The sequence below is a fragment of the Pungitius pungitius genome, chromosome 5 (genome assembly GCF_949316345.1).
Source record: "Pungitius pungitius chromosome 5, fPunPun2.1, whole genome shotgun sequence".
Lineage (NCBI taxonomy): Eukaryota > Metazoa > Chordata > Actinopteri > Perciformes > Gasterosteidae > Pungitius > Pungitius pungitius.
In genome coordinates this window covers 23643659-23761158 of record NC_084904.1, presented here as the reverse complement: position 1 = coordinate 23761158, position 117500 = coordinate 23643659, and the positions used below count along the sequence as shown (strand labels likewise).

At 48.0% G+C, this 117500-nt stretch overlaps 13 protein-coding genes and 1 long non-coding RNA gene across 24 annotated transcripts; 7 read left to right on the top strand and 7 right to left on the bottom strand.

Moving 5' to 3' along the window:
• Positions 1 to 526: 526 nt before the first annotated feature.
• Positions 527 to 12214, top strand: LOC119225267 (far upstream element-binding protein 3-like). 6 transcript variants are annotated; one of them, XM_037483007.2, is made up of 18 exons: positions 527 to 707; positions 2526 to 2634; positions 4658 to 4688; positions 4856 to 4902; positions 5382 to 5453; positions 5703 to 5760; positions 5888 to 6050; positions 6436 to 6534; positions 6649 to 6750; positions 6853 to 6970; positions 8541 to 8641; positions 8722 to 8860; positions 10417 to 10577; positions 10695 to 10765; positions 10856 to 10941; positions 11048 to 11119; positions 11217 to 11326; positions 11602 to 12214. In XM_037483007.2, exons 1-18 carry the CDS (start codon positions 615 to 617, stop codon positions 11620 to 11622), a joined length of 1653 nt encoding a protein of 550 aa, XP_037338904.2. In that variant the 5' UTR covers positions 527 to 614; the 3' UTR covers positions 11623 to 12214. The 6 variants fall into 6 exon arrangements, with proteins under 6 accessions (XP_037338904.2, XP_037338903.2, XP_037338902.2 ...); XM_037483006.2 differs by having other exon boundaries at positions 4853 to 4902; XM_037483005.2 differs by having other exon boundaries at positions 4655 to 4688.
• A 6281-nt stretch (positions 12215 to 18495) lies between these two features.
• On the top strand, positions 18496 to 22916 carry prdm12b (PR domain containing 12b). The gene is made up of 6 exons (XM_037482927.2): positions 18496 to 18947; positions 19875 to 19940; positions 20065 to 20189; positions 20336 to 20491; positions 20766 to 20880; positions 21085 to 22916. Exons 1-6 carry the CDS (start codon positions 18686 to 18688, stop codon positions 21579 to 21581), a joined length of 1221 nt encoding a protein of 406 aa, XP_037338824.2. The 5' UTR covers positions 18496 to 18685; the 3' UTR covers positions 21582 to 22916.
• Positions 22917 to 26617: 3701 nt separating this feature from the next.
• Positions 26618 to 44119, top strand: c5 (complement component 5). 2 transcript variants are annotated; one of them, XM_037482738.2, is made up of 42 exons: positions 26618 to 26738; positions 27487 to 27682; positions 27762 to 27915; positions 28268 to 28338; positions 28442 to 28539; positions 28617 to 28699; positions 28787 to 28877; positions 28947 to 29055; positions 29865 to 29997; positions 30075 to 30190; positions 30291 to 30476; positions 30712 to 30915; positions 30990 to 31202; positions 31739 to 31888; positions 31960 to 32086; positions 32166 to 32231; positions 32524 to 32709; positions 32829 to 32910; positions 33341 to 33423; positions 34363 to 34502; positions 34620 to 34853; positions 34938 to 34998; positions 35070 to 35159; positions 35350 to 35562; positions 35681 to 35756; positions 35830 to 35989; positions 36064 to 36168; positions 36370 to 36541; positions 37049 to 37173; positions 38467 to 38547; positions 38629 to 38781; positions 38871 to 38933; positions 39013 to 39103; positions 39437 to 39476; positions 39621 to 39723; positions 39809 to 39883; positions 41150 to 41255; positions 41569 to 41652; positions 42194 to 42283; positions 42841 to 42933; positions 43090 to 43228; positions 43955 to 44119. In XM_037482738.2, the coding sequence occupies exons 1-42, from the start codon at positions 26620 to 26622 to the stop codon at positions 44094 to 44096; spliced, it is 5103 nt and encodes a 1700-aa protein (XP_037338635.2). In that variant the 5' UTR covers positions 26618 to 26619; the 3' UTR covers positions 44097 to 44119. The 2 variants fall into 2 exon arrangements, 1 of the variants encoding a protein (XP_037338635.2); XR_005121097.2 differs by lacking the exons at positions 41150 to 41255; positions 41569 to 41652; positions 42194 to 42283; ... (1 more) ...; positions 43090 to 43228; positions 43955 to 44119 and having other exon boundaries at positions 39589 to 39723.
• Positions 44120 to 44887: 768 nt separating this feature from the next.
• On the bottom strand, positions 44888 to 51392 carry tti2 (TELO2 interacting protein 2). The gene is made up of 10 exons (XM_037483283.2): positions 50665 to 51392; positions 49588 to 50050; positions 48486 to 48667; positions 48286 to 48340; positions 47921 to 48049; positions 47756 to 47848; positions 47478 to 47671; positions 47249 to 47392; positions 45822 to 45981; positions 44888 to 45740 (listed from the first exon to the last, which is right to left on the bottom strand). Exons 1-10 carry the CDS (start codon positions 50688 to 50690, stop codon positions 45654 to 45656), a joined length of 1533 nt encoding a protein of 510 aa, XP_037339180.2. The 5' UTR covers positions 50691 to 51392; the 3' UTR covers positions 44888 to 45653.
• Positions 47322 to 47899, top strand: LOC119225425 (uncharacterized). The gene is made up of 3 exons (XR_005121123.2): positions 47322 to 47400; positions 47492 to 47713; positions 47786 to 47899. It is a non-coding gene; the product is annotated as an uncharacterized LOC119225425 (long non-coding RNA).
• A 1737-nt stretch (positions 51393 to 53129) lies between the features above and the next one.
• Positions 53130 to 59172, bottom strand: LOC119225242 (chromaffin granule amine transporter). The gene is made up of 16 exons (XM_037482975.2): positions 59089 to 59172; positions 58183 to 58373; positions 57973 to 58097; positions 57279 to 57337; positions 57115 to 57198; positions 56921 to 57013; positions 56355 to 56444; positions 55892 to 55935; positions 55740 to 55800; positions 55547 to 55642; positions 55391 to 55469; positions 55147 to 55198; positions 54567 to 54630; positions 54369 to 54488; positions 54011 to 54144; positions 53130 to 53409 (listed from the first exon to the last, which is right to left on the bottom strand). Exons 1-16 carry the CDS (start codon positions 59105 to 59107, stop codon positions 53299 to 53301), a joined length of 1422 nt encoding a protein of 473 aa, XP_037338872.2. The 5' UTR covers positions 59108 to 59172; the 3' UTR covers positions 53130 to 53298.
• Positions 59173 to 61138: 1966 nt separating this feature from the next.
• Positions 61139 to 63224, top strand: LOC119225410 (dickkopf-related protein 4-like). Its single transcript, XM_037483252.2, has 4 exons — positions 61139 to 61418; positions 61536 to 61634; positions 61922 to 62030; positions 62904 to 63224. Exons 1-4 carry the CDS (start codon positions 61320 to 61322, stop codon positions 63206 to 63208), a joined length of 612 nt encoding a protein of 203 aa, XP_037339149.1. The 5' UTR covers positions 61139 to 61319; the 3' UTR covers positions 63209 to 63224.
• An 849-nt stretch (positions 63225 to 64073) lies between these two features.
• ppiaa (peptidylprolyl isomerase Aa (cyclophilin A)) lies at positions 64074 to 66197 on the bottom strand. The gene is made up of 4 exons (XM_037483348.2): positions 66038 to 66197; positions 64843 to 64962; positions 64542 to 64714; positions 64074 to 64455 (listed from the first exon to the last, which is right to left on the bottom strand). The coding sequence occupies exons 1-4, from the start codon at positions 66104 to 66106 to the stop codon at positions 64323 to 64325; spliced, it is 495 nt and encodes a 164-aa protein (XP_037339245.1). The 5' UTR covers positions 66107 to 66197; the 3' UTR covers positions 64074 to 64322.
• Positions 66198 to 67130: 933 nt separating this feature from the next.
• Positions 67131 to 74681, bottom strand: LOC119224611 (zinc finger MIZ domain-containing protein 2-like). Its single transcript, XM_062562662.1, is given in 22 exon segments — positions 67131 to 67831; positions 67979 to 68179; positions 68287 to 68370; positions 68372 to 68460; positions 68535 to 68791; positions 68934 to 69002; positions 69086 to 69153; positions 69250 to 69407; positions 69522 to 69627; positions 69708 to 69839; positions 69922 to 70000; positions 70132 to 70278; positions 70366 to 70550; positions 70640 to 70732; positions 70821 to 70939; positions 71048 to 71201; positions 71292 to 71534; positions 71630 to 71789; positions 71866 to 72074; positions 72146 to 72260; positions 72476 to 72552; positions 74300 to 74681. Coding segments are annotated over 21 exon segments (2829 nt in total). The 5' UTR covers positions 72526 to 72552; positions 74300 to 74681; the 3' UTR covers positions 67131 to 67720.
• A 2346-nt stretch (positions 74682 to 77027) lies between these two features.
• ogdha (oxoglutarate dehydrogenase a) lies at positions 77028 to 92709 on the bottom strand. Of its 2 annotated transcripts, none has more exons than XM_037481727.2 (23): positions 92575 to 92709; positions 91201 to 91616; positions 89775 to 89951; positions 87965 to 88058; positions 85934 to 86049; positions 85700 to 85854; positions 83630 to 83776; positions 83405 to 83495; positions 82617 to 82796; positions 82251 to 82379; positions 81993 to 82172; positions 81757 to 81909; positions 81563 to 81665; positions 81270 to 81398; positions 80330 to 80480; positions 80129 to 80256; positions 79740 to 79918; positions 79353 to 79424; positions 78880 to 79005; positions 78722 to 78794; positions 78179 to 78342; positions 77954 to 78108; positions 77028 to 77877 (listed from the first exon to the last, which is right to left on the bottom strand). In XM_037481727.2, the coding sequence occupies exons 2-23, from the start codon at positions 91438 to 91440 to the stop codon at positions 77757 to 77759; spliced, it is 3063 nt and encodes a 1020-aa protein (XP_037337624.2). In that variant the 5' UTR covers positions 91441 to 91616; positions 92575 to 92709; the 3' UTR covers positions 77028 to 77756. The 2 variants fall into 2 exon arrangements, with proteins under 2 accessions (XP_037337624.2, XP_037337623.2); XM_037481726.2 differs by lacking the exon at positions 87965 to 88058 and adding an exon at positions 87508 to 87610.
• Positions 92710 to 92949: 240 nt separating this feature from the next.
• On the bottom strand, positions 92950 to 104849 carry adam9 (ADAM metallopeptidase domain 9). Its single transcript, XM_037482668.2, has 24 exons — positions 104336 to 104849; positions 101989 to 102089; positions 100640 to 100698; positions 100231 to 100309; positions 99970 to 100046; positions 99331 to 99514; positions 98950 to 99015; positions 98728 to 98799; positions 98479 to 98648; positions 98313 to 98394; positions 97924 to 98057; positions 97675 to 97846; positions 97391 to 97483; positions 97204 to 97308; positions 97037 to 97127; positions 96851 to 96956; positions 96600 to 96783; positions 96445 to 96525; positions 96262 to 96367; positions 95933 to 96080; positions 95639 to 95732; positions 95529 to 95558; positions 95355 to 95413; positions 92950 to 95256 (listed from the first exon to the last, which is right to left on the bottom strand). The coding sequence occupies exons 1-24, from the start codon at positions 104418 to 104420 to the stop codon at positions 95187 to 95189; spliced, it is 2448 nt and encodes an 815-aa protein (XP_037338565.2). The 5' UTR covers positions 104421 to 104849; the 3' UTR covers positions 92950 to 95186.
• A 386-nt stretch (positions 104850 to 105235) lies between these two features.
• Positions 105236 to 111933, bottom strand: ercc6l (excision repair cross-complementation group 6-like). Of its 3 annotated transcripts, XM_062562656.1 has the most exons (5): positions 111818 to 111933; positions 111381 to 111612; positions 110792 to 110836; positions 106581 to 109956; positions 105236 to 106121 (listed from the first exon to the last, which is right to left on the bottom strand). In XM_062562656.1, the coding sequence occupies exons 2-5, from the start codon at positions 111434 to 111436 to the stop codon at positions 105954 to 105956; spliced, it is 3645 nt and encodes a 1214-aa protein (XP_062418640.1). In that variant the 5' UTR covers positions 111437 to 111612; positions 111818 to 111933; the 3' UTR covers positions 105236 to 105953. The 3 variants fall into 3 exon arrangements, with proteins under 3 accessions (XP_062418640.1, XP_062418641.1, XP_062418642.1); XM_062562657.1 differs by lacking the exon at positions 111818 to 111933 and having other exon boundaries at positions 106665 to 109956; positions 111381 to 111785; XM_062562658.1 differs by lacking the exon at positions 111818 to 111933 and having other exon boundaries at positions 106707 to 109956; positions 111381 to 111785.
• On the top strand, positions 111896 to 114368 carry srp19 (signal recognition particle 19). 2 transcript variants are annotated; one of them, XM_037481866.2, is made up of 5 exons: positions 111896 to 112087; positions 113224 to 113299; positions 113463 to 113534; positions 113610 to 113718; positions 113792 to 114016. In XM_037481866.2, the coding sequence occupies exons 1-5, from the start codon at positions 112050 to 112052 to the stop codon at positions 113980 to 113982; spliced, it is 486 nt and encodes a 161-aa protein (XP_037337763.1). In that variant the 5' UTR covers positions 111896 to 112049; the 3' UTR covers positions 113983 to 114016. The 2 variants fall into 2 exon arrangements, with proteins under 2 accessions (XP_037337763.1, XP_062418644.1); XM_062562660.1 differs by lacking the exon at positions 113792 to 114016 and adding an exon at positions 114043 to 114368 and having other exon boundaries at positions 111906 to 112087.
• A 122-nt stretch (positions 114369 to 114490) lies between these two features.
• rsph14 (radial spoke head 14 homolog) lies at positions 114491 to 117329 on the top strand. Its single transcript, XM_062562659.1, has 6 exons — positions 114491 to 114907; positions 115264 to 115366; positions 115574 to 115692; positions 116087 to 116318; positions 116444 to 116580; positions 116767 to 117329. Exons 1-6 carry the CDS (start codon positions 114733 to 114735, stop codon positions 117039 to 117041), a joined length of 1041 nt encoding a protein of 346 aa, XP_062418643.1. The 5' UTR covers positions 114491 to 114732; the 3' UTR covers positions 117042 to 117329.
• Positions 117330 to 117500: the final 171 nt, after the last annotated feature.

Below are 117500 nucleotides of genomic sequence, written 5' to 3'. Positions count from 1 at the left end.
TTCTCACTAAAGTTCACTACGCTCTCCACCTGTGGAGCTCGTCAAAACACGTGACTGAATGCGGAAGCGGAAACAGCGGGTCGTCAACAGCTGAGTGGCGGCAGAGATCCCCAAAAACAGGAAGTGTCACTATGTTCTAAAACCAAGACGCGGTGTATAGAAATACTCGCTCCATATTCTATATTGGGATTTAAATGTCAAACCGATGTATCCACTATATGTTACCATGGTGACGGTGTTTCTAAAAAGATGAATGTGTTGAATATGGGCGTTGCTAATCCAATTAGCATGAATTTGTATTGGATATGAAACAGTATTATAATTGTTTTTCCTTAAATGGTTGTATTGTTGTTATGCTCGCGTGGGATTACCCCCAAGAAAACAAATCGGTTATTGAATATCGATCGTATTGTCACATGTGTCTCGTTTCTAAAACGTGTAACAGGACCAGTGGATCCAGTTTTAGAAATCCCTTTACTTCTGGAGTCGGGAGGGGGCAGAACCCCGTCAGAGTGAGATGTCTCTCTCCCACTAGCCACTCTCTGACGTCCGCCTCAGCACAGTTAGCAGTGCGAGCTAATCCGGCTAACAGCTAACGGCTAGCAAGTAGAGCTATGATGGCGGAGCTGGTGCAGGGACAGGCCTCGATGAACCAGCCGGGGCTGAAGTCAGACGGCCTGGCCGACGCTTTACAGAGGGCCCGGCAGGTAACAACAACACCGGAGCTCCGTACGCCTCCTTTCTGGGCCGTTTGGACCGAGCCAAAGCACTTTTATTCGGATTTCCCCGTGTTTCTCGGCTGCTAACTCCTAACTTATGCGCGCACACACACACGCACACACAGGCGCGCACACACACACGGGCTAGCATGCTAACTAGCTCGGAAAGCAGTTGGTGGAGCACTTGTGGCCGGCATGGGTCACTTTATTGTGGCTGACACGGTTCGGGGGATAGTTTAGGGGGAGTTTGTGGAGCTGTCAGTCCGGATGGGGAGCGCGGTGGGACCGTGGGGGGTGGGGGGGGCTGCAGAAGTTTGGCCACACGTGTCACTGAGGCTGGAGGCAACCTGTTGAGACAGAAACACGGTGCCGATCCACGAGTCCACCGGGTCTACGTGTGTTCAGCGAGCCGCGCGGGGGGGGGGGACCCCCCCCCGTAGGCTGCACCTCCTCCCTCCCCCTCCCCCGTAGGCTGCTGTTGACTGTAAGTTGGTTATGAACTAGGCTGGTGTTATGCAACGGCCTCACAGTCATGTACAGTGTGTCCGCCTACAGAGGGACAGGTCGTCACACACGGCGTGCGTGCGTGCGTGTGCGGGTCACTGCGTGCGAGACTGAACTACAGGTACAGGTGAGGTCGATCCCGGAAGTCCAGTGTGAGTGACAGTGAGCCGGTGATACCCTGATGAGTTCAGGTGGTTTTATTATTTCAGGGAACTCAGAACTCACCACCTACTGTGACCGGTTCCTCCTTTACCAATAGGCCACGATCAATAGCCCCCCCCACGGGTAGTTATTGATGGCATAGTAACAGAATAATTGATCTGGATGCTGCAGGTATTGATCAGGATGCTGCAGGTATTGCTCTGGATGCTGGAGGTATTGATCTGGATGCTGCAGGTATTGCTCTGGATGCTGGAGGTATTGATCTGGATGCTGCAGGTATTGCTCTGGATGCTGGAGGTATTGATCTGGATGCTGGAGGCATTGATCTGGATGCTGGAGGTATTGATCTGGATGCTGGAGGTATTGATCTGGATGCTGGAGGTATTGATCAGGATGCTGCAGGTATTGATCTGGATGCTGGAGGTATTGATCTGGATGCTGCAGGTATTGATCTGGATGCTGCAGGTATTGATCTGGATGCTGGAGGTATTGATCTGGATGCTGGAGGTATTGATCTGGATGCTGCAGGTATTGATCTAGATGCTGCAGGTATTGATCTGGATGCTGGAGGTATTGATCTGGATGCTGCAGGTATTGATCTGGATGCTGCAGGTATTGATCTGGATGCTGCAGGTATTGATTGAGGATGGCTCAGTGTTTTTCGATCCTTGGTGTGCGTGTTGCCAAACAGTGACCAGTTGCGCTCAGACTAGGGTCGCCACCCGTCTCTTAAAATACGGAATCGTCTCGTATTTGAGCATGAAATAGCGCAGGGTTTGTCCCGTATTTTCCCAGTTGTCTTCAATGCAGCATCACATGCAAATAATCCCACCCGAGTTCTGTGAAGACTCGTCCTATTTGCCCCTGATTCGGTAAATCCTGCTGCCATCGTTGGTTTGATTGGCCGTGAACCTGAAACAAACCAATCAGAGCCAGAGGAGGGCGGGTCTCTTGGCAGACTGGTGGAAGCAGCTCCCGATACCCCCCCCCACCCCCCGACGTCCATCCGAAGTATGCAAAAGTACCGACGAGAGTGAATCACCGGGGGACTTTGCATGTGTGTCCTGCAGTAGTGTGGTCTCAATGAAATGAATGAATGAATGAATGAAAGTGTTACAGCTGTTCCCCTCTCTCCTTTAGATGGTGGGTAAGATGGGTGGAGAAGCAATGTCTCACCTCAACAGCTCCTCAGGAAATGTGGAACCATCACTGTACTACCAAGGCCAGAAAAGACCCGGAGAGGACGGAGGTGAGGGAGTCCATGCATAAGAGACAGACCCTACAGACAGACAGACCCTACAGACAGACAGACCCTACAGACAGACAGACCCTACATACAGACAGACCCTACATACAGACGGACGCTACAGACAGACGGACGCTACAGACAGACGGACGCTACAGACAGACGGACCCTACAGACAGACCCTACAGACAGACAGACCCTGCATATAGACGGACCCTACATACAGACGGACGCTACAGACAGACGGACCCTACATACAGACGGACCCTACATACAGACGGACGCTACATACAGACGGACCCTACAGACAGACCCTACAGACAGACGGACGCTACAGACAGACAGACCTACAGACAGACAGACCTACAGACAGACGGACCCTACATACAGACGGACGCTACATACAGACGGACGCTACAGACAGACGGACCCTACAGACAGACGGACCCTACAGACAGACGGACCCTACAGACAGACGGACCCTACATACAGACGGACGCTACAGACAGACAGACCTACAGACAGACAGACCTACAGACAGACGGACCCTACATACAGACGGACGCTACAGACAGACGGACGCTACAGACAGACGGACGCTACAGACAGACGGACCCTACAGACAGACCCTACAGACAGACAGACCCTGCATATAGACGGACCCTACATACAGACGGACGCTACAGACAGACGGACCCTACATACAGACGGACCCTACATACAGACGGACGCTACATACAGACGGACCCTACAGACAGACCCTACAGACAGACGGACGCTACAGACAGACAGACCTACAGACAGACAGACCTACAGACAGACGGACCCTACATACAGACGGACGCTACATACAGACGGACGCTACAGACAGACGGACCCTACAGACAGACGGACCCTACAGACAGACGGACCCTACAGACAGACGGACCCTACATACAGACGGACGCTACAGACAGACAGACCTACAGACAGACGGACCCTACATACAGACGGACCCTACATACAGACGGACGCTACAGACAGACGGACCCTACAGACAGACGGACCCTACAGACAGACGGACCCTACAGACAGACGGACCCTACAGACAGACGGACGCTACAGACAGACGGACGCTACATACAGACGGACGCAACAGACAGACAGACCCTACAGACAGACGGACGCTACAGACAGACATACAGACGGACCCTACATACAGACGGACCCTACAGACAGACGGACCCTACAGACCTACAGACAGACGGACGCTACAGACAGACATACAGACGGACCCTACATACAGACGGACCCTACAGACAGACGGACCCTACAGACAGACAGACAGACAGACAGACCCTACAGACAGACGGACCCTACAGACCTACAGACAGACGGACCCTACAGGCAGACAGAGGCTGGCTTCTCAGGAAGGTTCCTCACTGAGTGACGTAGTGGACGTGATGTCATAAGGAGAGCTGTTCTATTCTCTAATGCTAAGGAAAGGAGCCTCAATGCTCCCTCAGCTCCTTCAGCAAAGGAACCAAAGGGGAGCAGATTATTGCGTCCCACATCTTTAGATAGTGACGTGTCATTGGTCCGTTCGTAGAAGTGTAGATCATGTGACTAACGTTAGCGTGACTCATGTATGTTAATAAAGTTTTCCTTTGAAGCTGCTTGTTAGTGTCGTCTTCATGACTCACACTGTAAGGACACCTGAAGGCATCTCAGAGGCTTCTTTGTGACGTCACCAACATGCGTCTCCTCCATCACAACTATGTAGCTTTTCCTAACTCCTCGTTAACTCTCCTAACCACCTTTCCTTGACCCTGTGACGTTCTCCAGAGGTCAAGGAACAGTGTTTTTTGGAAGTCTGACCGTACTGAAGGTCAGCTGTTGGATGTTTTGTTGCCAGCCGAGTGGTTATGGGTTTTCTTTCTGTGGTGCAGAAGCAGGTCTGTTATTTTGGGTCAGCAGAGCCATCAGGTCTCTTCCACGGATCAAATGAAGTGATTGATATCTAATCCATGTCTTTGTCCATCAGTAGGTAACCAGCTGGCAGCCATGGGGCATCAAAGGTACGATGAGCAGAACACATTGATCACACACACATCGGGGGGGTAATGACACTCGCATAACGAGGTGTGTTCATCACACCACAGTGTGGTGTGTGGATAAGTGTTTATTGATCAGCTACAGTCTGCATCAACATAATCTGTGTGTGTGTGTGTGTGTGTTGCAGCAGAGTAATCACAGAGGATTACAAGGTCCCCGACAGGATGGTCGGCTTCAGTGAGTATGACCTCCGACCTTTCGCTGCTTCCCGCTGTTCGTCCAATCAGAGTAGAGTTGCTGATTTGTCTTCACTAGAAGTTTATCTTCTTTTACCCTTCTTTATGTGGTTTAATCCAGAACCTGACAGAAACCTTTCCACCTGAGAAAGAACCTCTAGTCTGACCAAAAGGTAGCCTAGAACCTTCTACTAGAACCCAGAACCTGGTTGAATTGGCTGTGTTTAACCTGTTCAACAATCTGCTGTAGAACCTAGAACCTTAGGTACATCAGCTGTGTTTATCTTCAACCAGGCCTAGAACCTTCTGAATGACGCAGAAACCTTTTGTCCTGATCCAGAACCTTTAATCTGGCGTGGAATGTTTATTTTAGTTTTAGCCGTCTACTTGATCTAGAACCTGTGAACCAACCCACGAGGATTCTTCATGTAACCTCAGTTAGTGTGAAGCTCTAACACAGAGCCGCTCTGCTCTCTGCAGTCATTGGGAGAGGAGGTGAACAGATCACCAGGATCCAGCTGGAGTCCGGCTGCAAGATCCAGATCGCTGCTGGTGAGTCTGATTTGTCTTCTGGTTCTTCGTGGTTCTCTCGTACCGCTGTTACCGCTCACTTCATCTCTGATGCTCCTCAGATCCTCAAACAGCTGGCGGTCTTTTCTGGTTGTCTCTCCTCTGATTGGTCGCTTAGTGAGGAGGGACCCATGGCCACGAAAATAAGAAATATCAAAATATCTTGTAGTTAAATAGTCTGAGTGACACTTTGATAAGAAGCCTCTCAGTGGAGCATGGTGTGTGTTACAGACAGCGGAGGACTGATGGAGCGGCCATGTTCCCTGACTGGAACTCCAGAGAGCATTGAGTGAGTTTCTAAACATTTGGCTCCTCCTAATAACACCACCCGCTCACCTCCACCTGCCGCTCACCACCTGTGTGTGTGTGTGTGTGTGTGTGTGTGTGTGTGTGTGTGTGTGTGTGTGTGTGTCTAGGCAGGCAAAGCGTCTGCTGATCCAGATCGTGGATCGCTGCAGGAACGGTCCGGGTTTCCACGGTGACGGTGAGGGCGGCGCCTCCGTGCAGGAGATGCTGATCCCGGCCAGCAAGGTGGGGCTGGTGATCGGCCGAGGTGGCGACACCATCAAACAGCTGCAGGTAAGAACGTCTTCAGGAGCGGGGAAGGCTTTTGTATCCATGGAAACCATGGAAGTGAAAACATTCTTTCTGCTCATTGTCTCCCATATCCGGAGAACATGAGTTTATGACATCATCATGAGATCAGAAGGTGTGTTTACTGTATCGATCGGCTGCTTTAGAACAGCTGATTGAAACCAAAATATAGACGAGGTCACATGAAGAGATAATGATGCCCATTAGTAAAAAATGTGACCTCAATACTGAACAGATTTTAAATGACTGCTTTTATGAATGAAGTCAGGTTAGAGGGGGGGGGATAACCTCTCTGATTGGCTCGTAAAGACATAGCGCCACCACATAGCCTCCCCCCCCTTCGTGTCTGATCAACATTGTTGTTGCTCAGGAGCGAGCAGGTGTGAAGATGATGATGATCCAAGACGGTCCGATGCCGACGGGAGCCGACAAACCTCTCCGCATCTCTGGAGACCCGTACAAAGTACAGGTACGGGTCAAAGGTGATGCGTCGGTGTACTATCACTGATTTCATCTGGACCGTGCAGTGTGAGTCAGTTAAAACAGATGTTCCGTGACCCCAGCTGACCCCGTCTCTCTGCAGGCGGCGAGGGAGTTGGTGTTGGAGGTGATCCGGGAGAAGGACGGAGACTTCAGGTCGGGACGCAACGACTTCAGCGCTCGCCTGGGAGGCGCCAGCCTGGACGTACGACACGCACAATCAAGCGCACCGTGTTAGCACTCGTTAGCAGCTAGCGTGCCGAGCGTCCGTCCCAAGCACTTTTTTAAAAGGTCCATTCATGTCTAGTCCGTCTCTCTGCAGGTTCCGGTTCCACGGTTTGCCGTCGGCATCGTGATCGGCAGGAACGGAGAGATGATCAAGAAGATCCAGAACGACGCCGGAGTCCGGATCCAGTTCAAAGCAGGTGGGTTTACATCAGGGACATTTACATATTATTTCCCACCGATGGAAAACCAGGGGCATTTTATAAGAAATTGGGGGCATTTTTTAAACTTGTGAAATAACATTTAACCTCTTGTTAAAAAAAATGAATATACTTATTTTTGCTTCCTATATATGCATGTATCATCAAATGGCAGCAATAAGACGATTTGGCAGTAGTCTACAGTTTTTCATAAATCAGACTCATTTAATGTTATTCATGGTAGGCAACATGTGAGGCAATGTCAAACAGCTTGAGCATTCTGCAGAACGCTGTCTTTGCATCCGATTCACAGCTTCCACAGTTGTCTCTCTGTAATTGAGCTGATTAATCAATGCTTCTGTAAAAACAAAGAACAAACCCCCACTCAACTACTGTCTCAACTGATAGAGGATTGGCTGTTAACCAAAAGATGGCAGTAACTTATGAGGAGAGGAGAAACATCACTGACTGCACTCTGTCTAACGTTAGCTAGCTAGCAAGCCTCCGTAGCTAATGTTAGTTAACTAGCTTAGCTAATCAGAGCTAGCTAGTGTTAGCTAGCTAGCAAGCCTCCGTAGCTAATGTTAGTTAACTAGCTTAGCTAATCAGAGCTAGCTAGTGTTAGCTAGCTAACAAGCCTCCGTAGCTAATGTTAGTTAACTAGCGTAGCTAATCAGAGCTAGCTAGTGTTAGCTAGCTCAAGTGTTCAAGTGCCTCCAGTGGCCTGCAAAAAATGCGGCTGGTCTTCCTCCAACCGAAGCTAATACATCAAGACTCACAAGGAGCGTCAATCCAACACAAATGCTTTCAATATATGTTAAATAGCTTTAGTTCCTGCACAATGAGATTAAAATAAATCATTAATATTCCCCAAATTCTAATGAAGTAATACGTACAGAGACTCTGTACGTATACTTTAAACTGTTTGTTAAATAGAAAGGGGGGAAAAGTACTCGTTCAGGCACTTTTTAGGCACCGGTATGTTTTATTATTGTTTATTGTTAAAAGGATCTCCAGCTGTCACCAAAATGGGACAAGCTAGTCTTCCTGGGTCTAAAAAAAACCGAAAAGCAATAAAACATTACATGTACATTATAAAAATAATTAGAAATATTTCACAATATGTTATTACAGTATTACATTCATTATTTCATTCATACAGTAAATATGTCCATTCCCTACTTAGAATTTTAAATAGTGCATTCTCAGATAGTACTTGAAAGAGACTGATATTTATTTTACATGGGCAATTATTCCAATGGTTGACGGCACGGTAAATACGTGTTCTCTTTAAAGCATTTGATTTTGGGTGTGGCGACATCATCCGGCCAAATTGTTAACTAAATTATAATTATTTTTGGAAGTTATGGGGGCAAAATAATATTTTTGGGGGAGGAAATTTCTTTCCGACGCTGGTTTACATCAAATAATCCAGTTTCAACGTAAAGTCATTGTCCCCCACAGATCACACGGGTTCATAAAGAGTTTCTTATATAACCAGGTAGTCAGGTGTGATGGAGCCTTTAGGCAGTCGACTTGACTCCTGTTATGACCTTTGACCCCCCCCTAGATGATGGCATCAGTCCGGAGCGTGTTGCCATGGTGATGGGTCAGCCAGACCGCTGCCAGCATGCTGTCCACCTCATCAACGAGCTCATCCAGACCGCACAGGTAACGCACACACACACACACACACAGTCAAGTATCTACTCTGAGTTGTGATGACCTCCTCCTCTCCTCCTCTTTCGTAGGAGCGTGATGGCTTTGGCTCGGCTCTGCGGAGCGGCAGGGTCAGAGGTCGCGGCGATTGGACCATGGGCTCCCCGGGCCCGCTTCAGGAAGTGACCTACACCATCCCCGCTGACAAGTGCGGCCTGGTCATCGGCAAAGGTGTGTGTGCGTGCTGAACACACAGAAGCACTTGCACGGCTTTCATTTTAACTGGAGAACAGTCACATGACCAACCAGCAGCACTCAAGCCCCATTAAAGTGTGTGTGGAGGTCAAGAGGGTTGAGCAGCAGCCTCCAAAATAAAAGCATGGGTCGGGGGGAGAAATGTTAAGCACTGGGTGTTTAGACTGTGTGTGTGCGTGTGTGTTCGTGTTCGTTCAAGACACACTAAATGCTCTACCGTCTACACACGCACCCTAACATGCACAAACATACAGTACCAGACACGTGTTTGAACACAGCTTCTTATGCAAAACTGCCTGGTACTGTGACAAACACACACTCACTAACCCGCACACGTTTTTTTAATGAGATTAAGAAACGTTGTAATGGAAGTAAAAGAGCAACAAAACCTGTTGAGATTTAAAAGCTCCAGAAACGGTAGATTTATTCTCTGCTGCTATGAAAGTTCTATTAAAGGACTCCTCATTTGGTTAACAAAGGAGTAATGGCCCCAAGGAGGATGGGGGGAGAGGAGGGAGGACAGAGGAATACAAAAAGGTAGAGGAGGGGAGGAGACCTTTCCCCATCCTGAAGCAATTATTTAGTGTATATATATATATTAGGGCCGGGACTTTAGCGCGTTAATTACGATTAATTAATTACAATGTGAATTAAGATTAATTAATTACACAAAAAATAACACATTAAACATTTTTTACGCATTTTTACACTTATTTTTTGCACCGCGGAGCGTTTCTCACTGGATGAGTTTCGGGGGGACCGATTATACTGGAGCACCAACTAGCGTTCATGACTTCAGACAACAACAAACCACAGTGAACATGAACGTGGCCCCGTGAATGGGAAATCTTCTTATAATAAACACACGGATGGAAGCGTCGATAAGAGCGTGGTTGTGTGCAAGCTGTGCAACAAGGAATTCACATCGAGCCTCAAGTATCACCTCGACGCAACACAATTAGCAGCTAGCGTGGACGTACAAGGACCCACACCCAACCCACACTGCACCAGATGACTGGTTTAAGGACCAGGGTAACTAAGTCCACGTCTGAAAAAATAACCAATGTTCTGAATGTACTTGAAAGTATTGGTCTACTTTAAAAAAACATAGTTTATAGAAGGTCTACTTACCTATAGGCTACCGGAATTTCTGAAAGTACTATATTTCTAAATATGCTATTGCTACACTGGAATTGGTTGAACAAAAATAAAAATCCATGTGAAAAAAATTACTTCTCACTGTTCTCAGGTCAAATATTTATGCAATTAAAATGCGATTAATTTCGATTAATTAATTACAAAGCCTCTAATTAATTAGATTAATATTTTTAATCGAGTCCCGGCCCTAATATATATATAATATATATATATTATATAAATTCATGGAATTTCAGGAAGTTTATCAGTTCTGTTTAATTTAGAGAAATAATCAGTACTGGTGAGGAACCCAAATGTTTGTCAATGAAACACGTGGTATTGCAATGAGCAGTGTGTCGTACTGGTAGTATAAGTACCTGTACTTGTACCTGCAGGTGGAGAAACCATTAAGAGTATTAACCAGCAGTCTGGAGCCCACGTGGAGCTGCAGAGGAACCCCCCCCCCTCCACTGACCCCAACACCCGGGTCTTCACCATCAGAGGAACCGCCCAGCAGATGGACCTGGCCCGCCAGCTGATAGACGACAAGATCGGGGTACACAAAACAAACGCACCAGCTGAGTGTGGTCCTTAGGAGGATGATGCATGGAGTCAGGGTGGAGCATTGTGTAGTTTGGGTGGAGGTCTAACAGAAGATGTGTCTGGTCCTCAGGGTTCTGGCATCATGAGTAACGGAGGTTTTGGATTCAGTCCTTTCACTCAGAATCCTGCTGCTCACCAGAAGTAAGTCTGCTTCAAAGTGACCATTGTGTCCCAGTGTGTAGACATGCTCTCATTGTGTGTGTGTGTGTGTGTGTGTGTGTGTGTGTGCAGCTGTGGCAGCGGTCAGACCTTCCTGACGGGGGTTTGGGGAAACACCTACCAGACCAGCTGGCAGAACGCTGGACAACAAGACCCTGGTAACACACAGACACACACGGAGACCCAGTGTGACTGTCTTTAACGTAGTGAATGGTTACTCTGGACAGACTCCGGTGGTTCAGGACTGTGTGTTTGTGTCTGTAGGTCAACAGAATCCACCTCAGGGCCTGATGGCCGACTACAGTAAGGCCTGGGAGGACTACTACAAGAAGCAGAGTATGCTGCCTGTCTGTCTGCCTGTTCCTCTGGTGACTAAGCAGTAACTGCTGAATCACTCACGCGTGTCCCCTCATGTCCCCATGTGTGTCTGCAGCTCAGTCGTCTCAGCAGAGTTCGGTTCCAGACTACACTGCAGCGATAGCAGAATACTACAGACAGCAGCAGCAGCAGCAGCCCTACCTGTGGAACGCTACCCAGATACAGGTAACACACTCACCTGGTCTTCAGCCGGGGAGGACCAACAGAGGCTGGTTAGCCCTTAGCGGTGATGCTAACATTACTAGCTCCTCCTCCTGTTGATCTGATGACTGTGAACAATATGATCAACTGAAATATGTAATTAATGATAAAATTTAAAGATATTTAAGTCTGTTTGGGCACATTTTATACATAATATTGTTCAAATGTATGATGTTGTTTTGTGGTTCCATATACTTCAACTATAACCTCATTTCTTTATTTGACCTCCGACCCCTAAGGTGAGCGAGGGCGAACAATGATGTCGTTTCCTGTCTCTTCAGGATCACTAGAGGCCCCTCCCTCACCAGTGAAGGCCCTTAGACCGACATCGACGGCAACCAAATCGGGGTTTCTAGCAACGCTCTGCCGCTTCCTCCTTTTTGTAGAGAAAAAAAAACGTATGGATTAACTGAAATCACGAACTCTTTCTTTTTTTTTTAACCTTACAAAGTTGATATTTTGTCGGGCAGATATTTTTTGGACTAGCCTCTGGTCTCCTTTCACAGCGTAGACCCGATTTTTCTTTGTTTGTTTTTTTTTTATCAAACTTGAAGTTAAAGGTGTATCAGTGTGGCTTTGAACAAAACAAAAAAATCCAGTATAATCTATATTTTGCTTTAGTTTTTTTCCAATAAGAAATCGGTATATAAGGCTTAGCAGTCTTGAGTAAGAAATTCAGATGATATTAATATTGTTTATGATAATGTTTTAAAGCATGCGTCAGATTGTGTGTTGACTCTCAGTTGCTGTTTTTCTTTTGTATTTTATTATTTTGGCATAGAAATATTTTAATAGTGTCAGATGGAAATTTAATGTTTTACCGTCGGAGACAAACTGTTTTTTGTACTAAATTGTGCTCGCTGGGTGCGTTTGTTCTCGGTCTAATTTTACCTGTTAAGTCGCCATCTTGGAGGCAATGACGCGTCTATTGGTTTTTCCTTTGGTTAAATAGTTCTTATTCCTGTATCTCTTTAGTGATTCTTTAGTTTTTATGATGTGCTGATGAATAAATGACAATTTATATTGCGTTGCCTAAAGCCAGATCTCTCTGTGGTCCTTCACGGGATTCAAACCCCCAACCTTGACTTTCGTTACAATAAAAGGGGAGGAAATAAATGTTAGTTCTGCGTCTCTACTTTGACGATTTGTTCATAGAAGTGTTAGTAGCTGATCAATGAAGTTATTGATTCTATTCCTGACGTAATGGTGCGTTGTTTAAATGTGGAAGTTGGCAAAGAGAGATTTGCGTTACCTCAAGTGTGTCGTTAGCGGAGCGGATGTGTTTCGTTTGTTTTTATATCTGCCAACCGCCGAACTCCAATGATGTCCCGAACAATGAGTGTGTATTAGCTTCATTTGCTAGCTTAGCAATGTGACCTAATGTTATGTGTTAGCTTAATGCGTTAGCTTTTACTGACAATTGGCAATTTTTTATTTTTTATTTTCCCATTTGATAAAAAAAATATTACTTCAAACTGTAAGGGGAACTAGTGAATAGATGCCCCTAAAGAAGCTGCAGTGAAATTAACTTCTAAATGAAACTCAATTAACACAAATGTCATCCACTTTACTATTAAAAGAATCTCTGCGTTTAATTTAACCTGCTAACAAATTACAATGCGGAACAATTGAAAATAGTGAATGTATGTTGAATATCCTTTTATCTACTGAAACTACACAGTTAGCTAACGGAGTCACATCTGTCAGTGATGTGCTTTTGCCCCACGTGACGCAGATGTAGCATTCAAATTGTTCACATGAACTTGAGTTAGCTTAACTGCGTAACGTAGCTGTTTGTTATTTTTCTAGCTTGATGCTGTATCTCTTTGTCCGGCTAGCTAAACGTGCATTAGCTTAGTGAGACTGTAAACCTGTCATCTAAATAATCACGAATATCATTGTCTGCTGAACATGTCAATATACTAGCTATTAAACTGTCAGAACAATGTGAAACATTTCCAAATAACTAATTTAGGTTTAATATCCATTTATTTGTTAGAACTGCACCGTTTGCTTGGTGAGCGACATCTTTCAGCTACGTGTCAGTGTTGACAAGTTCTCCCTGCATAGCAGGACGAGTGAAGCGGATATTCGTTAGCTAAACCGGGCTTTTTGAACTTGTAGCTGTGTTGTGTTTTGGATGGTTAGTCTGTGAAGGCTGGATTAGGTTTCTGTAACCAATGTCGTTTTGAATTTGTTTTAAACACATACATCGAAGTATTTTTCTACTTCCTGTTAGCTTGTTTAACCCATGTTTTCAATTTTCAATTGTTGGCTTAATTTGCATAATTGCAGACAAGTTTGTAGAGGTGTGATTCCATTCTTCGCCTCGTGTGTGTGTGTGTGTGTGTGTGTGTGTGTGTGGGGGGGGGGTGTTAGCTAGCCGTGTGTGGGGGGGTGTTAGCTAGCCGTGTGCTTTGTTAGCCGTGTGGGGGGGGGGGGGGTGTTGGCTAGCCGTGTGTTTTGTTAGCCGTATCTTTTGGTTAATTTTGTAAGCGTGTGTGTATGGGGGGGGGGGGGGGGGTGTGTGTTAGCTAGCCGTGTGCCTTGCTAGCCGTGGGGGGGTGTTAGCTAGCCGTTAGCTCGTTGCGTGTAGGGCCACAGAGGTTCATCTGGCTTTGATCTGATCTGGCGTTTGAGTTGAATATTGAATCAGTGGCTCTGCTTGTGTTTAATAATGATAATAATGAGAAGGGGTCTATTTAAATCTCTTCATCCAGTTTTGAGTATTCAGTTTGTCAATGAGATAAGGTTTGTGTAAATCTCCACTTTCTGGCGGGTGCTCTCCAGTTAAAAATATACTTTGTTATCCTGTTAAAAATTATATTGTTTAATTCTGGTGTGTGTGTCTCACAAAGAGAAGCAGAGAGTGAGTTTATTTCCTCAAGACTGCTAGGCTACCGGTCTCCATCTCTTCTTCTGCTGCGTCTGTCCGTCCGGACGGCGTCACGCTGCCATGTGACATGTGACATCAGCTCTGTTAGCGTGGCGCTCCGAGACGAGGAGAGCACTAGTGATAAAAAAAATGTAATAAAGAAAAAGGCGCCGGAGTGGACGTCAGCTTGCCCCCCCCCCAACCCGCCCGTGTGACCGGTGGGGGGGATCAGGACCCGCCCACTCCGGGTCAGATCTTCTTGCCCTCGTCCCCACGACGGGGAGCCTTTCTTTTCTTTTGGTTTCTGTTGTTTTTCTAAACTGTAAGCTGAAGATTTTTCTATTAGATTCTATTGACCTGATGATAAAGAGTCGTGTGTGAGGAAGATGATTAACATGCGAGCGAATAAACAGGCTCATTCTTTCTGACTCCAGTGTCTTGTTCTCAATGAAACTACAGCAACATTTCACTTTTCATCCAAATCTCACATGGGCTTTATGTTGAGTGATTTAACCTCATCAGTCTGGATACCAGTAATAATGAAAGTCGTACTGTTTTTTTATAGCGCTTTACAAACACAAACAAAACAGACCAAAAACAAGCAAAATGAAGAGATAAAAGAACTGACACTAAAATACAAAATAAAGGGCTTTTGAGTAAAACTTTATTGAGCAAAGTATTGAACAAACTGAGGGACACCTTAGCGTGCTAGCAGTTAGCGGTTAGCTTTGAGATTTGCCTCCAGAGACCCAAACACGAAGACATGTTGATGGTTTGTAGATGATGAACATGGAGGAAGTGAAACAGGAAGTCACTCTAATGACCCTCTGTGGTGAATTAAATACACTTACACAACCCCCCCATTAAGCCTCAGTGTGTGAATCTGTGTGTGTGCTTTATGAGTGTTTGTGTGTCAAAGCAGCTCTTGGTGTCCTAAAATGAAAAGTATGATTTATGATTTATTCATGTTCCCAGAGCGGAGACAGATGGTCTGACTGCCGGCATGATGTCATCTGTCATTAAGACAATACTGTAATCACACACACACACACTGAAAAAAACATGAGCAGAATTGGAGGATATCTGGAAGAATTCAGTCGAACAAGTTCTCTGGTTCTGGTAGATTTATTTTTTTAGATCACAGGTCAAGTGAGCAGCTCTGAAGGCGAAAGAACAACCCACTGAATTAGGAAGACCATTAACGTTTTGTAAAAGATTTCTATTGGCCCTAAACTGGCGTTCTCTCACTGGTTTCTGCTTTGCCCTTTGACCTTTCACTCCTCACCCAGGACAAGACAGTGAGTCCCTAAATGAGCACTTAGATGTTTGGCATTATCAAGCAGATATATGAACATTAGTCTTGATAAAAGTGTTCATGAGGATCCATGTCCCTGACGTGGCCTCTGGTGATCCTGTCCCAGGTGATCCTGTCCCAGGTGATCCTGTCCCAGGTGATCCGGTCCCAGGTGATCCTGTCCCAGGTGATCCGGTCCCAGGTGATCCTGTCCCAGGTGATCCGGCCTCTGGTGATCCGGCCTCTGGTGGTTGTGCAGGTGGATGTGAGGTTCTTAACAACGTGAGCAGGAGTTAAAAAGGGAATGGAACACCGAGAGAGTTACTGGCAGTGTGTGTGTGTGTGTGTGTGTGTGTGTGTGTGTGTGTGTGTTTGCCGGGGGGGTAGGTGGGTGTGTGGTCATAAAGTACAGGAAGTAGCTCTGTAAGTACAGATGAAGTGTGTGTGTGTGTGTGTGTGTGACAGACCTGATTAAACATTAAAGTGATGGCGTTCTGGATCCAGTCCAAATGTTTCCCATGATGCACTGGGATCAGCAGTAAAAAAGTGATGTTTAATATTTTTCATATCAGCCATAAACACGTACGCTTTGGTCCTAACAAATACTATATATTCATATATATATATATATATATATATATATGAATTATGAATATATGAGTTTATACATATATATACATTGCATTGTTTTGTGGCCTGCTGGAACCCTGCAAAACCTGACATAAAGGGGGGGGGGGGGGGGGGGTAATTCTCATGTGGCATGTGCTCATCTCACAGAGCGCCCCCTATTGGACTGATTAAGCATAGCATAGCATAGCATAGCTTCTAAATGCATAATAATAGTGATAGTAATTTGATATTGTCCTGCGGGTGAAAGAGGAATTTTATCATTTATACTATAAATAATTATTTAATACATCACTTTGTTTCTATTGAAATAATTGATAAAATCTTCGATATTTGAGAAGTAGAAGAAGAGCATAGAAAATAAAATCCCCTAAAGATTTCTGTAGGATTCTAAAGATTTGTGAGGACGCGTCACATTATTACAACAACGTGATGAACATGAGGAGGAAGAGGAGCAGAGGGTGCGTTTGATTCGTACCCCGAGCAGCTGACAGCTCCTCCTCCTGCTGATGGTTATTAAAAGGCTTTTAAAGGAGGATTATTAGCATGAATGCTAATGAGGATAATCACATTAACGCAACAATATCACAGAGCACTTAGGGCTCCTCCTCCTCCTGCTCCTCCTCCTCCTCTCTCCCCCCTTGTATCCACACGTGCCCGTCACCTGCCGGTTCTCCTCCTTTATTCTCCTCCTCTATTCTTCCTCTCCTCCTTTATTTTTCTCTACCTCCTTTATTCTCCTTCTCTTTAATTCTCCTCCTTCTTCTTTATTCTTCTCTGTTCTGCTTCTCCTCCTTCCTTTATTCTTTTCATTTTTCTCCTCCTGTATTGTCCTTCTCCTCCTCCTCCTCCTCTCAGTGGGACCTGATTGATTGATTTGATGTATTATCGATATCTTTAAATCATGTTCAGAAGAAAGGAGAGAAAAGCATGAAATGAATGATGTCATTGTCTTTATGAGGTTTTAACGTTTCATTTCAAATGAAACAATTCAAGTAATTATATTTATAAAATATATGTGACTATTATATTTTATATGATTCATTGTTTCCACGATGCGGTGAGAAACAAGAATAAATTCATCTAAAAATCTTCTTTATTTATATTTTAACTGATTGCATTTGTTGTTTTTTATCTTACTTTATTTAAAGATTTGACAAAATAAAAGATATATTTTATATATATATATAAGAAATATTAGAATATAAAATGATCATTTAGAAATGTGTGTGTGTGTGTGTGTCGCGTCTTGCGCTAACGAGTCGACAATAAATGTTTAAAAGCTCATAAATACAGATCAGAGTGAAAGAAAGAATAATAATCCTGTTGAGAGACGACGGGAGGAGAACGAGGAGGAGGAGGAGGAGGAGGAGGGTGAATGGAGGGATGAAGACAGCAGCTGTTGTCCTGGTAATCTGTTTTCCTGCTCTGTCACTCACACTGCTGCACACCTCCTCCTCCTCCTCCTCCTTCTCTTTCTCCTCCTCCTCCTCCTTCTCTTTCTCCTACTCCTCCTCCTCTTTCTCCTCCTCCTCCTCCTCCTCTTTCTCCTCCTCCTCCTCCTTCTCTTTCTCCCCCTCCTCATCCTCATCCTCCTTCTCTTTCTCCTACTCCTCCTCCTCTTTCTCCTCCTCCTCCTCCTCCTCCTCCTCCTCCTCATCCTCCTTCTCTTTCTCCTACTCCTCCTCCTCTTTCTCCTCCTCCTCCTCCTCCTCCTCCTTCTTCTCTTCCTCCTCCTCTTTCTCCTCCTCCTCCTCCTCCTTCTCTTTCTCCTACTCCTCCTCCTCCTCCTCCTTCTCTTTCTCCTCCTCCTCCTCCTTCTCTTTCTCCTACTCCTCCTCCTCTTTCTCCTCCTCCTCCTCCTCCTTCTTCTCTTCCTCTTTCTCCTCCTTCTCCTCCTCATCCTCCTTCTCTTCCTCCTCCTCCTCTTTCTCCTCCTCATCCTCCTCCTCATCCTCCTTCTCTTCCTCCTCTTTCTCCTCCTCCTCCTCCTCTGCTCACATTCCACTGCTGAAGCCTTGTGTCTTTTTGTTTAGTAACATTATATTAACGTGATATTTAACCGCTGTAATGAATGAATATTTGAATAACCTTTATTGTTCTAGGTGTAATCACCACTACCTGGTCCTGGTCCTGGTCCTGGTCCCGGTCTTTGACTGTTGTCCTCTCATTAAGTCCTAATTGAGTGTTTCTTTGGTGTCAAGAGGCAGAGCAGAACACACACACACACACTCTCTCTCTCCCTCCCCTTTACAGAGGAGGTGATCACAGCCCACAGACAGGCAGGCAGACAGACGGGCAGACAGACGGGCTCTATATAGACCTCCCCCTCTGAGACCTGCAGCACTTGAGAACAACTTGTGTGACACTTCGGCTCGTGACACTTTTCTCATTTTATCTGCAGAAGAACAAGACGATCTTTCCTTCCTCGAGCTCTAGTTTGGATTCTCTGACCTGTTCTCCTGCAGGACCCCGTCCTCCTCCTCCTCCTCCTCCTCCTCCTCCTCCCGGGCCCCCCGTCCCCGCCATGGGCTCCGTGCTGCCCCCCGCCCCCCTGGGCCTGAAGTCGGGCTTCAAGCCGCAGCAGCCGCTGTCCCTCGCGGACATCATCACGTCGGACATCCTGCACAGCTTCCTGTACGGCCGCTGGAGGCACGTGCTCGGCGAGCAGCACCACCTGCACGGCCTGCACCACCTGCACCACCTGCAGCACGAGGACCGCGCTGCTCCCAGCGCGAGCCCCAAGACCGCGTTCACCGCCGAGGTGCTCGCGCAGTCCTTCTCCGGAGGTCAGTGCCCGAGACATTTATATTGCTTTCTTTTTTGATTTTTATATTGAATATTGAACAGAATCATCTTATAAAAAGGACGCATCGTTCTTTAATAAATCCCAAAGAACACTTCACTGCTGCCTGTTATTATTTATTCATTTATATTCATAAAGTGTTTTCTTTGATAGAATGAGTTATAACCTACAAAGACAAAGGTCATTCAATAGTTTTTATATTAATTATCATTTACGTCATCAATCAAAAATGAAGCCGACGGCTTCAATTGTTTTACGAAATTATTAATATAACCATTATAACTGTGCTCCTTGTTTGTATCTTTACTCAAAATATAAAATACCATATAAAGTAATTTAACAATTTATAATTTCCTTTCTGCGGCTTTTAAACCTTAAACCGCTGAACGAAATAATAAAAAGCTTACACTTCACTTACGGCCTTCTCTCTTTCTTTACTCAACTTTTACTTTTTTTACTATACTTAAATTCTATTTTAACGTTAAATTCGTTCGCAACAATTTGTGCGGTGCCGTTAGAGTCAGAACCGGGAGTCCCGGAGCTCCCGGTCCGCCGGTAACGGATTCTTTCTGCTGCGCGCCGCTCCGTTCTTCTTCTACGGCTTTAAGTCTCGTGCCACATCGGAGACACCTCGTGCTGTTTGTTTAGTTGGTGCTCCTTCTTCTCCTCCTCCTCCTCCTCCTCCTTCGTATCCCCCCCCCTTCCTCCTCTTTATAGCACACATAAAGTGACTTTGGTGTCATGCAAAGATTTTTTTTCATGTTTGCAGATCTGCTAAAATGTAAAGTTTTATAAGAAAACCGCTGCTTTTGTTGGTGTCTCATCTGTGTTTCAAATATTAGTTTTTCAAACGTTGTGTTGATGAAATAAAGTGTGAAATGAATAAATGATTTGTGGTGTTTTTGTTCAGAGGTTCAGAAGTTGTCGAGTCTGGTTTTACCGAGTGAGGTGATCATCGCTCAGAGCTCCGTCCCAGGTACGCTGTTAGTATTTAGCATTCAAATCTCTGCTTTGATGTTTACATTTGATCTTGAAATGTTATAAAGGAACTGTGCTATGCTATAATGTGGGAGGAGTCTGAGTATCATTGTGTGCTTCAGGAGAAGGTCTGGGTATCTTCTCCAAAACGTGGATCAAAGCGGGGACGGAGATGGGCCCGTTCACCGGCCGCCTGATCGCCCCCGAACACATCGACCTGTACCGGAACAACAACCTGATGTGGGAGGTCAGTCCCGTGCTCTATCTGCCTTCACACTCAGGTCCACGTGGAGATGGAGCTCATGTTCACGTTCCCATTAATCCAGTCCAATCTCACAAAAATACTCAACCAGAACATTTGAAAGAGGCCGTACAACCCCCCTCCTCCCCCAGGTGTTCAACGAGGACGGGACCGTCAGGTACTTCATCGACGCCAGCCAGGAGGACCAGAGGAGCTGGATGACCTACATCAAGTGTGCCCGCAACGAGCAGGAGCAGAACCTGGAGGTGGTCCAGGTCGGCAGCAGCATCGTCTACAAGGCCGTCGAGGTCAGTGAAGCAACGTGTATTAGATGCTAACAGTAATGATCTCTGATTGCGACGTACATGGAAACCAATCAATTCTGAGGTCAAACGGACCTTTAGAGGTCAAAAATAAATTCCACCAGTTCAGGCGAAATGAGGAAGGTGAGGAGCCCCTAAGATGTTCTTTGATCTTCATCAGCGAGTGTGTCGCCCTCTGCTGTCCGACAGACCGTCAGTACTGTTGTTAGGAGTCGGTCGGGTTCTCCCATGATGAACCTCCTTGTCGGTTGCTCCTCAGACGATCCCCCCCGACCAGGAGTTGCTCGTCTGGTACGGAAACTCTCACAACACCTTCCTGGGAATCCCTGGAATTCCGGGAGGAGACGAGGAGCAGAGCAAGAAGACCAAGACGGGTAAAGACCGATTATTGATCGCTGACATTCTATTTGACTTTCAAACTTTAGAATGATCTTTACAACGTACGTTCTAGAATATAATATCTTTTTTGTCAAAGTCAAGTCAATCATTTTATTTGATGTTGTTTGAGTCTGAGACTTTTATCAGGATCAAAGGGATGTACTTATACACCCCCCCTCCCCCCATCTTCCTCCTCTCAGATGAGTTTCACACCAGTGAAGGATCCTCGTCCTCCTCCTCCTCCTCGTCCTCCTCCTCTTCTTCCTCCACCTCCTCCTCCTCCTCATCCAGCCTGGGACGCATGCGCTGCGTCATCTGCCACCGCGGCTTCAACTCGCGCAGCAACCTGCGCTCGCACATGCGCATCCACACGCTCGACAAGCCCTTCGTGTGCCGCTTCTGTAACCGCCGCTTCAGCCAGTCGTCCACGCTGCGGAACCACGTGCGGCTGCACACCGGCGAGCGGCCCTACAAGTGCCACGTGTGCCAGTCGGCCTACTCGCAGCTGGCCGGGCTGAGGGCGCACCAGAAGAGCGCGCGGCACCGACCCGCCGGGGCCGCCGCCGGGGCTGCCGGGGTGCATGGTGCTCGCTCCCCTCCTCCTCCTCACGGTCCTCCTCCTCCTCACCCGCCGCAGCTCTCCTCCATGCCTCACCCGGCGTCTCTGGTCCACCACATCCCCACCATGGTGCTGTGATGGGAGGCTACAGGCTGAGAGAGAGACAGGTAGAAAGAGAGGGAGACAAAGAGACAGACAGGGAGGCAGAGACAGGTAGAAAGACAGAGAGACAAGGAGACAGAGAGACAGACTGGCTGAGAGAGAGAGACAGATAGACAGACCGAAATCCTCTAAAATGTCCAGAACTTTGTAAAATTTGACATGTTTCTTCGTTCAAACACGGTGACTCACGTAATAAAACTGTTGCATGATGGGTAATGGGGTTTGCCGGTATAACCCTGTGTCTGCATGCTACCGGTTCCTTGTTTAAAGGTTTGTGACGTGTGTGCATTGAACACTAGAAGGCTTCTGCTGGATCGTCCTGTCGGTCACTTGCTAACACATTAGCACGCATGATGCTAAAGCTCAAGCGATGCTCTGGGGCTAACTAGCAAAACAGTTTCGACCAACGTAAGAGCGAGCTAACGTATCAGAGTCCACTTTACTGAAGCCGCTGGTGTCCATGTGAATGATACTAGTCCTGAAATGTTTCCACCGTTAGCAATCTAACCAGCTGGTTTGCTAGCATGCTAGTTAGCTTTGAATGCTAGCTCAGTATATCTTGTAGCCACAACGTCACTAAGTTAATGCAATGTTTGTATGCATTTTTCAAGTATTATCGAGCTGCGCTCCCACTTAAGCATACTAGAGCTATAGTAGCCTTAGCTTTAGTAACACTTCTCATAAATGTTGTGGAGTAACTCTGCGCACTAATATTTAAGTTAGCTTGACTGGTGATAGAAGTGATGCTACACCCATGGCAAAAGCAAACTCAATGCTAATCTATTAGCACAATGTCTCGTAACATTGGCTGTATGCTAATATGTTAGCAAGAGTGAACGACCAGCCTGTCGCCTAAATCTGGTCACCTGATTCATTTTAAAGAAGCTCATAGCTATTTAAACCATGTAAATTCCTAAGTGTAACATATTCTATCAATATTAATATCATTAGTCCCTCATGTCCGTGCGGGAAAGACCCAAATTGGGTCTCTGGCAAGTTCAATGGAAACCTATGTTAAAAAACATAAAACAAAAAATTCTAGTATCTTTAATGGTTCTACATGATTTGTTTCTGATTTTCTCAATGAATATCTTGGTAAATAATCATATAAATAAATCGAAAGTTTGATGGGTACCATTAGCTTCAAAGAAAAAGAATATAAACACGCCCAGAATATAATTCAACCGTCACTTTATCTCTGTATATGTATGAGTTCCCTTATGACACGTGTATTGGTATAAGAAGTAAGTTGACTTCTATAAAGGACATTGTATTTGAGCCTCTGTGCTCCTAATAAAGTATTTACCTTCACTCTGTTCATGTTGGTACATGCTTCAGTTTTATGAGTGTTATAATGCTACTACATCTCTTTTACTCCACTGAATTTATTTATATTTAATGTAGATTTTGATACTTGGACTATGTACATAGCTGAAGGGACGTAGTAAATGTATATAGCTAATGGAACACAGTAAATGTACATAGCTAATGGAACATAGTAAATGTAAATAGCTAATGGAACATAGTACATGTGCATAGGTAAAGGGACATAGTAAATGTACATAGTAAATGTAAATAGTAGGGCCGGGACTTTAGCGCGTTAATTAATTACAATGTGAATTAAGATGAATTAATTACACAAAAAATAACACATTAAACATTTTTGACGCATTTTTACATTTTTTTTTGCACCGCGGAACGTTTCTCACTGGATGAGTTTCGGAGGACCGATTATACTGGAGCACCAACTAGCGTCCATGACTTCAGACAACAACAAACCACAGTGAACATGAACGAAGAAGCTGACGAGACCGTGTCGGGTGGCCCCGTGAATGGGAAATCTTCTTATAATAAACACACGGATGGAAGCGTCGATAAGAGCGTGGTTGTGTGCAAGCTGTGCAACAAGGAATTCACATCGAGCCTCAAGTATCACCTCAACGCAACACAATTAGCAGCTAGCGTGGACGTACAAGGACCCACACCCAACCCACACTGCACCAGATGACTGGTTTAAGGACCAGGGTAACTAAGTCCACGTCTGAAAAAATATATGTTCTGAATGTACTTGAAAGTATTGGTCTACTTAAAAAAACATAGTTTACAGAAGGTCTACTTACCTATAGGCTACCTGAATTTCTGAAAGTACTATATTTCTAAATATGCTATTGTTACACTTGTCTGCTGGAATTGGTTGAACAAAAATAAAAATCCATGTGAAAAAAATTACTTCTCACTGTTCTCAGGTCAAATATTTATGCAATTAAAATGCAATTAATTTCGATTAATTAATTACAAAGCCTCGACATTAATTAGATTAATATTTTTAATCGAGTCCCGGCCCTAGTAAATAGGTATTGGAACATAGTTAATGTACATAGCTAAATGGAACATAATAAATGTACATAGCTAAAGGGACATAGTAAATGTACATAGCTAAAGGGACATAGTAAAAGTACATAGCTTAAGGGACATAGTAAATGTACATAGCTAAAGGGACATAGTAAATGTACATAGCTGAAGGTATACAGCTAGGAGCTACGTAGATAACGGCACATGACTAACGTCACTTTTAGCTAAATTATCGTGTAATGCTGTCACGTAAGGGTAAATGTGGCTCCTCCCCCTCAGCTCGCTGTGACGCCGTTTTGTGCCACAAGGAGGAGCTCGGCCCTGCTGTAATAAAGTCGATGATGATCCAAACCTGTTTGTTCTTATGTGTTTTCCTGAGATAAATGAATGGCGTTGGCACGTGGGGGGGGGGACAAAATGAGTGGAGCAAAGAGGAGGCCTCAAAAGACGGGATGGTGCTTAGGTGGAGGAGAGAGGAAGAACATGCAGGTTGGAGGATCCTTTCCACTGACAACATGTCAAACACACAATGAATACATAAATAAAGTGAGTTAATAAATGGGTTTATTAATTAATGAAACGTTCATCAAACACCATTAGGATGAGAACTACAAACGCACACAAGCACAAAGACTATCTGTCGGTGCCATTAAGGATCATAGATCCAAGAAACAGGTTTAGAAACAAGACACCTGTGTTTTATTGAAGAATAGTTCATGAACCTGTGTCTGTGTTTGGTCCCAAAGGTGAGTTTACTCAGCCGGGGTTTTTGGATGTTACCTAACAGGGTTGTTGACTTTGTTATCAGATCATTGGGAAAATTCTTTAGCTAACTTGTGGAGTCAGAGTGAATGACAGCTTTTGGAATAAAGCATGAGTCTCTGATGTGAAAGAGTTTCTAACTCACCAAACTATGACTACAGTTTAATTATAAGAGGTCAAGAATCAGTCACACAAGAGCAAAAGGAAATGTATGAGGTCTTCAAACTGAGGCGAATGCATTGAAATGTTTCTGCAGAGACCAGAGAGCATTCTTTAAGACAACTGGAGAGGAAAAGACATCTTTTATGAAACACTAAAGGTTTGGAGACAGTGACTTGAGTGCAAATACTTCTGTGATATAATTATCTTATAAATGTTCTCATCATTATTGGAATGTCAAAATTTACAACAAAACCTTGACACAAAGAAGCAGATGGTCGAGGGGATTTTATGACCTCACCTAAAAAATGAAATCATTTATACTATTATATCATTGTAGACGCAGTATAATAAAAAAAAGTGGTCTTCAAATACACAGGAACCAACTTGGTTCAAGAGGAAACCACAAAGCACCTGATCCACTTTCCTCTGAAGGGAAACATGCAAACAAATTCACCACAGTGAAAAGAAAAGAGAGATTTTATTGAGAATTTAAGCTATTTATGTGGAGGAAGGATGGAGATGCATGAACCGCGTTTAGTTGTCCTAATTACTAATAAAAAAATATTTGGTATGCATTGATTGTGAGAGACAGAATATCCAATCCAATACCTTAGAATGGATTTCATTAAACTCCAGTGGGATTAAGTCACAAACTAAATAGCACTAGAGGGATCTCACCTTTGAACTATTAGATGATAGAACGTATTATCTTACCAATCTTAAGCTATTTGTTAAACAAAATTAACAAATGGGAGAAAACACAGTGGAATATCTCCAAAATGTTAAAAGATAAGAATTGAAGTCCTCTCTTTGATGATTTGATGATTTTCCTCCTCCTCAGGTGCCTTTTAGAGGTCATCCTGATCCGCCTCACACACTAATGAGATGAACTTAATACCAGTGTCTCTGATGACTCACTGCAGTCTGTCTGAATCCCACCTGATGACTTGCACTGATTGGAGTCAGCCTGGGTTTCTTGGGAATTAAATGAATTGTGTCTGTTAGTCAATTAGCAACCATTGAATTATAGTTTGGTTGAACATTTTTTATTTGATTTACTAGTTGTTCTTAATCCACTTAAGATTAGCTAGTGCTAGCGAGTCGGCAGCTTCCACCTGTGGCCCTTTTCTTAGTGCTTTACCTTTGGTTTGGTCCTTTGTTGGGGGGCTCTTCTGTTGACTGGTGAGGGTGGACCTGTCACCGTGGTCTCTTGGTTCCTCCTTGTGGCAGAGCGTGGTGGTGCACCTTATTTACCACCTGGGTGAACTGGGTTTACTGGTCTGAGGTCCAAGAGACTGTTATCTCATGAAGGTTCCTCACTCAAGTGTCTGAGTGTCCTTTGAGGTACGAACGGTTGAATAATAAACTCTTCATACCGGGCTGTTTTTATTAACTTCATATTGTGAAGCACCTTCAGCTTCTTCTAGTTAGTTAAAGATGTATAGGCATATATATACACATATACCTATATATCATTATCTCTGTATCTGTTCTAATATAAATATGTACGTATATAATCACTGGCACGGACTGTGTTCCATATTTTTAAATCTCTGATTCACTGACCTGAAAATCAACGACCTGTTAGATAAGAACACAACACATAGGCTGAGTAAACTCACCTTTGGGACCAACCACACACACACACACACACACACATGGGAAGTTCCCCCTCTGTTGTGTGCTTTGGTGACCATCAGCTATTTGCCAATAGCCGAGTTGATCAATAACTAATGAAATGGATCCCTCAGCTCTCTTTCTCTTAGTCGCAGTGTTTTTCTCCAGCAGGATGAAGCTGTGTGTCCTGCTGATGTGTGTGTGTGGTTTCTGTGGGAGGACGAAGGCCGAGTCCAGATCGTAAGTCTGCTTCTTCTTGTGTCATGATGTTATTCTTATGCTGGCTGGGAGGGAGAACTGAACATTTGATGTCTTCCTATGTTTCTGTGGTTGGATGAGTTGTTTTATCTGTTTATTGGTTTTGAGTCAATGGCCTGACAGACATGTGTCCTAGATCAATTAAAGAGGTTTTAAAAATAAGAAAATATTCTACTGCTTATTTTACTTCTCCTTTTCTCACACTCTATTTTGGCCTTTTCATCATGTCATGTTTAACATGACATGATGTATTAGTAATATAATATTCCTAATTCCTAATTCCTAATAATAATAATAATGTCAGCAGGGCCACAGCAGGAGGCAGGAATAGAGTCAAGAACCATGATCCTCTCCTTCTTTTGCTTTTACAGTACAATAGTCCACAGCTAATGGTAAATAGCTAATGGTAAATAGCTATTGGTAAATAGCTAATGGTAAATAGCTAATGGTAAATAGCTAATGTTGTAGCCTACAGATCAGTCGGACACATTATATGACGGCGAGCCTCAAACATTTGTGTCCATGTCTTGTTGTCCGCTGTTGGCCAGCTTCAAGCCAAGGTAAAGACCGTGTTTGATGTACATTGTGAGAATAGAGACGCAGGTCACCTAGAGGTTTTACTCAAACACTCAACAGCTTCCATATAAACTCAGCAGGTACACAGGATGTGTTGAATTAGCTGCGCACTGATTGGATAACAGAGGAGTAAAGGTGTGTCCTCCACCCTCAGGTATCTGGTCACGGCTCCTCTCACCCTGCGCCTCGACGCTGTGGAGACGGTGCTGCTGCAGCTCTTTGGCTTTCCTGAGGAGGTGAAGGTCCACGTGATGCTGAAGACCTCCATGGCTGTGAATCATGTGGTTTTGTTTCAAGCGGTTGCGACGCTCAACTCCGCCAACGGCCACCAGGCCGCCGTCAAGGTCAAGGTGAGACGCGGCACGCCGGGGAGTCATCGGCAGTCGGCTCAAGAGTCGTCTTAACCGACGTCTCTGTGTCTCCCTCCAGCTGGTAAAGGGTCAGCTGGGTAAGAGCGAGAGTCACGTGACCCTCCACGTCCAATCACCAGAGATCAACCACCACCTGCCCATCTCCGTAACCCGCGACAACGGCTTCCTGTTCCTCCAGACGGACAAGCCGCTGTACACCCCCCACCAGAGTGGTGAGAACACAGTTACATCATCGTTACGGGGCCTTGGTCTCCCACAATGCATCACTCTGTGAAACCCTACTAAAGTACTGTGCTCAAATACACATTAGTGGATCTTAGTGGAGTATATTCACAGTGTACTTTTACTGCAGTAAGGGGGGGGCACTGATAGAGTGGAAGGGGAAACACTGGTAAATCATTGATTACAAAAATATGGCTTCTTGTTCATGGAAATGTGGTTCTGTTCTACTATGATCTTTAATAAATACCTATTATCTGTGTGTCTGTGTTTATGTGTCTGTGTGTTTCTGTCTCTTTGTGTGGTTGTGTTTGTGTATTTGTGTGTGTGTGTGTGTGTAACTAGTTAAAGTGAGGGCGTTCTCTCTGAACCAGGAACTGATGCCAGCCAATCGCAGCGTCTTCCTGACCTTCAAGGTTAGTTAAACGACCTTCAGCATCATGTTGATTTGATTTCATATCTACAAGTGAATCAAGAACCAGATCAATAACCCCCCCCCGAACCCCTCTCGCCCCCCAGGACCCGGATCAGAAAACAGTGGACATCGTGGAGATCAACGATGTAAACAACGGAATCCCGTCAATGCAGAACCCATTCAAGATCCCCATCAAACCCAAGTGAGACCTTAAGAAGCACTTCTACTCTGATATCATGTGGTTCCAGGCTGTTAGTAATGTTGTTACTGCGATTCCAGGCTCGGGATTTGGACTATTGAAGCCTCATACACTGACGACTTCACAACAACAGCAAAAGTCGACTTTGAAGTTAAAGAATACGGTAAAAACTATTTATGTTTTAATCCAAACAGTTGATTTAAAGTTCAGACTGAATAAAGTTGATAAACTATTAGCTTTTCTGTATTAGTTCTTCCCAGTTTCGACATCCACCTGGAACCAGGAGCTAACTACATTAGCTACGGAAGCTTCAACCAGTTCACACTCAAGGTCCTGGCCAGGTGAAGAAAACGGCAGCATCATGTTAAAACAGGAGATGGATGAGGAGACTAAGGATGTGTTCCTCTTAGGTACGTCCACGGGGCTCCGGTGGCTGACGGGGTTGTTTACCTGCGCTATGGCTACGTCACCGGCAAGACTCCACCAGTCATAATCTCCACCTCCGTCACGAGAAAGACAGTAAGAGACAGACGCCTCCACCGCGACTGTCACCTTTAGCTTCATCTTTACATTACATTTATCATTTAGCTGACGCTTTCATCCAAAGAGACTTCCAATAAGTGTATTCAGTCAAGAGGGTACAGAACCAGAACATCAAGAAAACATGGTTTGAGAGGCCAAACTACCAAAGTGCTGTAGGTAATAGGGTGGTATAGGTGCCCTTAAGTACTAATGAACTGGAGGTGTGTTTTCAGTCTGCGTAAAGCTGTCTAAGCGTTCCTCTGTCCTGATGTTGTTGAGATGTTGTGGAGCTCATGCCACCATTTAGGAGCCAGTACAGCAAACAGTGGTGATGTTGGTGATTGCTTAGCTCTCTGTGAGGGAACAAGCAGATTCACGGATGCAGAGCGAAGAGAACGATGTTCTGGATGAAGACGGGAGCTGATCTGGTAACCAGTGGTGGTCTTTACCTGGAAGGAAAGGAAGTTTTGTCAAGGTTAATCTTCAGGTGGTGGGCTTACATCCACGGAGAGATGTCAGTCACTCAGGCAGAGATTGATGCTGCTACTTGTGTCTCAGATTGGGGAAAAGACAGGATTAGTTGGGGGTCATCAGCAGGTACAGAGTCAGGTGATGTGATTTTTGAGAGACTAAGAGATAAAGAAGCGGTCATAGACATGAAGTGGAGTTCCATTGAGGTGTAGAGCAGTTTCTGGAACGGAGCGAGTGAATCTTTATCATTAAAATCACCATTTCCTTCACATTTATCTTTATCTTCTTCTTTACCTTCACCATTACATTCACCTCCACCTTGTTGTGTGCTTCAGTTGTCACCGACAGGTGAGGTGGAGGTGACTGTGAACATGGAGAAGGTCCTCTCAAAACACCATGGACCAAAGGACCTCCCGAGTCTGGCAGGGAAATACCTTTACATTGCTGTGCTGCTGCAGGAAAGCACCGGTAGGCCATGCGTAAACATTTAAACTCATGACCTGATAGTCTAAGGTGACCCCCCCCCCCCCCCCTCTGTCTCTCAGGTGGGCTCACTCAGGAGGCGGAGTTTGCTGCTGTAAAGTTTGTTGAATCACCCTACAGCCTGAGCCTGGTGTCCACGCCCCCCTTCATCAAACCTGGACTGCCTTATAACATCCAGGTGTGTCCAGAACTTCCCACCTGTCTCACCTGTCTCATACTTTACCCGTCTCTCCTGTCTCACCCGCCTCATCTGTTGCACCTGTCTCACCTATCTGCAGGTGCTGGTGAAAGATCACCTGGACAAACCGGTGAAACAGGTCCATGTGAGTCTGGTGGAGCAACGGCTCTTCAGACAAGCAACAGAGAGAGATCTCCACTGCCCCCCCAGCAGCAACAGCCAATCACACGGCCTCGCTGTCTTCATCTGCAACATCCCCAGTGGTGCAACCCGTGTAGTGCTGAAGGTGACGAGGAGGAGTTAGTGCTTGCATTCATTCTTCTTTGTGTTGATGTGTTTATTGCTTTTATGTCTTTGCTTATTTATGTACTTCTTAATAACTTGTTGTCTTTGTTGTTGTGTATAGCTCTTCATCATGATTTGTTTAGTTATAGTGTTTACTTATTGTCTTTTTCCATACTTCCTTACGTTTTGTTGACTTGTTGTTTTATGTTCTTGTGTTCTTGCTCTTGTGACCACAGTTTGAGACGGTGGACTCCACCCTCCCGTTGGCCAGTCAGGCCAGTCTGACCCTGGAGGCGTCGGCCTATTACTCACCTAACGGCAGGTACCTGTACATAGACCCCCCCCTGCCCGACCACGGCCTGCAGGTGGGCCACATCGCCAACATGCAGGTGTACTCCGCGGCGCCCTCCTACGTGCCCATCAACCCCATCAACTACCTGGTGAGGTAGAGGCGCCTGACTGCGTTGGTGTCGGTCCTGTTGGCATGGTAACTTACCGAACGTCCTCCCCCCAGGTTCTCTCCAAAGGTAAATTGGTGCATTTTGGCAGCAAGAAATTCATCTCCTCTAGGGAGCAAAAGCAGACTCTGAGCTTTGAGGTGACGGGCGCCATGGTGCCCTCCGTCCGGGTGCTGGTCTACTACATCCTAACGGGGGAGGGGACCAACGAGCTGGTGGCCGACTCTGTCTGGATGGACGTTCGGGACAAGTGTGTCAACGGACTCCAGGTAACCGTGGAGACGGGTTAACAAGGTCCAGGTCCCCGTATCGTAGAACTATATTTTTAGAAACATGTAAACCTGTGATGTGTGCTCAGTGCTGCCACCGGGGGCTGGAAGGTGTACTGCATGCATAACTATGGGTGAACAGGCTGATCCAGTGTGCTTTATGTCGACCCCCCCCTTTGATGACAGGAACATTGAAGGGTCCGGTCCGTAATTGGTCTTACCTTCTTTGTTTTCAATGAATTGCATTATAATATATAGACTCAATTAAATATTATATACATATACTCACTTTTCCACTTATTTTTTTTTTACTGATAAATTATTTCAATACCTGTGCAAACAACATATTTCCTGACACATACCAGCACGATGATATTTTTTATCTGATTATGTTCACATTATTATGATCACATGAAGACTCAACACATGTATCAATAAAGCATAAAGATGCTTGTCGCGTCTTTATATCATTTATATCTTTATTTAATTCTAACCGCATACTTCTGTAACAACACTTGTTGTTTTTTGTGCATCAGACCAGCGTGTCGCATCGTGGTGGAGTCTACAAACCGAAGGAAAGCCTCCAGCTGGACATCCAGACTAACACAGCCGGCCTGGTCGCCCTGTCCGCCGTTGACTCCGCCCTCTACACGCTGCGACCTGACTACAGGGACCCCGTTACCACGGTAACACAACCGCAATTCATTGATGTGTCGTTATATATACACGGAAATGTCAGTAACGCAACGTCTCACAGGTTCTGCGTCACCTGGAGCGCAGCGACATGGGCTGCGGCGGAGGCGGCGGCAGAGATGCAGCGGACGTCTTCCGGTTAGCCGGCCTCACCTTCATCACCAACGCCAACGCCCGCCCCTCCCCCACCGGTACGTCGGCCCATCCATCAATCAGTCATTGATCAGCGGTTTGATTCACGTGTGCGTGTGTGCTTGTGTGTGTAAACAGTCGAGGCGTGCACGGCAGCCGTGCGTCCAAAGCGAGCCGTGACTGAAGAGGAGAAGATAAAGAAAGGTGAGACTCCCACCTGGCACCTGAGATCCATGAGGCCTGACACGTCCTTCAGCTTCAAAGAAGCTACTTGTGATTCTGATGAGAACCCAAAAAACAGACAGATCATGAGTTCTAGTTTAATCCCCTGAATGACATCACCAGACATTGTTCAATCAAAATGCTTTTCATTAATGGAGCCGTCATTGCTATGTTCACTGCACGGGTCTGTGATCCACGTGTGGACCGGACCGGACCAGGGACCTCACGGGGTCCCACAGTCAGGAGGTAACGGTGCACCTGTCCGTCTGTCCAGCGGAGAGTTTCGGGCGGCTGAAGACCTGCTGTGAAGCCGGCATGAGGTACATCCCAAAGAGCGTGACCTGCGTCCAGTTCGCCCATCAGCAGTTCAGGAAACACCAAACCTGCCGACAGGTCTTCAGGATCTGCTGTGAGTTCCTCCAGCAGAACCTGGACCAGGACCTCATCCTGGGACGCAACGGTCAGTCCTTTGTTATTTATCTTTGCGTTACTGTGGCGGGACATCAGCGATAATGGAAGCCTGCAGAACTTCCTGTAGGGGTTTGCCTGTAACACCAGTGTGTGTCTGTGTGTGTGCAGCGGGTTTGGACTTTGACGTTGCTCCTTCTTTGGTCCGGAGCAACTTTCCAGAGAGCTGGATTTGGGAAGTGCAGCGTGTGAGGTAAAACAAATGGAACGCGCCCTCACATCGAGGTGGCTGAGCGGTGTAGGCAGTAGACTGGTGATCTTGTACAGGCATGGGTTCGAATCCCACTCTACCCGGCGTGCTTTGTCTAAATGTCACCAGGACATTTGTATTTGTTGTAAGGGTTAAAATATAAATCTCACTCAAGCCACATGACACCTAACACGTGTTTTCAACAAAGCTCGTCCATTAAATGTCTACTGAACCTCCCATGAAGAACTGTGACGAGGATGCGATTCAAACCTAGCATTAACCACCTGGCCCTCTGCACCTGGTTACCACGGCAGTGGGCAGGAGGCAGAGTCTCTACGGTTATCTTCCACAGAGTCGTCATGGCAACGGTTTTATACATTCAAACTAAAATGAAAGCCTGAGTCTGCTGCTGGTGGCTTTTGTCTCCTCGTAGTTCGGGCGAGAGGTCGGCCACTTGGACTCTACCTGACTCCCTCACCACCTGGGAGGTGAAGGCTGTTGGCGTGTTCCACACAGGTGAGTCACCTCCTCCCCCCTCTCTGGTAGGTTTACCCCCCCCCCTCCCCCCCTCCTTCATTTGATAAAGACACCTCTGGGTTCAATCAGGTCATATGTGTTGTGTGTCTACAGGTGTGTGTGTGTGTTGACATGTTGTTTGTCTACTGGTGTGTGTGTTGACGTGTTGTGTGTCTACAGGTGTGTGTATGTGTGTGTGTTGACGTGTTGTGTGTCTACAGGTGTGTGTATGTGTGTGTGTTGACATGTTGTTTGTCTACTGGTGTGTGTGTGTGTTGAAGTGTTGTGTGTCTATAGGTGTGTGTGTGTGTTGAAGTGTTGTGTGTCTATAGGTGTGTGTGTTGACGTGTTGTGTGTCTACAGGTGTGGGTGTTGACATGTTGTGTGTCTATAGGTGTGTGTGTTGACGTGTTGTGTGTCTACAGGTGTGGGTGTTGACATTTTGTGTGTCTACAGGTGTGTGTGTGTGTTGAAGTGTTGTGTGTCTATAGGTGTGTGTGTTGACGTGTTGTGTGTCTACAGGTGTGTGTGTTGACATGTTGTGTGTCTACAGGTGTGTGTGTTGACGTGTTGTGTGTCTACAGGTGTGTGTGTTTTGACGTGTTGTGTGTCTACAGGTGTGTGTGTGTTGACGTGTTGTGTGTCTACAGATGTGTGTGTTTTGACGTGTTGTGTGTCTACAGGTGTGTGTGTGTTGACGTGTTGTGTGTCTACAGGTGTGTGTGTTGACATGTTGTGTGTCTACAGGTGTGTGTGTGTTGACGTGTTGTGTGTCTACAGGTGTGTGTGTTGACATGTTGTGTGTCTACAGGTGTGTGTGTGTTGACGTGTTGTGTGTCTACAGGTGTGTGTGTTGACGTGTTGTGTGTCTACAGGTGTGTGTGTTGACATGTTGTGTGTCTACAGGTGTGTGTGTGTTGACGTGTTGTGTGTCTACAGGTGTGTGTGTAGCTGAGCCCCTCCAGGTGTCGGTCCGTCTTCCTCTCAGCGTGGACGTTCGTCTTCCTTATCAGGTGGTCAGAGGAGAACAGGTGGAGCTGACGGGCTCAGTCTACAACCAGCAGAACGACGTTGTCAAGGTAACAACACCAGTTGACTACATGTCCCATGATCCATGCTTGGGGCTGATGAGTTCATTGTGTGACTAACTTTGGTCTCCTGCACCTCCTCCTTCTGATCCTCCTCCTGCTCCTCAGTACTGTGTCACGCTGACAGCCGGCCCAGCGGTGTGTCTGCAGGAGTCACATCCGGTGTTGTTGGGGGCGGGTCTTCACTCCACTTCCTGCAGCTGGAGCTTCCTGTCAGCTGGAGGCGTCGCCAAAGTGAGCTTCACCCTGCTGGGTCTGGAGCCTGGAGACCACACCCTGACCTTTGACCTGAGGACTAGCGGGGGAGGACGTGACATCCTGGAGAAGAAGCTGCGAGTAGTGGTACGAAGTGTAGTTTTATGTAGAAGGGTTAAAGATCCCGTGCTGTTATTATCAGGCATCTGATTGGTTGGTTTGTATTTCCAGCCTGAAGGAGTGAGGAGGGAGGAGTTCTCTGGAGGCCACCTGGACCCACGTGGATTCTTGGGTAAACTGACCAGAGACCAGCTGCTGCTCTCTGCCTGGAGGTCGGGGACGTCACTGTGCTCTGTGCTGCAGGTTCAGAGAAGAGGACGGTGACCCTGAAGAACCGACCGCCGGCCAACCTGGTCCCCAACACGCCGGTGGAGAGGTTACTGACCATCAATGGTGAGTTCTCACCCCTGACCAGCAGGGGGCGACTCCTCTGGTCCCTAACTTTAAGTTTATTCTAACCAAAATAATGTTTTATTCAGCACTTTGTTGAATTTAGCTCCGCCCTCCTGTGACCTGCTGGTTGACTAATAACAAGATGGCGACCGGTGTGACCTCCTGCTCTCCCTCTGTCCTCATGGACCAGGCGATGTCCTCGGGAACGTCGTGTCGGTGGTGTACAGCCCAGAAGGCCTCCGGAACCTTCTGAACCTTCCGGACGGGTCGGCGGAGGCGGCGCTTGCCGGCGTGCTTCCCCTGGCTCACCTGTACCTGTACCTGGAGGGCACGGAGAGCTGGGACATCCTGGGAGGAGATGTTAGGACGACTTCCGCTGACCTGAGGCAGAAGATCCGAGAGGGTGAGGATAAGCTGAAGGAGACCCGGGGAGGCTCACTTCCTGTTGGGTAACTGTGTGTGTGTGTGTGTGTGTTTGTGTTTGTGTGTGTGTGTGTGTGTTTGTGTGTGTGTGTGTGCAGGTCTCATCAGCATCAGCTCGTTCAGGGGAGGAGACTCAAGCTTCAGCATGTGGCTGAAGAGGGAACCCAGCACCTGGTGAGACACAATGATCGTGGCATCATTCTACGCTGATGGACATGTAGATAGACATGTGTTTGTCGTGAGCCAGGCTCACAGCCCTGGTGGTGCGGACCCTGGCCCTGGTGGACTCGGTGGTCTCGGTGGACCACCAGGCTCTGTCAGAGTCCGTGTCCTGGTTGATTTACCGAGTTCAGCAGTCGGACGGATCCTTCACAGACAAGTCGTCCTGGAAACCCAACAGCTTCATGGTGAGCTCCTGCTCCTCCTCCTCCTCTTCTGGGTTTGGGAGTAGCCTTACTCTCTGCGTTGTGATTGGCTGCAGGCTGCAGGGACGCCTGCTCTCGACCAATCGGTGTACCTGACGTCCTTCGTGCTGATCGCCCTGCACAGAGCCACCAGCATCAAAGACCGGATCCTGCAGCTCGCGGTCAGACCTCCCTCCTCCTTCTGCTCCTACTGCTCCTCCTGCCCCCCCTCCTACTGCTCCTCCTCCTGCCCCCCCTCCTACTGCCCCTCCTCCTCCTCCTGCTCCCCCTCCTACTGCACCTCCTCTTTCTACTACTGCTCCTCCTCTTCTTCCTCCCCCTACTACCTCTGATTCCACAAACCGTTACATCTTCCCCTCTAGTTCCACGATAGGAGCATGAAGTCTGCAGTAAACTACATTTCCCAGCATGCCCAGGGAGTGAAGAGTGTGTATGTGCGTGCGGTGGCGACCTACGCTCTGACGCTGCATGACGCCAGCAGCCAGGAGGCCTCGGCGCTGCTCGACGCTCTAGAGAAGCTGGCCCTGAACAAAGGTGTTTATACAGCAAGTACATGAGGTACTACCTGCAGTACCACCGTACTGCAGGTAGTACTGCAGGTACGGAGTATATAAAGACATGACAGTATGAATAAAACTACAGAGCCGCCATGTTTCTACAGATCAAACGCACCTTCAGATGTAGTTCAATACTATTACATTACATTATTTCACATGTCATTACATTACATCACATGTCATTACATCACATCACATGTCATTACATTAAATCACATGTCATTACATCACATCACGTGTCATTACATTACATCACATGTCATTACATTACATCACATCACATGTCATTACATCACATGTCATTACATCACATCACATGTCATTACATTACATCACATGTCATTACATCACATCACATGTCATTACATTACATCACATGTCATTACATTACAATGTAAAGTGATGTACAATAAGTGCATTTCAACCATTAACTCTGTATTGTGTGCATCTATGTGTGTGTCTTTGTGTGTCTTTGTGCGTCCAGGTCGCCCCGCTGTGCTCAGGTACTGGCAGGAGTCCAGCGTGACGTCTGATTGGCTGAAGCCCGACCAATCGAGCGGCGTCACCGTGGAGACGACGGCCTACGTCCTGCTGACGCTGCTGCTCAAGGTGCAAACATTGACTATTGATCTCATTGTTTATTGATCACTATCATGATACATAAATATGTAGTTATGAAAGGACAAAGTAATTCCGCGTTGCCATGGCGCCGTGTCTTTATAGCCAATAAGAGTTGAGATGCTCCTCATGACGTCCCTTTGAGCTTCTGTCCCATCGATCCAAACTGCATTCAGAAAACAAACATTTTAAAAGTTATTATCTTGTTGTTTTAAGGATAAAAGCCAAAAAACAATTCAGACTTTTTTTTATCTGCATCACAATAACATTGTTTCATTATTTCTGCACCGATTATTTTGCATTTACTTACTTGAATAAGAGCAAAACACAGAGGCGGCTGGCTGAATGTATTTGGGTACAATAACTCACCTCCACCACTGCGTATCTCCTGTAGAAAATATACAAGTTGAGTGAAAGGCCTTCGAAACTAGGTTTACAGGTGGGATAGAATAGATTTGATATAAATGTATTTATATTGTAATACATAAATCCTTATTATATGATATCCAGGATATTTATATTGTATATTTATAATTATTACGATATGTTAGTTATATCGTATACTGAATATTGTTTTATATATATTTCTAATTAATATACTGAATTGGATGAATGAGATGTCCTTATTATGTTAAACTGTTGGAATGAATGTTTAATATTTAACTGCAGTCATAATGCGTGTTTGATACCTCTTTTTAGCATTGAATCCTACGGGGACTGTACTACTTACAGGAGTCACGTTATCTGTGTGTGTCCTAGTGTCCTCTCTCCTTTTCTTATTTTATGTCCCTTATCTGTCCGTGCTGGATTCCGTTGATTTAAAAAGTGAGCATGGGGGGCTGAACACGGCGTTAGCACGTAGCTAACGAGCTAGCTAAACCTGCTGGTGTAGCATCTCTACAGAAGGTCGTATGTGAGGTTCAGGTTCTTCTCTCAGACGGGTCTGGTTTGTGGCCATAAAAACACAAAATAAGACATGTTGTCAGAAGCAGCGGGTCCATAGAGGGCCATGGGGCGTGGCCCCCACCTCGGCTTTTTACAAACATGGAATAGACCCAGTAATATTTGTAAATCCAGATAAGATGCTTGTCCACGTGTCTCATTCCCCAAACCAGCCGACGTGGGTCTACATGGATTTAGTAAACACAGCTCATGAGGATGTCATGATGATGTCATGATGATGTCATGATGATGTCATGATGATGTCATGATGATGTCAGGAATGTACATATATATATATATACACATAATGACTATTATTGGACGTGTTGCTTGGTGTTAAAGGGGAGAATCTCTGACGCCAACCCCGTCCTGTCTTGGCTGACCCAGGATCAGCACTACGGAGGGGGTTTCTACACAATGCAGGTACTCACGTTGGATGTGTCTCTCTTTGTGGGCACCTGAACGACGTCTCTCTTTACCTGTGGGTTTCTGTCTGTCTCTCAGGACACCGCCCTGACTCTGGAGGCGGTGACGGAGTACAGCAAAGCTGTCACCCGAGCTGTCCTCCATCAGGACATCTTAGTCCGCTACAGCAGGAAGGGAGAGCTAGGTCAGGTCCACCTGAGCCGGAGCAAACCTGTGGCCACGCCCATCCAGGTGAGAGTGAGACAGGTTCAGGACAGGGAGGCGGGTGCCGTGCTGCTCTGCTGTGCTTAATAACCAGTTCTTGTTTCCTTTGTTCCCAGGTGACGAAGGATGATGACATCACCGTGTCCACAGGTTACGGGAGGGGCGTGTCCCACGTGAAGGTCGTGTGGCTTTAAACTGAGTTTCCCTTCTTGCAAATGTCCCATAATGTCCTCTGACTCTCCCTCCCTGTGTCTTCAGATGAAGACGGTTTACTATGAGACCACCCCGCCTTCTGCCAACTGTAACTTTGACCTCACCATCGAGGTGTCAGGCCCCGACACCTCCAGCAGTAAGACTCAACTCCACTTTATCTCCAGTAGGCTGGTGTACGATGACACCGTCTCCATAGCAACCTGCTACAAATATGATGATGATTTAACCATCATTACACATCATCAGGTTTATTAGTAAAACTAAAAGTTCTTGTGTAATTTGTTTATTGCAAAGGGTTTTTATACAAATTCAACACAAAATGCTACTTTTAATGACAAATTCAGTTGTAAAATGAATGTCACATGACAAGCATCTTAGTGAACGGCTGCAGACTGAAGCTTCTGACGCCTGAGGAGCCCATCGTCCACGATCCTCCCGCTGATGTTCTTCTGCTTCTTCTCCTCCTCAGGTCATGGTGTCAGAGCGCCTCACCTGGTTGCCTGTGCAAAGTAAGATAACCTGATTATCATAAATTATTACACTTTTCACTTGATGTGATATTTTGTTTCTTCATTCATTTAAATACTTACTTATATCAAGACTGATGTTTGATGTTCTGAGAACTGAGATAAGGTTCAAGCGACGTGTTTCAGATACAAGCCTTCTCCTAACGAGGCAGTCACAGAGTCCAGTCTGACAGTGATGAAGATCCAGATGCCTACAGGTGTGGAGGGTTACCTGGAGGACCTGAGACAGGTGAGCTCTGATCACATGAAAACCTCTCCTCCTTCACCATGGAAACAAGTCTGTTTCAGGTGTAACTGAGTCAATGTTTTAACAGTTCAGAGACACAGACGAGCCGATGATCTCTCACTACAAACTGCAAGGAAACACTGTGGTCATCCAGCTGGACTCTGTAAGGAACAACACACAACAACTAACAGATCAACAAACACAGCAACAAATACAGCAACTAAAACAACAACACACACAACAACTAACACAACTAACAGATCAACAAACACAGCAACAAACACAGCAACTAACACAACAACAAACACAGCAACTAAAACAACAACTAACACAACAACAAACACAACAACTAACAAATCAACAAACACAACAACTAACACAACAACAAACACAGCAACTAAAACAACAACTAACACATCAACAAACACATCAACAAACACAGCAACTAAAACAACAACTAACACAGCAACAAACACAGCAACTAAAACAACACCTAACACATCAACAAACACATCAACAAACACAGCAACGAACACAACAACACACACAACAACTAACACAACAACAAACACAGCAACTAAAACAACAACTAACACATCAACAAACACAGCAACTAACACAACAACACACACAACAACTAACACATCAACAAACACATCAACAAACACAGCAACTAAAACAACAACTAACACAGCAACAAACACAGCAACTAAAACAACAACTAACACATCAACAAACACAGCAACTAAAACAACAACTAACACAGCAACAAACACAGCAACTAAAACATCAACAAACACAGCAACTAAAACAACAACTAGTATTAGTATAGTATAGTGTTGTTGTGTTAGTAACTAACACACTTTTGTTGTGTTAGTAACTAACACAACTACAAACACAGCAACACACAGAATTAGATTTTTTTTCAATTGTTAACAATCATTGTTTAAACCTCAAACCACATTTTCAGAGGCTGAAACTTTTCAAATGTGCAGGAAAACAAATGATTTATGATTCATTATTGTTACATACGTTTTCTTTAGTACATTCAATAGATTAAAAATCAGTCATTCTGTAATGAAATAATGTTCATGTGTGTTCAAACGTTCATTAAAGGTTCATAATTGATGCTCCGTGCTGCTCATGTTGAGACGTGTATCAAGTGTCTTGTTGGTCTGAGTGACTTTTGTGGGTTTGATTCACTGTTTGGCCAAAATGACTCTTGGTAATGACACTGTTTTAACAGTGTGGTTTCAGGGTTGAACAACGCTTGTTAGCAATTAAATACACTGTAACAGTTACAAACAACAACAAACATTGTCTAAGTGGTCTAAATGGCGATGGATTAAATAAAGTTCATGTGAACTAAATTCAGAAGGTTTTCATTTTAATCAGTGTAATGTAATGTCACTTCCTGTCTGGTTGCTAGGTTCCTTCCGACGTCTTCCTGTGCGTTGGTTTTCGGATCAGGACGGGCTTCCGGGTGGGTGGGGCCAGCGATTCCGTGTTCAGCGTCTATGAGCCTCAAGACAAAGGTGAGTGTGCATCCTGGGATTTGTAGTTCCTATGAGGTCTGTTTGTAGTTTGATAGTCTTCAGAGACAAACTAATTCAACTAATGTAAAACAATTTTTTTTAACTGAATCAAGTTTCTGACACAAGGTATTTAACCTAGCTTAGCACAAAGACTGGAAGTGGGGGGGAACCTGTTGTCGGCTCTGCATGAAGAACGTCTGCCCAATATTTAACCTGAATTGCTCATAAACATCTTAAACTCCCACTGTAGGATATTTTTAAGTGTTGTGTTGTTCCTTTAATTGTAACAAAGGACTTTTCTTTTGTCCCACAGGCAGTGAATGCACCAAAAGCTTCTCTTACCAGCAGCAGAGGCTGCAGCGCCTCTGTGTGGACGAGCAGTGCCAGTGCATGGCAGGTAGCTCCTCACTCGTGATTGGCTGACATCACAAGCTCACTGTAGCTGTGTCTCAAAGTCGCTAGAGTGCGTCCTTGTAACTAAAGAAGCAAAGTTTCTTTGTGTATTTATTGTGTGACGTTAGTGACTTAGAAAGTGATGTTTCAGGTTCATAACGTGTCTGTCTGAGCTCACTTTGATCCAATTCTGTTCATAACATGAAGCATCAACTAAATATAAAACCTTCTCAGCATCAACCTCTAAAGTATGAAAGTCACTAAACGGACTTTTCACTAATAACTACAGACCAGCTGCTGGTTGTGCGTTTGTTCTAAATGTGTGTAGGTACATTGATGTTCATAAGAACAGTACATGGACCCAGGGGGGGTTCAGGTCAGGGACTGTAAGGGGGGGGGTGGGGGCATCACTAAGAGCAGTTTGATCTAAAGTCTTAAAAACACGACATTGGTTACCAACGTCACGTTAATAGATATTTGAGTGAATTCTGTTACTTAACATCACAAGTGAACTCTTCCTGTCTGTCGGATCACCTGCTTCCTAGCTGCGTGTGCCTCCTTCAGGGGGAACGTGGACGTGAGCCTGACTGCAGACCGACGCACCAACGAGACCTGCAGGCCGCACATCGCATATGGTGAGGACACACGGAAATAGTCGTCATGCTGCGAAGCCGACTCAAGGCCCCACGTCAGGCCCTCGGTACATTTAAATATATATATACACTGCTCCCAGAATGCACAGCAACAAGTCTGTAAAGGCCTACGAGCCCAGCTGCACCTTCCCACTCTATTGCACACACAGAGGTCAGCAGTCATCTACGCTTGTCACTTAAATCAATAACCTTCAGAAGAGATGTCCAAAGGAAAAGTGGACTGAAGACCGTGGCACAGGTGGGAGGTAGAAAACCTGTCTACCTGGGTTACTGGTGCTCCAAGACAAGCACCTGAAGGTTAGCATTCGCAACAGTTAGCTTAAGCATTCTCAAAGGTTAGCTAAAGCATTCTTAACAATTAGCTAAAGCATTCTTAACGATTAGCTTAAGCATTCTTAACAATTAGCTTTCTTAACGATTTGCTGAAGCATTAGAATCCCTCAGTGATTATTGATTGATTCCATCTTATTAATTGATCAAAACCCTCTTAGTTATTGGCTGATCCCCTTTGTGATTCTGTTCTGTTTCCCTCCCTGCAGCCTTCAAAGTGACGGTGAAGTCTTTTGCAGGAGAAGGAGACTTTATGACCTACACAGCCACTGTAGTTCAAGTCCTGAAGAAAACTCAGGAAGGTGAAAAAACTCATAACTCAACATGTTTTCATACTGGAACTTGTCTAAAGACACGGTTTGGCCTCCTGCCTTGCTCTGATTGGATGTAAAAAGGTGTGACACCATGTGATGCAGTTACCTGGATGCGCTTTGTGTTCCTGTCTCTTTGTTCTTCAGAGTTACAAGCGGTGAGTGCAGGGACCGAGGTGGAGCTGGTGAAGAAGGCCACATGCAGCTCTGTTGACATCCACAACAACAAGCAGTACCTGGTGTTTGGAGCTAGAGGGTCAGAGGTCACGCTGAGCAAGGGCTTCAAGTGAGTGTCTCTCTACCACTCTCACCTGAACGTCGTCGTCTTCTTCTCCTCATTCTTCTTCTTGTTCATTTTGTGTATTTTTGTGTTAATCTATGAGATTATTGTGGACAAGATTAACGCAATCAAATATTTTTTTCCTTTCGATGACCCCTGACCCCTGAAGCCAGCAGTCAGTTAGATAGAGAGAGCGAGACGGTAGCTCAAGATGGAGAAAGCTTTTTGCATTGGAAGAATGTGATGAAGAAGTCCTCCTCGTGTCCAACAGAAGGAGGACGAGTGCAAACGGACCACTTTAGGACCGATGGTGCCCCCAACATGTTGCTAGCTGCTAGGCTAAGCTAGCTGCTAGGCTACTTCAATCTCAACATCTCCCTGCAGAGGACCACCACTGTGTCCCTAAAAGACGTCCTGTCTAAACGTCAGGACATTGTTGGCACTTGAAAGACGTCAAATGATGGAGAGTCGAGTGCAAAGTGCAGGAGGACAGCAGGAAGAAACGTAGTGCAGTTTGTTTGAAATACAAGTAAACAAGTGTTAAAATACATGCTTTCTAAAGTGAAACAAACTTTAAATCGGGATTATTATATATCAAACTGTGAGATGTATTAGTTAATTTATGGACAGCCCTAGTTTTCATGTCTTTATCTACAATGTGGTTCGCTGCCACCAAAACAATGACAATCAAAACCTCCTTATCTTCATCTTATCCTCATTCTCCTCCTGCAGGTATCGTCTTCCTCTGGACTCAGAGGCCCTGGTGGAGCTGTGGCCGTCCCTCTGTGCTTCTACTGAGTGTGAAGACTACACTTCTCACCTGGAGGAGTTTGCTCTGAACCTTCTGATTGGCAGCTGCCCCGACTCTTCATAAGACACAATATGGATCTGATTCTTTTTTAATAATTGTATTGATGTATTAATATACAAATTAAATCATTAATAATAATTCATATATATATATATATATATATATTATATATATATATTAGGGCCGGGACTCGATTAAAAATATTAATCAAATTAATTAGAGGCTTTGTACTTAATTAATCGAAATTAATCGCATTTTAATTGCATAAATATTTGACCTGAGAACAGTGAGAAGTAATTTTTTTCACATAGATTTTTATTTTTGTTCAACCAATTCCAGCAGACAAGTGTAGAAATAACATATTTAGAAATATAGTACTTTATATAGAAACTTATTACAGCCTCTGAGGGCCTTTTTCAAGACAATCCCATGTTTGTCTACTTCAGGGCATCCTGTGGACAACCTTAAACTGACAGTCTGGCACAGGGTGTAGATTTGTTTACCCTTTTTAGTGCATCCACCCTCCAATTCTCTGTTACATTCAAATTCAACTCACTTGTGCCTTTACCAATGCAGGAAGGATGAATAGCATGATTGATCTTCCAAGATGCACCAATCAGTCTCTGGGGCAATATCCCATTATGACTTTTTTATAAATGTCAGTTACCCAAAACTAAAAAAGGATTTAGGAAGAGCCACCATGTCCCTTGAGGGTTGAACCCAGATAAGGTTTAAAGTACATTAGTGACAGGGACGTGTAGGTTGCTCCATCTAAGATCATTCCAGTCATGTCATGGGAAAAAAAATATTGTGAAAAAAGTCAAAATATGAAAAAAAAAAGATTTTTTTTAAATAATAGGTAAAAAATTATCATAAAAAAATATATGTAAGGTCAATATATATATATAATATAATATTCACATTGTAATTAATTAATCGTAATTAACGCGCTAAAGTCCCGGCCCTAACATATACCGTATATACACAAAACTGTATTGGTCGTATTGGTACTACTGCTACTTGTACTTGAGGACTCTTCAGTGTGGAAATAGTTTTTTAAAGCAATTACTATACAAACATATTGTTTATAATAATAAATACATGCGTGCTGTCCCCACACTGGGCTATCACAAAGGAGAGGACAGCTTCTTTTTCCAGGCGTTATTTGGACAGGAAGTCGATCCCTCGGGGAACTACATTTCTTTCATGTCCTTGAATGCAACATGAGGGAGAAAACATGAGCTGCAGCTCATGGTGCATTCGTGAAAACATGTAAATGACAGTTATCTTTGAAGGAAAGCTTTATTGGTTTAAACTTTTACAATCAATAATCAAACTGATTTCACCTCACGTTCTCTCTGTGAAACATTAATCAATTATTCTGATCAGTTCATTAACGGTCCGTCGGAGAGAAGCCTTTTCATTGATCAATAAAACAGCTGATCAATACTACTGAGGGAGGTGTTGAATACTAATGGCTCATTTGCTCTGTACGATATAATGGAAACAACTCGTTGTCATGGTAACAACATGAAGACGTTTAACTTTCAACAGCCCATAATACACAGCGTCACAGCGCCAGATTGTTTGATCCTCGGCAGGTGGTCCAGATGTTCTGCATCACCTCTCTGTCGTCGCGGTTACTGTTGCTAGGCAACGGAGCACCTCAGAACTACAGCAGCTGCTGTCAACCTGTTGAAGGAGACGCTGAGGGACAGACAGGAGGACAGGTGAGCGTCTTCACAGAGTACACAACGTCCGGGTGAGAGCGTCGGCAGGTAAACACACCTGCACGTCTCCATGACAACAGGCGTCCAGCAGCTGGAGGCAGAGAGACGCCTGATCCATCAGCTGCTGTCTCACTGAGACGTGGAGCTCACAGTCTGAAACCACGGCAACCAGCAACCTCACCAGGCAACGCAGCAACAGGTCAACGCGACACGCCACCCTGAGGGACAGAAAGAGGGGGGACAGACGGAAGAGGGACGGACAGAAGAGGGGACAGACGGAAGAGGGGACAGACAGAAGGGGGGACAGACAGAAGAGGGGACAGACGGAAGAGGGGACAGACAGAAGGGGGGACAGACAGAAGAGGGACGGACAGAAGAGGGGACAGACAGAAGAGGGGACAGACAGAAGAGGGGACAGACGGAAGAGGGGACAGACGGAAGAGGGACAGACAGAAGGGGGGACAGACAGAAGGGGGGACAGACAGAAGAGGGACAGACAGAAGAGGGGACAGACAGAAGAGGGGACAGACAGAAGGGGGGACAGACAGAAGAGGGGACAGACGGAAGAGGGGACAGACGGAAGGGGGGACAGACAGAAGGGGGGACAGACAGAAGAGGGGACAGACAGAAGGGGGGACAGACAGAAGAGGGGACAGACAGAAGAGGGGACAGACGGAAGAGGGGACAGACGGAAGGGGGGACAGACAGAAGGGGGGACAGACAGAAGAGGGGACAGACAGAAGGGGGGACAGACAGAAGGGGGGACAGACAGAAGAGGGGACAGACAGAAGAGGGGACAGACAGAAGGGGGGACAGACAGAAGGGGGGACAGACAGAAGAGGGACGGACAGAAGGGGGGACAGACGGAAGAGGGACGGACAGAAGGGGGGACAGACAGAAGAGGGGACAGACAGAAGAGGGGACAGACGGAAGGGGGGACAGACAGAAGAGGGGACAGACAGAAGAGGGACAGACAGAAGAGGGGACAGACAGAAGAGGGGACAGACAGAAGGGGGGACAGACAGAAGAGGGGACAGACAGAAGAGGGGACAGACGGAAGAGGGGACAGACGGAAGGGGGGACAGACAGAAGAGGGGACAGACAGAAGAGGGGACAGACAGAAGAGGGGACAGACGGAAGGGGGGACAGACAGAAGAGGGGACAGACAGAAGAGGGGACAGACAGAAGGGGGGACAGACAGAAGAGGGGACAGACGGAAGAGGGGACAGACGGAAGAGGGACAGACAGAAGGGGGGACAGACAGAAGGGGGGACAGACAGAAGAGGGGACAGACAGAAGAGGGGACAGACAGAAGGGGGGACAGACAGAAGAGGGGACAGACAGAAGAGGGGACAGACGGAAGAGGGGACAGACGGAAGAGGGACAGACAGAAGGGGGGACAGACAGAAGAGGGACAGACAGAAGGGGGGACAGTGATGAGTTCATTTTCAGTGACAGACACTTCCTACAGGAAGTCCCTCCCACCGTGGCCACGCCGCTCTGGTTGTTATCTGAAGAACTTCGAGGATCTTCAGACGACTCGTCTCCTCTGGTGGGTCCCTGACCTCCAGGTATCCCAGCACCACCCGCTCCACCTGCCGTAGGTGTCTGCACACGGCCACGCCCATCCTGCCTCGGTACACGAAACAAACACACCCTGAGACGCCGCTGCAATGGGCCTGTTGCTCCAGGAGTATGAATCAAACGCACCTACCTGTCGATGTACAGAGGCAGAGCGGAGGCGTAGACGCGACGCAGCGCCACCTTTTGCTCCGCCTCCATGTTAGTCAGGACCAGCCGCAGCACGTCGTCATGGCAACCGGACATCCTACGGGAGGAGGGGGGGCCACGAGACGAGAGGGGCTTCTCCAAGACCACCAACAGGTCTAAGAGGCAGGACAGGACCGACTGAGGAGACAGTACAACGAACCATGTGACCACAACACACAGGTACACAAACACAACCATATATGTGTGTGTGTGTGTGTGTACCTGTATGACCTGCGTCTCTGTGCTGTACAGGTGTTTGAATAAAGCCTGGTAGAGAACTTCTGCTCTGTTGAACTGACGCAGATCTGCAGGAGGCTGTAAACACATCTTCATCATCACCACCATCATCTTCATCCTCACCATCATCTTCATGGTGTATGTTCTCACCGTGTTGAGCACAATGTGGTGCAGGCAGCGAACTCCCAGGATGCAGTTCTCCGGTTTGTAGTGGTCGCTGAGGAGGAGGGAGGGAGGGAGGAGGTGGGACAAGTGAGGGGAGAGGGAGGGGCGAGTCACCTGCACACACACACACACACACACACACACACACACACACACACACACACACACACAGATTAACTGTGTTTATTCATATTTCAAAGCCGGAGCAAGCGTTCTGAAGTGTCTGTGATCTACTGTCAGAGGATGTAATTATCACTATTACCTGTGTACACACACACACCCCTACACACTTACACACATACACACACACCCCGATACACAGATTAATGAGGGTCATAGGTCAAACTGACCTGCAGTAGCGTCCAAGCAAACACCAACTTCACAGCTTCAGAGCGCCACAGGTCCCTGTGACACACACACACACACACACAGACACACAGACACACACACACACACACACAGACACACACACACACACACACACACACACACACACATTAGTCTCGCACTGGACCTCCTCTCCTGTATCTCTTCTCGTCCTGGTCCTCACTTGGTGAGTTGAGGCTGAAGGCAGTGCAGGATTCCCCCCAGAAGTCCTCTGCTCTCTCCCTCCTCCCCCTCCCTCCCTCCCATCAGGAGGTGGGAGGAGTCCCTCCACCCCCCCGCCCTCAGCAACGCTTCCTGCAGGCTCTGAGCTGCCGCTCTGGAGGAGGAGCTGGTCCAAGCTTGATCCTGGACACACAGGATCAGATGAGCTTCACTGCATCACATGTTTAGAAACTGGTGTCATGTGTTAGCACCTCTGATTTAAGGGTTCTGACATAAGGGCTGTGACATAAGGGCTGTGACATAAGGGCTGTGACATAAGGGATGTGACATACGGGATGTGACATAAGGGCTCTGACATAAGGGCTGTGACATAAGGGCTGTGACATAAGGGCTGTGACATACGGGATGTGACATAAGGGCTCTGACATAAGGGATGTGACATACGGGATGTGACATACGGGATGTGACTTAAGGGATGTGACTTAAGGGATGTGACTTAAGGGATGTGACATAAGGGATGTGACATACGGGATGTGACATAAGGGATGTGACATACGGGATGTGACATAAGGGATGTGACATAAGGGATGTGACATACGGGCTGTGACATACGGGCTGTGACATACGGGATGTGACATAAGGGATGTGACATACGGGATGTGACATAAGGGATGTGACATACGGGATGTGACATACGGGATGTGACATACGGGATGTGACATAAGGGCTGTGACATAAGGGATGTGACATAAGGGATGTGACATACGGGATGTGACTTAAGGGATGTGACTTAAGGGATGTGACTTAAGGGATGTGACATAAGGGATGTGACATACGGGATGTGACTTAAGGGATGTGACTTAAGGGATGTGACTTAAGGGATGTGACATACGGGATGTGACATAAGGGATGTGACATACGGGATGTGACATAAGGGATGTGACATACGGGATGTGACATACGGGATGTGACATAAGGGATGTGACATACGGGATGTGACATAAGGGATGTGACATACGGGATGTGACATAAGGGATGTGACTTAAGGGCTGTGACTAACGTCTCAGATTAAATTGTGAGGTGAGAAAAGTTTAAACTCTTACCTGAAAGTGAGTGACAGCAAACACACACACGTGAGCGGCGATAGCCGGCAGAAGACCAGTTGGACAGCCTGCGTTTCCCAGAGTTCTGAGCAGCGCAGCAAGGGCGGAGCATACCAGCTGGGCTCTGCTGGGGACGCTCTGATAGGCTGAGGCATGTAGGGAGCCGCAGTCGTCCTCGCACGGCGGCAGAGCGGCACAGCCAATCAGAGCATTGACGAGACCCAGGTACGCCGCCTGAAGCTCCGCCCACCCCTCATCCCCATTGGCTGAAAACAGCCAGTGGGGATCCGCTGTTTGGAAGAGCGATTCCACACGACCAATCAGGGCGCTTGATTGGGCGTCAGAGGGCAGTCCAATCAGCTTCTCCTTCAGCCGAGAGAGGAGCTCTGTGATTGGAGGAAGAGCGGGAGAGGGGCGGGGCTTCTGGAGATGGAGGTCGTGAAGTAGAGAGGAGAGCTCCATACTGTAGTGCCCAAGCAGAGAGAGAAGAGTTATTGATCCCCCCCTTATTGATCAGTTTCAGGCTCAATCAACTCTGTCTCGTAGTTTTTAAAATAGAGACAAAATAAAAGGGACAGAAATCATAATTGATGAAGAAAAGTCAGAGTTCAACTAAAGAGGACTTCATTACTCTATTGTCAGATGTCCCACAAGCTGTCTCTGATGAACATTGATCAGTCAGAGGGTCCCTTAAATCACCACTTTCCCCCCATATCAGTCATTTCATATATATATATATATATTTGTTTATTATTCTTATACGTATTCGTTTTCTTTATTGACATATATTCTTGCTTATTGTATGTAGATGGAGTGGATAATAAACGAATAAAGCTGATTCTGAGGGTTAGGGGTTAGATCACTTCCGGTTATTTTGTGGACAAATGCCTTGTTCATGTAACCCTTAACTTTATTTCCCGCTCGGAGGCCTGAGACAAACGTCAATAAAGCAAACGCGTCATAAACGGTGTATAAGAAGGTCTGTTTTGCACTTTAAATGTTGTCCGTTGGTGACGTTCGACCGACGTGAAGGTGGATTTTGGCACGTAAAGCGTTGTGATTTAAAGAGAAACTGACCTCAGAGCAGCGGCCTCTTCTTCCATCGCACTGCCCGCCGCGTCCTCCCCGTGTAACGGCTACCGTTTACCGTTTGGTCACATTCACGGGACTCCGGAAGGTTTACCGAGATGGACCGTGTGTTCGGATAAATAGGTCCGACAGAATAAGAGGTCCGCGTGAAAGGTTCCTACCCCAAACGAGGTCTCCTTTCATTTCTTATGTTTCCTTCTTCTTCGTCTTCTTCTTCTTCTTCTTCTTCTTCTTCTTCTTCGTCTTCGTCTTCTTCTTCTTCTTCTTCTTCTTCTGTGGAATGGGAGATTAAACAGTGGTTCGTCATATTTCTACAATTGATAGTGTGACTGTGGTTTTGTTCTGCTGTATGTGCTTTCTCACCTCACAGGTTTCCATGAATCATCTGGATCCTGTTCCTGCCTCCTGCTGCTGTCATCATCATTATTATTTTACATATTAATCATAATACTGTCATAAACCAACATTAACCTTTCCAAAAGTCTTTGTCTAATGGTGGTTCAATCTGATTGTGTTTATATCTGACTGTGGTTCTACCTGATAGAGGTTCTACCTGATGGAGGTTCTGTCTGATGGTGGTTCTATTATTAAATTCAAAGATGCTCTCTCCATTTTACACAGAGTTTTTTACATGAATAGAAAACGCTCAACAATTTAATCACTTAACCTCTTCTTGCCCAGCATTTCTTTTGGCCTTCACTTGACTTCACTTCTTCAGCATGAATCTAATGAAGAGCACAAGATGAAAAACATCTTTGATGACCTCACAGACACACACACACACACACACACACACACACACACACACACACACACACACACAGATTAACTGTGTTTATTCATATTTCAAAGCCGGAGCAAGCGTTCTGAAGTGTCTGTGATCTACTGTCAGAGGATGTAATTATCACTATTACCTGTGTACACACACACACCCCTACACACTTACACACATACACACACACACCCCTACACACTTACACACTTACACACACACACCCCTACACACTTACACACATACACACACACACCCCTACACACTTACACACTTACACACACACACCCCTACACACTTACACACATACACACACCCCTACACACTTACACACATACACACACGCACTGCTCAAAGAGCGACTATCGTCAGTCTGAACTGTTTTAAAGTTGTTCTTAGATCTGGTGTTTCAGCTAGCTGCCGTTAGCAGTAGCTCATGCTAACTCCTCTCTTTGTCTAATTCTTGTGGGAAACCTCTGAGTAACCCAATTTAAAATAACACGGTGTCATACTGCTGGAGTGTGAATTAAAAATGGAGTCAGCTTTGTAATAACAATAACACCAAAATAACTGAGGGCAAATGTGAGATGGTGAGATAGCGCTTTGTGTTAGTAGCTGGTTCAGGTTAGCCCAAGGTTTGGGTTAGCTAATAACAAGGTTAAACTAATGTTAGCTAATATTTAGTGAATCTCATGGTTTATGGTTAGCTACTAGTAAGGTTAGATCAGGATGTAGGTCAGCAATGAGTTAAGATTAGCCTGGGTTTTAGGTTGGGGTTAAGTAACAGCCTGAGCTAATCAAGAATATAAACTCAAGTTCAAACTTTGATGTAAGCACCTCTAAGCAAACGTCATCATTAAACCTGGAGCTAACCTAAAGCCCAATATTTATTATCATATAGAAAAATAAATCAGGAGACATTGTACTTTTTAGCTGCTGATGGGGGTCCGCGGGGGGGTCTACTGCTGCATCTGGTGCGCGTTGAAATGACAACTGACAGCAGCGATGCGTCTGTGTTACGGAAACAGCGCCCACGTCTGTTGTTAGTTGTTAGTTGTAAACGAGCCCGCACGCAACCAGCTGACACACGTTTCAGCTTGTATTTGTGAATTTACACTTTAGCTTCATACAAAGAAAGATAACGGGGAAGAACAGACGTCAGCTGATCTACTGGAAGGCGATTCCTGGTTTACCAACGAGTTGATATGCTAATGCTAATAACTCTAGTGTTTGTTGTTACACACTTTCTGTGATAACTCGTTCATTTTTAAGATAACATTTATAACTTTTAAAGTTACTCAAGTTCTGTGACGTAGGTAACCAATGTTATATTTTAAATACTTAAAAGACGTGAGAACAAACTGCTCTTAATTAAAACTCCGTCATGCTGCCTCCTTCCCCCTCTACATTAGTGATACTCAACTAACTCTACATTTAGTTTAGTGATAATAATAATAACTGGAGGCCCACCAGGTATTGTCCAGGTTACAGCAGGTTTTGATCAGGTCAGAGGTCAGAGATCAGATAGAGACTCACAGTCTCAAATTTCAACATTTACTTGAATTAAATTCATGTTTAAACAGAAACAACGGTAAAAAGTGACTTATAAAAAGTGGAAGAAAACTTATTTTCCTGTGTTTTTTTCATGTTAACAAAACTGAAAATATGAATAAAACTCAAAACCATTGCATTTTTTATTTTCCAACAGAAGTTAACAATCTACAAGACAAAGCGTAGCAACGGTAACCGAGTTGTTTTGTATATGAACACTGTCCCTTTAAGAAGGTGTGTTAATGAAGGTAAACATGGACATCTTCAGCCCTATGTGTGTGTGTGTGTGTGTTTGTGTGTCACTCCTCCGTCTCATCTTCTTCGCTGTAGTCGCTCAGAGGAAAATCCCGACTCTCGTCTTGTGTGTTGTAGCTCTTTTTGTGCATCACACACTCCTGGTCGATGATCGCCTGTCATGCACACACACACACACACACACACACACACACACACACACACACACACACGCACACACACACACACACACACACACACACACACACACACACACACAGTCGATCAATAAACCCACCTGTACCCCTGTAATCTTGTGTGTAATTGAGAGCTTATTAAGTAAAAATGTTTCCTCTAAAGCTTTGGAGGCAGCAGCTTCTGATCTGTGATCAGTCTAATCACTGTGTAATGACTAAACACACACACACACACACACTTCCTGCTGCTCTGTCAGGACCTGCTGCTTGTGTGTGTTTTGGCTCAAACTAAAAGTTTCCGTACGTGACATTATCATCTTTCCTGTAACAACAAGAAAAAACTCTTTCTATATCGATTGTATATATAATATAACTATAATATGTATTATAGATGAGAATATATATTTATTTATATATACATATATAGTATACATGCATATATATATATTATATAAAACCAGTAGGCCTCCGACCGTGTCATGAAATCGCCTCGACTGTAACTACACGGGCGCGTCCATGGAAACCAGAGGGCGTTGCCACGGTAACGGGCCTCTGTGACTGGTCCCAGTGGGATGTTTACCGTCTTCTCCTCTCGTGCGGCCGGGTTACGCAGCAGGAAGCAGAGCGGCGCGTACAGGATGTTGATCACCCCGATGATCACCATGAGGGCGGGGAACCCTACCGCCTGGACCAGGGCGCCCCCTGTGGACGGACCTGGAACCACGTGGTACCAACAACGTTAGCTTAGCCTAGCACGCGTTCACCAGACTCCATTCAGAAAACTAGCATTTTAACAAGCATGTAATGCTCATTGTGGGGAGAAACTAACAAAGCAAGAATTCACTTGTACCAGTACATTGTTGTTGAAATACTTTGTGTGTGTGTGTGTGTGTGTGTGTGTGTGTGTGTGTGTGTGTGTGTGTGTGTGTGTGTGTTACCAATAGCGAACCCGATACACAGCGCCACGTCTGCAATGGCGTAGACGCTGCCGTAGACGGAGGCGTGGCGGATATCCACCAGGTAACCCATGATGGCCATCATGGAGGAGTCCACCATGCCTGATTATTGATGAGAGGAGCAGATTATTGATCTGTCATCGTTTCCTCCGGTTACAAAACGCTGAAAGAGATAATCACCGATAGCGAAGCCCAGACCTCCGTTTGGTCCAATCAGACCATAGATACTCGTGGCAAAGGGAACCTGACAGACAGACAGACAGACAGACAGACAGGTAGACAGGTAGACAGACAGACAGACAGACAGACAGACAGACAGACAGACAGACAGACAGACAGACAGACAGACAGACAGACAGGTAGACAGACAGGTAGACAGACAGGCAGACAGACAGACAGACAGACAGGTAGACAGACAGGTAGACAGGTAGACAGACAGGTAGACAGACAGGCAGACAGACAGACAGGTAGACAGACAGGTAGACAGACAGGCAGACAGACAGACAGACAGGCAGGTAGACAGACAGGTAGACAGGTAGACAGACAGGTAGACAGACAGACAGACAGACAGACAGACAGACAGACAGACAGACAGACAGACAGACAGGCAGACAGACAGACAGACAGACAGACAGGTAGACATGGTGTTACTGAAGTAGTTCATGTTGGTCTGAACAAATGAGATGAAACAAATTATTTATGAAAAACACAATTATGTTTCTCATCATCTGAGAGGATGAATGAATGAATGTCTACTTACACACAGCAGGCTGATGCCAACAATAAACATTCCCAACATGGAGCAGAGCCACCTGGACAAACAGAAACACCCATGAGACACCTGTCTGTCTTCACCAGAGGGCTTCATGTCTTAACAGGACACACAGTCCTTCCTGAGACAGTGGTGTCTGCTGAACAAAGCTAACAAGCACACACACACACACACACACACACACACACACTCTCTCACACACACACACACACACACACACACACACACTGACCTTCCCATCTTTTTAGCCAGAAGTCCAAACACGTTAGTTCCGATCAGGTAGGAGATGCTGGCAGGGAGGAAGGCCATACCTGTAACACACCTGTTAGTGAGGAGGAGGCCGGGGGAAGATGAGGAAGGATGGAAGGAAGGAGAAAGTGCATCGTACCAAGTTGCCATTTAGGGGAGCACATGGTCTGCATCATCCAGATGGGCAGAGTTGGTTCCAAGATGGCAACACCCATGTTAGCAAAGCACAGAGAACCTGCAGGGAGACAGGGAGGGAGACAGGGAGGGAGACAGGTCCCTTCAGAGTAACATTCTGTGTCTTGTGTCTTCAGGAAACAGAGGTTGTCTCTGACCTGCACTGATGAGGACGTATGGATCCTTTAACAGTGTCAGTAAGGGGGTCCCCTCTACGCTCTGTAACACACACACACACACACAGGCTGGTCATTCTAGTGCAGGACCTCAGCAGACCCCCCCCCCCCCCGAGGGGCTGAAGTGGACTCACCTCTGGAGAGATCTTGGACGGCTGCAGGATGAATAACTGCAACGCTGCAACACACACATTGAATCGTGTGGATGGTCACAGGTTTGAATCCCCGTTGATAAGTAACAACGTTGTTATTAATGTTGTTATTACCCAACAGCAGGAACAGACATCAACAACTCAAATACATAACACAATCAATGCATTTATCACTTATTTTAAATGTTTTGTTCTTTAATTTAAAAGCCTTAATCATTTATGTGGTTTTCTGTTAAATAAGAAACAGACAAATCCTGTCTGCTAATTCATCTTCATTTGTTCATTGTGACTCTTCTAGTTACCTTCTGATGAAGCTGATGTTTCTCTATCAATGGTTTGTTTATCCCTATAATGAATAATATTAATAGCATCTTCACTAGCATGATTAGAGTTTATTATTTACTGAATAAATAATAATAAAATAAACAGTGATTATTAAGCTGACCTCCATCACACAGAGCCAGCAGAGCCAGGATGAGGAAGGGAGCTTTCTTCCCCACAAACTCGTACATGACGCTGCCGAACGGAGCGCCGACTGCAACATTAAGTACAACAAAATACTACCAAAACACATTACACAAAGTAGAACACAACACATCACAGTACTGAACAGGACAAACGACGTCTGCATGAAGCTAGCGGGACGCTACTAATACCACAATAAGAAATATTCAAAATACACGAGATGTAAACATGATGTTATCATAGAGTAGTTATTGAATAATGAATGCTCTAAGTTTGATGACGGGAGTTTATTCCTTTATATTACCTCATCATTTATTATGCCTTAAGCTGTCAGATCAACTTAGTCGAGTTAAACCTTGAGATCGAGCATAAAGAACATGAACCCTAAAGTACAGTTAAAAGTACAATACCCCTGAGATGGGGTGCAGTAAGAAGTACAAAAATACAACATGTAGTGACGCTCAAGGGTTTCAGGATAGGGGGACCCCATGTTACTACAGTCCTCACAAAGATAGAAGTATAGGTATGTGTGTCTGTGTGTCTCACTCAGGACCCCCATGGCCAGTCCTCCCAGAGCGACGCCCATGGCGACGCCTCGCTCCTCGTCATCTGTGTACACACTGGCCAACATACCCAACCCTACACACACACACACACACACACACACACACGGCTAAGTTCGGGCTAGTTGTTAGCATCTGCATGCTCAATGAAAGTTATTTAGAAAGTTCTTTAGAAACCTGCAACCGATGAGAAGGACGAGCCGATTCCCTGCAGAGAGCGAGCCAAGAGCAGCAGAGTGTAGGTCCCTGAGAAGGCAAACACTGACACACACACACACACACATAAGCAGGCACGCTCACACACGTGTGTGTGTGTGTGTGTCTGTGTGTGCTTGACTCACTGATGGTTGATACAAACATGATGATGAAACCAGCAAACATGGGGATGTGATACCCAACCCTGCAGGGACAGACAAAGACAGAGAGCGAGAGACATAAACAAAGGGAAGCAAGACTTCATTGACAAAACCTACCTCCAGATCCTGAGTCCCTGAGGGACGCCTCCTGTTAGTGGACCTGAGGGACGCCTGTTAGTGGACCTGAGGGACGCCTCCTGTTAGTGGACCTGAGGGACGCCTCCTGTTAGTGGACCTGAGGGACGCCTGTTAGTGGACCTGAGGGACGCCTCCTGTTAGTGGACCTGAGGGACGCCTCCTGTTAGTGGACCTGAGGGACGCCTATTAGTGGACCTGAGGGACGCCTATTAGTGGACCTGAGGGACGCCTATTAGTGGACCTGAGGGACGCCTCCTGTTACTGGACCTGAGGCTGAGGGACACCTCTTGTTAGTGGGCCTAAAGGACGCCTCCTGTTACTGGACCTGGGGGACACCTCTTGTTGGTGGACCTGGGGGACACCTGTTAGTGGACCTGGGGGACACCTCTTGTTGGTGGACCTGGGGGACACCTGTTAGTGGACCTTGGGGACACCTGAGGCGACAAGTTTTGTCAATGGAGTCTAAACCAAAGAAGGCAAAACATTCCACATTCAGCCTTCAACTGGTTTCCTCTCAGTCTGGAATCGGCCAATCAGCTACCTGTTGGTGAGCGGGCCGACCAATGGGTTCATGAGCAGCTGGACCAGAGCTTTGGAGGCAAAGAGCAGCCCGACACGGACGTTCTCCTCCCCCAGGAACACGCTGTCCTGAAGGCAGGACGCGTCCTGCAGCAGAAAGAGGGGGGGCGGATCAACCTGGACGCACCTGGAGGCAGGTGTCACTCACCTCTAGACACTCAGGTAAACCTACCAATGTCTCGTTAGGCTGCAGGTCTGTGCTGTTGGCGCGGGGGGGGGTCGGGTTGGTCCGGACCTCGGGCAAGCCAAAGGTGGAGGTGTGGACCCGGGACCCGGGGGGGCCGCGCTCCGCCGGGGGACCCGGGATGAGGGCGGCGCCGCCTGGATGCTCCATGGCGTAGAGGAAGGTGGGGATGATCGGCACTGGGGGGGGGACACGGATCAGTGAAGCTACTCCCACATCTCCCTGCAGAGGACCACCACTGTGTCCCTGAAGGACGGCGTGTGGGGACGTCCCTAAATGTGGGGACGTCGATGACACTTGAAAGACGTCAAAAGATGGACAGTTGAGAGCAGGGGGACGTAGTCCAACATGGTCACATGGGGGGAGTTTTCTAATGTGATCTAAATGAATTCTTCTCTTCTCAGTGACATCAGCTGGAAATAAATCAATAAATCAATAACCATGGGACAGGAAGCTTCACTGGTTTCTGCTCTTATATTGTGACTAAGGACAGTAGATTTGAGAGGTACTGAGCACTGGTTGTTTCTATTTTAAATGGCTTTTTCAAATACTACTATAATAATAACTGTAGTATATAATACACAAAAATCACATGACCACAGACAATGAAAAACACACGTGATGCTATAATCACACTTTAAAGCCACAAATATCTTCACTTTTATATCTACAGTCAATTCCCTGTGATTCTGTGGTTTTTCAAAATAAGAGCTGCTGATTGTAATGTCAGGCTCTAAACATGAGGTGGAACATGAGACACTGTCACATGATGCCGGTTATTGATTCTAGATGGATGGATCGATTAGAACGTCAGAGTCTGTGTGTGTGTGAACATGGAGGCCATGCGCCGTGTTGTTGTCATGGTTACTGCGTTGTTAGCGTGTGTGGACTCACCGACCACCGTGAGGAGCATGTTGTCCAACAGCAGAGCAACACACACCACCACCAGGACCAGAGAGGGGGAGCCTCTGCACGCCATGTCTGCTACACACACACACACACACACACACACACACACACAGCATTAGCAACATTAGCTAATCCTCAGGTAGCTGAAAACAGATGTTGTCTTCTCGTTAGCTTGAACATGATCCTGTTCTGACTGCTGATTGGTTTAGAGGCTCTTAGCTCCCTCACCAACATGGTTATCTCACACACACACACACACACACACACACACACACACACACAGAGACGCACACCTGCCTTTTTTCTCTTATCTCGTTCCATTTCCTCTTTTATATTTGCCTGATGTCATCAAGCTTTAGTTTTATTTCATAAAACATCTTTGTTTGTCACTTGATTAAAATAAAAAAATCAATCAATACATGCGCTGAAGCCTTACATAATCAATTCATGTCCATTCAACCAATGTAAATAAAACAAGAAATATACAAAACACTAGAATAATGCTTAAAAAGCATTTTTCATCTACTGAACAAAAATGTGTTTAATGAAATTAGTACAAACAATAAGAAATGTAGAGGTATAAATATATTATGAATAAAATAAAATAGTCATAAATCAAGTAGTATTATCAAAAATACAAACATTAAATATTTTATAGGTAATTTAAATGGATCTTAACATTTTGGAAGACAAGCTGATATAAATGATAAAATTATATAAAAAATATATCTTTGAATCTTATTTTACTGAAATCCAACTTTAAATAAAAACAAAAATATATTAAAGTAAAACTATTCATTTTAAAAATCAAAACTAATAAATAAGAAGTTAAAAACCTGCCGGAGTAAAATTATTACAAACATTTGGATGTAAAGATGAAACAAATAGAACCACATAAAAGTCACTTTAGTGATTTGATTGACAGGTGGCTCCTACCTGGACGAGTGACGAGTGACGCTTCGGTTCTGGATCCTCCAGCTGGTGACCCGCCTTTATAGGACCTGAGGGGGGGGGGAACACACACGCACACACATCTACACACACACGTGTGCACATCTGCGTGTGTGTGTCATAATCTGTTTATTTCAGCCTGGAACAACCTGCAGGCTGCACATCTTATCTCACACACATCTGCAGGTCCATCTGCTCTGTGTGTGTGTGTGTGTGTGTGTGTGTGTGTGTGTGTGTGTGTGTGTGTGTGTGTCTGTGTGTGTGTCTGTGTGTGTGTGTGTGTGTGTGTGTGTGTGTGTGTCTGTGTGTGTGTCTGTGTGTGTGTGTGTGTGTGTGTGTGTGTGTGTGTGTGTCTGTGTGTGTGTGTGTGTGTGTGTGTGTGTGTGTGTGTGTGTGTGTGTGTGTGTGTGTGTGTGTGTGTGTCTGTGTGTGTGTCTGTGTGTGTGTGTGTGTGTGTGTGTGTGTGTGTGTCTGTGTGTGTGTGTGTGTGTGTGTGTGTGTGTGTGTGTGTGTGTGTGTGTGTGTGTGTGTCTGTGTGTGTGTGTGTGTGTGTGGGCTTCTTGTGCTTCCTCTCCTTGCAGGTTCTGATTGTGTTACATGTCTTTTTGGACATGCAGTCTGTCCATCCTGGTCCTGGTCCCTGAGGTTCTGATAGTTCCTGTCCCCATGTGAGGGACGTGGGACAGAGGACAGACTGTGAAGACCTCTGAGGATTTAAATAAAGTGAATTTCATTGTTTTCCTGTTAATCACCTGTAAACATCCACACATCCGCCGGCTCTAATGAGAGAAACCACACACACACACACACACACACACACACACACACACACACACACACACACACTCTCTACCTGCCTCTCTGTCTGCAGGTGTGTGTTTTCATCTCTCTGTGGTCTCTAAGGTGTCAGGTATCAAAAGGACCCGCCCTCACCTCAGGCCTCCAGGAAGGAAGTCTGACTGATGCGGTCGAGCTTCAAACGCACCTCAAAACATCTGAGGCGACGGGCGGATCACAGGGGGGGGGTGGGGGGGTATAAAAATACGCACCGGACCGGAGGGACGCCACACGGAGCGGAGACAGGGTAAGAGGACACTGGAGGGTCTAGAGAACATCTGGAGAACATCTGGACCACAGAGCAGCCGATCAGCTCTTCTAAAACTCATTATTAATCAACCAATCAGAGAGAAGCAGCAGAGAGGAGGAGGGTCATTCGGTGATTGACAGCTGATAAACGACTGAGCGACAGGTCCATTGATTGGAGGATGTTGATGTGGAGGAGCTTGCTGTGTGTGTCTCTGGTCTGTGGTCTGACCCTGGACCAGAACTCCATCAGGTCCTCCAAGGAGACCACGCAGCTCCTGGTAAGAGTACTTCCCCGTAGTACATTTATTCCTGTACTACACGATGACAGAGTATAACTTGCAGTACAAGTATTTACTACAGTAAATATATGATGAGGTTGTTTCCATGGCGACCAGGGGGAGCGTCCCGTGGGGCGGCGGCGGACAGAGACAACCTTCAATCCCAACAGAAGACAGACAGCTCGCTGCTCGACAGAGGACTGCTACGGAGCCCCGGTCAGTAGAGGACAGACAGGCAGAGAGACAGGTAGAGGACAGACGGGTAGAGGACAGACGGGTAGAATTACAGGCAGAGAGACAGGTAGAGGACAGACAGGCAGAGAGACAGGTAGAGGACAGACGGGTAGAGGACAGACGGGTAGAGGACAGACGGGCAGAGAGACAGGTAGAGGACAGACAGGCAGAGAGACAGGTAGAGGACAGACAGGCAGAGAGACAGGTAGAGGACAGTGTTACATGGAGGACTTGGACAGGTTGGTTGACTCGGTCTCTTGGTCCATCAGGTGGGAGGCTGCAGTAACAGAGCTCAGAGGAGACCGTCCCCACAGGACAGACAGGTGGACAGAGAGACAGACAGAGACATCCACACAGACAGCTTCAACAGAACCAAAGGTGAGTGATTGGAAGAATTATGTCCACATAACATTGATAGATACTACACACTGTACTACATCTCAGAGGTACATGTAGTACTTTTCATACTCAGGGAAGTTTAGAATGCAGAACTCTATTAAATCCAGTGTGTACTAGTACCTGTGAACTCACAATATGTAGTACTGTGTAATACTATAGTACTAGTGCTCTAGTGATCTCAGTGTGTAGTACTAGTACTCTAGTGATCTCAGTGTGTAGTACTAGTACTCTAGTGATCTCAGTGTGTCGTACTAGTACTCTAGTGATCTCAGTGTGTAGTACTAGTACTCTAGTGATCTCAGTGTGTCGTACTAGTACTCTAGTGATCTCAGTGTGTAGTACTAGTACTCTAGTGATCTCAGTGTGTAGTACTAGTACTCTAGTGATCTCAGTGTGTCATACTAGTACTCTAGTGATCTCAGTGTGTAGTACTAGTACTCTAGTGATCTCAGTGTGTCGTACTAGTACTCTAGTGATCTCAGTGTGTAGTACTAGTACTCTAGTGATCTCACAGTGTGTAGTACTAGTACTCTAGTGATCTCAGTGTGTAGTACCAGTACTCTAGTGATCTCAGTGTGTCGTACTAGTACTCTAGTGATCTCAGTGTGTAGTGCTAGTACTCTAGTGATCTCACAGTGTGTAGTACTAGTACTCTAGTGATCTCAGTGTGTAGTACCAGTACTCTAGTGATCTCAGTGTGTAGTACCAGTACTCTAGTGATCTCAGTGTGTAGTACCAGTACTCTAGTGATCTCAGTGTGTAGTACCAGTACTCTAGTGATCTCAGTGTGTAGTACCAGTACTCTAGTGATCTCAGTGTGCAGTACTTCAGTAAAGGCTCCTCCCCTCTCAGCTGAGGAGATGGCGGGCTGCGTGCGCTCCGGGGACTGCGCCGCCGGGCTGTGCTGCGTGCGCTACCTCACCGGGAGGCGGTGCCAGAGGATCCCGGTGGAGGGCGAGGCCTGTTTGCTCAAAGGCTCGGGCAAACTGAGGAGGAAGCTGGGCCGCTGCGACTGCGGCGCGGGATTATTCTGCGGCGCCGCCAGCCGGGCGGAGTCGGGCAGGGCGAAGGGCCAGGGCGTGTGCAAGCCCCGCCCCCCCGGGCAGGGCCACAGGAACACAAGGCATTCTGGGAAGAAAAGGAGGACGGCCTGCTGAAGCATTCCTTATGAACTGTTAAGTATAAATGTTGCCACGAGAGAAACTTTTATCTCCACCTGGAATCAGAAGTTAGAATGTTTTCATTTCTTTGTATTATTGTATTCAATAAAAGACCTTATAGTATTACAATAAAGAGTCGCCCCGTTTGAATCTTACACATCTGTGGAAGGAAGTTAGCCTAGCTTAGCAACATTGGGCTCAGCTAGCTCTAACGCTAGTTAAGATTTTAACATTAAAATTGAACCAGAGGAGCTGCTATTTCCGTCATAACTAAAGTATCCGAGCAAACTAAAGTTCTTGTTCTGATAAAAACCCTACCCTAAAAAGTAGAAATATGTTTTTTAGTTTGGAACATTTCTTCTCAGGAAGGTTCCTCACTGAGCGAAGTAGTGCAAAGTGGCGCCATGATGAGGGCTAAGGAAAGGAGCCGTGATGCTTCCTTAGCTCCTTTAGCAAAGGAAGCACTGGACCAACCTTTACCAAAGGAGCCAAGATTTAAATAGTGACGCGTGATTGGTCCAAGAATCCGATCATGTGAGTTAGTATGCGTGGTGGGATGCAGTAACTCTGTAGAGCGCCACCTGCTGGACGTCAGCTCACAGGTCCATTTAACACTTATCAAAGAGCACAGGAACTAACGGTTGAAAAGAAACTTCCAGTCTTTATATTCTGGTTTATCGACAGTTTAATGTTCTCATACTTTAATTCCACATTTACAAATTAGTTAATTACATCCGTTGACATAGTTCACTGGATGCAAATTAAAATAAAACTATTCACTAGCAGCTGGAAGCTCACACACTTCAACTTTCTTCATCTGGTTGAAGTCAGAAAGCAAAACGAAATAAAACCACAACAAATATTTCAATTGTCAAGGCAACTTGTTTAATTTTCTTATTTTGTTTTGATTAAACAAAAAATGTTGGGACATTGTGAAAAAAAACGTCAATGCATAAGAAACCTCTTAAAGGAAAAGCAACAAATGCAGCAACAAGTTTAACAACGGAATAGAAAGGATGGGGGGGTTGAAGCTTCATCATTAAGGAATGTTGAATGGCAGAGGTTGGGGGGGGGGGCTATGGGGGCGTGGCTGCAGGTGAAGGTGCTGCACTCAGAGCTGACCGCAGTCAGCGATCACGATCTTGGATGAGGTTTTGCCGCCCTGGCTGCCGGCAGCCTCCATCTTCCTGACCACGTCCATGCCCTCCACCACGCTGCCGAACACCACGTGCTTCCCGTCCAGCCTGCGACGACATCAGCAATTCATTCACCGACTGGTTTAACAGCCCAGAAGGTTCTTCTAAGCAGCTCTGCTGGCGGCAGCACTCACCAGGGGGTCTTCTCTGTGCAGATGAAGAACTGGGACCCGTTGGTGTTGGCCCCGGCGTTGGCCATGGACAGGGTGCCGGGGGTAAGATGCTTCAGGGTGAAGTTCTCATCAGCAAACTTGTTTCCATAAATGGACTTTCCACCGGTTCCATTGTGGTTGGTGAAGTCCCCGCCCTGCACACAACACACCCATCACCTGACTGACAGGTCTAGCCAACAAGTCTGCTCTGATGAAGATACACAGCCGTCATGACAGCACCAAGCAGCTGCTGCATAGCATCATTGAGTGAGAAGAAGCCCACCTGGCACATGAAGTTGGGGATGATGCGGTGGAAGCAGGAGCCCTTGTAGCCGAAGCCCTTCTCGTGGGTGCACAGGGCCCGGAAGTTCTCGGCCGTCTTTGGCACCACGTCGTCCCGGAGCTGCAGAGACCAAGAGACAGTCGGTACATTGATGAGTAAAAAACGCCATGCTGTTTATTCAGTGTAGAAACACGTGGTCACAAAGACGAGGCTCTGCAGCTCAGCAGCTTCTTCCTTCTACATCTGATCCACGCAGAAGTCCAGCTTGTAATGCGGTAGTTATGCCAGGCACGGGGGGGGGGGGGGGGGGCTCTGGTTGCACCTCGCAGAGGCGCCATTCGGGAAACTCCTTTGACAGAAGCGCAGCTACTAAGGGCACAAAATGGCTGCAGCTTTTCGAGGCGCAGAGATATAAATAACTGCGACGGTGGCGCCACTGCCCCCCCCCCGGCCCGCATGCACCCCCCCCCCGCATGCGCGTGCTTCCTCATTGTGGGAACAGAAGGAAAGCCTTTGTTTCCACATCGTATTCTCCTCGTCATGCGGAGGCCCCGCCCCATCGGTGCGATTAGCTTCGGTGGCTACATGCTAAAACTCAGCAGGCGGTAAATTAGCATGTTTCAACGGTTGGAACAAAGCCAACCACGAGTCCCGCCGCCATGAACCGGAACGAACGGTAGTTGAAGCAGCCCGCGGGTCACCGGAGGTGTGAGATTACCGTAAACTACGCGCGAGGAAAGGGCCGCGAAACGCAGCAACAAAGAGCGCTAGCATTAGTTAGCTCGAGCCGCTAGCCGGCAGAATGACTCGAACACGGCCCGCGGGCCTTAACGGGCCTCCACGTGACGCAACAGCGGGATGAGGCACTGCGAGCTTTTTAGTACCATTAGCGGAAGTTCGCCTTCCAAACCTCGGCCGATGAATTAAAAATCATAAACGTTCACTAGAGTACAAATACAAGACGGGTTCTAGTCATTAACGCTGCTCCGGCGGTACCGCGAGGGTCCGTTATGCGGTCCCGTTAGACGCTGGCTCGAGGCCACACACACGTGCGCGTGGTCCATTCAAAGCAGAGGTGTGCGTGACAGCGAAGTCACGCACACCTCGCGTGCGCAGCGGGAAACCGGGCTGCACGAGGCGGAGTACCGGCCGGTAAGAAGAAGCTCCCCGCCATAACGAGCCAGGGCCCGGTTACCTCCATCACGACCCGGCCCATGGGCGCGCCGTTGGAGGTGACGTCGAAGAAGACTCTGGGTCGGGACATAGCTGCGGACTGAGCGGGAGAGTTACACTGACAGAGAGACGCGGCTGGCCAAATGGATCCGAGAAAAGATGGTGCGGTGCGGTTTAACTTTATATCAAACTCCCATGGGCGGTTTGAAATCACTGAGAGCCAATAGGCAGCGCCAGAGTAATTGATTGACATCCGTTGAAGCCAATCAGCAGCCAGAGCAGCGGGACCCACTCTTGACTGGTCCGTAGCTGAACGAACCCTTTTGCCGGTGTACTTGATTCAGTCAGCAGGGTGGGCCTCCTTCAAAAAGGGTCGTGTGTTTGCAGGGTTTCTCTCTAACACCGCCCACCTGCTCTGTCCCGGGTAGAAAACTTGAACTCGAAAGAACGGGAGACCCGCGCGCAGCGCATCACTGACATCTCGGGGGTCCAATGCAGGCAGCGCACGCGAGGGTTAAAGTCGAGTCCCGCAGTCCGTGCGCGATCACGCGATAAGGGCGCGGTCCGTCCGGTTAAATACAAGTTGCGTTTTAATACACACGCACACGTAGTCCCAGAGCGCCCCACCTTTCAGAAAACCTTGGAGTGACATTTTGTCGGTCGATGGGGAGGCGCAACGCGGGGGGGGGGGGGCGCTACGGTTGAAAAGGAGCCTGCGCGGCTTTTTTTGCGTGAGAAACTGGATGTGTGGCGGGAGTGCGTGACTAAAGAAATGAGTGACTGTCACGCTCAATGCGTGACACTTGAGAGCCCTGTACACGTGTGTGTGTGTGTGTGTGTTTTGATTGGTTTGTGACAGGTAAATACATTTGAGCAATAGATGAAGCCAGAGTACAATGTAGCAGAAACACAGGAATACATTATGTACAAGTACCTCCAGATTGAAGTACTCACCCTCTTCAACACAGCCACAGGTCTCATAATGACCGGAGGATGGTTGGGCGTCGGTCAGTGACCTTTAATGACCTCAGCAGCAAAGACTTAATATGTGAGTTCTCACCATAATCAATGACCAAGAGTGAGTGACACATTTGATCACAAAGTGACACCTCATGTCTTTCCAGTGTGTTTATTAAATTACAAAGACTCAACAGATATTTACCCAGAAGCCAGCGGGACGCATGGCGAGCAACTTTACAACTGATTGAATGATGAAGAGGAGGAAGACGATGAGCGACGACTGTGTGTGTGTGTGTGTGTGTGAGAGATCTTATCTGATAAAAACACAGATATAAAAATGTAAATGGACTCATTCCCCTCATTCATATTCATATAAAATCATGTTTAATAATACACTGGAGGGGGGAGGATAGGAAACTCATCCCTCTGAAGACAGCCGTCAATCAGCTTATTGATCGAATGGAGAAACCAGATCACATGACGTCAGAGTTCTGCCACTCAGTTCGGACTCTTTGAATCACAACGTTTATTACGAGGCCAGAAGAAGAGATCCATCAGGTCACTTCCTGTTTGTGAGCCACGTTCAAAGCTCATCTTCACATTTAAAAACAACAAATCCCAGAATCCTCCTGGTCGCTGCTGAGCTTCGTCCATCGGAGGACAAAGAGGACGAAAAACAGTAAAACAAGAATCTTTAGCTACCGCTACTTCCTGTGTGTGTGTGTGTGTGTGTGTGTGTGTGTCTTCAGTTGTTCTCAAACAGCGACAGCAGGTCGTCGTTGTTGTTGTTGTTGGGGAGGTCCGGGGGTCCGAGGTACGACAGCAACTCGTCCGGGTTGGTCAACTCCGGAAGCAACTTCACAAAGAAACATTTAGATGTCAATATTTAAATGGGAATACAAAACCGTAATAAAGTGTTGTAAAGTATATAAATGACAATAGTAATACTTGAGTATTCCTCCACTGTCTAATATACTAAATATATATTTAAATATAATCTCACATCCAAAGAAGCTTCAGGAACCTCCGTGGACCCGCCGAGGCTGAAGGAGCCGTCGCCATGGAGACGGGGGTTCTGGTTGCTGCGTTGCTGCATCAACATGTTGCTCCCACCCATGTGGGAGTTGCCATGGTGACTCTGCGATTGCTGCTGGGGGTGAGGAGCACCATGGGAAGTGGAGTCCAGGCGGCCTGAGAGGGACATCTGAGAGGAGACAGGAGACAGGAGACAGGAGACAGGAGACAGGAGACCTGAGTGACTCGATACAAGAGGAATTCACTGATGTAACCACGACGACAAACAACACCTACCTGTCCAGCGAGCGGGTGGGGGGGGGGTTTGTCGGGGGTGAGAAGGGCACTGGAGAGTTCAGACTGGTAGGAGAGAGGGGGGGGGGCCGGGGGAGGAGAAATCCCCCCCAACGCCTGGAGTCCCAGGACTGGAGAAGTCTGAGAAACCAGTATGTTGACTGGGATAGGACGGAGCTGAGGGAGGACAGACAGTTATTGATCGGCCTATCGGCGGAGCGTCTTGCAGTGGGCGGGGCAGGGTTGCGTACCTGGTCCTGGGTAGTCCCCCGTGGCCCCCCCAGGAAGGGGGGGGTAGGGCATGGGGGAGGAGGCGGCCGAGGAGGGGGCGGGGCCTAGCGAGGCGATCATCTCCATGACGCTGGGCAGCACCATGTGACTCGGGCTCAGCGTGCGGCAGCGCTTCAGAGCCGGCCCGTCGGGCTCCTCCTTCACGTGGAGGTCCGGCTTCACCGGGACCGGCTTCCAGCAGCAGACCGGGTCGATGGAGATCTCCTCGTACTCAGAGCTGTGGGGGGTCAGACCTCCTGTGAACACGGTTTGTCTCTTCGTCCCCATGATGCTCCTCTCAGGAATAACAACGGGTCCCTCTGATAGTCCTTCAAAATAAAATACTGACCGTCTACTTGTAAAAAGGAAAGGTGTCTTACTTCTGAACATAGATGAGGATTCCCAGCATGTATTGATCCACCTCCAGACCTTCTAACAGAGCGGTTTTACTGCACACACACAGACACACACACGCGTTAGTAAAGACACGTGTGTGCTGATTGTACATAGGAGTCAGTAGTGAGAGACATACTTGCACACAGGACATCTCCATGTCCCTCTCTCACAGTTGAGCTGAAGGTACGACTCCAGATCAAAACACTGCAGGGACAGAAACACACACATCAGTGTGTTTGTGCGCTACGATGCTAACAGGAAACAGGCCTATAGGCCTCTGTGCGTGTGGTGACCTCTGACCTGCACGTGTCTGCAGTCGTGACCTCTGGCGGGCAGCTGGATGCGGCGGAAGGTGATGGGACATTTCAGAAGGACTCTGATGGCCGTCTGCTCCACGCCGTCCTCTCCGTTCAGCCCAGGGGTCCCAGAGACAGAACCACTGCTGAAGTTCCTCTTGACTGGGGGGCAACCACAGCGGGGTATTGATCAATCAGTGCATTGATCAATCAGTGCATTGATCAATCAGTGCATTGATCAATCGATCAGTGCATTGATCGGCCGGCTCCACTCACTCTTGGTGACACAGTGTTCTGCAGGCAGCAGCCTCTTCTTCATCAGACCTTGAAGCACCGAGCGGACCGAGGGACGGTGGACCAGCTGGAGGACGAACAGGTGAGACTGTGGAGAGACAGACAGTAAACACAGGTAACACCTGCGGGGTGTCTCCTCCCTCATCCGACAGGTGGGCGGGGTCTTACGCAGCAGCAGGCGGTGACAGTGATCTGGATGGTGTTCCTGCCCGGCTGACACACCTGCTTCAGGTACAGGGGCTTGTGGGACGTCTTGTTGTCTCCTCGCTCTATGGTGAGAGGAGTTGCGTTGACGCTTACCTGAGGAGGAGGGAGCAGGAGCACAGTGAGTCCACCTCTGTTTCCAATCATGTGACCATTTACAAGCAGGAGGAGATCAGACCTGGACTGAGGCGGGCCAGTTAGTGTTCATCTGCCGGTCCTCGTGGTGGTAACACTTGAACTGGAGCTCCAGGTCCGGTCTGAGGGATAAATGCAGAGAAACCGTGGAAACGACATTTACATCAAAAGGGAGAGAAGTGAAACAAACAGAGCATGTAAAGCACGGCTATGCTAAGCTAGCTGCTAGGACACCACTGTGTCACACACACACCTCATGATGAGCGTCTTGTACACGGAGTCTCTCAGCTGGAAGACGTGGTTGCTCACAGCCAGGTTGTGCTCTAATCTGAAGGGCTCTAGGACCACGCCGTCACGCACCGGGAAGGTCAGCCGCAGGTCGTCGCTAGGGTTACCTGTCAACAGGAAGTCATCACAGGTTAGACATCTCGGCTGTGAGATCACAGTGTGTCAGTGTTAGCATTTCAGTGTGTGTTTGGACCTGAGGGGGGGGGGCGGGGGCAGACTGGCCATATTGGGCTTGATGTCGGGGAGGAAGGAAGAGGGCGGCGGCTTTACGTCCGTGTTGCCAGGTGACATGTAGGGCGGGGCCATGGAGCTGCTGGGGGTGATGGGGGGGGTCGGGTTCCCAGGGACCGGAGAGGAGGGGTAACCCGGCAACCCTCGGCCCGGCTGAGAGGCGCACGGAAGAAGAAGAGTTAGTAATAACGTTCAACAAATCCAACACACACACACACACACACACACACACGTAATCTCACCCCCGGCGGCTGGTTGAAGGAGCTGTAGACACCTGCTCCACCTCCCGTCGTCATGGCGCTGAGAGCTCCAGCCTGACCGTTAAAGTGTTCCTGCTGCACAACAACAACAACATTAAACAACAACAACAACCACATGCTGCTCCTCCTTCCATCTCATGGTGTGAAGCAGTGAGCTGCTCACTTTGTAGTACTGGGGGTTGGGCGGCCCTGATGGGGGGTACTGTGGGAGGGACATCTTGTGGGTCTGGTAGGAGGGGGAGGAGCCAGAGCGCTGGGGGGCGGGGCCTGGACCTCCAGGACCTGAAGTTAAACATGAAAGAATCCAAAATTAGGGCTAAATGTTCCCCCTGCTTCCAGTCTTTGTGCTAAGCTAAGCTTACATGTTCTACTCCACACGCTTGGTCTCACCTGGGTGGTACGGCATGTTGGGGCCGGCGTACGGCCCGTGAGCGCTGTGAACGCCTCCGCCAGAACCCGGTATGGAACCAGCGGCGCCAGCGGGCCCCGACATCACGTTGGGGCCGCCAGGAATTCCGTACTGCTGAGACATTCCCGGGAAGGACTGAGGACGAGGGACAAGAACATCTGAGAGGAGCTCTGAGACAGACCCCAGTCACAGGTGGAGGTGCATGTTGGCCCTCTGGACCCTCACCTCAGAGCTGTAGTGGCGCTTCAGGCCCTGCGGGGGCCTCAGGTGGCCCTGCTGGGGCCCGGGGCCGTAGTTTGGGTGCTGAGGGACTCTCTGGGGGCCCCCTCCTGGTCCATACATGGGGCCCATGGAGGGAGGGCCTCTGTTGGGTCCAGGCCCGGGGCCCATACCTCCAGCGCCCATGCCTGGGGGGCCGCGGGGTCCGGAGTGGGTCATGTACTGGTTGTTATAGGCCTGACCCCCCATCTGAAAACAAGGGTTAAACAAACCAAGTCTTTAAATATGGTGACGTCCCTGAATGCACCACAATGTAACACCTGAAGCTCCACCCCCCCATCCACCTGTCCATAGTTCATCTCCTGGTTCTGTTTCTCCTGGATGGCGGCGACGGTTGCCGTGGCGGTGGCCGTTGCCGTGGCGGCGGCAGCAGCGACGGCGGCGGCGGCGGCGGCCTGAGTGAAGTCAGCGGAGCCTCTGGAGCCTCCGGGGTTCGTCGGGTAACTGATCGATCAATACACACACGTGTCAACACGGAGAATAAGATCCACTGATGGAGAAGCTGCACACCAACACCCACCTGCTGGAGTACCCCCCCGGGGCCCCGCCGTACCCCCCCGCCGGGCGCCCGTACATGCCCTGGTTCATGTAGCCTTTGCTGGGCTCGCCGTAGCCCTGCTGGCCCATGTAGCCCCCAGGACCCCCGGCCATGCCGGGGCCCCCGGGGCCCTGCATCATGGGGCCCCCGCCTTGGTTGGCTCCAGGTCCCATCCCCCCTCCGCCCATTCCCTGGTGAACACAGTTAGACACTCAACACACACTATTTCAACGCTAGTGCTTCCTGTTTGGTGATGTCATACCTGACTGGCCGAGGGATTGGTCACGCCCCACACCGTGGTTACCACGGAGAGGGATCCGGTGGGCTGATTGGTGGGCTGCTGCCAGCTGGAGGGGTCGTAGGGGTACGAACCCTCACTGCACACACACACACACACACACACACACACACACACACACACACACACACACACACACACACACACACACACACACACACACACACACACACACACACACACACACACACACACACACACACACACACTTGAATATTCTGAAGAGCAATCGATTCTATTAGTACGAGGTGTGTGTGGTGGAGGGAGGGGGGGCAGGTGTACCTGTGTGTGTACCTGTGAGGGTTGTTGCCCAGTCCTCCCTTCATCTGGTTCAGAGGGTTCATGGTGGGGGGGGGCAGAGGGACCAAGTCCTGGAGAGACATACAGTGGATTAATAATATTAACTACATTACCCATGATGCCTCAAAATGATGCGTCAACATCAAAAACATCACAGGATCCAAATGGTCAGATGTTCCCAGGAAGGTTCCTCACTGAGTGACGTAGTGGACGTGATGTCATGAGGAGAGCTGTTCTATTCTCTAATGCCAAGGAAAGGAGCCTCAATGCTCCCTCAGCTCCTTCAGCAAAGGAACCAAAGGGGAGCAGATTATTGCGTCCCACATCTTTAGATAGTGACGTGTCATTGGTCCGTTCGTAGAAGCGTAGATCATGTGACTAACGTTAGCGTGACTCATGTATGTTAATAAAGTTTTCCTTTGAAGCTGCTTGTTAGTGTCGTCTTCATGACTCACACTGTAAGGACACCTGAAGGCATCTCAGAGGCTTCTTTGTGACGTCACCAACATGCGTCTCCTCCATCACAACTATGTAGCTTTTCCTAACTCCTCGTTAACTCTCCTAACCACCTTTCCTTGACCCTGTGACGTTCTCCAGAGGTCAAGGAACAGTGTCTATGAATAGATGTTAGAGGCCATGATGGACTATTGGAAACCAGGCCCAGTTTCTGGACTAGTTTACTTGTCTCTGATTGGTTCGTTGGGGGTGTCAGTCATGTATTTAGTTTAAACTTATACACACAGGGTGGACCTCAATGTGATACCTTCTCAGGTACTCTGTCCTTGACTGAGAATACTTCATTGAATACTCTGTCCTTAACTGGTTAACGCCATGCTTTTCAGTTCAGGATAACCTAGTTACCATGGCAACGCGTTGCACCCTGAAATCTAACAATGAGACGTTTTGGATGCTTCCTCCTCCTGAGAAGAGCAGAGGATCATGGGAAGTGTAGCATTTAAAGTCAGATCCATTCATCCCCCATCACAGAACAACCTCATCTATCTATAGATAGCAATATAGAAGTATTGATTTATCTCTTTGGTGTTGAGACCATAACAATTACACTCATAACCAGACTTTTCAAAGCGTATAAGAATACACTTCACATCAGTGTTTAAAGTCAACAAAGCGAAGTCTCTATCTGGCCTTCAAACTACCAACCTGTGCTCTTCTGATCCGGCTGTTACGACTAAACGCTAAATAACAACATAAATAACAACAACACTGAAAACAACAACATTAATAGCGACAGGGAGGACTGTTGTCCTCGCGTCTCATCCCCGCTACAGTGAAACCTTCATTACAGAACGAGGGAGACCCAGGAGACATTTTGAGATTCCTTGTAGTGTAGCAGCTAATAGTAACAGGCTAATGCTAACGAGCTAACAGACAGCTCCCTGCTGTCTGAGGCTGTTAGCATTAGCCTGCTAGCAAACGGAGACGACAACAAGCGCCCCCCCCCCCCGCTTCTGAAAGCAGACTTTAACCCGAGGAGCAGTGTCACTCCAGCGGCCGCGAAGTGGCGACATGCGTCCGATATAACGTGTCACATTAACTACGTTGTATTGGGATTATCGGGTTGTTTGATAGCGAGATAGCAGGTTAGCATAGCTAGCTCCACCGAGCTGTGACAATGGAATGCTACGAGGCTACCAGTTAGCCCGCAGCTAGCTTCGTCCTCCCAACACAAAACACACAAACGTCACACAACGTGCGGCTCCCGGTCCCAGTTCTACATCGACGCGTTTCGGTTAAGGTCAATATGTGAAATGTCTCTAACACGCGGACTCCCGTGAGGAGAGATCGTGACCAACCTACCTCCTCTACTTCCCCGGAGTCCGAGCTCTGCTCCGGGGCTCCGCAGTCTGAGCTCCTCCGGGCCTCCGGGGCATGAAGAACCGAGTGCACCCAAACAGTAGAACCGGGAGAACCCCGTTAAACACCCCCGACACATCCACAGAAGTCCCCGATAAAATACAGCGTCAACCCGGGAGTCGTGGGTTTAAATACGTCCAGCTAGCCCTCTCCTCTCCCGGCTCCTGCGTCTGAATATCTGGATCCGAGAGCAGAAACCATCCCCCGGGCACTGAGCTCTAAAAGACGGATCGACCACGGAGCTCGAGAGGCGGCCGGAGTCACACGGAGGATCCGCTGGGTTTCATCCGCATCGCTGCCGGTGTAGTCAAAGGGGGGCGGGGGCGGGGGAGAGAGAGAGAGAGAGAGACCTGGAGTTAACGCTCCGGCGGAGGTAAGAGGAGCGCTCGGCTCCCAGCAGCAGTGTCCTCTCCTCCTCCTCCTCCTCCTCCTCCTCTGGAGGCCCAGGACGTGGTGCTGACCCGCTGGACCCGCTTGGGGACGAGGGCTGAGAGGGGCGGTAGAATGAGAGCTGTTCTGAAGGGACGCTGGTGGTAGGAGACACTACCAATTTAATCCACAGGGGGCGACACAACGTAAACTATGTTTTTAGGTGAATGATCACCTGAAACTGTAGCGGTGTCTCATTTGGTGCGGTGTACCCTCCGGAGGACCCGGCCTTCTGGTCTACGTGGGCTGGTCCTCCAACAACCGCATAGGCTGAACCGGAGGGGACGGAGGGACTTCCTGTTTGCAACTACCAGCTTCCTTTCCGGCTGCTCCCGTTGCCTAGCAACCTGCTGCACTAAGACTTCAAACTAAAATGCAGAGAGAGAAGGTCATCTTCTTATTTCGATTGATTTATAAGGATTGCTTCTCTTCTGGAGCATGATATATTTCTGTTGATGTATGAAGTTGTGTGTTTGTCATAGATGTTGTTGTACATTGATGTTCATAAGAACATGGAGGGGCTTAGGACCCGGGGGGCATCAGGTGAGGGGGGGGGGCAGCATGACGCACTTTGTTCTCACGTCTTCTTAAGAGTGTTTAAAACACACACACAAGACATGACATAACATGTCATAACATGACATGACGTAACTTCAGTGACTTTATGAACTGCAAGGTGATGTTATACTATATATATATATATACTCTTTGACTCTCTGTCAGCGATGCAAAGGATTGTGGGTCTAATTTACCAGAGAAGCTTAAGGCTGTTAAAGGTCGCGAGAAGATGCGGCTGTGATGCAGCCGGTTTCCATGCCAACGGAACTTATTTCTAATAGAAGGAAGGAGAGAGAGCAAGATGGAGGGGATCAGCACGTGGAGCGGATTGACTACGAGGACACCCTGAACCGCTCTGCATGCTGCAGCCAAGAAGACCAGCACCACCTCCAGCACCACCAGCCGCTTAGAGAGGATGAAACTAAAGCGCGTCCTCCCAGTTGATCTGGACAGCCATCGGAGCTACGGAGGACGCGGCCTCCGTCACACGTCACACTGTCTCTAGTCTGCATCCTTCGTAACCTTCTGCTCCTCCAACCTCCACAGAGGCTGAACCTAAAGGTCTCTGACATGGGACACTCTGTCCTACGGGGGACTTCCTGCCAGCGTCGTCAGCTGCTCCTGTTGCCTAGCAACCTGCAGAGCTTAACAATAACAGATTTAATAGCCCAACAATGACAAAGTACAGATAAGGAAGATATTCTCCTCTGGAGCATGATCTATTTAAGGCTGAGAAGAACTTTTTTTGGGGGGGGGGGGGACTCATCTCCTCCAGCATCTGGCTGAATGGTCTTGTTGGTTTTGAGGACCAATGATGAGAGTTAGAGATCCAACCTTCACGCTTTGTTCCTCCTGTCACATTAATGTCAGGAGACACACGCTGGATGTGATTGGATCTTGTGTTGTGGGGGGGGGGACCTGCTCCTCCTCTACCTCAGTTTGGGGCCAATAGAAATCTTTCCTTTTCTGTCTTAGAAGGGTTATAAAAGCTGATGTTCCTCCTGATGTTGGTCAGTTGTTCTTCTGGCCTGTGGGCCTGCTGCCACTGACCTTTGACCTGACAAATAAATCTACCAGAAACAGACAAGTCGTTTGGCTGAATTCTTCCAGACGTCCCCAACCGGGCTTCACATTTCATCACGTTTCTTCCATGGATTCGTTGCTTCTTTCACTCCAGAAGATCGATGGAGCCACCTTCATCTACAAGGACATCATCACACAGCAGGTCCTTCAGGAAAGTGGCACTTAAACAACTTTTATGTCTTATTTCATGGTTCTATTGGGACTTTTACTGCTGTTCTGACGAGTCGCCAACTTCATTGCGTTTTATATTTATACAATGACAACATGTAGTAACTTAAACTTCTTTTAGACAAAAACAGTATTGTAGAATAAATCAGCAGAAAGGAGGTTATAAACATCAATGAAACAGGTTTTCAGGACAGTTTCTTTATTGAATGAAGCAAAACAATGAAGAGAATCTTATGAAAATAAATAAATCATTTTCTTTGTCGTGCAGAAGAAGAAACGTCCCGTTTCCCTTCAAACAGGAGATTTTACTTTTAATTTGACCTGTTGACAAAAAAAACCACAGAAACATGAAGACGCTGCACTTTGGCACCAGATGAACGCTCGCAGGACGAGGAGGGGGGGGAGGAGGAGGGAGAGGAGCAGGAGGAGGAGGGGGGGGAGGAGGAAGAGTTAATCATCATCAGCAGTGCATTTGGTTGAGCTCATGGGGGGGCCTCATGGCGCAGACCCCTTTTCCATTCTAATCCCCCAATGTAAAGAAAAACAAAACTCAATGTGCGAGTAAAGCGTTGCCACGGTGACCAACTAATCATGGACCACCCCCCAAAAAAGAATGAAAAGGCAAAAAAACCCAAACAACCACCTGTTGTAGCTGGGCTCCCATTTGCTTTCAATGGGTAGCGCTAACAATGCTAACAATGCAAACGATGCTAACGATGATGACATCATATCAGCTCGTATCCAATCGGAACAACTTTATTTTAAATGTTGCTGTTTTTAAAGACTTTAAGAAAACCATCTGAGTATTTTTTTGTATTTGTGTACTTTAGACTGAATGAATTATGTTTATTTAAGTATCACATACTTCAAAATAGTAGTACTGTTGTACAACTTGTTGCTGTACAAATGTACCATCAGATGTACTACATACTGACACCATAAAGTACACACTGCATCACACCAAGTATCTGAATACCTGGCTTTTTATTTCATTTATTAATTAGGAGAAACAGTACTACTGATACTGCTAGTACTGTAGTAGTACTGCTTGTAGTTGGAACAGACAGTGTGTACTATGGGTGCCATCTGAGGGGGGAGGGGTGGGTGGAGGGGGGGGGAGGTTGTATTGTTTTGGGTGTGTCAGGGGTCAGAGGTCAGGGCTCTATTGCTGGTCCTTGAAGGCGTCCAGGCCGAAGGCGTTGTCAAGGAAACGCTGCAGCTCCATGAGGTGGGCCTTCTTGTTGCCCGTGGCCGGGGCGGCCGCCGGCCCCCTGCCCGCGTACCTGAGACATAGAGGTCAAAGGTCAGCGCTCGGCCCGAGCCCCCCCACTGACGCCCTGTGGTGACGGAGCTCCTTACCAGACGGGCTTGGCCCTCTCGATGGTGGTCCTGATGCGGGGCTTCACGTAGTCATAGTAACCCTGGTTCTTGTGCTCCTCCTGACACCAGACCAGGTCGGCGTTGGAGAAACGCTCCGACTCCGCCTTCACCTGGTCGAAGGGGAACGGGGACAGCTGGGGGAGGAGGGGCCACAGGTCACATGACTGTCATTGCCTCTGATGCGGCGCTTCGGTTTGTGCGTACCTGTTCTATACGAGCGATGGCCACCACGCCCTCCATCCCTCGGCTCCTCCTCTCCTTGGTGAGCTCGTAGTAAACCTTCCCCGTGCAGAAGATGAGGCGCTTCACCTCCTCCGGGCGCTCGGCTGCTGCGCCTCCTTCTGGGATCAGCCTCTGGAAGTGGGTTCCTATGGGAGCACGGGGCAGTAAGAATGGTAATACTGGGAATTATAATAACAGTTATACACAGGAGTAGTTCTATAAATAATGATAATAATTAGGGCTCAATAGAAAAAAGAATAACTCATTATTCGCACATTTTTAAATGACTAAATATTATAAATGAACAAGTTATCACTTTAGAAAGCGTGAGGGCTGCAGTTGAAATATTTCAACTCAACGCTCGTCATCAGCACAACGTCACATTCAGCAGGACGCCCCCCCGCTGTGGGGGAGACCTTGAGATGGAAGTAGCCTAGCCGCTAGCAACCTGTTGGCTACATCGCTCCTGAAGTGGTCTGTATGCTGCGATATTCAGGACTTCCCAATAATAACAGTGAATGGTACCTGGCAGCATCTCATCAAAGCTGGATCTGGCCTCTGGGTGACGTAGCAGAGATTTGGGAGTGAAGACGATCAGCTGGAGGGACAAACAGGAAGTGTCAGGTGGTGTCTATCGATCAGCGCTGTAGGGCCGTGTGTGTGTGTGTGTGTGTGTGTCTCACAGGCTTCCTGTAGGGCAGCAGGATCTGTCTCCTCAGGACGTGGAAGTAGTTCCCGGGGTTGGAGCAGTTCACAACGATCCAGTTGCAGTCGTAGAGCTGACGCACCGCAAAGTCCTCTGTGAGTGGCTGCCATTGATCAGAGGGGGCGGAGCTACTGTTAGGGCCTGGAGGTCAAGGGTCATCCTCTTGCATAATAAAATTTGTCAAATTCACACTAAATGTCGCCAGTTTCTTCCCATTTCTTGCTTATAAGTCAACATTAAATTAAAGTTGGTATGTATCAGCTTTCCATGACAGCGCTTACTTCCTGCTTACTTCCTGCTTACTTCCTGCTTACTTCCTGCGTTTAGAGAAAAATGATTCCATCTGGTTCAACAGTTAGAAACTACATTCTCCATGTTCCTGGCGTCGGGGTCCCGTCAGCAGACCGATGACTGATCAGCAGGAGTCAGAATGGGAGGAACACGTCTTACCGGCATGACGTCCGGGTCGTCGTTGCACATCTGGAGGAACCTCTCTGGACGAGCTGAAGAATGCTCCGGACCCTGAGACACACAAACGCACCTCTTAGAACGTCCAGCTCACCAGAGACACCTCGCAGTCATCAACAACAACAACAGTAATAATGATAGTGAACTGATCAGTAAAAACAAAATGTCTGCAAAAGTTAGTTTGAAGACAATTGATCCTTTTAAATGATCAAATGTTATTATCTGTATGTAAATGAGCTGTAAGTGGTCAGAACTGAAGGATTGTTATTTATTGTCTGCTTACATCCTGGTTCTACTCGAAGGGTCTCTGATAGTAAAGTAATGGATGGGGGGGGGATAAGCGTAGTGTGGGGCGTTGGATTCGCTCACCATGCCCTCCATGCCGTGGGGCAGCAGCAGCACGATGCCGTTCTGTCGGACCCACTTGGCCTGACCGGGGCAGATGAACTGGTCGATGATGCACTGGGCCGTGTTGTGGAAGTCCCCAAACTGGGCCTCCCACAGGATGAGGGCGTTGGGACTCGCCATGGCGAAGCCCAGCTCAAAGCCTGCAGCAGAGGACACACACACACACACACACACACACACACACACACACACACACGTTTATTATCTGCAGACCCAGAACATTACAGCTCAAACACAACAGAAAGAAAAGAAAACACAGACGGAGACAGAGAGGACAGACAGACAGACAGAGGACAGACAGACAGAGACAGAGAGGACAGACAGACAGAGGACAGACGGAGAGGACTCACCCAGGACTCCGTACTCGGACAGCGAGCTGTTGCACACGGTGTACGGCGCCTGGTCTGGAGAGACGTGGTTCATGGGGATGCAGGTCCTCTTGTCCACGTTCTGGTCGTGGAGGACGTGGTGACGGTGGCTAGAAGAGGACAAAAAGCACAGGATGCACATCTGCTCCTCCAGAGGACCGGGACCAGGACCCAACGGCCTACCTGAAGGTGCCTCGCTCCACGTCCTGCCCCGACAGCCGGATGTGGATCCCCTCCTGCAGCAGCGAGCCGAAGGCCATGTACTCCCCCAGGGCCCAGTCCACGGTCCTCTTCTGGACCATCTCAGCCCGGCTCTTCAGGATTCGACTCAGACCTGAAACCACGAGTCCGGTCAGCGAGAGCCTGAAGGCACCACAGGTGTGGACTACAGGTGTGGACTACAGGTGTGGTCTACAGGTGTGGTCTACAGGTGTGGACTACAGGTGTGGTCTACAGGTGTGGTCTACAGGTGTGGACTACAGGTGTGGACTACAGGTGTAGACTACAGGTGTGGACTACAGGTGTAGACTACAGGTGTAGACTACAGGTGTAGACTACAGGTGTGGACTACAGGTGTGGACTACAGGTGTGGACTACAGGTGTGCTCTACAGGTGTGGACTACAGGTGTGGACTACAAGTGTGGACTACAGGTGTGGTCTACAGGTGTGGTCTACAGGTGTGGACTACAGGTGTGGACTACAGGTGTGGACTACAGGTGTGGACTACAGGTGTGCTCTACAGGTGTGGACTACAGGTGTGGTCTACAGGTGTGGACTACAGGTGTGGACTACAGGTGTGGACTACAGGTGTGGACTACAGGTGTGGTCTACAGGTGTGGTCTACAGGTGTGGACTACAGGTGTGGACTACAGGTGTCGACTACAGGTGTGGTCTACAGGTGTGGTCTACAGGTGTGGACTACAGGTGTGCTCTACAGGTGTGCACTACAGGTGTGCTCTACAGGTGTGTGCACGGGGCCATTATGCTCTCTGTGAATGTGATGTTTAAATATTAATCCTTCTAGTAATATAGAAGCTCAATTTAATATTTGTCCTAACACTGAAACACAGAGTGACGTCACGTTGCCATGGCAACCACCCTGAAACGAAGGGGTGAGTGATACCTCCGTGGATGGTGAAGTCCTCCACTGGGACGGACGAGGCCACGGTCCCGATGTGGTTCAGGTTTTCCTCGGTCAGACCGGTGGAGGGGCAGCTCATGGACTTGGGCTGACCATCCAGAGTGAAGAAACCTGCAGGGGGGGGGGGGGGCTCAATGAGCTGAGTGGAACCAGGACCTGAGACCGCAGACCAGAGCCTGCGACCCAGGACCAGATACGGAGACCAGGACCTGGGAGCTAGGATCTGGGACCAGAGCTGGCCCCCCAGGTCCTCATGTGTCTGACTGGACCCTCACCAGGCCAGGGGGAGTCCAGCCAGTGCTTGATGTGGAGGATCTTCTCGTCTTTGGAGCGAGTGTACGCCTCCTCACAGATCTTATCATATTTGGCAATTTCCTCCTGAAAAAACAGACGGAGCTTTTTCAGTCACCACAAGACCAGAGACGGAGAAGAAGCAGAAAAAGGAGGAGGAGGTGGAGGAGGAGGTTACCTCGTACTCCTGGCGGCTCACTGCTCCCTCAGCGATCAGCTTCTCTGCGTATTTCTGCAGAACCGGTTTCTGCTTCTTGATCTGCTTGTACATCAGCGGCTGAGTGAACATCGGCTCGTCCATCTCGTTGTGACCCATCCGACGGTAACACACCTGCACACACACACACACACACACACACTCAGGTGAGTGTCTGGGCCTCCTGCAGGGCCTGCACAGTGGGATCTGGGACCTACCAGGTCCACCACCACGTCCTTGTGGAAGGTGGCCCTCCACTCGGCGGCCACTTTGCACACGTAGATGACGGCCTCGGGGTCGTCAGCGTTGACGTGGAAGATGGGCGCGTTGACCACGCGAGCCACGTCCGTGGGGTACGGGGAGGAGCGCGCCATGCGGGGGTCCGTGGTGAAGCCGATCTGAAGACGGGAGGTGAAAGGTCGGTTTGATTCAGGTCACAGGGGTCGAGGGGGGGTGCTTTGGGGGGCGTCGGGTACCTGGTTGTTGGCCACCACGTGCACGGTGCCGTGCGTGGTGTAGGACGGCAGGTCGGACAGGTGGAACGTCTCGTACACGATGCCCTGACCTGCAAACGCTGCGTCTCCGTGGAGCAGGATGGACATCACCTGGACCGAAGCAGAAGCTACTCCTTCAGAGACAAGGATCCCTCACACAGGAGAGAGGGGGGGGGACTGAACCCCTCACACAGGAGAGAGGGGGGGGACTGAAGCCCCTCACACAGGAGAGAGGGGGGGGGACTGAAGCCCCTCACACAGGAGAGAGGGGGGGGGACTGAACCCCTCACACAGGAGAGAGGGGGGGGGGCTGAACCCCTCACACAGGAGAGAGGGGGGGGGACTCACCCGGTTGCCATCGTTGTCTCCGCAGTAGAACTGCTCGGCCTTGGTCTTCCCCTGCACCACGGGGTCCACGGCCTCCAGGTGAGACGGGTTGGCCATGAGGGACAGCGTGATGTTCCTGTCCGTCACGCGGTTGATGCGGCGATGGTACATTCCCAGGTGATACTTCACGTCTCCAGAGCCCTAATGTGGGTTAACAACGTTTTATACTGGATCGATCTGCAGTGTGATTTAATAACATTTAAATGGTAATAACAGCTGCAAGTGTAATAACAGCTGTATGATAACAGCTGAAAGTGTAATAACAGCTGTATGATAACAGCTGAAAGTGTAATAACAGCTGTATGATAACAGCTGCAAGTGTAATAACAGCTGTATGATAACAGCTGTAAGTGTAATAACAGCTGTATGATAACAGCTGTATGATAACAGCTGTAAGTGTAATAACAGCAGTATGATAACAGCTGTAAGTGTAATAACAGCAGTAGGTGTAATAACAGCTGTAAGTGTAATAACAGCAGTAGGTGTAATAACAGCTGTAAGTGTAATAACAGCAGTAGGTGTAATAACAGCTGTAAGTGTAATAACAGCAGTAGGTGTAATAACAGCAGTAAGTGTAATAACAGCAGTAGGTGTAATAACAGCTGTAAGTGTAATAACAGCAGTAGGTGTAATAACAGCTGTATGATAACAGCTGTAGGTGTAATAACAACAGCTGTATGATAACAAGTGAAGGTGTAATAACAGCTGTATGATAACAGGTGAAGGTGTAATAACAGCTGGTAAATCACCTCATCAGCGGCTTCCAGTTTGGAGTCGAACTGACAGAAGATCTGTTCCAGCTCTTTACGGATCACGTTGGCCAAAACATTCAGACGACCCCTGAGAGAAGGTCAGCGTTCAGGCAGGTGAAAGGTTTTATGCTTTGAAGCAACAGCGAACAGATGTTCCATTTCTACAAGAAAGCCAAAACTACAAAGAGCTACCTAGTCCAGGTGGGTCCAGGTGTGCCTTACCTGTGAGGCATGCCCATGATGACGTTCTCCACCCCGTTCTCAGAGGATTTATCAATGATGGTTTTCAGAGCCGGGATCAGAGACTCACATCCCTCCAGCCCGAAGCGCTTCTCAGCAGACCACTTCTTCTGCAGGAACTCCTCAAACCTGCACACAGGTGGAGGGGTTTACCTGGTGGAGCGCACCATGCGGGGGGTGGAGGGGGTTTACCTGGTGGAGCGCACCATGCGGGGGGTGGAGGGGGTTTACCTGGTGGAGCGCACCATGCGGGGGGTGGAGGGGGTTTACCTGGTGGAGCGCACCATGCGGGGGGTGGAGGGGGTTTACCTGGTGGAGCGCACCATGCGGGGGGTGGAGGGGGTTTACCTGGTGGAGCGCACCATGCGGGGGGGGGGGGGGTGGAGGGGTTTACCTGGTGGAGCGCACCATGCGGGGGGTGGAGGGGGTTTACCTGGTGGAGCGCACCATGCGGGGGGTGGAGGGGGTTTACCTGGTGGAGCGCACCATGCGGGGGGGGGGGGGGTGGAGGGGTTTACCTGGTGGAGCGCACCATGCGGGGGGTGGAGGGGGTTTACCTGGTGGAGCGCACCATGCGGGGGGTGGAGGGGGTTTACCTGGTGGAGCGCACCATGCGGGGGGTGGAGGGGGTTTACCTGGTGGAGCGCACCATGCGGGGGGGGGGGGGGTGGAGGGGTTTACCTGGTGGAGCGCACCATGCGGGGGGTGGAGGGGGTTTACCTGGTGGAGCGCACCATGCGGGGGGTGGAGGGGGTTTACCTGGTGGAGCGCACCATGCGGGGGGGGGGGGGGGTGGAGGGGTTTACCTGGTGGAGCGCACCATGCGGGGGGTGGAGGGGGTTTACCTGGTGGAGCGCACCATGCGGGGGGTGGAGGGGGTTTACCTGGTGGAGCGCACCATGCGGGGGGTGGAGGGGGTTTACCTGGTGGAGCGCACCATGCGGGGGGGGGGGGGGGTGGAGGGGTTTACCTGGTGGAGCGCACCATGCGGGGGTGGAGGGGGTTTACCTGGTGGAGCGCACCATGCGGGGGGGGGGGGGGTGGAGGTGTTTACCTGGTGGAGCGCACCATGCGGGGGTGGAGGGGGTTTACCTGGTGGAGCGCACCATGCGGGGGGGGGGGGGGGGGGGGGTGGAGGGGGTTTACCTGGTGGAGCGCACCATGCGGGGGGTGGAGGGGGTTTACCTGGTGGAGCGCACCATGCGGGGGGGGGGGGGGTGGAGGGGTTTACCTGGTGGAGCGCACCATGCGGGGGTGGAGGGGGTTTACCTGGTGGAGCGCACCATGCGGGGGGGGGGGGGGTGGAGGTGTTTACCTGGTGGAGCGCACCATGCGGGGGTGGAGGGGGTTTACCTGGTGGAGCGCACCATGCGGGGGGGGGGGGGTGGAGGGGTTTACCTGGTGGAGCGCACCATGCGGGGGGGGGGGTGGAGGTGTTTACCTGGTGGAGCGCACCATGCGGGGGGGGGGGGGTGGAGGTGTTTACCTGGTGGAGCGCACCATGCGGGGGGGGGGGTGGAGGGGTTTACCTGGTGGAGCGCACCATGCGGGGGGGGGGGGTGGAGGTGTTTACCTGGTGGAGCGCACCATGCGGGGGGGGGTGGGGGTGGAGGTGTTTACCTGGTGGAGCGCACCATGCGGGGGTGGGGGTGGAGGGGTTTACCTGGTGGAGCGCACCATGCGGGGGGGGGGGTGGAGGGGGTTTACCTGGTGGAGCGCACCATGCGGGGGTGGGGGTGGAGGTGTTTACCTGGTGGAGCGCACCATGCGGGGGTGGGGGTGGAGGGGTTTACCTGGTGGAGCGCACCATGCGGGGGTGGGGGTGGAGGGGTTTACCTGGTGGAGCGCACCATGCGGGGGGGGGGTGGAGGTGTTTACCTGGTGGAGCGCACCATGCGGGGGTGGGGGTGGAGGTGTTTACCTGGTGGAGCGCACCATGCGGGGGTGGGGGTGGAGGGGTTTACCTGGTGGAGCGCACCATGCGGGGGGGGGGGGTGGAGGTGTTTACCTGGTGGAGCGCACCATGCGGGGGGGGGGGGTGGAGGTGTTTACCTGGTGGAGCGCACCATGCGGGCCAGCAGCGTCCTCTTCTCCTCCAGAGTGAACTGCATCACTCCCGGAGTCTCAAACTTCTGTCGGATCCACTGACACTGCTCCAGGTCGTTGATGAACATGAACTCCACCCCGATGTGCTGACAGTACGCCATCTGGGCAACACGGGGAGAACCGTCACCTACGTCACCTGCGGAGCCGACTCCCTCCACCCACACATGGCGTCCCACAGACCTCCAGGCGGCGGATGATCTCCTTCAGCGGCAGAGCGCTCTCTGAGCCTCCGATGAAGGTGGTGGTCGGCAGCCGGAACACTTTGTCCAGGTCGGACTCATCGAGACCGTAGAAGCCTACATGTCCCATGATGCAACCCGGGACAGGTGGGGGAGGGGCGAGAGGGAAGGAGGTGAGAGGAAGGAGGACACCAGAGCGATGGACAGACAACATTTATGAATTATGATTACAAATAAAATATTGATAGAATATACAGCAAGAGACAATAAACATGCAGAAGAAGAGTGACGAGAGCAAAACAGGAAGAGATAGTTAGTGTCAGCATCAATAACAACAAGGATAAAACCAAGGCCTCTTCACCCTCAGCCTCACTTAAGTCCCGCCTCCTCTGGAGATCCAATCACCTCATGAGGTGAACCTTGATATTTGAAATAAACTCAAAGGCTCTAAACCCTCAATCACTCCTTTCATCCATGAACTATATTTAAGACGTAGTTGTCTTCATGGTCTGTTTGACTCTACATGGACCATCATTCACTAAATGAACATCATGCTGCATTGAAGAAGACTTGAAACTAGAGACTGAGACCATAAACTCATGTTTACAATGTTTACTGAGGGAATAAATCAAGAGAGAAGTAGTCACCAGGTCTCCTACCTTTCACAATAAAAGCCCATCACATCTGAGCAGGAAAGTATTCTGGATTTTAGTGGGGCTCATAATTCAGATGTATGATAAGTGGTGCCTCAAGTCACCATTGACTATGGTATATTTGAACCAGAAGGGGCGGGGCTTATGACCTCTGGCAGACGGCGGCGATGCGTTCATGACGGAGTGATGAGCTTCAGCCTGATGATGGGACAGTTAGGAGGATGTTATAAAGAGTAGAGGAGAGGTAGAGAGGTAGGAAGGTAGGAAGGAAGGAAGGAAGGGTTGTGGGTCTTTGACTCGTTCTTCTAGACCACGCCATCCCCCCAAATGCTCCTCAGCCAGCCAATCACAGGACAGCCTTATTGAGGCGACCCCGGGACACGCGCCAGAGGAAACCAGTCAAAATCCACACGACTGACAGCCGAGCCGGCCAATCGAGAGGCAGCGTCTCTGACAGACGGCCAATCACAGCGCAGCTCTTTATTCACTTTCCTCGTTACCTTTCCTCACCTCCTCCCCCTCTTCTTTGTCGTAGGAGAGGAGGCGGAGAGGAAATACAACACGCTTCTTCTTCTGCGCTAACAAGCAGCCGCACACACAACAGGAAGTTCAGCGCTCTGGAAGTCGGGTTCTGAAGCGAGGCGGGATCACATGTACACAAGGGGAAGAGATCCAATCATATAGCAGGGCGTTAATCTGTGAGATTATTGGGGCCAAGGTTTACGCAATGAAATATTGAGATGATCCGTCTTTTAAAACTTGAACATCAAAATGAGAAATCCACTCCAGCGGCCTCAAAAACATCCAAAACTTGTAAAGATGAAAAAAGGCTGACGGCGTGACGCTCGACACACGGTGAGAAACACAAGAAGGCTGGGAGAAGGTCTGCTCTGCAGGAGGACCAGAGGCGTCAGCTCCTCACCCAGCTTGTCGGAGGAGGTGATTATGTCGGTGGGGACACACGAGTCCAGGTCGGCGTCCATGATGCCGAGGGGGTCCAACTGAGCCACATGATGCCCCCGGATCTACAGGGAGAACCCACCCGAGAACCGAGTGAGGAGAAGGAGAGGAAGGGACGAGATAGAGAAGATGAAGTGGATGGAGTGAGATGAAGAGGAGGAGAGGATGGAGTGAGATGAAGGAGAAGGTGAAGGAAGTGAGATGGAACCAAATAAGCAGACAAGCAGGATAGAAGGTTTGTGAAGTAAAACAGGTGAGATCACCACAAAAAGGATTAGACACACGGATGAGGAGAGAGGAAACCAGAGGAGGAGAGAGGAAACCAGAGGAGGAGAGAGGAAACCAGAGGAGGGGGGGGGGGGAGAGAGAGAAGTATTAGCACCACAGGCCACATAGTCTTCTCAGTTCTGTTGTCTCACCGACATCCTGGAAGCCGGAATTCACAGGAGCATCATCAAAATTCACACAGCTGATTCCCAGAGGATCCAACTGGGCATTGTGATGCCCCATCACCTACACACACACACACACACACACACACACACACACAGGACAAAGAGACGGTGTACATGTCTCTGCTAGAGACCTGTCAATCAGCATTAGGCCCCGCCCTAAAGCATCCCCTCTTCATGGTCTGTTTGACTCTACATGGACCATCATCCACTAAATGAACATCATGCTGCATTGAAGAAGACTTGAAACTAAAGACTGAGACCATAAACTCATGTTTACAATGTTTACTGAGGGAATAAATCAAGAGAGAAGTAGAGTCATTTCCTCATAGACGTCTATGGGAGCAGAGGAGTCGCCCCCTGCTGGTCACTACACAGAAGTAGAGTCATTTCTTCATAGACCATTTTTTTGTGGGAAAATTGGACTTCCAAAAAAATTAAATCATTTAAAAAAAGAAAAAACATAAAAAATGTTTTCAACTGAAATCAAACAGAAAAATAACTTCCTTGATAGAAGTACATTATTAATTACAATAATTTAAAATAATAGTTGTCATTGCATCCAGACAGAAATCAGTGAAAGTTACATAGAGATTGGATTTTGAGGCTTTCCTTCGGCACTTTAATGTCCCATCAGTCTTTTCCTTATTATCATATAAAATTTGGACGCCCAACGTGGGGCTCGAACCCACGACCCTGAGATTAAGAGTCTCATGCTCTACCGACTGAGCTAGCCGGGCACTGAAGGGTGCTGCCATAGAAGACGGGCGCAACCTATTCTGGGTTAGTCTTCTGGTGAATGAGGTTCATCCGTCCTGGAGGTCATCACTGTAATGATTATTGGAAACCAATTCCTTTAGCTTCATTAACTGATTAACATGAAACGCCATCAACTATATGAAAAGCTTCTAATAATCATTTGTAAAATACAACATTTATTTGAGAATAAACTCGTTAAATATTAAATATCACATCTGGAAGAAGTCCAGACAGAAATCAAGCAGTAGATAATATACTTAGTCTTCATGTATTTGGGCTGCACTGTCGCAGAGTAACAGCAGCAGCAGCTGTTGTGAGTCACATGACTCAGTCAGCAGCACCACGTGGTCCCGTTTTGACGAGGAGCCTCCAGCTGATCAAGCTAGCGTTAGCTCGCTAATAACAGCAGTGAAGCAGTTAGCAAGACTAAAGACACGGTTTTATTTACTCGCCTTCTTTGGCGCTTTCAATCTTTTCTCTTGTAAATATTTTGTTCTTCGTCCCATTTTGTTTATTGTTGACAAACATATTTGTATGTGTTGTACTTTTGAATGCTGTCATATACGGTAGTGTAGTGCACATCTACTGTGGGTTATACGGTAGTGTAGTGCACATCTACTGTGGGTTATACGGTAGTGTAGTGCACATCTACTGTGGGTTATACGGTAGTTGATGTTAAGCCTGTAAAGAGACACACAGTGATCATCTCATAGCACGTGGTTATGTTTGAGCTCTATTTAGATGTTGTGTACATGAACTGAACTTGCACTACAATGATGGTAATAATTGAATGAATGAGCTTCAGGTGAACATGGGGGGTGTTTCCAAGTGTCTGAGTGTAGTTTAGTTCTGATGTTAAAACTATTAGTAACATTTTCTGATTTGTATTTTTCTTTTTTTTAACTCAGATTAATCGATAATCAAAATGATCGTTAGTTGCAGCCATGTTGTATATGATCATATGTATTTATTATAAAAACAGCAGCCATTAACATGATTTATCTTAAAGGGGGTGTACCTGGTAGGCTCTGATGAGGGACTGCACCGCCAGATGGTCCTCCACCAGCTTCTCCACGTTGGGCTGAGCCCCCACCAGAGAGGAGAGCTGAGGAGCAGCAGACAGACCCAGAGGAGACTGGTAGGCTGCTCCTGGGGGAGCACCGGCGTTCGCGTTCCTGAAGAACACGTCCCACGACTGCAGGAGGAGGAGGAGGAGGAGGAGGAGGAGGAGGAGGAGGAGGAGGAGGTTAGCACAAGCAGAGAGGAACAACAGCTACACGCATCTATGTATATATATTTATGTATATTTATATTAATGCAATGATTCAGAGGTTATGACCAACTTATTCATTTGAACCTTTTCTTTTCAATTAAGAAGAAAAGCCATTGTTTACACTGCGTACACTGGTTAATGTACAGACAGTAACAGGCAGACACCTCCTTGAGTTTAAAGAGAAGCGTCACAGATACTCACAGTTCAGGGAAACGTTCAATAAGATCTTCATATTATCAAGTTCTGGTTCTTTGTAACAATGTGATCACCAGGACTTACCAGGCATTCGTAAAGCCCCAAATCACTAACATGCCTCAGAGGGCCTTACAGCATGACATCATTGTCCCAGGACACGACCCCCGGCCCCAAAGAAAAACCCCGTTGTGATATAAAAGGATAACATTCATATATTATGTACCTGTAAAGGTCCTGTCCTTAGAGGTAGTCAGATAATCTGATCAAGGTCACATAGCAACAGAGACATGTACGTGACAACTCCTAAAAGGTGGGGGGAGCTCCCCAATGACATCAGGACAGCAGAGAGCCTTTACAGCTACAGACACACCTCTACCACCACACCCGGACTAGGTCGCACCTGGACCCACCACACCCGGACTAGGTAGCACCTGGACCCACCAAACCTGGACTAGGTAGCACCTCTACCCACCACACCTGGACTAGGTAGCACCTGGACCCACCACACCTGGACTAGGTAGCACCTGGACCCACCAAACCTGGACTAGGTAGCACCTGGACCCACCAAACCTGGACTAGGTAGCACCTGGACCCACCAAACCTGGACTAGGTCGCACCTGGACCCACCACACCTGGACTAGGTAGCACCTCTACCCACCACACCTGGACTAGGTCGCACCTGGACCCACCACACCTGGACTAGGTCGCACCTGGACCCACCACACCCGGACTAGGTCACACCTGGACCCACCACACCCGGACTAGGTCGCACCTGGACCCACCACACCCGGACTAGGTCGCACCTGGACCCACCACACCCGGACTAGGTCGCACCTGGACCCACCACACCCGGACTAGGTCGCACCTGGACCCACCACACCCGGACTAGGTAGCACCTGGACCCACCACACCCTGACTGGTAGCACCTGGACCCACTTATTTAGCGCGGGGGGGGGGGGGCTCTACAGCTCCTTACCTTGTGAACACTCTTGGGGTCCTCCATCCAGGCAAAGTACATCTCCTCCACGTAGTTGGAGCTGGTCCCGTTGAGGAACGGCTCTGAGGCCACCGGTGTCGTGTAGCCCCTTATGGGCAGAAACGTCCTTGCGCCCCCCGGGGAGGCGACTGTGATTGGCCGCTGCGGGCCGACAGTTTGAGCCGCCTGCGAGGCGGTGAGCGGGCGCAACCGCACCGCACAAGTCCTTAAACGGTGCATTACGAAGTCCTGAAAGCGTCACGCGGCGGGCGGGCGGGGGGAGGGAGGGAGGGAGGTCGGGCCGACACCTTCTCAACCTCAGAACCACAAGGGGGTCAAAGTCACTCCACCGGGGTAAGTCCCAGGACTGAGAGGGATGAAATCAAGCGTCCACTGTCCTCTGATGCGTCTGTCCACTGAGACACAGAGAGGGACGTTTAGTGACACAACAAACAAAGATACAAGGTTATACATTCATATGTGTGTATTCTCACACACACACAAGTTTTTATTCTTCTAAAGACCAAATCACAAATTAACGAGTAATCACTTTAGTAAAGTTATAACCATGATTCAATCTCAATATAAGACAAGTAGATCCGACGTCCTCAGTGGGGAACAGTACACAACGCTGCATGACGTGTAAAGAAGTCATTCCGTATGTGGGTGTATTACACACATATATACATGTACAGATTAACATATACAAATGTATTTAGAAACCTCCTCCAAGTCTCCATGAGGTCCCTCATTTGCTGTTTTGACCTTGCTGGGTCTCCATTCTCGTTTCGCCTCTGCCTGGAAACGCCCACGCCGCCATTCGATTGGCTAAAGCGGAACTCAAAAGCTTCTCCCTATTGGCTACAACGGATGTCGGCCACTTTGTCCTTTCGCGAGTCATGAGTTACCGTAAATGCTTTCTTAATGAAAACATCGTGAAATGACCCAAGTATAACCCACAGAGACCGGAAGCTACAGAGTGTTGCTCCCGAACCGGCTACACGATTAGCTTGCAATGGGTTATGTAATTAGCCAATTAGCTTTTACTAAAATAATTGACTTTAGCATGCTTGGCTAGCAGGCTAAAAGAGACTAACACGAACTTCCTGTTACGTTATTTATTCTTATGAGTGAGCATTTGCCGTTAGCAGCACGGGCAATTTCAGCGGGTGAATTGACAGATGAGCTACCATTCACGTCAGACATAACGTCTGTGTGTTAGCTAGTTTGTGGCTACCATGCTAGCAAGTCCTAGCTCCTCCCTCAGGACGCGTCGCAGCGTTCTTTAAACGGACCTCGGGTCCGTCTCTTTGACTTCACACCGGACCTGATCCTTCTCAGACCTCCGTTCACTCGCCAGTCGCGGTTTCTCACCTCGAAAAACCCGTGTTCAGCAGCTCCCCAGTCGGCTGTTATCCCGGATGCCCTTCGCCTCTCCCGGTGAAATGATGACAGCTCGCGGCGCGGAGCGTGGAGCGAGGCCCGCCGTGCGTCGTGACGTATCTCAGCTTCAACGTCACGACGCACGAAACACGGACGTCTAAAAACATATACATATACACATACAATACAAATACATTCAAATAGCTGTATCATGGTACGTTCCTATTATTTCAAAATGTTATTAACATCATTAAATAAAAATGAAATGTTGAATTAACATGTTATTACGAGTGACAATAGTAACAAACAATTAACATAAAAAATGCTTTGATTCGCTTTACTCTTAAATAAAATACTCTCCAGTGATTGAATAAAGTTTATTAAATGTTCACATGATGCTGCAGAGCAGCTCGGTCTCAGACAGCTGCTGCTAAAATAAAATCACAGCAACATGTAGGAACCAAATCAGAACCATCACCACGAATACAATGTTTACATTTGCAAAAAGAAAAATCATTTATTATAGTAGAAAAGTGGGGGGATATTCCCAGCGTTGCCATGGTAACAGGTCAGACTGTTGTTACACAGGGGTCACACAGGTTTAGCATAAACATGTAGAACTGCTCATGGAGATGCCCCCCAAGCAGCACACACACCTGACCTTTGACCTCTGAGCTAGTGACCAGCAGGCTTCAGGTCAACCTGCTTCGGTGCTGATCTCATGTATTCATATGTACATGTTTTTTTTATAAATCTCTCGTTGAGTCAAACCAAGAGCGACCTGTCTGACTTCCTTACTTAAAATAAATGCTGTTTTGCTTGAGGTTTCATGGGAGCTCATCAAAAATAAATTACCCGAATATTGATTGAATCACTTTTGTTTTTTGTATATTTAGAAGAAAAAAAAATGTTTAAACAATTTTGAAAATTAATTCTTAAAACAGTGATATCTCTATTTTTCTTCCTGCCTGATGAATAAATGAATTGACAAAAAGCTAAACTGTCAAAATAAAGATTAACTGAGAAAATTAAATCACTGCAGTCCTCATAGGAAATTCCTATTAAACCTTTTTTTAGTTATATGTGATTTATCTTTATTATATATGGACTACTTTTGGCGGCGGATGGACCCTGAGGGCTGGATGTGTGAGACCAGCTGATTCCTCCTCAGGACATCAGCTGACTTCTCCTCCTTAAAGTGATGCATCAGCAGAAGTGCTGGGCTGTAACGGGACGCTCTTCAGCTGCTCCGACATCCCAGAATAACTTTGCTCTTTTCCTCCTCTTCCTACAGGAGGAGGCGTGGAAGCGAGCAAAGGGCACGGCGTTCTCCTCGTGAGGGACCTCTTTAAAGTGTGGAGCCAGAAAACTCAGGTCAAATGGATCCACTGACCAAATAAAAGCTCCCCCCCAACATGAGAGGGGCGTGTCCTGTGAGCACATGTGATGAACTCTAGTCCTCAAACAGTTAGTTTTTCTGAGAGAACAAGAGACACGATGACATCATCATTGGTGCTAAGCCCGAAGTAACAGCAACCCTTTGTTAGCTTCTGTATCGCATATTGTAATTCTGGACTATTTGAGTCTCTGGAGTCTCCTACTGGCCGTGTGTGTGTGGACGAGGCCTGGCGCGTCCTCAGGAGACACCGACAGAGCTCAAGTGTTAGCATAGCTTCAGAGTCCCAAACATCAACGTACCGTTCAGACCCAGAACAGGAAGTAAAAACCTAGAGGAGCATTGCTCCCATTTCTACAAGGAGGGGGGGGGGGGTCAATGAGAGAGCACCAGTGCTTCAGTGAACAGAGAGGAGTTCAAGTGTAAGCTCCACCTCCAGGGACCTCTGTGTCATCAAACCAGCCAATCAGAGCGAGGGCTCTGCACGTGATTAGCAGCTAATTAATCAATCAAATCTGAGCAATTAAAGACCATTGGGCGCTAAATATAGTGGTTACATTTGTACATTCAAGGTGGACAGTGATATAATGACCTTCTAGCATGGTAGCACGCTCATGGGATTCTCATGTTGGATTTTGTATTTCTGCAGAAAATAGGAACCTAGACTTTTGTTTGAGATCATTTTCACGAGTGAACAAGGCGTGAATTCCATCTGCAGAAGTAAAAATCTAATGTGTAAATAGCTACGTGCTATGAAATCAATGACCTGACACACTCCTATATTCCATGATGCTAGCAGTGGTGTGACCTTTTGAACTGTTAACTTAGCTTCAAATATCGGATTAAAAAACGTAACAAGCTAACTGTATAGTGGATCATCTGTAATGGGAGCAATAGTAGGAAATCTGAGAAGCACTGCTGCTAACTAGCATTAGCTACTGTTAGCCAGCATGCTAATGAAAGTAAATCTGATTATTAGTTAGAATGTTTGGTGACAGCTCTGTCACCTGAGCTTTGTTCCATATGGGACTAGATATAATCAGATCAGTTCTAGTCCAGTGTGACCGGGCCCAGGTTCTGTCGACCATCTTGGCTCCATAGTCCGTTGCCGGGCTGATGCTGGGTTTCAGACTGAGGTTGAAGAAGACGAGGAGATGAGAAGGAGGACGGTGTGGTCCAGGTGGGGTGGACGGGGCCCATCGATTGGTTAAACAGGTGGAGCGGGGGCGGGTCTTTGCGGCACCAGAGGATGAGATGCAGCAGAAAGTTTTGGTTTACTGAAAAATAAAAGAAGTCAACGATCACAAACTGCTCCGTTTAGCATTACTCCTCATTTCCAGAACGTGATGAGAGAGACGTGAGTTACTGATCTTACTGAGGAGGAGGAGGAGGCCTCAGAGCGTAGGAGGAAGCCGTCCTGCTGGTCTCCACCACCTGATGGAAAGACGTCTCCTTAGCTTTAATGTTTATTCTACACACTATTACTACTTTAACTGAAGAATCCTAAAGTAGCAGTAGTACTAGTATTCCAGTGGGAGTAGTACTTTACCTCCTGTGGTGGCAGCAGCTGAGCGTTGTGCTTCATGTAGAAAGAGGACAAGATGTTAGGACTCATATTGATGACATCACAACACGCATGGTGCTGGACACAAGACTCACCCCATCTTTGACGATGCTGTTGCCGTGAGTAACAGGTGGAGGCTGTGCTCTGGGAGGTGGTCCTCTGCTGCGATTGGCTGATGTTGCATCGGCCCTGGACACAGGAAGTGACATCAGCTCAGTGAGTCTTTCACAATAAATGTCTGACAGAGGGCAGAGGGTCTTTGAACAGAGGACAGTGAAGGACAGAGGGTCTTTGAACGCAGCACGGAGGACAGGATGTGGAGGCGTGGCAGCAGGGAGGAAGTGATGTCAGCAGTCAGCTGTCCCTGGACTTGATTCATATTGACTCACTGGGCACCATGTGACCTCTTCCTGCGGCTCAGCCCCAGGCGACGCAGCAGCTCGTTCTTGCGCAGGAAAACAAACGCACCCAGAGCGAGAAGAGGAAGGACGAAGAAGAAGAAGACGAGCAGCCCGTCTCTGACAGACGTGTCTTTATCTGAGGACAGACACAAAGTATTTACAGCAACCAGAATGATGAGAAACATTTGCATTTACATAAGAGAATTAAGGAGTAAGGCTTTAAGTCTTAAGCATTTATGATTTAGCATGAATAAATGAATGAGCTTATGTGAGTATCCATTGTTAGTGTGATCATAGGAGATGACATTAAAAGGTACCGTTCCAGGTGGGACCGCTGTCCACGCTGCCCCCGTAACCTTTGACCTCACAGAAAGGTGGCGCCCAGCCGTCATCACAGTGACAGTTTCTGTTACTGTTACACACCTGAGAGACAGACAGGTCAGTGTGTGAGACACAGACGAGCGAGTGTGGGAAACCCCTGAGGGACAGACATGTCTCACCCCGTGTCCGTGACACTTGTCCTCCACGTCACAGTCGTAGTTCAGTGCATCGACGCTGCTGCACTCAAAGTTCACGCAGACCTGAAGGCCACAGAACGACGTGATTAGGACCCGCCCACAGAAGCATGGGAGCGCTCCGATTGGTCCCTGCTCACCTTGTTGTCTCCACACTTGCTGCCCTCGTTCACCATGCCCGGATCGGGGACGTCCGACCCCAACCTGAAGTCCACGCCGTAACACGTGGCCCCCCCGATGGGCGTGATGAGGATCGCCGCTTCGATGCCGAACGCCGTCACCGTCTGGACGTTGGAGCACTGTAGCTTCCCACACATGGCGTTTCTATGGAGACGCAGCAGAATGAGCACGATGTCCTCGGGGGACGGGCGTGCAGCCGGGGACACGTTACCTGCTCTCACACTTCTTGTGGCCGTAGTTGTGGTAGCCGCAGTTTCCAAATCGATCTCCTTTGCTGTTGACGTCTTTGAAACAGACGTCAGGAGCTGCTTTGGCCTCTGAGGAAAAGGAGGACGTTACGTCAAAATGAGTCCACGTCAGAGAGAGACATGGACTCAGACCCACGAACAGAACCCACTGGATCCAAAGATGGCCTGACACTGTCCATCGTAGTGTTGACACTTTCCGTTATAGCAGAAGGCCTGATGTGTCCTACAGGGATGTCCATTCTGCAAAAGGACATGGTGTTAGAGCACAATGAAGAGACACGGGGGGGGGGGGGGGACCAAACATCTCCAGTCTCACCTGGACAAAGACGTCCATCTGACAGAGGGACGAGGACCCGTTGCAGTACTCGGGTAGATCACACTCATCGGTGCTGGACCGGCACACCGACCCACCTGGCAGGTACTGCACACACACACACACACACACTTAAATATATACACGTGTAGGAGGACATGTGATAGTCATGTGGTGTGGATCAGTGTACCTGACATTTGTAGCAGCACTCTCCATATGCACACTGAGCACCAGGCCTCAGCCTACAGGTGTGGTACTCACAGCAGGGGTCCTCCTCACACTCCTGACACACACACACACACACACACACACACACACACACACACACACACACACACACACACACACACACACACACACACACACAGACACACACACACACACACACACACACACACACACACACACGTTAATCCAGTGAAGCTCATCAGAACATCGACGGGTACCATGACAACAGGATGTACACAGACGGACCTTCTGGGTCCCACAGTCACACTCCTCCCCCACGTCCACCAGGCGGTTCCCACAGGAGGGGGCGCTGTAAGCCTCGTCGGGCCGGGGGACGTTCAGGAGACACGAGCCCCCCGTCTGCAGGATCATCTTCTCAAAGTCATCAGCGCTGCAGCTGCTGAAGTTCATGGAGCCTCTGGGGGGGGGGGGGTGTGTATATTAGTGTGTGACTGTGAGTGTGCGTCTGTGTGAGTGTGCACGTGTGTGTCCTACGTGGCTCCAGAGTTCATGATGCAGGCCTTCACTGAACACGAACACGAGCGGTTGTCATCGTGGTTCATCCCCAGATTGTGACCCAGCTCATGAGCAACGATGGAGGCAAAGGAGGCAACGTTGTTGCTGAGGAACTGGACACAGAGACAGACATGAGGACAGAGACCATGGAAGACGTCTCTCACATCACTTCAGTGGTGAGTGGACCTTCAGAGCCTTGATGTTCTAAGGTTTACTTCAGTACACACTCACGCTATTCAACTCATACTATACTCTGTGTCTGTGGCCTTTGAAGCTCAAATACACAGACTTCTCCATGTGACTTGAATGCAGCGCGTGTGAGGTGAAAAACAGATGAGTGAGCCAATGAGAACACAGCAGCAGCGTACCGCGTTGATCCCGCCCCCGTGGCTCCTGGAGCAGACCGTGGAGACGTAAGCCATTCCAGCTGTTCCCCCAAAACTCTTCTTCCTGTTACGACACCCTCGTTACCATCATCATCATCACCACCACCACCACCACCACCACCCTGTGTGTGTGTGTGTGTGTGCTCACAGGACGAGTTGTGCCGAGTCATGGCGCTGGCGGGGAACGAGCTCCTTCTCTCTCCACTGGGTGAAGCGACTCAGCACCTCCCCGGCTCCTCCGTCAGTGCTGATCCGGTTCTGCTGAGTCCAGATCTCCAGCCCGACCAGGACCACGCGCACGTTCAGCTGCTTGTAGATCTGAACACACACAGGGCGTGTATTGTACACGGTGCTTATACAGGGGGGCAGTAGTACTCTGAATGGCGTGTGTACTCACGCTGTCGACCAGGTTGGCCAGATGAACCATCTCGTCCCTCACAGCCGTCTCGTTCTTGTTCAAGAAATTATACTGAAGAGAAGAAGAAAGATGTTACACACAATGCTGCATTCCATTGTCCTTTTTAATGCTGCACCATAGTGTTTGGCTTTAGGAAGTAGAAAAACATCAATGATGTCATCATCGGTGATCCTCTGATCGGCGTGTGTGTGTGTGTGTTACCCGCTCGTTGTCCACCACCAGCAGCAGCTCCACGTAGTGCGTCTGATGGAGAACTGCTCGCTTCATCTGCAAAACCACAACAAGCCCCTCCATGACGACACGCACAGTATACTACACATCCTGCATCTATAGCATTAGCGGCTAACTTTAGCATTAGCGGCTAACGGCTGAAAAAAAGCCTCCCTTAGACGTAGGACTTGTTGGTGGGTGGCGGGTGGAGTAAATGGATTCATTTGATAATTGGGGCTACTTGGCTCTGGCTTTGGGGAGGAGTGAGAGGTCCTGATCCAATGCACATGTGTGGACTCCTTTGCATGTCATATGGCATCATTTGTGAACGAGGTGAAGCGTTGGTGGTTTGTGAGTTAGTTCTGGACCCACCCTGCTGTGGCCTCGCTGGTGGATTTCCTCCGCCCTGTACGGAGCACGCTCCTCTCCGTGGTGCGGCGTGCCACACCCCCGGGGCTGTGATGTCACATCCTGAAGGCGGTAGACCAGGTGCTGGTCGGGGGAGGAGCCTGAAGGCTCGATGCCGTAGCTGTTGTCAGACAGATGCATCACTCCTCTGAAGAATAGAGAAGTGAAAAGGTGGATGTTGTAGTGACGTAGTTAGACAAGGAAGTGACCATAGAGACGCCATATACATCCATCAGAGACCTGTCAATCACAGTAAGCCCCGCCCTAATGCATCCCCTCTTCATGGTCTGTTTGACTCTTTGTGGACCTTTACAATTAAACACCTTGATCTCTAGTTTAAGTGTGCGTTTGTATGTTATATATATATATATAATATATATATATATATATATATATAATATAATATATACACGTATAAATATATATATAATATAATATATACACACACACACACGTGTGCTTGTGTGGGATCCACTGAGGAATCACAGACGGAAACAGCAGGGTGTAAATCACACTCTCATCCCTCTCAAGGACAAACTTAGTTCATATTTATAGTCCCTGTACAGATGGCTGTGTGTGTGTGTGTGTGTGTGTGTGTGGGACCTGAGGCCGTTGCAGATGCTCATAGCGACAGCAGAACCCTCCATGTTCTGAACGGAGCCCTGGTAGTGACAGTGGTCCTGCAGCACAACAACACACATTAGAGTCTAAAGGGGGGGGGGGGGGGGGGCTCCCCTCGGGGGATTTGATTATCACACACACACACTTTTCTTCTTCTACTATTTGATTTCTCCTGACTTATTGTTCTCTCCTAAATCCCAACTTTTTGGTCCCATCAGGTGTGTGTGTGTGTGTGTGTGTTACCTGTAGAGGGGGTCTGGAGGTGATCAGGGACCCGTTCTGACTGTAGGAGAACACTGTGAAGTCTGCAGGAAGCAGCCGTCTGAAACAACAACAACAACATGTAACTTCCTTCCTGTAGAGTGCATCCTTCAAAATAAGAGCCTCAATAGCTGACAAGCTGAGGTCAACATAACGAGATGTGGATGTTTGTGTGGTCGTTTATCTTCATTTAGACTATAAAAGTTATCACTTTATCACTCTGTCCACTGGCTTCACATGCGTGTAGATCTCATAGTCCAAGGGAACAATTCGGTTCTATGGATGTTCCTCATTCATCTCCTATTCTGTGTGTTTGGATACAGTCAGCAGGTTCTAAATAATTAACGTTCATTGAAACATCAGTGCTACAGAACATCAAATCACATCTTACTCGTTTCTCTCCAGATGAACAACGTGATCGTTTCCATCCACACTGATGACGTAAGACACCTGAAGAAAGAGAACATGTGTAAATCTGTGATGTTCTGAGCAGGAGACAAACATCTGGTTCCTCCTGAGTTGAAGCTCCACTGCGCACACACACACGTCACTGGGGCTGGATTCCAATAGTCCATAAATGACCTCTAACGTTTGTTCCTAACCACCTTTCCTTGACCTCTGAGGAAAACGTCACAGGGTCAAAGAAAGAGGATGAGGAGAGTTGGTGAGGAGTCAGGAAAGGACATGGCGGTGTTTAGGGATGGACTCCACCTGAGCTGCTTAGTTGTGATGGAGGAGACGCATGTTGGTGACGCCGGTCGGCAGCGGCTACAAAGAAGCCTCTGAGATGCCTTCATGCGTCGTTACAGAGTGTCGTTACAGTGTGTCGTTACAGTGTGTCGTTACAGAGTGTCGTTACAGAGTGTCGTTACAGAGTGTCGTTACAGAGTGTCGTTACAGTGTGTCGTTACAGTGTGTCGTTACAGAGTGTCGTTACAGAGTGCCGTTACAGAGTGTCGTTACAGAGTGTCGTTACAGTGTGTCGTTACAGAGTGCCGTTACAGAGTGCCGTTACAGTGTGTCGTTACAGAGTGCCGTTACAGAGTGTCGTTACAGAGTGTCGTTACAGTGTGTCGTTACAGAGTGTCGTTACAGTGTGTCGTTACAGAGTGTCGTTACAGAGTGTCGTTACATAGTGTCGTTACAGAGTGTCGTTACAGAGTGTCGTTACAGAGTGTCGTTACAGAGTGTCGTTACAGAGTGTCGTTACAGAGTGCCGTTACAGAGTGTCGTTACAGTGTGTCGTTACAGAGTGTCGTTACAGTGTGTCGTTACAGTGTGTCGTTACAGTGTGTCGTTACAGTGTGTCGTTACAGAGTGTCGTTACAGAGTGTCGTTACAGAGTGTCGTTACAGAGTGTCGTTACAGAGTGTCGTTACAGTGTGTCGTTACAGTGTGTCGTTACCGAGTGTCGTTACAGAGTGTCGTTACAGAGTGTCGTTACAGTGTGTCGTTACAGAGTGCCGTTACAGAGTGTCGTTACAGTGTGTCGTTACAGAGTGTCGTTACAGAGTGCCGTTACAGAGTGTACACTTGTGGGACAGAATGAGCTCCTTTCCTTCGGTAAAGGAAGGTCCAGTGGTTCCTAAAGGAGCTAAGCAAGGAAGCATTGAGGCTCCTTTCCTTAGCATCAGATAATAGAAAAGCTGGCACCACTTCCACTTGTCAAAATACTAAACAGCGTTTCCAAAAGGTCAAAGGTCACTCAAACCACCCACTTAAAGATCACAGTAGTGTTACCTGATTGGGTGGTCTGCCGTTCGTGTCCCGCCTCAGCCGGCCTCCTATTGGTCGCGGGACAGTCAGCTGATAGGAGGAGAGGTGTTGTGTCTGCTCGGAGTCTGCAGGAGGAAACAAGTCAGTAGAAAAAGGAACCGAGTCAATGAGAACCCTCTGAAACGTCTTAGGAACCACACACCCCTCCAGGCACCAGGGGGCACCGAGGTAACCATGACAACGCCACCAATGACGCTCTCCGTGGTCGGACGGCACAAAGATTACTGCGTCTAAGGCTCTACTTCCTGCGAGTTGGTTGCTTTCTCGGTGGTTAACGTATTGGTTGACGTAACTATGGCAACAGCACTCTGCCCAAACGTCCCCTGGATGTGCTCACGACATAAAGAGGTGTTTTTGGTTTCCAGTGAGGAGATGGAGATCATCCACAGTGCACCGATTCACAGGGTAGAAGATCTGCTCCACACTCCGGTGTGTTACCATAGCAACCAAAGTTGCTCTTTGGCAGGTTTTATTTTCACACGTCATCACAGATCACCCTGCGGTGTGTTGAGAGTGAGTCGTGGTTATAACTTTATAACAACAATGAGTAACCCACAACAAACTCTCTTTACAGGGTAAAACACCACAACTTTAGACACATTTTGTAATACTAATAATTGTACATTTATAATAATGACCCCGCTGAACTGCATGCTGGGTACAACTGACAAAACAAGAAGTAACTCTGCTGCTGCATGAAAACACAGAAAAGAGCGACACAGGAGGAGCAACCAGAGATCAGAGATGCACCAACACAACGTGGCTCTGTTTGGGTTTTGGTAAATCTATTCATTACTAAAGGAAAGGAGCCTTGATGCTTCCTCACTGAGCAGTGCTTACCTAACCCTAACCCTCCTTCACTAAAGGAGATAACTCTGTGCCACAATGTTTAAATAGTGACGCATCATTGGTCCGTCCAGGAGAAATAACGATCATGATGTAGAAACGCAACCGTTAGCTTAACAGAATGCTGTCTTTTCCTAGCTCCTAACTCCTCATCAACTCTCCTAACCATCTTTTCTTGACCCCGGTTTATTTTCCAGAGGTCAAGGAATAGATGTTAGGAAGTCTTTAAAGTCATTAATGGACTCTTTGAATGCAGCCCCAGACTCAAGTTTATGGAGAGTTTGTGGGACAAAGTCCTTGTTTCACAAGTCTTTGCTGACATGCTAACATGCTAACATGCTAACACGCTAACGTCCAGGTCAGAGACAGACAGGACTGAGAGTTTGTCGACAAGTGGAAACGCTGATTTGTTCAGTCAGAAGAAAAAAAAACCCAGAGTGAGTCACCAGGAAACAGGGAGTGTCTCTGTGTGTGTGTGTGTGTTTCCAGTAAATGTGACACTGATGTTGATTCAGAGTGTTCCTGTCTGTGGATCCTCTGCTCACAAACAGACACACACTGGCCGTCAGGCTGCAGGGTTAAACAGGGTTTACTTCCTGTCAGTGTCAGAGCTGCTGAAAGCAAAGCGGCTTAACAAGACGTAAACACACACACACACACACACACACACACACACACACAGTGTATGTAACTTGTGTCGATGTAAAGCTGAAGGTTCAATGAAAAGAACATGTGGACAACACAACGTCATCTTGTTTGTTGTATGATAAAGACCATCATTCACTAAATGAACATCATGCTGCATTGAAAAAGACTTGAAACTAGAGACTGAGACCATAAACTCATGTTTACAATGTTTACTGAGGGAATAAATCAAGAGAGAAGTAGAGTCATTTCCTCATAGACGTCTATGGGAGCAGAGGAGTCGCCCCCTGCTGGTCACTACACAGAAGTAGAGTCATTTCCTCATAGACGTCTATGGGAGCAGAGGAGTCGCCCCCTGCTGGTCACTACACAGAAGTAGAGTCATTTCCTCATAGACGTCTATGGGAGCAGAGGAGTCGCCCCCTGCTGGTCACTACACAGAAGTAGAGTCATTTCCTCATAGACGTCTATGGGAGCAGAGGAGTCGCCCCCTGCTGGTCACTACACAGAAGTAGAGTCATTTCCTCATAGACGTCTATGGGAGCAGAGGAGTCGCCCCCTGCTGGTCACTACACAGAAGTAGTCATTTCCTCATAGACGTCTATGGGAGCAGAGGAGTCGCCCCCTGCTGGTCACTACACAGAAGTAGAGTCATTTCCTCATAGACGTCTATGGGAGCAGAGGAGTCGCCCCCTGCTGGTCACTACACAGAAGTAGAGTCATTTCCTCATAGACGTCTATGGGAGCAGAGGAGTCGCCCCCTGCTGGTCACTACACAGAAGTAGAGTCAGTAGTAGCATAGAGTACTCTTCCTCCTCACCTGTGCACAGTGTGTTTCCGCTCATCAGCAGCAGACAGAAGACCTCCAGCAGCTCCACTCTGCCTCCCATCATCTTCATCTTCATCTTCTCCTCTGTAGATGTCACCGGCTCACACTGTTCCCCGCGCTTGTTGGGATGATACCGGTTGGACTCGTGTAGGTCGTACCGTGTTCTTGCCGCCGCAGAGCATCGTGCTAAACACCCGGAAAGCTTTTCTTTCTCGGCCGAGCCATTCCTGTCACCTCGGCCAGCGGTGGATCAAATGTAGCTTAGCTTAGCTTAGCTTCGCTACCGGTCGAATCCAGAATGTCTCCCGTTATAGTCCCAGGGGTCAAATCCGTGAATTTAGACACGGGCTGTGAGTCAGGACGTCTCCTCTGGCGGACCCGCCCTCCCGCTCCGGTAAATCTCGTGCTTACAGAGCGGAACAGATATTTCTCTCCTCGTAAACTCGATAAGAACCTTAAACAAGCGAGCGGAAACATCCACTGCTTCCGGGGACGGCCTTCAAAGTAAGAGTCGTTCGTTAACCGCACAATGAGACTAGGCTGAACTGCGGCTTATGTCGACGGACTCGTTTCACTTCATGGTTCCTAAAGGTTTGCTCGTGTTGCAAAGCGTTTCACCTCCAGACCACCACGTGTGTAAAGGATGCGGTTAGCAGACCAATCACAGCCTTCCGGGCTGCGCGAGCTCGCGTAGCTTTTGATGCAAGTTTAGAACAATGTGTCGACGCACGCAAACACGCAAGAGGCTCTGTGTGCGTGTCCTTGCGTTTCTCTGAAAACGCAGAAGCATAAACCAGGCTTAAAGGCTAACATAAATGTATTTTGTGCCTCTATAAGCCTGTAATATTATTTATATGGTGATAAATAAATATTCTCACACTTTTTATTCCCGCACATTCATTTATTTGAATTACAGTGTGCTTTAGTTTATTTTAAAGCACTGATCATTAATTATATAATGTTGGTCCATTTCACTAAAACTAAAAAATAGACAGAGAAAGAGAAAAAACCACTCTTCTTCCGCAAGTTAAAATGAAATGCATCCGTTCATACCAAACTTAATGTAAAAACAGTAACCGGCTCTACTCTGTTCCGTCAAAATTTGAGTTGAGCTTTTATTTTGAAGTCTCACCGGTGGAGCCAGTTATGGCTTTCTGATGACGTCAAAAAAAACTACGAGCTGGAAAGAAAAGTTCTAACTGCGCCTGCGTCGGGCGTAAAGAGGGGCAAAACAAGCGCCCCCTCGAACACTATAACTTTATTATAATTTGATGCTACTTTGAATGCAGTTCAGCCGTCACCGGAACACCGCCGGCAGGTCCCGACACTGTATTTAAACGCATCCATCAGGCAGCCAATGAGGCGTCTGCAACAATAACCGTTGCAAGTTCATCCCAAAAAACGAGATTGTATGAACTGTAACTTTTATAAACTAAATAAATAGTTTATATTATTTCCCCAAATACAAAACGTTCTAAATCACTTAAAATATACCTTTTTCTTGAAGTAACTATTGATTAATAATCTCACCAGCAGCATATTCTCTATGTATTCATTCTAATCCACTGGTTTAATGTCTCTTCCCTCTTTCTTTCTAAGAACTGCAGCCTCAGCTCCTCTCGCTCAGCCTCCGGTACAGCTGGATGGTCATGAGCTGGACCTCAGGGTCTCCAGGCTTCAGGTCCACGGCCCTCAGGAAGAAGCTCAAGGCCTCGTGCAGGTTCCCCTCGCTGCGGCTCTGCTTCCCTCTGGAGACCAGCGAGAAGAAGCTCAGCTCCTGTGAACACAAGACATTGCTGAGCACCACGAGGCAGCGTTTATTGCACACTACGCTCTGCTGTCTGTTTAGGAATGTGCTTACGTCACTTTGTCAGGTTTTAACCTGCAAAACACATCCTCCAATAACTTTCAGATCCTCCTTTTAATGGCAGTCGACATTCTAAAAGGAAAAGGTCTGGGTGTTTTTGTTACAAAGATTTTGTATATATTATGAACAGGTTTGGATTATTTTGCTAAATAACTTAAACAACCAGCATATATTCTCAATTTATTCAAAACATTTGCAAAATGTTATATTCACAAATGTTCACAAACCCCAAACTTATTTTAAAGAGTTTGAAATGTATTAAAAACCGTAAATGCTGTTTGATCCAAACGGCCGTAAGCAAACCAGTCTTAACCCCTGACCTTTTATTTATTTCATTTCAGTAATAATTTATATGCTTTCATTGCTCACTTCCTGTGCAGGCTCCTCCTCTTCCTCCATGATACTGTTCACTTCCTGTGCAGGCTCCTCCTCTTCCTCCATGATACTGTTCACTTCCTGTGCAGGCTCCTCCTCTTCCTCCATGATACTGCTCACTTCCTGTCCAGGCTCCTCCTCTTCCTCCATGATACTGCTCACTTCCTGTCCAGGCTCCTCCTCTTCCTCCATGATACTGCTCACTTCCTGTCCAGACTCCTCCTCTTCCTCCATGATACTGCTCGCTTCCTGTCCAGGCTCCTGCTCCTCATTTGATGTCTCTTCCACTGAGTCCTCCCGCCGATGCTCATCAAGAGATGAACCAAGAATTTCCTCTTCGTCATGGCGCGTTCCTGAAAGCTCATCATCATCATCATCATCAGCTACGTCAGTGGGTCGGAGGTCAACGTCCTGGATCAAGGACATGATGAAGGACCGGCGGGAGGCCACTGAGGTGTTTCCTCCGACGCTCTTTCTCGACCGAGGAGCGGCGGGGCCACATTTGGGGGTGGAGGCTCCGAGTACCTGGAAGGAGTTGTTGAGTGGAGCCTCGTGGTCTTCGGGGTTCTCTTCTTCACTGTCATAAATCACTGCGGCCCTCTTCTTCTTGGCGACCACGACGGACTGGTCCATTTCGTCCAGACTCTGGCCGAGTTCTTCTTGGTGCCGACTCTCTGAGAGCGATTTGTAAACGTCGAAGCTTCCCTCCGACTGCAGCTTGGACAGCAGCTTCAGCTCCTCTTCATCGGTGTCCCGAGGATCCAGAACCTCGTCTGACACGTCGCTCTCCTCCAGCTCCAAGTTGAAGTTGCCCTCAAAGGACTCGAGTCCCGAGCCAGTCCCAGAAGGCGACGCCTCCGTCTCCAGCTTCAGGAGCGAGAGCCTCTGGTTCCGCGGCGGAGCGACGTCTCCATCGACCGGCGGGATGGCCTCCAGCGACCGGCCCATCGGTTCTTCAACCAGAGACTCCTCAATCACCTCCTCCAGGGAGGCGTCCCTCTCCTCCCGGTCCACCGACAGGTTCTGCTCTGATCGCTCTTCTCGGGCTCCTCCCAGAACAACGGGCGGATCTTCTGACGTTCTTTCATCCGCCGTGAGGTCTATGACGTCGTCAGAACCGGACCGGTCCGACTCCACGACAACAGGGGGGGATCTGCTGAGCCCGCGGTCCGGGAGGGAAGGACAGGGACTCCTCTCCTTGGGGGGCCGCTCCCGCTCGCTGATCCTCGGCTGTCGGAGCCACGCCGCCTCCGTGCCGGACGCCATGCTCTCCGCCAGCTGCAACTGCAGCTCCGACTCGGCCTTCATTAGCTCCTGGGCCTTCTGGACCCGACCCTCGATGTAGTGGTGCGCCTCCTGGTCCTCCGGCGCCTCCTCGCCGTGGTTGACGTCGAGGGAGAACATGAGATCGTGGTCAGAGATGCCGAATATCTCCATGGCGTGCAGGTGGGCGATGTGCTGGTCCAGCTCGGGGTCTGTGTGCCGGTGCCGGGCGTGCAGGGCCTGCAGCTGCAGCTGGGTGGAGGAGGACCGTGTGTCCTCCAGGATGAAGAGCTCCTTCAGCTCCTGCTTGCTGAAATAGCGGAAGGGGTTCTTCTTGTCCCCGGTGTTCTGCCGGATGAGGGAGTCCTTGAAGACCTGCCGCCTGTAGATCTTCTCCTCCACCGTGCCGCAGGTGATCAGCCGATAGATGACGACGTTCTCCTTCTGGCCGATGCGGTAGGCCCGGTCCACCGCCTGCGCGTCAGTCGCCGGGTTCCAGCTGGGGTCGTAGATCACAACCCGGTCGGCCGCCGTCAGGGTGATGCCGACGCCCCCCACCTGGGTGGTGAGGAGGAACACGGAGTAGCTCCGGTCCGTCTGGAAGCGGGTGATGAGCTGCTCTCGCTGGGCGATCTGCGTGATGGTTCCGTCCAGCCGCACCACCTTGAAGCCCCGGTTGCCCAAGATGCGCTCGAGGATGTCCAGCACCTTCCTGAAGTGGGCGAAGACCAGCGTGCGGTGGCCTTCGCCCCGGAGCCGCTCCAGGAGAGCGATGAGGAACACCAGCTTCCCGGACTCCGAGATCAGGGTGTCGTCGGGGACGTTGGCGATGCTCCCCGTGTCCGGGTCCGGGTCGCCGCCCTGCTGACCCTCGGCCTCACTCTCCCCCAGGCCCAGCTTGGCTATGGCGGCGGGGGAGAACAGCCTCGGGTGGTCGCACAGCTTCTTCATGATGTTCAGTTCGGCAAGAGGCGACCTCGTGGTCATGAGCAGCTCCTTGATGTGCTCCAGAGAGAGGAACTGCCTGTAGATGTCCTCCTGGACGGAGCTCAGGTAGGTCCAGACGATCAGGTCGTTCTTCCTCTTCAGCGTCGGCATCACGGCTCCAGAGTCCTCCGGGACTCGCCCATCTGGGTCTTCCCGCTTTGCCCTGTCCACTTTGTTCTTCTGCACCTCCGCCTTGGTCCTGCGGAGGAAGTACGGTCGGATTATGGTCATGAGGTTCTCGGACATCCGGCACCCGAGGGCCTTTTCCCCGGGGGTGGCGTCCTTCTCCCTGGCCCGGGTGATGGGGTTCTCGTACTCGGTCTTGAAGGTTTTGGCCGTGCCCAGCAGGGTGCCGTTGCACGCAAAGTCAAACAGGGCCCACATCTCCTTCAGGTTGTTCTGGACCGGAGTGCCCGTGAGAAGGACCCGGTTCCTGGCCGGGATGGCGTAGGCGCTCTTGGCCGACTTGGTGGACGTGTTCTTGATCTTGTGCGCCTCGTCCAGGATGACGTAGTCCCACCTAAACTCTCTGCCGTTGTGCGACGACAGCTGCTGCCAGTTGTTCATGACCATGTTGTAGGTGGTGAGGACCACGCCGCTCCGCTTCTGGACCCTCTCTAGATTCAAGGTCCTCTCTTTGCCGGTGCCGTGGAACTCCTTGACCCGCATGCCTGGAGTCCACTTGGCGAACTCCTTTGTCCAGTTGGTTATGAGGGACGTGGGCATGACCAGCAGGGTGTGCTTGGCCAGCTCCGAGTCGTACATGCCCGAGAGGAAGGAGATGACCTGGATGGTCTTCCCCAGGCCCATGTCGTCCGCCAGGATCCCGCCCTTGCGCCCGTCCCGGTAGAGGCTGAAGAGGAAGGCCACTCCGTCCCGCTGGTAGTCGTACAGCTTGTCATGCAGCTCCTTGAAGAGCATCAAGCCGCTGCCGTTGACGTCCACGAAGTCGTCGTCCTCCTCCTCCTCCTCCGAGTTGCTGTGGGCGAGGTGCTCCTCGATTTTCTTTATGCGTCCTTTGAGCTTCTCGCTCTGCCGGATGTTGTACGCCAGCTTGAAGAGCTTCAGCGCTTCCTTCATGTCGCCTCCTCTGCCGGCATCCTTAGCTTCCAGAATCAATCTGAAGGGGAGAAACCGGACGTCGGGGGTCAATCGAGAGAAGCTCTGTTTAATGGAGCAGTTTGGTGCTCTCATCTGAAGTCATTAAAGCACTAAACCCGTTTGTCTCCTTATTAAAGACCACTTGGTTATTTATAGTTTAGAATGAATACATTACCAATACCTGTGATTGTGATCTTTAGAAAAGCAAACACGTTGGTACAGAGAAACTTTTTTTAAAAGAGTCAAACATTATATATAATATACATATTTTGGTTAAGGTTTGTTATTTTCACGTTAGTTAACAATAAAATGTTTTAGTGGAGAGAAGTTGTGTTGCAGTTAAAACCGATCAAATATTCTTAACATAATTGAAGTTGATCGAGTACGACATTGAAATCTGTGCGTTGGGAAACATGGAACTTTTACTTAAAGCTTTACTTAAAACTCAAAGCAGTGCATGAAGCCGTCGTAGCTTCTAGTCGATTTTATTCATGAAATAAAGTGCTGCTGCGTGTTTCTTTTCATTATATTCATTTGTAAATCTGTTTTCAACAACAATTCGAATATATATACAAATTTGGAATATTCGTTGACAGTCTACAGACATGTTATATTTTTATTTTGAATTAATATTTGTTAATATGGATCATCAACCAATATTTAGTATCAGTAGAAATAAAACCGATCTAAAAGTTATATTTTGTCCATGTTTATATTTACTGTTGATTGGAGCTTTGATTTGTTGTTAATTTGACACCTTTTGGTGTTTTGGCGATTAAAGGAACAAACAGATCTAAAGTACTGAACACATTTAACACCGTGACAATGTAATATTTCACAGAATAATGATGTACCTGTGGTAGGTGGTCATCTTGTCGTCCGAGTCCACTGACAAACACCTGAAGAGACAAGCTCAAGGTTACGCACACATGTGATGTACAAATAACTAAAGTACACAAGAAGCATCAGCTTATCGGCACTAAACGTATTAAAACAGTACAAAGGGCCTGCAGATCAATCAGCGCGGTCATGAGTGGATAATGATTGATTGATCTTTTACATTTACATGGATTTAACGTAGAATATTGATCTTCTGAAAATATATTGAGATGAACCCATGTGAGAAATGGATCGCACCTTTTTACTTGATTATAATTGCTTTATAATTAATAGAAAGTCTATACAACATATTTGTTTTTCTTTCTAAACGTATATATTAGCTCACTTTTCCACTTCAGTTCATTATGTATGTACTTGTACTTTTACTTAATAGCAATACAATGATGTTAATATCTGCGCAAACACCATTTTAATCCCATGTAACAGCAGGATCGATTCTTGTTTCTGACTCATTCCCATGGAACTAGTTAGCATGAGCGTGGCTAAAGCTATAGCAAAGTTAGCACTGATGCTAATGTCAGCTAGGGGATTAGCAGTACTCACTCGTCCAGTTTCTGGGAAATAGCCTCCACGTCGCCATGAGCCTCTCGGACGTCCATCCTCAGAACGGCGCTTCTTTCGTTTCACGGTTCTGCGGCGTTTTGTTTTGTTTTATTTTTGAAGAAGTCGCTTCCGCCCCGCCAAAAGTCTACAACGAATAACTGATGTCGCTATTGTGACGCTTTAAGGCAGGTCCAATCAGGGGAGGCGTAGAAGTAAGGTAGGCGGGTGAACCCTAAAGACAAGCCAATGAGAAGCGGTTATCCGAGCCAGAGACTTTATAGACAGAGGTAACGTTACATAACGCGTTGCGAGTTAAACTAACGTATTTCCCCTCGGTGTTTGTAATCATTCTCACTACAGTGGTGTCATCAACGAACTAATGACAATAAATAAATACTACAATACATTAAAAAGGTCATAAAGGAACGCGGCTATACCTCCGCACCGTAGGTGGCGGTAACAACTTCCCACGTTGTCTGAAGTCCGCCAACAAACCGAAGAAGAAGAAGAATAAGATGAATCGTACACACGTCTGCTGCTATCAGCCGGTCCCCGTGCTAGCGGGGCGGATACTACCGTGTGGGAGAAGCAGCCGTATGGCGGCGTGTTTTTACGGCATCAACCCGCATCGTTGGTCGTTTTATCCGATAAAGACTCGACCCTCCGACCATGGCTCATCTCACTCAAAACCCCGCTGACAAAGAGAGGTGCGTGCTTCCAGGGGCTGTCCGTGTAGCCTAGCTATGCTAACAGTGCGCTCACGAGTCACCTGCTCAAAACATTAGAACTTTAACGTTATATCTGCGAACATGACTCGCGTTCCACGTGTCTGTATCGTGGAGCTAAAGGGCCGCTCTTCAACTCGGCATTCATTGACTTTGGGGTTTAGATTTAAATCTCCAAAAACCCTGGACTTTAGAACGTTTTCGCTTCACGTAACCATGCGACGTTGAGGAGAAGTAGGGGATTGTGGGAGAAACGTCAACTAGTTTAACTGTCGTAAACCGACGTCTCTGTTTAGCGGAATAAATCCCGATTACTGCCAAAACGTTTCAAAATTAAAGTTTGTGATGTGTGGAGATTTAAAGACGCGTGTAACCGTGTCAAAGCTGGAAGTGCTGTGTTTTCCCACGAAGTCTGGCCCGTGGAGGTCACTTAGCGTGACGTGTATCAGAACGGAATGACGTTAAATACGTGCGTATTACCTTCAGTCACTCAATTGTTTCTGTTAACTAAAAATGCTAAAAATAATAATCTATTTAGAAATATACACACTAATCCCAATACTGATTTCATGTTTTTATCAAAATCAATCATCTCTTCCTGTAAAACCCAATTCAGAATTGATCCTTTGTAAAATCATACAGATTAATCATCTTAAATCTAACTTCATATTTCTCTGATGTTATAGTTGCTCCTTGTCTGTAAATACACAGAAAGAAACTAAGCTCTCAGTCTGCAGACGACACACAAATCTACACCACCACGAGACTTTAATCCCGTCTGAGCAGGTTTACTGGTTCAGGCCCAATTCAGACCTCAATCTGAACAGCTATTTATAGACAACTAAAGATTAAGACTACTGTCACCTGAATAATCCATCAATGAGTTGAGGACTTGTGTCGCAGGATTTTATAAAAACCTTCCCATATTGTAAAGATGTGTTCAAAGGTCTCTGGAAAAAGTCAATCAGAACACTGCAGACCGTGGACCACATCCCTCCAGCTCTGAGGGTCTTTACACTTCCTGTAGGAGGAAGTCAGGACTGGAGAGGTCAAAGGTCACAGCGACTCAAGAGTTTATCTTCTAAACTGGATCATTTCACACTTTGTATGTGTTCCAGGTTCATCTGCGTTTATCCGATCTACATCAACAGCAAGAAGACTCTGGCTGAAGGACGAAGGATCCCAGCAGAGAAGGTGCCTCCATCTTTGTTTGTAAACAAGCCGCTGGTCGCTAGTGGACGTTTGATTTGTCAACCTTTCATACGAGCCGCTGGTCTGCGCTTCCTTTGGATTTTAGTCTATAAAGTTTATTCCAATTAAAGTCACTAAAGGGTCTGTTTTTTCCGTTTATCTGCAGGCAGTAGAGAATCCTTCCTGCGCTGAGATCAGAGACGTGCTGACGGCCGCCGGGCTCAATGTCTACGTGGAGGTAAGAAGAAGCTCTTCAGGGGTCACTCAGTGAAGAACATTACAAGTGTATTTGAATACAACGTGTGTTTTTCAGAACAAAATGCATCCAAGAGAGTGGAACAGAGACGTGCAGTTCAGAGGGCGAGTCAGAGTTCAGGTGAAGCAGGAAGACGGAAGCTTCTGTGTGGACAAGTTTACATCCCGTAAGTCCTCTTTGAGACATCTTGTCCTAATCAGGAGACCAGTGTTGTCTGTGTGTTTAAGCTGCCTCTTCAGGTAGAGAGGTGATGTTCTATGTTCTTACTCCTTCAGGTAGAGAGGTGATGTTCTATGTTCTTACTCCTTCAGGTAGAGAGGTGATGTTCTATGTTCTTACTCCTTCAGGTAGAGAGGTGATGTTCTATGTTCTTACTCCTTCAGGTAGAGAGGTGATGTTCTATGTTCTTACCCCTCAGGTAGAGAGGTGATGTTCTATGTTCTTACTCCTTCAGGTAGAGAGGTGATGTTCTATGTTCTTACTCCTTCAGGTAGAGAGGTGATGTTCTACGTAGCAGAGATGATCCCTAAACTAAAGACCCGGACTCAGAAGAGTGGAGGAGGAGATACCAGCTCTCAGCAGGGAGAAGGAGGCAAGAAGAGCAAGAAGAAGAAGAAATAGATGCACATAAATGCATCACATGTTTTCCTTTTTGAATATGACGTCAGAAACTCAACTATTTCTTGTTTTTCTTTGGGGTTTTAGTTCTAAACTCTGAGTGTCGTTCATCTGTTTCCTCTTCAAACATTTATATTATTTAGTCACGTCATTGTGTCACTTTTGAAGACATGAACAATAAAAGTTTTTTTCCATTCATGTTACAGTGTGACTTTGGATTTAAGACATTAATAAGTGGAAAAATGAATTGATTTTGTATTCAAAGATATAAACCCACAAAACGACTGATGAAACATTAAGCTTCCATTTGAAAGCTGTAAAACCGCCTCCGTGTTGTAAAACTTGCGTTGTGGCTAATGCTAGTTAGCTGACGCTAGTTAGCTAGCTTCCGATCACGTTTACGTCATCCGGATGTGACGTCGCTTACACCAACCTCCTAAATATGGTTACTAAGCAACGGCGTTGCTGCATTTCTCCCCGTTCCCTCGGCCCACTTAGCCCACTTAGCTCAGGGCTAGCTTAGCTCTCTCACTAGCCTGTTTCGTTGGTCATAGGCGGGCGGATGACCGGTCCCCCGAAGCTCTGGACCCGGGCCCCGGTCGCCTTCGGCCGGCTGGCGGTGCCGCAGCTGTTCGGTGAGCTGACGCGACCGGAAGCGGACGTGCGGCTGCGGGCCTTGGTGTCGCTCTGCGGGCTGATGAGGGACCCGGAGCGGGTGTACCAGGCCGTCCGGGGGGGTAACGGCTGATTTTATGTACAACTCATATATGACATCTAAGTAAACTGTATTATACTCTAGTACAATATCTAGAGTTTAATGTACTAGTACAACTTTAACATCTAGAGTTTAATGTACTACTATGTGGGGTTTAATGCAACGTACTGTGGTAAAGCTGATATCTAAGGTTTAATGTAGTGGTGAAACTATATAAACTACAGTATTTATATAATATTAGTACTTTCACAAGTTTGTACTGAGAACATTTCTCTTGATTTCATTAGTTTTGGAGTTTTACACACTTTATTGATATGTGAAGGAATGAGATTCCCTGATGGGAGGAGAAAGGAGTCCAACCTGCTGACGTCTCTGCAGGGTTTCTGGAGCAGCTGAAGGTTTTGTTTGTGGATGAAGATCCTTCAGTCAGAACCACAACCTGTGAGCTGCTTCACCTGATGACGTCACACAGCATCAGCAGGTAGACAGACCACCTTCATGTACATCATGAGACCCTCAGAAGGAGATGGAGCTTCGTTGGGACTCGGCAGCCGATTAATCCTCCAGTGTTGATTTAATGAGTTTATGTGACACTGAGTCACAAGCAGCCACAGTACTACGCAGTAGTACTACCTGTAGTACTTGAGGTATCCAGCAGCTGGGGGGTAACAGCGTGTGTCTCCTGCAGACAGGCCTTGCTGTCCTCCTCCCTCCTCCCCCCTCTCGCTCTGCTGATGGATGACTCCTCCTCCTCCTGCAGGAGGAGGAGCCTCCTCGTGCTGAACGGCCTCGCTCTGCTGCCAGAAGGTAAGCTCCTCCCCCCTGATCTGTCACAAAATATTCTAGTTGGGATTGACACTATTTAACTGAATACATTCATATTTTCACACCACCTGATTTATGATATATACATATGATATATACATATGATATATACATATGATATATACATATTATATATATATATGATATATACATATGATATTTACATATTATATATACATATGATATATACATATATTTACATATGATATATACATATGATATATACATATGATATTTACATATGATATATACATATGATATATACATATGATATATACATATGATATATACATATTATATATACATATGATATATACATATTATATATACATATTATATATACATATGATATATACATATTATATTTGACTCTCAGGTGCAGAAGCTCTGCTCACTCTCATTCCTAAGCTGATGCAGAAGCTCAGGCAGGTGATGGAGGAGGAGGTAGAGGTGAAGGAGGTGCTGCTCCTCTCCACCATCACCTCCTGCTCCAGGCTCAACGCCCTGCCGGCTCTTGCCTGTGACGCCATCTTGCTGGTGGGGGGCCGACTCTCCCACCTCTCCCCCAACATCCGCAGGGAGGCGTCTGCAGCGTTGATGGCCCTTAGGTTAAAGATACTGTGACACTTCAACTCCATTCAGTTTATATAAAATCTACACTTCACCGTTCATCACAGATCCATGTGTTGTATTTCAATGGGACTCACTGTCATGCTCATGGACCCCCCCCCAGTGCCTGTGAGGAGGGGCGGCGGCGGGTGTGCGAGGAGGCGCTGCTTCCTGCAGTGGTGGAGCTCCTTCAGGACGGAGACGTGGAGGTTCAGGCCAACGCTGCCGGCGTCCTGATGTACACCAGCGTCATCACAACAGGTACAAGTACACCGGCCCTCACGGTAACCATGGCGATCCAAAGCTATGGAGGCTACTGACTACATGATGCATCCTGGGAGTTGTAGTTTCCTCTAGATGAGCAAGTCTGTCCACCTCCTTCGGACTGAACCTCAAATGCCCCATGTGACCCCTTCAGACCAATCAGGTAACAGAGTGTGATTGCAGGCAGGCAGCGGTGTCTGGACCTGAACGTCATCCCCGTGCTCCTGGACCTGGTGACCAGGGACCAGGAGGAGCAGGAGGAGACGAGCAGGAGCAGGAAGGCCCTGGTCATGTTCTCCCTGAGGGCCCTCACGGCGCTGGCCGAGGCCCCGGTGGGCCGGTGCCTCCTGCTGGAGCAGCTCCCCCTGCTGGTGAGGAGGAGCGGGGCAGCAGAGGAGGACCTGGACGTCCGCAGGGCCGCTCAGACCGCCGTGAGGGTGATCACCTGGACCCCCTGAGACCCCAACGGGGCCCCGATAAAAACCGTTAACCCTCCATCGTTCATTATTTGTTCATTGATGACCTTTGTTGGCTTAGGAGTTATTATATCTTTATTTTGTAAAAAGCCTCTATATTAACATATAATCATTTTATACATACAACTAAATCGTTGGTCAGAGAAACAGGAAGCTTAGATTTCAGCACCTTCCTGTTTTAGAGTTTCACAATAAAACTCACTTATGTTGAATGCAATAAAGCCCTTACTGCAATAATGTGCTTCTAATGCCACAACACAAGGGGGGGGGGGGGGGGGGTCCTCAGCTTGGGCCTCCTCTCTGACCTGCTGCTCTGAATGGAGCCGTTCAGCATCACATTAAGGCCACAGGCTCTTTGTCTGGTCCAAACACACAAAATAAATATATAAATATATATTATAGAAAGAGACGGGTAATGGACTGGCCCAGAGACACACACAC

Coding starts and splice junctions, on each gene's coding strand:
- LOC119225267 (XM_037483003.2), top strand. CDS start 615: ATGATGGCGGAGCTGGTGCAGGGACAGGCCTCGATGAACCAGCCGGGG. Junction 4,903..5,381: donor CGACAGGATGGTCGGCTTCA/GTGAGTATGACC, acceptor TGCTCTCTGCAG/TCATTGGGAGAGGAGGTGAA. Junction 5,454..5,702: donor CAAGATCCAGATCGCTGCTG/GTGAGTCTGATT, acceptor TGTGTGTTACAG/ACAGCGGAGGACTGATGGAG.
- prdm12b (XM_037482927.2), top strand. CDS start 18,686: ATGGGCTCCGTGCTGCCCCCCGCCCCCCTGGGCCTGAAGTCGGGCTTC. Junction 20,190..20,335: donor ACAACAACCTGATGTGGGAG/GTCAGTCCCGTG, acceptor CTCCTCCCCCAG/GTGTTCAACGAGGACGGGAC. Junction 20,492..20,765: donor TCGTCTACAAGGCCGTCGAG/GTCAGTGAAGCA, acceptor GTTGCTCCTCAG/ACGATCCCCCCCGACCAGGA.
- c5 (XM_037482738.2), top strand. CDS start 26,620: ATGGATCCCTCAGCTCTCTTTCTCTTAGTCGCAGTGTTTTTCTCCAGC. Junction 31,889..31,959: donor ACAGGGACCCCGTTACCACG/GTAACACAACCG, acceptor AACGTCTCACAG/GTTCTGCGTCACCTGGAGCG. Junction 38,782..38,870: donor CTGTGGCCACGCCCATCCAG/GTGAGAGTGAGA, acceptor CTTTGTTCCCAG/GTGACGAAGGATGATGACAT.
- tti2 (XM_037483283.2), bottom strand. CDS start 50,690: ATGGAAGAAGAGGCCGCTGCTCTGAG. Junction 47,672..47,755: donor CAGAGACGCAGGTCATACAG/GTACACACACAC, acceptor CTGTCTCCTCAG/TCGGTCCTGTCCTGCCTCTT. Junction 45,982..47,248: donor ACCAGAGCGGCGTGGCCACG/GTGGGAGGGACT, acceptor TCTGTCCCTCAG/GGTGGCGTGTCGCGTTGACC.
- LOC119225242 (XM_037482975.2), bottom strand. Junction 57,338..57,972: donor GTCGGCCCGCTCACCAACAG/GTAGCTGATTGG, acceptor CTGTCCCTGCAG/GGTTGGGTATCACATCCCCA. Junction 55,643..55,739: donor ATACGTCCTCATCAGTGCAG/GTCAGAGACAAC, acceptor GTCTCCCTGCAG/GTTCTCTGTGCTTTGCTAAC.
- LOC119225410 (XM_037483252.2), top strand. CDS start 61,320: ATGTTGATGTGGAGGAGCTTGCTGTGTGTGTCTCTGGTCTGTGGTCTG. Junction 61,419..61,535: donor AGGAGACCACGCAGCTCCTG/GTAAGAGTACTT, acceptor CATGGCGACCAG/GGGGAGCGTCCCGTGGGGCG. Junction 61,635..61,921: donor AGGACTGCTACGGAGCCCCG/GTCAGTAGAGGA, acceptor TTGGTCCATCAG/GTGGGAGGCTGCAGTAACAG.
- ppiaa (XM_037483348.2), bottom strand. CDS start 66,106: ATGTCCCGACCCAGAGTCTTCTTCGACGTCACCTCCAACGGCGCGCCC. Junction 64,963..66,037: donor TGGGCCGGGTCGTGATGGAG/GTAACCGGGCCC, acceptor TGGTCTCTGCAG/CTCCGGGACGACGTGGTGCC. Junction 64,456..64,541: donor TGCACAGAGAAGACCCCCTG/GTGAGTGCTGCC, acceptor ATGTCGTCGCAG/GCTGGACGGGAAGCACGTGG.
- ogdha (XM_037481726.2), bottom strand. CDS start 91,440: ATGCACCGTTTAAGGACTTGTGCGGTGCGGTTGCGCCCGCTCACCGCC. Junction 83,496..83,629: donor ATCATGGGCATGCCTCACAG/GTAAGGCACACC, acceptor ACCTTCTCTCAG/GGGTCGTCTGAATGTTTTGG. Junction 79,006..79,352: donor ACGACCCGGACGTCATGCCG/GTAAGACGTGTT, acceptor GATCAATGGCAG/CCACTCACAGAGGACTTTGC.
- adam9 (XM_037482668.2), bottom strand. CDS start 104,420: ATGAAGATGAAGATGATGGGAGGCAGAGTGGAGCTGCTGGAGGTCTTC. Junction 100,699..101,988: donor ACGGCAGACCACCCAATCAG/GTAACACTACTG, acceptor CTCTTTCTTCAG/GTGTCTTACGTCATCAGTGT. Junction 95,414..95,528: donor AGCTGCTGCCACCACAGGAG/GTAAAGTACTAC, acceptor TCTTTCCATCAG/GTGGTGGAGACCAGCAGGAC.
- ercc6l (XM_062562656.1), bottom strand. CDS start 111,436: ATGGACGTCCGAGAGGCTCATGGCGACGTGGAGGCTATTTCCCAGAAA. Junction 110,837..111,380: donor ATTTCCCAGAAACTGGACGA/GTGAGTACTGCT, acceptor TTGTCTCTTCAG/GTGTTTGTCAGTGGACTCGG. Junction 106,122..106,580: donor AGGAGGAGCCTGCACAGGAA/GTGAGCAATGAA, acceptor TTGTGTTCACAG/GAGCTGAGCTTCTTCTCGCT.
- srp19 (XM_037481866.2), top strand. CDS start 112,050: ATGGCTCATCTCACTCAAAACCCCGCTGACAAAGAGAG. Junction 112,088..113,223: donor AACCCCGCTGACAAAGAGAG/GTGCGTGCTTCC, acceptor TATGTGTTCCAG/GTTCATCTGCGTTTATCCGA. Junction 113,719..113,791: donor TGTGGACAAGTTTACATCCC/GTAAGTCCTCTT, acceptor CTGCCTCTTCAG/GTAGAGAGGTGATGTTCTAT.
- rsph14 (XM_062562659.1), top strand. CDS start 114,733: ATGACCGGTCCCCCGAAGCTCTGGACCCGGGCCCCGGTCGCCTTCGGC. Junction 116,319..116,443: donor GCAGCGTTGATGGCCCTTAG/GTTAAAGATACT, acceptor ACCCCCCCCCAG/TGCCTGTGAGGAGGGGCGGC. Junction 116,581..116,766: donor CACCAGCGTCATCACAACAG/GTACAAGTACAC, acceptor GTGTGATTGCAG/GCAGGCAGCGGTGTCTGGAC.